General features: G+C 46.8%; 4 protein-coding genes and 1 long non-coding RNA gene across 5 annotated transcripts in view; 2 read left to right on the top strand and 3 right to left on the bottom strand.

The window, feature by feature from the left end:
- Positions 1-11671: 11671 nt before the first annotated feature.
- On the bottom strand, positions 11672-29539 carry derl1 (derlin 1). Its single transcript, XM_038810324.1, has 8 exons — positions 29243-29539; positions 24161-24260; positions 21932-21996; positions 21428-21454; positions 19327-19422; positions 16571-16623; positions 15150-15260; positions 11672-15003 (listed from the first exon to the last, which is right to left on the bottom strand). Exons 1-8 carry the CDS (start codon positions 29399-29401, stop codon positions 14859-14861), a joined length of 756 nt encoding a protein of 251 aa, XP_038666252.1. The 5' UTR covers positions 29402-29539; the 3' UTR covers positions 11672-14858.
- An 8042-nt stretch (positions 29540-37581) lies between these two features.
- Positions 37582-93814, top strand: tbc1d31 (TBC1 domain family, member 31). Its single transcript, XM_038810321.1, has 22 exons — positions 37582-37755; positions 43116-43262; positions 44156-44271; positions 47165-47343; positions 49708-49859; positions 51377-51536; positions 52229-52429; positions 56841-57029; positions 59000-59079; positions 60272-60418; positions 62397-62530; positions 62621-62754; positions 63713-63892; positions 70076-70308; positions 71344-71496; positions 75361-75496; positions 76468-76560; positions 77261-77401; positions 84182-84376; positions 88127-88268; positions 90577-90702; positions 93433-93814. The coding sequence occupies exons 1-22, from the start codon at positions 37676-37678 to the stop codon at positions 93585-93587; spliced, it is 3273 nt and encodes a 1090-aa protein (XP_038666249.1). The 5' UTR covers positions 37582-37675; the 3' UTR covers positions 93588-93814.
- A 14306-nt stretch (positions 93815-108120) lies between these two features.
- Positions 108121-116505, top strand: LOC119972111 (protein FAM83A). The gene is made up of 4 exons (XM_038808450.1): positions 108121-109021; positions 110832-110999; positions 111812-111936; positions 115187-116505. The coding sequence occupies exons 1-4, from the start codon at positions 108509-108511 to the stop codon at positions 115854-115856; spliced, it is 1476 nt and encodes a 491-aa protein (XP_038664378.1). The 5' UTR covers positions 108121-108508; the 3' UTR covers positions 115857-116505.
- Positions 116506-123346: 6841 nt separating this feature from the next.
- Positions 123347-143842, bottom strand: part of zgc:101716 (uncharacterized protein LOC492784 homolog) — a 38961-nt gene continuing 18465 nt past the window's right edge. Inside the window, exons 7-10 of the mRNA XM_038808489.1 lie at positions 143739-143842; positions 141960-142375; positions 132269-132401; positions 123347-124128 (exon numbers count right to left, since the gene is read on the bottom strand). The exon at positions 143739-143842 is cut by the window's right edge and continues 40 nt beyond it. Coding sequence (XP_038664417.1) covers positions 123826-124128; positions 132269-132401; positions 141960-142375; positions 143739-143842 — 956 coding nt within the window. The 3' untranslated portion in view covers positions 123347-123825. The remainder of the gene's footprint in view (positions 124129-132268; positions 132402-141959; positions 142376-143738) is intronic.
- The window catches only part of LOC119972835, a 1928-nt gene continuing 481 nt past the window's right edge, over positions 142396-143842 (bottom strand). The window contains exons 2-3 of the long non-coding RNA XR_005462160.1: positions 143739-143842; positions 142396-142493 (exon numbers count right to left, since the gene is read on the bottom strand). The exon at positions 143739-143842 is cut by the window's right edge and continues 40 nt beyond it. This is a non-coding gene — a long non-coding RNA (uncharacterized LOC119972835). The remainder of the gene's footprint in view (positions 142494-143738) is intronic.

The following is a 143842-nucleotide window of genomic DNA, read 5'->3' as shown; positions in this document are numbered from 1 at the left end:
TACGAATTAGAACTGACTGCTAGCAGTAATGGCTGAGACTTGAAGTCGGAAGGCAGTCAATTACAAACTGCTGAGTCCGTCCCAAGTCTGCGATATTACAGAAGAATAAGGCAATTTTTATACACGATAGGATCAAGATAACATGAATACAGCTTGGTCAGGAATTTGATCGAAAGTAAAACATAAGTAATAATCGTTACAATGGCGTCACCTTGCTGACCTTTAGAGGACTCGGGTCTCATGTCATTATCTTGTCTTTGTTTTAAGCGATGGACAAATTTGTTTAAGTACAGGAAGAGACAGTTTTTTAGCTTATCGTATATATTTAGACTCCTCTGGTCTCATGACGAACGCGTCTTATCCGAGTTTTAGAGTCAGCCAGTTCTCAGGTCAAGTTGACCTCGGCTGTTTGTATCTGTGCCTTAGGTTATGTGAAGTCAGTTTAAATTCAATTGTACCAAGAAGACTTGACTAGTTTTCCCATCATGCCATTATTTGCTTTGCACGATACCACACCGGGAGGTGCAATTTGCAAATAGCTTGCCGAGGTTTGTCGCTGGGATTTGGCTTTTGTTTTTCAAGCACGTAACCTATTTTCCGTCTCGCCCTCGTAGGAAACCAAATGAGAAAAGTTCCGACACAAAAAGAAACATCTGTCTAAAAGGAAACTTACCATTTCTATTCTCTGCGTCGCAAGGAAAAGTGTAAATCGAGAACTCCGGCTCGGACTCTATAATTGTGTGAGGCCGCAAACATGGAGACGGAACGAAGAAGTGAATTCCTGTTCAAGCATCTTTCAGAGAGCGAGAGATTCGATTATATCCACAGTGCCAAAGTTTTACTACTGTAATCAAAAGGGTCTTTGTAAATATTTATTCTGTTTTTCAACAGATTTGTACAATTTAGGAATTTTATTACATTTATAGTTGGTGAGAGTTAAACTTTGCCGATCAGGGTGTGTCCTTAGAGTCCCCATTGGTTTTAGAAATAGTAACCACTAACGGACTCTCTTCGCTTGACATCTTTTACACTCAATACTTTTACAAAAAAAAAATCTGAACTCCTAGCCAAAGAGGGCTGAGATACTGAATGACGAAAATTATGTTCCAAGTCCAGTGACATCTTTTAAGTCTTTGATGTATAAAATGGCAGGAAAAGATATTTTCACAAGCACATTATTAGAAGCTTGATATTGTAAGAGGCTGCTTTTGTACTGTGATGCAAACTGCTCTAGCCAGCCTTCAGTCAGCTAGAGGTGTGCAATATTGACTTATTTATGTCAGTATACTAACATAATTGAAGTTGCAGTAACTTGTTTCCTCCTATCTTTCGCAAGATTACATATTCAAAAGAATAAAAAAAAGTGTTGTCCCCAGTTTGAATTTTTATCTTTTTTGCAAAAACCCAGCAACCGACGGAGTAAGAGTTCGGACTGTAAGACCCGTTTCTGTGTCAAATTCTGCAGCTGGGCTCAGATGACTGGGTCGCTGTGCGGATGAAGCATTTGACTGGACCGGGTGTATATTCCATCTCCACCCAGGCTCTTATCCCGTTACCCAAGCTGCTGTGACGCACTGGCTGAGATTTGAACTCTTTCAAAACCCACCCACAAGTTAAAATTGGGCCCATTCGGAGGGGGAAATGATCACAGTTGAGATCTACCTTCACCCTGCAGGAAGTATGAGTTTCAGGGCGACAGCACCAGGAGTGAAATTGGGGAAACAAAGGGTGGGATGGTAGAACAAAGAACAATACAGCATAGGAACAGGCCCTTCGGCCCTCCAAGCCTGTGATTGCTACCACTCTTGGCCAAAACCCTCAGCACTTCCTAGTGCCGTATCCCTCTATACCCATCCTATCCATGTATTTGTTGAGATGCCTTTTGAATGACCACAACCTCCCCTGCCAACTCATTCCAGGCACTCACTGCCCTCTTGTGTAAAAAAACCTGCCTCGCACATCTCGAAACTTTGCCCCACTGACCTTAAATGTGTGCTCCCTGGTGACTGACCCCTCCACCCTGCCCATCCACTCTATCCATGCCGTCATAATTTTTTAAAATTTAGATTACCCAATTATTTTTTCCAATTAAGGGGGCAATTTAGCGTAGCCAATCCACCTACTCTGCACATTTTTGGGTTGTGGGGGCGAAACCCACGCAGACACGGAGAGAATGATGCCCTCATAATCTTGTAGATCTCTATCACATTGCCCCTCAACCTCTGTCATTCTAATGAAAACAGTCCGAGTCTATTCAGCCTGTTCGCATAGCTACCAACCTCCAGACGAGGCAACATCCTGGCTAACTTCCTCTGTACCCTCTCCAAAACCTCCACATCCTTCTAGTACTTTGGCGACCAGAATTGTGCGCAATATTCCAAGTGCGGCCTTACCAAGCTTCTGCACGGCTGTAGCATGACTTGCCAGTTTTTATACTCGATGCCCCGTCCAATGAAGGCAAGCATTCCGTATGCTTTCTTGACTACCCTGTCCACTTGTGTTGCCACTTTCAAAGATCTGTGGACCTTTACGGCCAGATGTTTGAAGTACACTTCACATGTTAATTTTAAATCTGAGATTAATGGACATTTCTGTTAACCGAAGCTATTGAGGGATATGGGGCAAAAGCGGTGAATTAAGTTAAGTCACAGATCATGGGCTGAATGGGCTCCTATGTTTTTAGCTGGAAGAGGCTAGTTTCTGCTTTTTTTTTTTCAGCGATGGTGTCCAAATTGCAGTTCCAAAAGGAACGCATTGTGGTGCATTGTATTTAAAAACTGGGCTGATAACTGATGTGTAAATAAATGCAGATCATTGCAAAAACGGGGCAATGCAGTTGTAGATTTACGTTGCTGTTAAAGGCACGGAGAAGTGTTCGGTGCAATCAAGATGTCCTAATGCATGACTTTTGAGTCAGATGCTGGGTAGATGGTTACACGTTCATTGCCACTTAATAACAAAATGCCATTGATCCCAAATTATAATCATATTTATTATGATCTCTGTTTCTGGATCAATATTTATTGCACACGTGAACGTGTTATACTAGCAACTCTGAAGACTGACTAACTGAATGCGTCATCTTATTAGATTCCACTGCTGTTATCGTGCATGTTATAGTCTCACATGTATTTTTAAAATAGTGCTCATTAACTATTTTACATACCTCCGTTACATGTGGTCTTTCTAATTGAATGACCTTCATTTTTCTTACTTTTTAATAAACATTTTATTGAGGTATTTATGGTTTTATAACAATAACAGAAGAAACAGTGCACATACAAATATAAACATAGTGCAAGAGCTGTTTTTCTCATAGGTCCCACCTTTTCTAACCCCCTACTCTAAACTGAACTAGCCCTACAGCCACCCCCCCCCCCCCCCCACCCCCCCTCTTCTGCTGACGGTTAATTTTCCCTAAAGAAGTCGACGAACGGCTGCCATCTCCGGATGAACCCTAACACTGACCCTCTCAAGGCGAACTTGATTTTCTCCAGACAGAGAAAGCTAGCCATGTCCGATAGTCAGGTCTCCGACTTCGGGGGGCTTTGAGTCCCTCCAAGCTAACAGTATCCATCTCCGGGCTACCAGAGAGGCTGTGGTGATCCTGGAGGAGGGTTTTTCTTTTGCAGGTTTAGTGGCCTACTTAGAGAACCGAATTTCAAATTTCCTGGAGGAGAGTAACATTTACTGCATCCACATCCCCGGCACCAGAAGTGGAACATGGTCACTTTAAGAGTCCGATCACGTGACACATTGATAACGTCATTGGATGTTTACATGGGCGGTATGTCCTAACATCCTGTAAACACCTTTCCAATAAAGCTCTTGTTTGTTTATACCTTTGTGGGCTGCATGCTTTTCCTTCTAAAACAGCACAAATAAACTGGCGATGAGGACGTCGGAAACACGCTGGCAAATTCCCGGAGAATAAAAAAACATTTAGAAAAATCATGAATCTGATTATGAGGCTAAAATCTTTTATACACTGAAGCTGGTGACAGAAGGATGGCAAATATCGGTAACAGCGATCAAAGGAGCCAAAGGTTAAACGTAAATTTTGGAGGGAACAACATCGGAAAGAAGCTCGCCACGCGCTCTGCCTGGAAAGACCTGTGAGTTGCAAGTATCCTGCAACAATAGTTTAGAGCTGGGGGTGTTCCCAAACTCGGAAGGAAACAGGCTGAGCTCAGGGGTACATTGTTCAAAAAAAGAAGTGAGGTATTGCTAACAATTTACCGGCACATTGAGCTTTGGTAAGCCCTTTCCATAGTAAAAATAGTAGAGGAATAGTCCAGGCATGATATTGGCAGGTTGAAGCAAGCTGTGAATGTTCCCCATTCCGTGTCTTTTATGAAAATGCTGGATAAAGTGTAACAATAGTCATTCTTTAAATGGTCACGTTAAATCATGTACCCAAGCAGCATTAGCCTTGGTAGTTTTGATTTAATATGCACATTGTGTTACTTTATCTGTAGTCGCTTGTGTGGTGATATGCATTACTGTAAATACACAAGGGGTTAATGTAAATACACTACACCTAGATAGACACTAGAGGGAGCACCAGAGACATGACACACACATTCAACCAATAGGCCAGTAAGATAGGACATGACCAATGGGCATTCACGATACACACAGGTGACACAACCACAGGAGGGCATTACACCAATCCATATATAAGGACACAGCACACATGATATTCCTCTTTCCAGTGGAGACACAGGGGTGATTGAACACATCACACCCACCATGTGGATTGTAGCAGACTGGTTAGATAGTCTGAGTAGCTACAGCAGGATTAACAGAAGAGTCAATCCAAGTAGGAGAATCGTTAACAATAAATGTCTTAGTTCAATAAATGTGTTAAAGCTATCTCCAAGTCTGAACCTTCCTTTGTCAGAGTGCACATCAAGGAAGCAGCTGACGCTACATCAAAGAGCATAACAAAACAGCTTGATGTTGTAAGATGAATTTATTCATGGTCAATAATTTTTGGATGTTTGCAAATCGGGGGACTTTTATATTTTTTAAATTCGCACAGTACTAACATATGAATTACTCCAGATCATTCACATTGATCTGCTCTGCACTATACAGATTACCTGTGGTCAAGTGACATTGGTCTAATAAAATGTTACTCCAGATAATTCTATAAGCCCCAATAAAAACAGTTAAAGGGCTAATCCTAATTTCTTTTGAATCCTGTTAAGTCTATGATTTGTATCAATCTTTTACCGAGTACAATTATTATGGCCCAGCTGATTGGCTGTGTCCTCAATAGAAAGTCTACTCCAATAGTGTTAATATATTTGGGGAAAGCCAATCAATACCCCAAGACACAGTCACCCAACTCTTACATAAGTAGGACAATCATTGATAATTGAGGATTCAATCTGTAAACGCAGTGTTCATTAGTTTTCGAACAATTTGCACTGGGCAGACATGGCTACTCTGCAAATGCCTCAATTGAAATAAAAACCGAACCGACATTTTGGAGACAGAGAAATCATTTCTTAGCCGGAAAATTAGATTTTCATCAAGGAAATGTGCCCCATGATTATGTGGACGTTGTGATTTTTGACTGGGCTTTTTCATCGCGCAATGTGTTCTAAAAGGTAGAATCATAGAATCCCTACAGTGCAGAAGGCCATTTGGCCCATCCAGTCTGCACTGACCCTCTGAAAGAGCAGCCAAACCCAATCCCAATCCCCTGCCCTAGCCCCATAACCCCACCTAGATGCAATATTAGCGTCGCCAAACAACCTAACCTGCACAGCTTTGGACTGTGGGGGTGGGGGGGGGGGGGGGAGAACCGGAGCACCCGGTGGAAACCCACGCAGACACGGGAAGAATTTGCAATCTCCACACAGTCACCTGATGTTGAAATTGAGCCCAGGTCCCTGCCGCGGTGAGGCAGCAGTGCTAACCACTGTGCCACCGTGCCACCCAGATAAGGTCTGATGCACCAGTAGTGGCACTTTTTTTCCCTAAATTGTTTCTGTATCGGCAATATTTTATTATAATCTGCCAAATCGTTGATACTTTGGACATGATGAAAGTATTATCCCGGCTGTTTTGGGGAAATTCCAATTGCAATCGTGGTTGTTACATTCCAAGCATTAGAGTGGATGCCTAGACTCAACGTCACTTCCGTTTAGCAATTGAAGACCATTGAACCATATATTAAAAAAATTATCAAGTGCGTGCTGGTTGATTTTTGTACAGACACAGTTAAAAATGTGAATGCTGGGGCAGCACGGTGGCACAGTGGTTAGCATTGCTGCCTGCGGCGCTGAGGACCCGGGTTCGAATCCCGGCCCTGGGTCACTGTCTGTGTGGAGTTTGCACATTCTCCCCGTGTCTGCGTGGGTTTCACCCCCACAACCCAAAAGATGTGCAGGGTAGGAGGATTGGCCACGCTAAATTGCCCCTTAATTGGAAAAAATAATTGGGTACTCTAAAAAAATTTTTTTAAATGTGAATGCTCCATTGTCCCCTCTAGTCTCAGAACCCGGGTTCTGAATGTGTAAAGGACATGGAGCTGCTTAACAGCACCTCAGGGTGATCACCCACAGTCAGACTGGTCCCTTGTTGCTCCACTTAATGTCACATTCGATTGTCTTCTCTTCAGCCAAATGTTTCAGCAGTTTGTGCTCCGATTAAGTTACATTAGCAAGTGTTAAATTTAAAATTCGCAAGTGCTTTTTTTTTGACATGATGCACACACTGTGCAGAGGGAATTATTCATTCAGCACTGAATGGCCCAGTTGGAAAACTAAAGGAAAAGACTTAGGGGTTTACAGCAATGAAAAGGTTCGTCAACAACAACCACTGAATCATTCTAATCCCATTTCCCAGCACTTGGCCCATAGCCATGTCTGCCCTGGCATTGCAAGCGCACATCTAAATATTTCTTAAATGTTCTGAGGGTCTCTGTCTCCACCTCCCTTTCAGGCAGCGAGTTCCAGACTCCCACCACCCTCTGGGTGAAAAGGTTTTTCCTCACATCCCCTCTAAACCTCCCGCCCCTTACCTTAAATCTCTGCCCTCTGGTTATTGACCCCTCCACCAAGGGGAGAAGTTTCTTCCGGTCTACTCTATCTGTGCCCCTCATAATTTTATACATCTCATATCCTGTCCCCCCTCAGTCCCCTCTGCTCCAGGGAAAACAACCCCAGTCTATCCAATCTCTCGTTATAACTGGCATCACTATAGTGCCTTTCACCAGCTCAGGACAATGAGAGAAAAGTATTTTTCTTGTCATGTGGCCAATATGGTGACCTGATTGCCACAGATTGGGCCAGTCACAAAATCCTACTTTTCACACTGGTTCAGAGGGTGAAGGGATATTGTTATGGCGCCCGGAGCAAGCCTCATTCGATTCCAGCCTCCGGAGTCACAACACAAGTGAATTAACCAATAATTCTTATTAAAATCCCCCAAACCTTTGGCCCTTAGCTCCCCGGTAATTACAGTCACCAGGTTTGTAAGTTGAAACACAATTACTGTTCTATTTATAACTAGAACAAATATGAACTATACAGCAAACACAGCTGCTTAATGTCGAGCTAATGCCAGACTCAGCTTTAACTGCCCCACTCTCTACCAACACACACAAGACAGACAAACACAGAGGGGGAGAAAAGGTGGAAAAATAATAGGGCTTAAAGTGAAAGGATAGGAGTCCTTGCTTCAAATGATGACTCCTTTACTGTGCTTCTTTCACAGAATGAGTGTGGCTTAAAGTCTCTGGTCTACAGCATCTAATGATCTTCTTTGCAGTTCAGCAGTATATCTTACTCACGGCTGCCCAAGTGAGGTCTCTAATTCCACATCAACCTGTTCTGAGACAGAGTTATCACATTCCGGTCTCTGCTTCACATCAGAGTTCTCAGATTCTGGATTCTGCTTGCACAGCCAGATCTGCAGATAGGGGCGGTTCTGACAGTGGCCTTTCAGTGAGAATTAACTGGATGTTCCTGGAGTGTGCTGGTTAGATTCCTCCATCCAGCTGGCAGAATTGAAAGTGAAACTGCAATGGAACCCCGTGGCTGTGCGAAACATTCCAGTGAGGTTAATAGCCAATCACCGCCTGTTACCAGGCAGGGCACAGCCTCATGGTCCCATTCATTGACCACCAGCCACAATCAATCAATCCGAGTCAAGAAGGCATACGGCATGCTTGCCTTCATTGGCCGGGACATTGAGTATAAAAATTGGCACGTCGTGTTGCAACTGTATAGAACCTTAGTTCAGCCACACTTTGAGCAGTGTTCAATTCTGGTCGCCACACTACCAGAAGGATGTGGAGGCTTTGGAGAGGGTGGGACGTCTGGACGGCATTAGCTATGAGGAGAGGTTGAATAAACTCGGTTTGTTCTCACTGGAACGACAGAGGTTGAGTGGCGACCTGAAAGAGGTCTATAAAATTATGAGGGGCATAGACAGAGTGGATAGTCAGAGACTTTTTCCCAGGGTAGAGGGGTCAATTACTAGGGGGCGTAGGTTTAAGGTGCGAGGGGCAAGGTTTAGAGGAGATGTACGAGGCAAGTTTTTTTACACAGAGGGTAGTGGGTGCCTGGAACTCACTGCTGGAGGAGGTGGTGGAAGCAGGGACGATAGTGACGTTTAAGGGGCATCTTGACAAATACATGAATAGGATGGGAATAGAGGGATACGGACCCCAGAAGTGTAGACAATTTTAGTTTAGATGGGCAGTATGGTCGGCGCAGGTTTAGAGGACCGAAGGGCCCGTTCTTGTGCTGTACTTTTCTTTATTCTTTGTTCTTCGAGTCATCACTGATGCCTGATGCACAGCCTTCTGCTCAAATTAAAGGCACAGGCCACCTTCCTTAAAGACACATGCCCATAAATCGGGCATTGTCAAACACAGGGGCGGGTCGCGGGTGGGTCACGGGCGGGTGTCAGGAGGGTCACGGAGCCGTCCATCCCGGCGCTCCCGATCGCGCAACAGCCGCAGCAGCCGGCTTTTAATAATGCCGTCTGCGAGCGGCCTTCAAAATGGCCAGGAACAGGTTTTTAAAATTCGACCGCATTGCGCATGCATGCCCGATCATTGGTGCCCATGCGCAAAACTATGCACATGCGTGCCTGATGATCGGGCTCAGTTTGTGGGAATAACTCACAAATATTGTTTAAAACTGAAACACAAGCCCTTCCCTTCTTGTCATGGAGATGCCAACTCACGACCTTTGCCTCCATTTTTCTCAGACAGCAGCAGTTGATGGTTCTGCTGATTCTATTTACACCTCTGGACCCATCTTCTGTTGCTTTACTGCCTTATTACCATCATCCCGTTTGTCATTCAATCCCATAGAATCCCTACAGTGCAGAAGTCCATTCAGCCCATTGAGTCTGCACTGACCCTCCGAAACATCACCCTACCTGGGCCCACTCCCCCGCCCTATGCTTGTAACCCCAACTAAACTTTGGACACTAAGGGGCAATTCAGCACGGCCAACCCACCTAACCTGCACATCTGGTTTAGCTCAGTGGGCTATACAGCTGGTTTGTGAAGGCCAGCAGCACGGTTTCAATTCCCGTTATCAGCTTACCTGAACAGGCGCCGGAATGTGGTGACTAGGGCCTTTTCACAGTAACTTCATACTTGTGACAATAAAAGGGTATTATTATTATGTTTGGACTGTGGGAGGAAACCAGAGAACCCACAGGAAACACTTGCAGGCACAGGGAGAATGTGCAAACTCCAGTCACCCAAGGTCGGGATCGAACCCAGGTCCCTGGCACGGAGGCAGCAGTTCTGACTACTGTGCCCCCCATCACTCCTGCCTTCTCCTATAAGACCTGCCCTTTACTTGTCTCCTCCCCCGATTACCCATCTCTGTAATTGCTTGAAATCTGTCGCGTCTTTAACTTATCCCAGGTCTGATGAAGTCATTGGCCCGAAACATGAACCGTTGCTCCCACCACAAAAGCTGCCTGAGTATTTCCAGCTTCTGCAGTATTTTTATTTTATCTACAATAAATTTTCCCTCCAGAGCATCGACTATTCCCACCCTTCTATCAGTTCATCCGCTGCGGAGTTCCTCGACGTGCCATACCTTGGGACTCGTTATTCCACGGCACTTGTTGGTCTGATACCCAATCCTCTGTAAACCTGGGGCCGTCTAAAACTCTACTTTCCATGTCCTAACTCGCATCATCCCATTCGGCCATCACGCCTGTTGTTGCTCTCCAAATTGGCTCCCTAGATTCCAAAATTCCCATCCTTTTTGATGCATTGCTTCACATCCGCACTGTTTCCCCCATCTCAATAATCTCCTCCAGTCTAACTCTGCACCCCTCCTTCAATTCTGGCCTCTTTTAGCCTTCCAGATTATGATTACTGCATCGTTGGTGGCAGCGCCTTCAGCCAGGTCCCATTCTGGAATTCCCTCCCTAAACATCTCTCCTCCTGTGAAGATGCTTCTTAAAACTTACCTCTTTTATATGGCTCATTGTTAAATTTCATTTCATGGTGCTTCAAGACTTATTTTTAACACTAATGGTTCGGCATAAATGATTGTTGGGATGAGATCAGCTGCCTGCTTTTATTCTCCATTGTCCTCTGGTGCAAACAGACAGCCAATCTCATCCATTTAATCCCCGGGCAGGTAGACTGTTTCAAAATACCATCCGGCCCCTCATTCAAAGTGCCTTGATTTTCATCGGCTGTATAATCCATTTCCAAAATTTAAACAATGCGAAAAGGTGACCCGTCAAGAGATTTCAAATCACAACTGGGATTAATTGGAGTTCTGCTTTAATACAACATGGCCTTTAACTGCTCTACACCCCAGATCACGGACAGCTGACACGCAGAACTAACCAACCCAAACCACAGCACAAGATTCATCCAGCAAGGTTGGCAGCGATAAGGATGAGGCACTGTCGCTCTTTGAGGTTTAGCAGTAGGATTGTAGCAGGGTCTTCACTTACCTACCACTTTAGGACAAAGGAGGAACAAGATTACAAGAGTATTTACAGCACAGGAACATGTTTATTTGTGTAAAGTGGTCAATGCCAGTGTGAATGCTCCTTTATGGCATGTGGGCATCACTGCTAACACCAGCATTTATTGCCCATGCGTAATTACCCCTTGAGAATGTGGTGGTGACCCATCATCTTGAACCGCAGCAGTCCACGTGATGTAGGTACATCCACAGTGCTGCTAGGGCGTTCCAGGATTTTGATCCAGTGACAATAAAGCTCCAACCGTACCCCACCCCTATCCAATCAAACCAACATAGCATTCTATTGCTTTCTTGCTCTTAAATGCATTATGCTATTCACCTCAACCACTCCACGTGGTATCAAATTCCACATTTTGAACGGAGGCATTTCTCCCGTAATTCCCTATAGCACCGCTCAGGCTGGTACTGGGAGCACAAGTGTGAGCTGCAACTGCAAAAAAAGGATTAGAACCTGGGAGTTGATTGCCCCAATTCCCAGTCACTAAACTGCAGGATGGAGATGGGTGGAAGAGGTTAGGGCCTTTAAGAGTTCACCGCTCCCTCAAGCCTTTATTTTGCTGGCTGCTGAAAGTTTGGTTTTGACTTCTTCAGCAGTCGTAAGGATTGCAATATTCCGCACACCCTCTTAAGATTACCCAGCACAGAATGTGAACAACACATTTGTATTAATGCGATAATAGGCTGTATTAATGTTGTGCACAGGAACAGAAGATAAACCACTGAAATGCTTCTCCTGATTTTACAATTTCAGCAGTTTGTGATTTAATTACAAAAGCATACATGTTTTATACAAAACAGCTCAAGGAACCAGGATACACCAAGTGGAAAACCTTTGCGGTTTCGCCAATAATCTTTTATTTGTACATTCAACCTTCCCCAATGGAAGAGATTAACAAGCACCAAAAAAAACTAATTCAATCTATCACATTGCAGAAAGAAATCATATTTCATGGGTGGCAGAAAACAAATCAAAACCATTCCTCATCCATCTGGGGCATCCTGTGATTTAAGAAAAGTTTAAATACATTTTCTGGGTCCGTGCACAACACATTCCAATCCAAGTTGAAAAAGAAACCTTAGGTGCCCCACTTAAATCAACCACAAAGTAAAGGGAGGTTCCACGCTTTCAAATTCATTAATAATGAAACCCTGTAATCACAGGCAATCTAGCGAGACTGTGCCGTGTTAAACTGCTGTCCCCACGTCTCCAGTGTCTAGACTATAGTCGCAGGTTAGGAGCGTAACACTTTAATTTGCTCCTTGCGTACCTGCCTGGGTTTGATGAACTGAACATCACCTTTGAAGCTTTGGGTTACAGGGACAATCCAGCTGACAAACACACCGTCGCACATTAACACTTGACTTTGAAGTGAATTAAACAGGAAACAGTCTGGCTCAACATGGAACAATGTGTTAACTCACCAATTCCTCACTCCCACCTCGACTTAAAGGGAGTGAAGGTCAATGAATTGGCACTGCACTTTTAACTTTGACCTCCATTCACTTGCAAAATTCACCCTTACAATTTGCTTAGTGACCCGGTAAATGGATTATTCGAAACTGGACAGTGCAGTTATCGCTGTCCAAAAGCTATTTCTTCGGTGCTCAGTACAATAGCTGATCTCCCAGAGCATGCAGGCAGTGGAGATGTAATTCTGCCCCCACTAAATTTTTTTTCTTTTAAATAAATTTAGAGTACCCAATTCATTTGTTCCAATTAAGGGGCAATTTAACGTGGCCAATCCATCTACCCCGCACATCTTTGGGTTGTGGGGGGTGAAACCCATGCAAACATGGGAAGAATGTGCAAACTCCACACGGAGAGTGACCCAGAGCCGGGATCGAACCTGGGACCTCGGCGCTGAGCGTTAACCCACAGCCCAACTGCCCCCACTAAAATAATTGCCGTTTTATCTTTTTTTGTATGTCCATTGTAAATACCAATAAACTTCTTCCCAGTACAAATTCCTACAGCCACGGTTATAATGGAAAGTGTCAAGAAAAACTCTGCTCCCGTCTCTTCAGGTCCTCCTGCAGGGCGTGGCACTGTACTGCCTCCACTGGCAGGGAATGATAATTACAGGCAACATGCGGCCATTATAAATAAGGACATAAGAATTTAAAGTAGAAGAAAGTTGACAGGAGGAGATAGGACATATTTCAGGTCACTTATCAGAGGTATGAAATTCAGAAGTGGTTTTCTTTTGTTTTAAGATGAATGTTGAATATGATCTCCCATGACGTTTTTATAAAACGATAAAGTATATTTCGGTGTGGAAGAGAAGCATTGATTACAATCATCATCAAGTTCAAAGCAATGTGCATGTCTTTGGCACTGTTAGATACCTAGCTGCTTTTGTTTGAGCTGCAGCAACCGTTGCAAATATATTCCAGAGTCTCTACCACCCCTGAGGACCACAATAAGGAGCTGGACAACAGGAACAGCGTGAGGCTTCTCTCCATCAATGGCTCAAAACAATACCAATCCTGGTTCACAAGCCAGCACCAAATACAGGCCAGGAACTCGGGAAACGAACGGGGCTCCTCCTTTGGCACAGTTTAGTGCCCAACTTGAGCGTAACACTGCCAAACAGTGCAGTTTGCCAGCCTCACACCCTGGTACCATTCATCGACTTGGAAATGAGGCAGCAAAGAATCAAAAAGAGAGGAGCGGGCTGGAGAGGCTGACTGACCCACTCTTTCTCCTAATTTATTCCATGTCGGTATAATCAGTGTTTCCCTGAACAGTCTAATCCGTCGCTGAAAACACCGCTTCTATTCAGGATGTTAGTTATTCCAATTCAGGAGAATCACCACAAATTGTTTAAGACCTCAAATACAGGTAGAAATACAACTTAGCAAAAACTCTGATCACGATGATATAGCTAAGAAATTAGGGAAAAAAATGATTAAACATTATTCTCTATTTGCTGATGGACTTGCTATTTTCCACCCTTGCTGAATAGAAAAACAGAAAGTAGCCAATTAACCAAACCGTAGAAAGGTGTGAAAGAATCATACATAAGACATAGTTTAACATCAACTATCCCCGTTGAGGGGCACCAGGGATGGTCAGCAGGAGTTGGTGCTGTGTTTCAGACTGTAATCCCTCGCTGACGGGTGTTGCGTTGCTGGGCAATCAGTTGATCGACTGACAGCTTTCCTTCCCACACCCTCTACCAACACCGCTCACGCAGAGAATCCCCCCAACCCCCAGCTTTCAGTTCTGCTGCAGACCCAGGAATGCGATCATAAAACTGGGTCAAAGTACCACAAGGGCGGCTTGTGCGTGCACTCTGCTAGAGCACTATCCCTGCTAACCCGATCAATACTGGCCTCGCCTGTTTCAACCAGTGGAGAAATCAGTAAAACACCTTTACTGTAATGCTCTTCTAGATCACAGAATGTACAGTGCAGAAGGAGGCCATTCGGCCCATCGAGCCTGCCCTACTGTAGCCCACGTCTCCACCCTATACTAGATGATCTCTGGTATGCCCCAAGGGAGGTGAAAGAGGAACATGGCCCGTTGCAGTGGGCAACCAAGATTCAACTTTTGGAACTAGAAGAATATTTGCCTGTGCAGACTGATCAACTTAAAAAAAAAAAAATCAGTTGAGTTACAAACTTTCATTTACTCTACAAAAATCTTCACAAAATTAGATTCTGCCGTAAAGATCAGATTTATGGTACTTAGTCTACAGAAGATTTACATTTGTACAGTTCCACATCAATATTTCTTGTCCTTTCTTGAGCATGACATCCTACTAGCATCCCACAATCATTAGAACTTTCATCTGTGATCCCAGAACACACAATACTCGTTAGTCAACACGTGTTTGGGCTCTTCTACAGAAAAAGTGTTCAGTTGTCTCCTAATCTTTGACCTTGACCCCAGAAATAGCCTCTCCCCCATCGGTTGCCCTGATCTTCAGCCGGGGGTCTCCTGCTGGGCGGTCGGACTCCAAACCCCGACACGCCACCCCTCCTCGGAGGAAACCATCGAGTCCTGGAGTGGGGCGACAGGAGATGAAAAAGGTAATAACAGTTTTCCACAAATATAATCCCTCACAAAACAACGACCAAAATGGTTAAAGATTCAGTGGTACAAAAGCCAGAGCAAAGTATCGGTTTATGTAAGCTCCGTTTACTTACAGGAACTGTGGTGTAGAAAGAAATGTTCTCCCGCCGTATTCTTGAGGGTATTTAAACATCAGGATGTAGTACATGTGGCCAACAAAGATACCAACAAGCTCATCCATTACCCTGCCACAGAGTAAAAATAGTTAGCAAAAACATCCAAAAACATTTTGCAGCTTTTCAAACAAGTGTGTTATAGGGATTCAAGAAAACTAGTGAACTTGACAGACCAAAGCATTGACAAATTTAAACCCATCATCTGAACAAAGGATGAAACATAACTGTGACACTGCTAAAGAACAAACCACACTTTAGACAGTGACCAGAGTAAATCTCTGAAGCCTCCTATTTGGAGGCAATCCCCAGGATAGTCTGCACTGGCATCAGGGAAACTTAACATTGTCTGGTCACTGTGTTGAGTGGTTAAGCATCTAGGCTGGCAGGGGAAGCACAGTGGTGCAGTGTTTAGCACTGCTGCCTCACCGTACCAAGGGCCCGGGTTGAATCCCGGCTCTGGGTCACTGTCCCTGTGGGGTTTGCACATTCACCCAGTGTCTGTGTGGGTCTCACCCCCACAACCCACAGGGGTTGATTTAGCACAGGGCTAAATAGCTGGCTTTTAAAGCAGACCAAGGCAGGCCAGCAGCACGGTTCAATTCCCGTACCAGCCTCCCCGAATAGGCGCCCGAATGTGGCGACTAGGGGCTTTTCACAGTAACTTCATTGAAGCCTACTTGTGACAATAAGCTATTTTCATTTCATTTCATGTGCAGGGTAGGTGAATTGGCCACGCTAAGTTGCTCCTTAAATGGGGAAAAAAGAATTGGGTACTCTAAATTTGTTAAACAAAATCTAGGCTGGCAGCTTCCCGCCTCATTGTGCTGTTTCTTTCAGTGTAATTCCTCCAATATTGGCGTCTGGCATTAAATGTGACAGAATTTTAACTGCGAGTTGTGCTCAGTTGGGAGGATAGATTGGAGAGGTTAACGGTTCTCCTTGAGGCTGAGGAGATTTGCGATGATCAAAATCATGAGTGGGCTGGTCAGAGTAGACAGGGAGAAATTGCTCCCACTCGTAAAAGGATCAAGAACAAGATGACACAGGTTTCAGGTATTTTGCAAAAGGGGTAAATGTTATGAGAGAAAGACTTTTCCACACAGCGAGTGGTTCGGGTCTGGAGTGTGCGGCCCAGATGTGGGGTGGGGGCAGGTTCAAATGAGACATTCAAGAGGACATTAGACAAATACTTGAATAGAAACAATGTGCAGGAGTACGGGGAGAAGGCAGGGGAATGGCACTTGGCTGCGATGCTGATTTGGAGAGTTGGTGCAGACACGATGGTGTCCAAGGCTCATCGGCCAACCTCAATACTGTACACTCTAATCATGTGTACCAGAGATAAAAAAAAGAGAGAACTTAATCTCTCGTGCACTTACGAATTTCTCAGAATAAAGTTGAATATGAGCAAAGCCCAAGGTAGATAACAAGCCTGCGGAAAAAGAAAAGGTAAAACAAGGCTGAAGATCTTTGTATTGTATCACTATAAAAATATTTGTTTGCAGAATCTTTATAAGCTCACCATTCTAGCAGAGTCTGAGAGCTACCCAGACAATGGCTACCCAGAACAGGGTCATTAATATGGATAACAACTCTTTCAGAGGCTAATGTCTGGGACATTGTAAACCATAAAACAAAACTTTATTAAAAAGAGTGATTATTGGTTAGTTCATGGAGGAACTATGAATAATCCATTGTCACATGCTTCGCTGTGCATAGGTAGAGTGGCTTCTACTACTCACACCAACCTCAATATCTCGCACTGAGGTCCCAACTTGAACAGTACAAACTCACTGGGAAGATAGAGAATGCAGGTTAGACACGTTCTCTAATGATTGGAAACATCCTTAACACTCTGTGCCAGCCCAGGTTTAGTGGTAAGATTCTTGCCTGGGTTAGGAGACATGAGCTCCAGTCGCAATCCAGAGACGTCGACACATAATCCAGGCTGTCGCTCCCAGTGCAGTACTGAGGGAGTCCTGCACGGTCAGGGTAGGTGTCTGTCTTTTGGGCGAGATGTTAAAACCAAGGCCCAGTTTGTTACCATTTACATCAACCAGTTCATTCATTAAAAGCACATTATTCAATCATTTCTCTCGTTGCAGTTTGTGGATCTTGCTACTTGTCTTTTCCTACGTTACAATAGACTAAAGTATTTAATAGCTATGATGGTTCAAGGGTAAAAATAATCAACAAATACTAATTGGAACAGCCTGCTGCTGTCTTGGTTAACAGTAGTCAACTACTACTCTGGTTTCCTCCCACAGCCCAAAGGTGTGCAGGTTAGGTGGAAGGCCCATGATCAACGTGCAGGGTTTTGGGGATAGAGTGCTCTTTCGGAGGGTCGTTGCATCCCAATGGGCCGAATGGCCTCCTTCTGCACAGTAGGGATTCTATGGATGTTGGCAGGTTGGAGATAGAAGCAGGCCAGTCTGCTAATTTGAGTCCTCAACTGTATGAAGAGATTTCAAAATGGTCACTTGAGTCATTTTTTTTTATTGTGAGCTTCACTGACTAGGCCAGTATTCATTGTCCATCCCTAATTGTCCTCGAGATGGTGGTGGTGAGCAGCGTTCCTGAACTGCTGCAGTCCTTGTGATATATAGGTACACCCGCTGTCAGGGAGTGTGCCGGGATTTTGACCCAGCGATAACAAAGGAATGTCAATATATTTCCAAGTCAGGATGTGAATGGCTCGGAGGTCCTCCTTCAAAAGGAACAGGATGCGGGCCATTCATCCCCTCGAGCCTGTCCCACAATTCAATGAGATTGTGGCTGATCTGTGGCCTAACTCCATATACCTGCCTTTGGCCAATATCCCTTAATATCTTTACTTAACTAAAATCTTTCTCTATCAGATTTAAAATTAACAACTGTTTCAGGTTCAACTGCTATTTGTGGGAATTTTAAGATTTCGTAAAAGGATGTTTATCTGGTGTCTGGACCTGGCTTTTGTTTTATGGCTGTCAATGTCCCAGACACTAGCCTCTGAAAGAGTTGTTATCCATATTAATGACCCAGTTCCAGGTAGCCATTGTCTTGGTAGCTCTCAAACTCTGCTAGAATGGTGAGCTTATAAAGATTCTGCAATAATTTCCGGTCAATAGTTCTTCTCGGACATTGATTTTGACAATCCCAAGTGTGAGATTCCATGAATAAGATGTCAAGGTACAGGGTATGTCTCCAGTGCAATCCTTATCATACCTTAATGGTCATCGTACATTAGGCAGCAAGGGTTTTATTTATTTATTCCCAATTAAGGGGCAATTTAGCATGGCCAATCCACCAACCTGAACATCTTTGGGTTGTGGGGGCGAAACCCACGCAAACACGGGGAGAATGTGCAAACTTCAGAGTGACCCGGGGCTGTGATTGAACCCGTGGTCCTCAGCACCTCGATGCACCAGTGCTAACCATTGTGCCACCGGGCAGCACAGTGGTTAGCACTGCTACCTCACAGCGCCAGAGACACGGGTTCAAGTCTGGCCTTGGATGACTATGTGGAGTTTGTACGTTGTCCCAGTGTCTGTGTGGGTTTCCTCCGGGTGCTCCGGTTTCCTCCCATAGTCCAAAGATGAGCAGGTTAGGTGGATTGGCCACGCTAAATTGCCCCTTATTGAAACGGTTAGTTGGGGGTTACGGAGATACAGTGGGGATGTGCACCGAGGTAGGGTGCTCTTTCAGAGGTTTGTGCAGACTCGATGGGCCAAATGGCCCCCTGCTGCACTGTAAGAATCCTACGATTCTATAACTAGGCACAGACCATAGATTAAATTGGGGATGATATTTTTATTTGTTCATTGATCATGGACATTGTTGGCAAGGTTAATATTTATTGCCTATCCCTCACTGCCCTCATCATGAGGTGAGTTGCATGGTGTTGGTAAACACAGGCTGACCTCACAACCATGAAGGAATAGCGATATAGTTCAAAGTCACAACCTGTGTGGATTGGAGAGAAATACACAGGTGGTGTTGCTTCTCTGTCTTAGTCTTCTAGGTAGAAGAGGTCAAGGGCTGGCAGGGTTCTGTCAAAGGGGATGGGGTGCATACTGACTAAGTGACCAAACTACCTGGAACTGCAAATATTACTCCCAACACTTCAAATCAACAACAATGCTTTTGATTCTCTTACCTTAAACGTCATCCCAAACCAAAATGTTACAATCTGGTCTTTGTTGAGTTGTGCCCATACATACACTACCGTCAAAACGAGGGGGACAAACAGGATCTGTCAACGAAGAAAGTTCAAATCTGTGTTAATTGTCGGTCTTGGCAAAAGATACCATCTTTCTCGGTTTGTGCATTCCCTCAAACACCCAGGATCTATACTGCTGCAGTTTCAGTGGTGTGGGTGTGACCTCACAGCAGCAGGTATGTTTCCAGCACCACACCACCAAGCCCAGAGTCAATACTCAGCAAAACAAGTTAGCTTGACTTTATTTTGAATGTGCTATGACAGGTATTGGAGTGCAAAGGATGCAAATAAAATACTGCAATTTCGCACTTATGGTTTGAAATTCCACACGGACCGCATGCTTGCCCAGGGGCTAGGCCGTATGGACCATGTTCTTCTTTCATAAATTTAGAGTACCCAATTATTATTTATTTTTTTCCAATTAAGGGGCAATTTAGCGTGCCCAATTCACCTAACCTACACATCTTTGGGTTGTGGGGGTGACACAGGGAGAATGTGCAAACTCCACATGGACAGTGACCCAGGGCCGGGATTCGAAGCCGGGTCCTCAGCACCGTAGTCTCAGTGCTAACCACTGCGCCACATGCCGCCCATGTTCTTCTTTCATGTGAACTTGTACACCTATCACCGCATTTCACCTGGCTGCGTGCTGAGGAACATGCCTGCATAACACGGGCTTGGTAAGCAACAGTGAAAGGTTTAGGTTGGAATGCAGCAGAAACAAAAAGGGAGTCATCACCCCTATTCCTGATAAATGGATCCCGAGCCAAATGGTAAAGCTGGGCGCCAATCCTGGTCTTGGCATTTAATTTGTTTCCAGAATGAATCATTATCTCCTCTGTACTAACTCACCATGTTCCAGAAGCCCCTCTTTATACTCTTTTCGATAAACAAGCAAATAACCCCTTAAATGCAAAGGGAACTCTTTTAATAAATGATAAACAAATGAACTAATTAACAACCCATTCAATTGGTGGTGACAAAAATTATTCTTGGGTATGATACACTCCAGCCCCTACAGGCATGAACATAAACCTAAGAAACTATTAAACACACTTTTCATTTTTTTTTAAATTTACTTAAAAAAATCATCATGGCAGCATGCGCCAAATTGTGATGATTTAACAAAATTCAAATAAAGGGACAATGTAGCGTGGCCAATCCACCTACCCTGCACATCTTTGGGTTGTGGGGGTGAGACCCGCGCAGACACGGGGAGAATGTGCAAACTCCGCACGGACAGTGATCTGGGGCCAGATTGAACCCAGGTCCTCCGCGCCGTGAGGCAGCAATGCTAACCACTGCACCACCTTGCCTCTCCACACCTTTCATTAGTGAAGAAGCCACTCATTTTCTTGCATTAAGAATTCTCAGATTGCAGCAGGATCTTTTTCCCTTTGCCTCTCAGTGACCACCATGATACTGATGCAAAAGGTACAAGGCAGGAGTTGTGGTTTTGCTACTGCAAACCTGGGGCAGACTACACGCTAGCTGATATGCTGATAGAATTATCTTGCCCCCAGGTATTAAAGTCCCAGGTGTTCCCTCGAATTAATGAACACTTTTTAAGGGGTAGGACAGGGAAGAATTATGTAGCCAATATTTCACACGGTCAGTCTAATAAATAAACTTCACAGTAGGAAAAAAATGTTTAAACCCAAGAATTTATGGTATAAACCATACACCAAAACACAGATTTTTTTTAAATGCAAGGGTTTTTAACCACTTACTCGAGGCTCAAAAATGGACATTACTACAGGAAAGTACAATGCACTTTACAAAATGCCTCAAGGTGTTTCACAGGACAGAGAGCAGGAGCGGGGAGGAAAAGACTTGTATTTATATTGTGCTTTTTAACAAAAGCTGCAGCTATAAGAGCCAACGGCTCGGCCCTCAATGGTAGAATACTGGAAAGAATCACAATGAAACATCAACGGTGGTAACTGACAAACTAAAATGGCAATTCTCACATCATTTTAAAAATCAGACACTAACTAGTTTTTCATGAAGTGTAGCCATCTCTTGCCAAAATACTTACAAGCATTCCCATGGTTAATCCGACTATCTGTTACAGTGCTGTTGAGGAAAACGTGAATGGCACATTCATTCCCATTAAGTGGAGATGTCAGAAAGTTAAGAGTTCAAGTCCCACTCCATTGACTTGGGCGCAAGGAAAACAAACCCAGGCTGACACTCTAGTGCAGTGCTGCGCCTCTGGAGATGCGGTGTGGTATTAAAACCGAGGGGCCTCTCACTCAGGAAGATTCCGTGCCTCTATTTCAAAAAAGCAGGGATGTCTCTCCCAATGTCCTCACCAATAATTATCCCTCAATGAACATCACCAAAAGCAGATTCTCTGGTCATTATCACATTGTTGTTTGTGGGAGCTTGCTGAGTGTAAATTGGTTGCCGTGTTCGCTACAGCAGCGAATCAGTATCAGGAAGTGCTTCATTGGACGTTAGCCGCTTTGGGCTAACGCCCAAGGTCGTAAAAGCGCTATAGAAATGCAAGTTCTTTAATAACTGTTCACAAAAAGGATACCACTGTGCAAATCCAGTTGAAAAACAACATGAAAATGTAATCTGCTGTCCTTCCATCAAAGAAGCCTATATTAAAAAGAAACACAAGAAGAATTATAGTACAGACCGTTCCTTCTGGCATTAAGAATGACAGTAAAATACATCGATATTTCCCAATGGCAGAATTGTCAGCGTGACCGCCAGAGTAAGGCCATCACACTGATCAGGATCGTCCATGGTTTCGATCCCACTCTTGAACGGGATAACACCTGGCCTTTAGCTGAGGTGTAACAGCGGGGTGAGTGACCTTGGAAAAGGAACTTGGTTTTTGGGTTGGGGGGGGGGGGGGGGGGGGGGGGGGTTGATTCAATGCTCCGCTACCTGTTAATAATTTTTATTAGTGTCACACGTCGGCTTACATTAACACTACAATGAAGTTACTGTGAAAAGCCCCTCGTCGCCACATTCCGGCGCCTGTTCGAGTTAGTAGAGGGGGAATTCAGAATGTCCAAATTACCTAACAGCACGTCTTTCAGGACTTGTGGGAGGAAACCGGTGCACCCGGAGGAAACCCACGCAGACATGGGGAGAACGTGCAGACTCCGCACAGACAGTGACCCAAGTCGGGAATCATACCCGGGACCTTGGAGCTGTGAAGCAACAGTGCTAACCGTTGTGCTACCGTGTCGCCCATTCTGCCATTGCCACCACCTACCATCCACACACCAAGGATGGGATGTCGTGGCCAATTGTAAACCCCTGGCTATGATCAAGCTAACTCAACACAGACCAGAAATACAACTGGTCTGTACACTTGCACCTTCCAGAGAGATGGAGGGGGGTCCCTGAAAAAGATAGAATAATTTATCACTTTAAATGAAGGATAGGAAGGGGCTACGAGACATTCCTTCAACATTTTCATTCTTTAATGCATCCCCCAATAATGTGAAAACAAAGCGCTATATTTCCGTGAACCTATTTGTATCAAAGGTAAGAGTTGGAAGATATATATTTATGTAAATTGTGGTAAATGTAGAATGGGGTTAATCTCAATTCCCGGCCATTATAACCGTGCAAGAACCAGGAGTGAATTTGTGGCTTTCGGTCCATACCAGTGCGTTCCTCTGAGCAACCTCCTCCTGTCAATGTAGAATCTAAAGCTATCTGTGCATGCCCACAAACACATGAAGCACAGAATTTTGGCACATCTACAAGAGCTATTTGATTCTGCCTTCCTGCAGGATTGTTACAGCGCACATTAACCGTTGGATTGTTACAGCGCACATTAACCGTTGGATTGTTACAGCGCACATTAACCGTTGGATTGTTACAGCGCACATTAACCATTATGGGAAATCTCAAGAGAAATTTTGACAAACTCATTCTGAGAGTCCAGCTCCACTGGCCACTGCGTTGATTTGGTCAGATTGCCATCCCTGTTACATTTACCCTCACCTTTTTTGGTGTAAAAAAAGTCCATTAATTCCAGATTTAAAGCTAAGGAAAACTGGGAAGAGGAAGGGCTGTGGCCATGCCTGCTTTAACTTCCCTGGTCCACCAGATTACCTCGATATAAAACCAGCTGACTTCACAAATTCAAAGCACAGACGTGAATTTCAGATCTAGTCTCGGCCCCCAGGTCAAGTATCCATTGCTCACAATTTCGAACTCCCCATACAATTCCAGTGGTGAAGCACAAATCCCATTCTATTCCCACTACACCAACCGAGTGAGATTTTTCCACCTTCCGTCACCATCCCGTAATTTGGCAATAGTTTCAAACAAGAAAGCTTTTTTGGCTTTGTCGCGAAGGTCAGACATTTTCAATCTTTAGCAAAAACCTAATTTCCTGTCTTGGTTTTACTGAGATTGCGAAAACGAGGCTCGAGAGTTTTGAAAGGATGCAACAGGGTAAATAAATTATGACAAATATAAGAGACGATTGAACACGATGCCTTGTCAATTATATTGTGTAGACCATTGCCAGCCTCGCGTAACAAACAATGCTTCAGAGATGGAAGTTCTATGGCAACAATGCACCTTTACGATAATGAAAGCTGGTGAACAAAATGCTTAACTGCCCAAAGAAGTTTTTTTTAAAACATGCTTTTTAAAATAACAGCAATTTTAGCAAAAGATCATGCTTTTAGTCTGGACAAACTCCTGTGGTAGTATTTTGATTCATAAGAGTTTTTCTGAGTAAGGATAAACTGAGCTCACTGGGCCCAGTGTAAACACAGTAGAAACCTACCCCTTTCCAAGCTCGAGGAATACGAATACAGGAAGTACAGCTGAATCAAGTAATGGAATCCCATTGGGTAAAACAGACTTGCAGTTAGTGGCCTCCATATCTGTTTATATAAAAGAACAAGTTTGATTGTTCATTAGCTTCACAGACACCACCAGTACAGCACAAAACAAACAGAACATGCTATTTGCAACAAAAATCATAGAATCATAGAATTTACAGTGCAGGAGGCTATTTGGCCATCGAGTCTGCAACAGCCCCTGGAAAGAGCTCCCTACTTCAGCTCACACATCCACCCTCTCCCCGCAACCCAGTAACCCTACCTAACCTTTTTGGACACCAAGGGCAATTTATCATTTCCAATTCACCTAACCTGCACATCTTTGGATTGTGGGAGGAAACCGGAGCACACGGAGGAAATCCACGCAGAACGAGCAGACACCGCAGAGCGTGACCCAAGCCGAGAATCAAAGCTGGGACCCTGGCGCTGTGAAGTAACTGTGCTAACCACTGTGCTGCTGTGCCACCCTTATGTTTCTAGCATACACTATCTGCCATGACGGAAAAAAAATTTCAAAAGGTGCAAAAACTATTTTGCAACACTCAGAACATTCACAAATACTGTTAAACGAACAGAGCAGCGATAAATCTATACAGATGCAAAGCTCCAAGGTTTCCAGTTGTTACAACTCTCCAACATTTGATGGCTTGCCACACTGCATGCCTTTCTTTGCAATCCTTATTCTGCTCTTCTAGAAGCTCCATGTTCTGCCTTTCAAAAAAGAGGTGGCTGGCTGGCATTTACAAAGTGCCTCTCTCAATGCCAGGATGACCCAAAGCACCATACAGCCAATTCAGCAGTTTTGAAGCACAGTCAGTGTTACAAAACAGAAAATGTGGCAGCCAATTGGCACATCAAAGAACGATGTAATGAGAGATGAATATTGGTCAGCTCACTGGTGAACATATTACTTCCACAATATTTTTTTTTCAATTTAGAGTACCCAATTCATTTTTTCCAATTAAGGGGCAGTTTACCATGGCCAATCCACCTACCTTGCACATATTTGTGTTGTGGGGGCGAAACCCACGCAGACACGGGGAGAATGCGCAAACTCCACACAGACAGTGACCCAGAGCCGGGATCGAACCTGAGACCTCGGCCACAATACTTTTCACAGGGATTTTTACAGCCGCCCGAGGGTGCCAGACGGTATCTCAGTTTGGTGTCTCACCTAAAATGCAGCATCCTCCCACAGCCCAGCATTCCCACAGTTATGGATTTAAAGATCGATTGGTGCATTAAATTGAGAATGGAGAGTTTCCCCCCTCGTGTCTTGACCAATATTTATCCTCAAAGCAGATTAACTGGCCTTTGACAAATTGTTGTTCATGGGAGCTTTCTGTGTTTATATTGCCATGCATTCGCTACATTATAACAGCGAATAAGCCATCAAAAGCACATGATTCCCTGGAAAACCCTTTGGGGCATTCCGAGGTCCTGACAGGCACAAAGAAAGGCAAGTTTATAAAAAATAAATTTAGAGTATCCAATCCGCCCCCCCCCCAATTAAGGGGCACTTTAGCGTGGCCAATTCACCTACCCTGCACATCTTTTTGGGTTGTGGGGGTGAAACCCACTCAGACACGGGGAGAATGTGCAAACTCCACATGGACAGTGACCCAGGGCCGGGGTCGAACCCGGGTCCTCAGCGCTGTGTGGAGTGCCAACCACTGAAATTCGCTTTTTGTCACGAGTAGGCTTCAATGAAGTTACTGTGAAAAGCCCCTAGTCGCCACATTCCAGCGCCTGTTCGGGGAGGCTGGTACGGGAATTGAACCGTGCTGCTGGCCTGCCTTGGTCTGCTTTAAAAACCAGTTATTTAGCCCAGTGTGCTAAACCAGCCCACTGCGCCACCACGCCGCCTTAAGAAAAGCAGGTTTATCCTTAAAAAAAGAAAGGACTAAATAGCTGTAAGCAGAAAGACCACTTTGCTCAAATCTGCAGAAATAAAGTCATTAAGATTATATGAAATAGAACATCAGGTGGGCTGTCCAGAGACCAGCTTCCAGTATATGCTGCAGGAAGACCTGTGTGGACTGAGGAGAGTTCCACAAATTGTTCATAATGAATTGTGCTGCAATAGACGGCCAGTACTGAATTAGTACAACCGTACTGGCCGACACATGCTCTAATGAAGAGAAATGTCAACTGGTCTCACATTGCGATCCTCTCCCTTTGCCTGCAGAATATATTGAAGTAAGTAAATGAAGCAATTTGCATGTACAATAGGACAATTCTAATTAACTAGATTATAATCTGGGTTCTGTTACTTGACATGGCAGTGTGATTATTCCACCTGATTTTATTTGGCAAAACATTCCTTAAAGTATCAAATGGGGATGGTATGGCCCCTGATACAGCAAACAATGTGCATTACTGGGAGTTTCAAAGCTGGTGTTCTGTCTGTCAGCTTCACAATAAAAAGAAATACCAATAATAGACTGAAAATATTGCCCAGTTTTAGATTGCAGTGCAGTTGGTTGAAGTATCTTTTAATAAACCAAAGAAAGACCAAATGTGCAAAAAAAGGCTAGACCTTGAGCAGAAATTGTGGAAATCGCTGTTTTCTCCTCATTCTTACAACCACTTCATTAAAAATCCCTTTGGTTTGATAAATTCTATGTTTATACTTAGTATAAACTGGGCAGCACGGTGGCCTAGTGGTTAGCACAACCGCCTCACGGCGCTGAGGTCCCAGGTTCGATCCCGGCTCTGGGTCACTGTCCGTGTGGAGTTTGCACATTCTCCCCGTGTCTGCGTGGGTTTCGCCCCCACAACCCAAAAATGTGCAGAGTAGGTGGATTGGCCACGCTAAATTGCCCCTTTAATTGGAAAAAATAATTGGGTAAGCTAAATTTAAAAAAAAAAAATACTTAGTATAAACTCAGATTACCTCAAAGCTTCACCACACTGTGCAACAAAATACCAAAACACCAATGCAATAAAACAAACAATAATGTTAGCACTCAATTACCCAACTCCTCACTCTCAATAACCTCAAAACGTACAGTGGGAAGCAACTATTTCAAAGTATGTTGGCCTCAGATGATGTAGATTCCACAAGTTTGTTTAAAAAATGATTAACAAAAGCCCAAGGACTGAGCTGCGTTACTAGAATGGCACAGGGGCTATTTAAAATTGTATCAGTGGTACCCAGAACCCAAAAAACAGTATCCCAAGTGTTCCCCTTAGGAGGGCACCGCTAAAAATAATCTGAACCCGAGATCCGATTCAAAAGAGAGTAAAGTTAATGGGGACCGAACTGACATTTTGCAATTGTGATCAAAAATACAATTAACGCCCGGGTCGGCTGCAGTTATTCCACTGCTGCAGCATCACCAGTGTGTGCAATATTGCGGCTCTGAGAATACAGGATCACTGTCATTTAAAATTCTAAACAAGTGGTTTATAAAATGTGCTACTAAATTGTCAGCTGCGTGGCGGGTGGCACAGTGGTTAGCACTGCTGTCTCAGCACCAGGATTCAATTCCGACCTTGGGCAACCACCTGTGGAGTTTGCTGTGGGTCTGGAATAATAGGCAAGGATCAAAATCTCCTTCCCTAAATGGTATCAGTGAACCAGGTGGGCTTTTACAACATTTAACAGTTTCATGGTCACCATTACTGTCACTAGTTTTCAATTTCGGATTCATTTATTTTTTAAGTGAATTTAAATTTAACACCTGCCATGGTGGGATTTGAACCCATGTTCCTGCCTCGGCATCTTGACAACTGGACCAGTGACATTACAACTTCGCCACAATCTCCCCAAGTGATGATAGCAAATTAAAAAATCAGTCCCAAAGTTTCATCTATCAACTAATATGCAAACTCCAACCGCTGGCAAATCATTTACATATATATGAATATATTCATAAAAATGCAAATGTGTTTACACATTGATCGGTGGACTCAAAATGATGCAACATTCCACAACAACCTGGTTGATATATATATACACCAAATATTTTAAATTGCTTTTTTTAGATTGAGATCAGAAACAAATGACATGTTCCTCTTCCAACAGTACACAAACTGTACTTTACAAACTAAAAGTTGCCTCCCCTGGGCCTTGTCAACCTAAAATTCAGATTTTTCTCAAGGTGGAATGGAATTAAGACAGAAGTGACAAATAACTTCCTTTGTATATCACCTGCACCCAAGGTGGTTCACAGGGCCATTATCCGGCAAAACCTTACACGGGAAGATATTACGGTTGGCATCATGACCGGTACAGGCTTGGAGGGCCGAAGGGCCTGTTCCTGTGCTGTTCTTTGTTCTATTAGGGTAAGTGACCAGAAGCTTGGTCAAAGCAGCCAGTTTCCAGGGTCAATTGAAAGGTTAATTTCATTTAATGTCATAACTTAAATTGGAACGGAGAAAGGAAGGATACGTGTCAGAGGTTGGGGCCCTCCCCCTGAATGATCAAATCTGCTGTGTCATAGAGTTCAGATTTGACCATGGCCCTTCAAGCCAAAGGCAGTGGTTTTCAAACTGGTGGTTTTCCTGTTTTGTGAGGGGGGGATCACCACAGAACAACAGAGGCTGGAGAAGGGCGCAGGTTGGGTGGGTTGGCTGTCCCATCTCGGAGGAACGTCGACAGCATCACTGTGGACACCCGCAGTCATCAAGGTGGGCAGACCCCCATTCCAGGAGGGAGGGGAGCTTTTATAGAGGCAGTCCCTCAGAATGGAGGATGACTTGCTTCCACTCGAGTCCAGAGGTGGTTGACAGGAGTTAGAGTGGGTGTTGGGGGGTAAATCAGGAAGAGAACCTGTTGAACATCACACCCCAAGGTGCGGCCAGAAGCTGGCAAAATCCATCTCCCTGACATCTGCAGATACCTGCGGGGAGCACCGACAGGCAGAGGACAGCAGTGTGAGAATGTGCCTGGCAACAACAATCCAGGTGAGGACAGGAGCTCTTCACCCCCTCAGGGCGGTTGGAGAGAGAGAGAGAGAGAGGCCCTCTGGCCCAGGCAGCTGCAGTCTGACACGAGGCCCAGGGAGCAGTGGCCCTACCTGGAAGTTGTTGAAGAGCGGCTCGGCCCACAGCACCAGGCTCCTGGCGCTCACCATGCCGAGCCTCTCCATCACAGGCAGGATCACGCTGCCCGTGAACCAGTAGCGCGTCACCACCGGGATGTTGCGGTACCACTCGCCCAGGCCGCTGTCCGCCATGCTGCTGCGCCCGGGGAAATGGGAGGCGAGGCCCGGTCGGCCCTCCCCGCTCCACTCAGCACAACCGCCCTCTCCTCGCGCGAGATATCTCCCCTCACCGTCCGCCACCCGCCCACCGACTGAGGCGCAGCGCGCAGGGCCCGCCGGGAAAAGTGGTTCCCCGCTTCCGGTGACGTGGCCGCACTACGCGCCTTCATCTCACACTGCTTCCGGGTCGCCGGGGCAAACAGCTGGACTGCATTGCTCCACTGAATCCACCCTGCAGCAGGCCATTTAACCCATCTGACCCATGCTAGCCCACATTATACCCCACAACAGCATCTCTTCCCTTTGCTGAAGTTTCCACAATATGTCACTCTATATTAATATGCATAGCTAATTATGCTACAGATACATAGAACAGTACAGCACAGAACAGGCCCTTCGGCCCTCAAAGTTGTGCCGAGCCATGATCACCCTACTCAAACCCACGTATCCACCCTATACCCGTAACCCAACAACCCCCCTTAACCTTACTTTTTTTATTAGGGCACTACGGGCAATTTAGCATGGCCAATCCACCTAACCTGCACATCTTTGGACTGTGGGAGGAAACCGGAGCACCCGGAGGAAACCCACGCACACGGGGAGGACGTGCAGACTCCGCACAGACAGTGACCCAGCCGGGAATCGAACCTGGGACCCTGGAGCTGTGAAGCATTTATGCTAACCACCATGCTACCCTGCTGCCCTCGATGCTACCCTGCTGCCCTAAATTAGATGAATGTTATTCCACCGTCTGGCCTGGGTTTGCGAAATCTACCAACTATCCTGGCTTGAGACAATTCATACCACATAACCTGTGATTATCCCTCCTCCCCAGTCGCACCGTCTGGACCTGTAAAGACGTAATTACCTGCAAAGACTCACATTCAAAGTATCATCTTGCATCATTGGCTTCGTCTTTATATGCTGTGTTTGTGGAACTTACCTCTTCACTCGCCCGATGAAGGAGCTACACTCCAAAAGCTAGTGATTCCAAATAAACCTGTTGCACTTTAACCTGATGTTGTAAGACTTTTTACTATGAATTATATAGGCTATCCCTTGCTGGCCAGCAAGATTGTCTTCCATGGGGCCAGAGCCCCTCATTTGAGGCCCACAGACCTTTGTCCTAAAGTGGGACGAAAGAGAAAATGCTGGAAAATCTCAGCAGGTCTGGCAGCATCTGTAGGGAGAGAAAAGAGCTAACGTTTTGAAGGAGCTTTGGCGTACTAAGGTGGGACGTCTGGTCATGTGTTAGCAGTTTGGGTCATGGCATGCTCCTTCCACCGCTCTCGCTTTCCCTCTTCATTTTGCAGTCTCAAGATGCTGGGATCCTTCCCACTGACTCTGCCGCCAGCCGGTTCGGTCCAACGTGACGGTCTCCCAGGAGTTGATGCCAATGTTGCATTTCTTCGTGTTGGCTTTCGGCACATCCTTGAAGCGCTTCTTCTGTCCTCTGGTGCGTCCTCTGAGTTGAGCGAAGAAGACCTGATTTGGGAGTCTGGTATCTGACATCAAACTATATGACCAGTAGCGTGTCACCACCAGGATGTTGAGGTACCACTCGCCCAGGCCGCTGTCCGCCATGCTGCGTACAGACTGTATAATTGTGTGAACCTATGAACCTCAATTACTTTGACTGATCGCATGAGAGAAGCAAAGTTTGAACTGTATATAGGGACAGAGGAAGTAAAAACAGGAGTAGGCCATTCAGCCCTATGAGTCTTCTCCGCCATTCGATAGGACCATGGCTGATCTGTTTGTAGACTCAATTACGCTTTCCTGTCTGGCTCCCATAATCCTTGAATCCTTTGCCTATCAAGAATCTTTCTGACATATCATAGAATCTCTACAGTGCAGAACGAGGCCATTTGGCCCATTGGGTCTGCACTAGCCTGTTGAAAGACCACCGTATTTAGGCCCAAACCCCCACCCTATCCCCGTAGCCCCACCTAAGGGCAATTTATCATGGCCAATCGGCAAATCTTTGGACTATGGGAGGAAACCGGAGCACCCGGAGGAAACCCATGCAGACATGGGGCGAACGTGCAGACTCCATATGGACAGTCACCCGAGGTCGGAATCAAACCTGGGTCACTGGCGTTGTGAGGCAGCAGTGCTGACCGCCATGGCACCCCTTAGCGTTAAAAAAATGGCCAGTCTCCATTGCTTTTCGGGGAAGAAGAGTAATCCCAGAGAGGGTGAGTGAGAGAGAAAAATATTCTCCTAATTTCCAGGCGAAAAGAGAGGCCTCATTTTTAAACTGCCGCTTAGTTCTGGAGGAAACACCTTCCCTATCAAATCCCCTCAGAATCTAATAAGATTCGACAAGATCACCTCTCATTCTTCTAAACTCCAATGAGTGAAGGACCAAACTGTTCAACCTTTCTCCATTAGACGTGAAAGTATTATTCCAGAAAGTTTTGTTTTTGAAATCAAGGATTTGCATTTGTATCGCACCTTTCACAAGCTCAGGATTGTCAGAAGCACTTCACAGCCAACAATATACTCTGGAGGTGTAAACACTGTTACATTACAGTGTGGTGTTATGATTTGCATAGCTGTCTGCCATTGGTGCAGAACACCGGCTTACCATTGGCCCTGGTCGGTCATGTGCCTCTCGACCGATTGGTTGAGACCAGTCATGTGACGGCTCTCCGATTGGTCGAGAGGCTGAGTTAACCACGCCTCCATACCGAGGTATAAATAGTCAGAACGCCCGGCGGTCGTCCATTTTATTGTAAACGACTGCAGGGCTAAGTTCTAGCTTATTAAAGCCTAACTTTTGTACAGCAACTCGTCTCTCGTGCAATTGATGGCTCATCATACAGGAAACTCAAAACTGACACCAGACTCTCTGAGCAACTGCTTTATTTGGATCTTGGACGCAGGAGGAGACAGAAATGCTTGGGGGATGTTCTCAAAGCATGCCTGAAGAGGGAAAACATTCCCATCAACTCCTGGGAATCCCTGGCTTGTCACCAACCAAAATGGGGAAGGCCTTGAACACAATGAGAGACTTCATCAGAAAAAAGCAGTGGCAAAATTGAGATGTTGACAAAAGCACAGAAAGACTACATCGGACAAATTGAATTTATCGGCCTCAATACCCACCGGAGTGGAAACCAGTCATCATTAATCCCGAGGGACTGTCTAAGAAGGGAAGAATTGGAAATGCAGCAACCAGTGTGTGCACCACATGTTCCTACAATCAGCAATGTCCTTCTTGAGGCCATGTCCACAGGTATTCAGGCAAAACTGCAAAATAAACTTCAATGGCCAAATGTGTCTCCCCTGCAAGGTCCTATTTTTCATAGATTTTACAGTGCAGAAGGAGGCCATTCGGCCCATCGAGTCTGCACCGGCTCTTGGAAAGAGCACCCTACCCAAGGTCAACACCTCCACCCCATCCCCATAACCCCATAACCCAGTAACCCCACCCAACACTAAGGACAATTTAGCATGGCCAATCCACCTAACCTGCACCTCTTTGGACTGTGGGAGGAAGCCGGAGCACCCGGAGGAAACCCACGCAGACACGGGGAGGATGTGCAGACTCCGCACAGACAGTGACCCAAGCCGGAATCGAACCTGGGACCCTGGAGCTGTGAAGCGATTGTGCTATCCACAATGCTGCCATGCTGCCCTTTTTCTAAACTATATGGCCAAAGAGGTTCCAGGGGAGGACAAAGAAAAAGCTTCAAAAACATTGTGAAACTCCTTGAAGCGCGGGAGCATTGACATTAATGGCTGGGAGGAGATTGCTCTTGTTCAGAATGGCAACAACTTGTTCAGCAGGCTGGGCGCCTAGTCACATGTCAAGGCTGAGCAGCAGGGCAGGAAAGGAAAGGAAAAAAATCCAGTACCCTGGATCCCACAAGCACAGACATCCTGTCCCAAAACAATTGGCCTCTTCAGTCACATGAATGAAAGACCCAGGGCGGAACCTCATCCTTGAAACGAGGGACAACCAACAAATGACCAACTGTTTGTTATAATGTTGGCAGATGGATAAATATTGACACAGGAACTTCCGGTGATGGCGGGAGGGAGGCAGCCGCACACTGGAGGGCTCCCGCTCGGGAATAGGAATTTTTGGGTTTTAACGCCTGGTCCCAGGGGCAACGGAGGCTGAAAAAGCTGTAAGAAGGCACAGGGAGGAGAAATGTCTAAGCTTGGGGAAAAAACGGCCGTGAAAAAGGGGGTCAATGAAAGTCCACTGGTGAGTGGAAAAGTCAGCGCAGGAACTGTAAGGAAAGCGGAGGCTAGAGCACCAGGGGAGGCCGCATCGCTCACTGCTGAAGAAATGACCAAAGTGATGGTTGTGGAACTTGAAAAACAGTTCACAAAGCACACGGAAACGATAAAGAAGGAGATGGGGGGTGGTATTGAAAGTGCTGGTGGAGGAGGTGATTGCCCCGGTGAGGGCGGTGGTATCAAGCCCAGTGGCGGAGGTGCGGGAGCAAGGCGAGACACTGAAGGAAGTGGAAGAGGTATTATCGCAGCACAGTGATCAACTCACCTCGATGGGGAAGGAGTTGCGGAAGGTGACAGAGACCAACAACGGTCTGCGAGCCAAAATGGAAGACCTGGAAAACAGATCCAGGTGGCAGAATCTGAGGATCATGGGTCTGCAGGAAGGGGTGGAAGGCCCAAGGCCGACGGAGTATTTTGCCACGATGTTGGCGGAGCTATTGGGGGAGGGGGACCATCCCTCTCGATACAAACTGGATCGGGCTCATCGGTCATGGAGGCCTATACCAAAGGCGAGTGAGCCGCCAAGAGTAGTAACTGTGTGTTTCCATAGGTACAGCGTGAAGGAGAAGGTCCTATGCTGGGCAAAGCAGAAGCGGGTGGTGCAGTGGGCTGTGTAGTGATCCACTGTGTGCACCTGCATTAGGGGATGTAAGGTAGGACCTGCACTACAGGTTCGCCGGTAGCCCCTGCCGGCTAGCTCCGCTCATAAGGAGCCGTGTAAATATGCGCGTCCCCCTCCTGATCAGCCATTTCGCCAGCTGCAGCAGGAGGCCACGTATCTGACTGTAATAAAGTCACAGTTGTACCAATCTGAGTCTTTCGTGCAATTGATCATGCATCAATTTTATAGAATAGAACAGTACAGCACAGAACAGGCCCTTCGGCCCTCAATGTTGTGCCGAGCAATGATCACCCTACTCAAACCCACGTAACCCGTATACCTGTAACCCAACAATCCCCCCATTAACCTTACACTGTGGGCAATTTAGCATGGCCAATCCACCTAACCCGCACATCTTTGGACTGTGGGAGGAAACCGGAGCACCCGGAGGAATCCCACGCACACACGGGGAGGATGTGCAGACTCCACACAGACAGTGACCCAGCCGGGAATCGAATCTGGGACCCTGGAGCTGTGAAGCATTTATGCTAACCACCATGCTACCGTGAGGCCCCTGGCCCCTGGCCCCTTATTACAGTCAGATTTTTCTACATTATGGACATCAGGACCAAACCAGATTGCCTGCAGCTGGATCCGCACTCGCCAGACGCCAGAAAGGACTTTAATCACTGGCTGGCTTGTTTGAGGCCTACATCAACGCTGCGACCCCCACGCCGACGGAAGCTCAGAAGATCCAAGTTCTATACTCCAGGTTGAGCTCCAGTGTGTTCCCATTGATCCAGGATGCCCCGAGTTACGCGGAAGCAATGGCACTCCTTAAAGAGAACTATGTGCTAGGCACGTTCTCGCCACTCGTGTACAACTACCTGGTGAGTCGATCGAAGACTTCTGGCAGGCTCTTATCCCACTCGTACGGGACTGTGACTGTCAGGCCATCACGGCCACTGAACATTCCAAGCTCCTCATGCGTGACGCATTCGTGACAGGGATTGCGTCGGACCCCATCTGACAACGACTGCTGGAAGGGGCCACGCTCGACCTAGCGGAGACGAAAGCTTTAGCGCTCTCCATGACGGTCTCATCTCACAACGTCCAATCCTACCCTGCTCACCACGCAGCCCACCCCTCCTATCCCTCCTCGACCCCGCAAACGACCCCCCGGCTGGGGTCTCTCCTACTCAATATGCCTGCGCCGCCCGCCATACCACGCTGGTGGCCCCGGGGGTCGCCGCTGCTACTTCTGCGGCCAGCAAATCCTGCGGTAAGAAGGACCACTTTGCGGCGGTGTGCCAGGCCCGCGCAGTCGCCGCTATCACGCCCGCAATCGCCTTCTTCCCCCAGCCGACCACACAATGGCCGCCACCATCTTCTCCCCCCAGGTCCATGTGCGGCCCGTGGGTGCCGCCATCTTGCCCCGCCCCCGCAACATGCGCTCCATGGATGCTGCCATCTTGCCCCGCCCCCGCAACATGCGCTCCATGGATGCCGCCATCTTGCCCCGCCTCTACAATGTGCGCTGCATGGGCGCCGCCATCTTCTCCTGAACAGGTCCTCCGGACGCCGCCATCGCCGCCATTTTGTCTCCCCCACGGGACTGAAACGCTGGATCCGGGTCGCCGACACTCCCCATCTGAATCCTCGGACGCCCACCCGCAGCTTGCCTCTATGACACTGGACCAGTCCTGTCCTCACAACCTGGCCACCGCTTCGACGACAGTGGAAATCAACGGCCACGCGACCTCTTGCCTACTGGACTCCGGGACCGCCGAAAGCTTCATCCACCCGGACACGGTAAGGTGCTGCTCCCTCGCGGTCTACCCCGCCAACCAACGGATCTCCCTGGCCTCCGGATCCCAACGGATCTCCCTGGCCTCCGGATCCCACTCTGTCTCGATCAGAGGTTTCTGTGTGGTCAATCTCACTGTCCAGGGCGTAGAATTCAGCAGTTTCCGCCTCTACGTCCTCCCCAACCTCTGCGCTGCACTATTGCTGGGTCTGGATTTTCGGTGTAATCTCCAGAGCCTCACCCTCAAATTCGGTGGGCCCCTACCCCCACTCACTGTTTGCAGCCTCACGACCCTCAAGGTTAACCCCACCTCCCTCTTTGCCAATCTAACAGCGGATTGCAAGCCCGTCGCCACCAGGAGCAGACGGTACAGCGCCCAGGACAAGGCCTTCATCAGGTCCGAAGTCCAACGGCTGCTTCGGGAGGGTATCATCGAAGCCAGCAACAGCCCTTGGAGATCATGCATCATGCTGGAGCTGGTATATGCATATATGGGGGGAGGGGCTGCGGCCGTTGGAGCCTGGTAGAACAGGTTTTGGTGAATCTAGCCGGGGTGAAAAGTTGGGGGAAGGAACTGAGTTTGGGAGGAGGAGTTTATAAGAGGAAGTGGAGGGGAGGAGTCTGGGGGGATGGGGGCTGCCTACAATTCATGGGTGCCATTCACGGTACTCTTTCGGTGATTGGCATTGAATATTAGGGGGGTTGGGGGGTGGACGATATATGTCAACCATGACCAGGGGCGATTCCTGATTCCTTTTTCTTTTTTCCTCCTTGGGAGGTTTAGTTTTATTTGATGCTTATATTGTCATGCAGGGGCAGCACGGTGGTGCAGTGGGTTAGCACTGCTGCCTCATGGCACCGAGGTCCCAGGTTCGATCCCGGCTCTGGGTCACTGTCAGTGTGGAGTTTGCACATTCTCCCCGTGTTTGCGTGGGTCTCGCTCCCACAACCCAAAGATGTGCAGGGTAGGTGGATTGGCCACGCTAAATTGCCCCTTAATTGGAAAAAATGAATTGGACACTCTAAATTGATTTTTTTTAAATATTGTCATGCAGGCCATTGTTTGGGAGGTGGTGGGAGGATGGGGTCATTGTTGTTGGTAGGGGGATTGACATTGTATTCGTTACCGTTTACTGTTTGTTTGTGGGGTGTAAATTTTGAAGAAAATGTGAAAATGGAGAATAAAAATATTTTTTAAAAAATATTGACACAGGAACACCATGAAAACTGATTATGTGGCTATTATCTCATCACTATTTGTGAGATCTTATTTCCTACATTTCAGAAATTATATAATTGACTTTGGCAAAACTTTGAAAAAGCTATATCAATGCATTTTCCTTGAATCCTCTGAATAATATATGAAGATGTAATATTTCCAGGGAACAACTTGACTCCAATCAACCAAGGACCCAGGAGGAACTACAATTCCCAGCAGGCGCCGCGGGAGGCGCACATGCGCACCTAGGGGCCGACGTCACGTCCTGCCTGTACCGGATGTTTGGGTCTAGGAGAGTGACGGTTGCCTCACTCGGGTTTGAAAGCGGCGGGTTTAACCGGAGAATCGCGGCGCTCGGCGGGCCTCATGCAGAGCAGCGACGTCGGAGCCCGGGAGCGGGGCAAGATCTGGCAGCGGAAGCCCAGTCCCGCGGCGGCGGCGGACGGGTAACATCCCCCTCATTCAGAGAGCGTCTGTTCGACTGTGGGAGGCATCACTCTTCATCCATTGTCGTCGTCGTCGTTGTCCCCCCCCCCCCCCCCCCCCCCCAAACACCCAGAGAGCGTCTGTTCCACTGTGGGAGGCATCACTCTTCACCGACGGTCTCTCTTTCTTTCTCCCCGCCCCCCCATACCCAGAGAGCGTCTGTTCCACTGTGGGAGGCATCACTCATCACTGATTGTCTCTCCCCCCGCCCCCTCCCCCCGGCCTGATACCCAGAAAGCATCTGTTCCACTGCGGGAGGCATCACTCCACCCATTGTTTCCCCCCCCCCCCCCCCCCCCCCCCGATACCCAGAGAGCATCTGTTCCACTTTGGGAGGCATCACTCTTCACTGATCACCCCCCCCCCCCCCCAAAATACCCAGAGAACGTCTGTTCCACTGTGGGAGGCATCACTCTTCATTGATTGTGTCTGACTCTCTCTTTCTCCCCCCCCCCCCCCCCAGACACCGAGAGTGTCTGTTCCACTGTGGGAGGCATCACTCTTCACCGATTATCTCTTTCACCCCACCGCCACCCCCCCTATCCCCGCCTGACTCCCTTAGAGCGTCTGATCCATTGTGGGAGACATCACTTCATGTGATCTACATCATACTTAGCAAGTTAATAAAAGAGATAACAAACACTTCTTGGTAAAGGTCTTTGGAAGCAAGGGAGGGTTTTAAAAATACGAATCAGCCAGGGTTCTCCTTCCTGATCTCCATCCACTGATCGTACAGTTTATATGCAAACACATGATCGCGCAATCTGAGCTAGGGTTGGTGCATCTGGTTGCACGCATTCTTTGAAGGTTTCATGACTTGGGGAATCGCCTGTACCAGTCTCCCCGACAGGTGCCGGAATGTGGTGACTAGGGGCTTTTCACAGCAACTTCATTTGAAGCCTACTTGTGACAATAAGCGATTTACATTTCATTTTTCACTTCACTGATTGTCTCTTCCCCCCCCCCCCCCCCAAACCCAGACACCCAGAGATCATCTGTTCCACTGTGGGAGGCATCACTCTTCACCGATTGTCTTCTTTCTCTCCCCTGGCTAGTTTTTAAAAAAAATGTTTTTATTCTCCATTTTCACATTTTCCTTCAAAATTTACACCCCACCCACAGACAGTAGACGGTAACAAATACAAAATCAATCCCCTTAACAATAACAACAATCCCATCCTCCCACCACCCCAAACAACGGCCCACCTGTCAATATATGCATCCAATAAAACAAACCCTCCCACGGTAAAAACAAAGGAGAAAAAGGAGTCCGGGACCGCCCATGGTCACCATTAACCTATAGAGGCCCCCCCCCCGGCCTACACTCAATGCCATCCAACCTCCGAAAGAGTACCGTACATGATACCCAAGAGTTGTAAAACGCCCCCCACAAACCTCGGTTCCTTCCTCCTAACTTTCCACCCTTGGTAGACCCCTCGGACCCTGTTCTGTCAGGCTCCGATGGCCGCAGCCCCCCCCCCCCCCCCCCCCCCCCCACCTCCCATTCACTGGCCGGCTTAAACCGGCCAGCATGAAGGCCCACGCCCCGATCCCGTACCCCTTCCCCCTTGACCAGTCCTAGGAAACCCCAGAAATCCCCTTTTAGCATACCAGCTCCAGCCCACTGCACCACCCGCTTCTGCTTGGTCCAGCACAGGACCTTCTCCTTCACACTGTACCTACGGAAGCACAGAGTCACCACCCTTGGCGGCTCACGCCTTTGGTACAGGCCTCCACGTCCGATGAGCCCGATCGCGCATATCCACCTACACCCCAGAGCCCTCATTTCGAGTGAAAGTCCCATAACTTCCCTTGTCCAAATATATACAACATCGGCTCCTTTAGCCCATACACCCGCACACAGTGAAACAAAAAAGAAAAAAATACAGTCATGAGGTTACATCGGCAGATGGCCATTTCTCAATTTTCAGTTCTGCCACAGTCCTTCTGCCTTCGCAAACTCTTCCGCTGTTCCAAAATAAAAGTCCTTGAGCTTGTAGGTCACCCTCAGCTTCGCTGGATATACAATGCCGCACTGCACCTTGCTAATGTACAGTGCCCTCTTCACCTGGTTGAAGACAGCCCGCCTCCTCGCCAGCTCCACCGTAAAGTCCTGGTAAACACGTATACCAGCTCCAGCCCACTGCACCACCTGTTTCTGCTTGGCCGAGCACAGGACCTCCTTCGCACTGCACCTACGGAAGCACAGAGTCACTACCCTTGGCGGCTCACGCCTTTGGTACAGGCCTCCACGACTGATGAGCCCGATCCAATTCATATCGGGAGGGATCCTCCCCCAATAGTTTCGCCAGCATCGTGGCAAAATACACAGTAGGCCTCGGCCCTTCAACTCCTTCGGGCAGCCCCACAATCCTCAAATTCTGTCTCCTGGATCTGTTTTCAGGTCTTCCATTTTGCCTCGCAGATCCTTATTAATCTCCATCACCTTCCGCATCTCCTTCCCCATCGAGGTAAGTTAATCACCATGCTGCAATAATGTCTCCTCCACTTCCTTCAGCGCCTCACCTTGCTCCCACACCTCCGCCACTGCGCTCGCCACCACCGTCCTCACCGGGCAATTCGCCTCCTCCACCAGCACACTCAAAACCTCCCTCATCTCCTTCCTCATTGCCTCCATGTGTTTTGTAAACTGCCTTTCGAATTCCGCAGCCATCACCGTAGTTATTTCTTCAGCCGTAAGCAATGCGGCCTCCCCTGGTGCTCCAACGTCCATTTTCCTTGGTGACCCCGCCATGACCGTTCCACTCCCCAACAGACCTTCAGCTGTTTTTTTTACGGCCTGTTTTTTGCTCACCCTCGACATTTTCCTTCACTGTGCCTCCTCTGTGCCTTCTCCCTGCTTTTGTCGCCTCCGTAGCCCCGAAAATGTCGTTCCCATTGTGCGGCTGCCCCCCCCCCCCCCCCCCAACCTAGTTTAAATGTGTTGACGCTGAGCGACAAGTCATGCCACCTGAGCTAGATTTGACAGTTTTGGTTTCATGGGTTCTTGTTGCTCATTTTTACATTATGCCGGTCCGGATAAGTGTAGTAGGGCATGGGCAGTGAGGTGTGTTTGACTGAGCCTGGTGATTAGTGGCAGGTGATGTCAGCTGTGGGTTTACTGTTGATGGAATGGTGTTTGCTACTGACTTTGGAAAAATGTTGCCTGCAAAGTTTTATTGTGCTCTAGAGTGTTCACGTCTTCTCATCTAAAATCTTAGAATTTGACACCTTCTGCAGAGAACTTTGGTGTTCGTCAAGAGGACAAGCAAGCTGCTCAGACAATCAGTGTGATTGAACAAAATATCAGAAACAGCAAAATTGCATTTAAATGAATATATGTATTAGAAAATAATCATTTTTAAAAAGCAATTTTTCTGAGAAATTGAGACTCAACACTTGTAAAATAATTTTTTGGGGACAGAGAGATTGTTCAGCTGTAATTACAAATTTAAAATCTAGCTGTACTCTAAGTATTCTATTGGACCTTAACAGTAGAAATTGTGGGCAATTAGTTGAAGTTGGAATCAATGATTTCCTATTGATTCTATGTGCAACCTGTGAAGGAGTAGGGAATCATTGACAGCAGCTTCCAGATTTTGTTGTGTAATTATGCATGGATGACAGACGTTGGTGCCAGTTTCCCACCACCCTTGCAGTTACTACTACTGTAGATTCCCAAGTCATGAAACCTTCAAAGAATGCATGCAACCAGATGCGCCAACCCTAGCTCAGATTGCGCGATCATGTGTATGCATATAAACTGTACGATCAGTGGATGGAGATCAGGAAGGAGAACCCTGGCTGATTCGTATTTTTAAAACCCTCCCTTGCTTCCAAAGACCTTTACCAAGAAGTGTTTGCTTTCTCTTTTATTAACTTGCTAAGTATGATGTAGATCACATGAAATGATATCAGCATCATCCTTTACATATAGATGTTTGCGTGATTTTAAAGTGCTGCATAATTCTTTTGGAAAGTTTTCCAAAAGCCTTCTTTTTGAAATGGAGATTGGGCATTTTTAAATTATTCTTTCAATCCTGCAAATGATATACAATGTCCCTCAATTAGTCATACTTGACATCTAGTTCGTCAGTAATCACTTAACTGTGAAAGCCACATGCAAAAACTGCTCTGCTTAATTCAAATAAACTTATTTTGAATTTACTGTTTCAAGAATATGCACAATCCATTCTTCCAGGCATTGAAATGATCCATTTATAAATCTTTCCAACACTGATGTTTTAAAATATTTATAGGCATTGATTTTGCCAGGAAATATCATACTAGGTCATAATTACGGCCAAACAAACTCTGGCCGTAGGAAACTAATTTTACAAGCGTGGACTCTCATTCCTTCTGGAAAATTGCAGATTTTTAAAAAAAGGTTTTGCGTTCTGACATATTTTTAAAAAATGTATATTTTATGGTTTATTACTCCCTGCCTTGTCTCATGACTCCTAAATGCTTTATGCTTTTAACATTTGAAAATGCTTATGTTACTAAATGGCTTACTGTAGTTAACATCATTCCCAATACTGTAGCAGGATGTTGTATACCATTGCTGATCTGTGTGTGCACCATCAATCAGTGAGTATGTAATGAATGCAACATTTGGGTAATTAGCCATGCAGTTCATTTTTGAAGATTTGGAATAAATGTTTTCAAGTATACTTTTGCAAGCACTAATTGCATTTAATAGAATGTGATGATGCTTCTGGCATGGCCATCACATGCTGCTTGTTCTTTAGCTGCAGTGCATGCCCTTTCTCTGTATTTGATAATCGCACTTTTCAGATACTCATCCAAGTCTCAGATTCTTTGCCTTGATGTGTACTGTCTCGAGGTGTTCCATGTTTTAATACTCCTCTGATTTTCTTTTTATAACTTCCCCTTTATTTATCTACTGATGATCCTGTTCTTCCACATTCACCAAGCAATGGATTACATACTTTGCCCTCAAAAATTCCCCCCACCCAAAAAGAAATTGATGTGAGAAAATGTGCCTCCCACATTTAGGGTAAACACCTGTGTGACAACACACCTAATTTTGTAGTGTTGAGGGATGTATTGGCAGCAAGTTGGGTATTGGTGTTCTGTCTGTTTCTGACCGAGATGTGTGATCTTAAAATTAATGATGGGAACGGAGCTGTTGTGCTAAAACTTGATTTGTGAAGCACATACAGAAATATCTCGTTTGTCCCAGTTGGATGTATTGTCAGCTGAAATCAATTATTGTGCTCACAACCATAAAGAATATTGTGACATTGATTTAGAACAGTTGGTAAAACTATCAACATCTCTTTGTGTTTCTGAACAGTGTCATAGTAAACATCACTCATAGTGTGGTGGGCTATCACTCAAAGACCATTCGATTTCTTCATGTTGCATTTGATGCTGCAGAGGAAACTTTTCTTGCTGGTGATCACCAGGGCACCATCTATCTCTTTGATTTGAGCAGGAATAGGTAAGTCACTTTGATTACTTTTCTAACATTGAGTAATATTCATTGATAATGTTGTACACTGTAGGGCAGCACGGCGGCGCAGTGGTTAGCATTGCTGACTCATGGTGCCGAAGTCCCAGGTTCGATCCCGGCTCTGGGTCACTGTCCGTGTGAAATTTGCATATTCTCCCCATGTTTGCGTGGGTTTCAACCCCACAACCCAAAGATGTGCAGGGTAGGTGGATTGGCCACGTTAAATTGCCCTTGATTGGAAAAAATGAATTGGGTACACTAAATTGATTTTTAAAAAAAAGATAATGTTGTACACTGGACCCTTGTATGTCTCTAATTAGCTGGTTTAGCTCAGTTAGCTAGACAGCTGGTTTGTGATGCAGAACAAGGCCAACAGCGCGGGTTCAATTCCCTTACCAGCTTACCCGAACAGGCGCCAGAATGTGGCGACTAGGGACTTTTCACAGTAACTTCATATTTGTGACAATAAAAAATTATTATAATAATCACTCCATCATTGCGCAAGGCTAAGCCTAATGCAGCTAGAAGTGGTACATAAAGCCCACTTTTCTAATTGAAATGAAATGAAAATCGCTTATTGTCACAAGTAGGCTTCAAATGAAGTTACTGTGAAAAGCCCCTAGTCGCCACATTCTGGCGCCTGTTCGGGGAGGCTGGTACTGGAATTGAACCGTGCTGCTGGCCTGTCTTGGTGTGCTTTAAAAGCCAGCGATTTAGCCCTGTGCTAAACCAGCCCCAATGAATTAATTCCCCTCCCAGATTTTCCAGTGTCTACTTCATTGTTATTTAATGACAAATATATTGTATTAATGAATTTGGTTGAGTGACCATATTGAGTGATTATTCACAGTACTGTTTCTTCTTTGTAATTTTTTCTGCAGCTTTAAATTAGTGCAGCGAACTGGGCAGGCCTGTACAGCATTGGCGTTCAACCTCCGAAGGGCGACAGAATATTTGGTTGCTCTGGCAGATTACTCTGTGAAATGTTTTGATACAGGTAAAGTTTGTCACAAAAATTATGCAGTAACTGCTTTACCTATGGAGAGGCTGGTCTGTAAAGGACTAAAAATGTAACTGTTCAGATCGAGCCACGTAAAATAGCCAAGAGAAGATTATTTAACATTTTACTATAAATTTTATTTTTAAAAACATTTTTATTCAGATGTTTTCCATTTTATACATGACACCAAAACAACACACCCTACCCAAACAACACCCAAATCCAACCCCCCCCCCAACACACACACACACATGCACACCCCCGACGCGGGGCCTCACTCCATCCTCCAACACCAGCCCCATCTCCTCCCACTTTGCTATAATCCCCTGCACCAGTACTGCGTCTTCGGACAAAATCCTTGCGTAGATAACCAAGGAACTCCACTCCTCCAACCGTGGGGGCGAAATAATTCTTTCCATCAATGAGGTTGGCGGCGCCACAGGGAACGTCAGAAAGATCCGTTTCATAAGGTTGCCAACTTGCAGGTATCTGAACAAGTCAGACCATGAGAGCCCAAATTTCTCAGACAACTTCTCCAAACTTGCAACCATCCCTCCAAGAACAGATCCCCCATTCCTTCCGACCCTTTCTCTTCCCATCCCAAATGAGGCATCCAACCTCGCAGGTTCAAACATATGATTTGTGCAGATCAGAGCCAACTTCGATACAGCCCCCAATTTAAAATGTTGCCAAAATTGTCTCCATATCTTCAGGGCAGAGACAATGACCTGATTTGTCGAATATCTCACCGGTGAGAACGGGAGCGAGGCCGTCGCTAGTGCCTGCAACATGTTGTTATAAATAAGCATATCGAATAGTTCAAATTTTTAAAAGCCAATTCTTGCAGTTGCGTCCCAGTATGCATGTATGAGTTGCTGAGGTATACAGACCAATTGGATTTCTGGTTTGTGTTGAGTTAGCTGGATAATAGTCAGGGGTTTACAATTGACCATGACATCCCATGAACGGACGGTGGGTGGTGACAAGACAGAATCAGAGTCCTATTTCAGATCATTATCTTTATTTATTTATTTTTTACTCCTTTCTCAGAGTTACAAAACCAAAATGCAGAGTGGACAGAGCAAACCCCTAATACATCACCTTGCCTGCTCCAAAAAAGCAATTCAAATCTAATCCAATTCATGGTCCCCACAAGAGAGACATACCAAATCCAGGCATTACACCTGACCTCATGCTCGATCTGAGCCAAAAGGCTGAGAAGTGATTCACATCATTATCAAGGGATCTCTGCTGGAAGCAGTTATGCCTGGATGTCCAATCAGCTGAAGGCGCAGCCGCCAATGGTGGAGCAGTTTTAATGGGAATGAGAGGTTGGAATTAGAGGAGCACAGAAATATTGGTCGGGTGTGATGCTGGAAGAGATTATAGAGATGGGAGGAGTGCTTTACTGGGAGCCAATCTAGTTTGAATTGCACAGGGGTGATAGGGGAACGATCGTGAGTTAAGCCATGGACAACTGACCAAGTTCACAGAGGGTAGAATGTGCGAGATCAGCCAGGAGTGCATTTGGAATAGTCAAATTTAGCGGCAACAAAGGCACGATATGAGCATTTCATCAGATGAACTGAGACGGATGCAATCAGGCGACATTACAGAGGTGGAAATAGGTGGTCTTAGTGATGTTGTGAATATGAGATGGGGAGCTCATTTTGGTGTCAAATGTGACATTAAAGCTGCAAACAGGCTGGCTTAATCACAGACTGTTGCCAGGGGGTGGGGTGGAGCTGGTACCTAGGGACTCAAATCAAGGGCTTGAGTCTGTCCAGTAATTGGAGGTAATTTCTGCTCCTTTAGTCCTGTTTGTTGGACCATTAGTTTGTTAACTTAACAATTAGTTGAGGTGGTGGTGAGGAAGAGTTGGGTGTTGTCAGCCTACATGTGTTGGGGGGGGGGGGGGATGGAATTATACCCTTTCAGTAAAATTATTAAATTTTTCAGAATACTATAACAGACTGCCAGAAACAGAAAAATGAATAAATTGATTTTATTATAATTTAAATGGATTGTAGCACAATCTACACATGCACCATAGAAACCATCCTATCTGGCTGCATCACAGCCTGGTATGGCAACTGCTTGGCCCAAGACCATAAGAAACTTCAGAGAGTCGTGAACACAGCCCAGTTCATCACACAAACCCGCCTCCCATCCATTGACTCTGTCTACGCCTCCCGTTGCCTTGGAAAAGCGGGCAGCATAATCAAAGACTCCCCCCCATCACCCGGCTTATTCGCTTTTCCAACTTCTTCCATCAGGGAGGAGATACAAAAGTCTGAGAACACGCACAAACAGGTTCACCGCTGTTCCCAGACTCCTAAACATCCCTCTTATGGACTGATCTGATCTGATCTCTTTACACATCTTCTCTACTGAGTAGTACTGCACTCCTGTATGCTTCACCTGTGCCTGTGTCTATGTATTTACATTGTGTATTTATGTTTGCCCTATGTATTTTTTTTGTATGGAATGATCGCTCTGAACTGTACGCAGAACAATACTTTTCAATGTACCTTGGTACACATGACAATAAACAAATCCAATCCAATCTTCAGTAAATTCAGACTGCACCTTGTTTTGTGTTGCACTGTAGCCTTTACCCAATCGAGTGAGTGCAATAGTATGAGTTCCACTATTTTAGTAACAGATAATTGGTCCTTGGTGAACGGCTGCCTCGATGGATTAGAATTTAGTTTAGTATCCCTGTGTCTAACTGTTTGTTTTCAGTAACTATTGGTATCAAACTTGAAAGTAGCAAGTTCACCTGAGGTGACCAGAGAAGGCTCTTGTGGCAGATGTACAATGATGCAGGACCTTTGAGTTTTGTACAAAACACATTTTATACTTGAACACTTCTGCTTAATGGACACAGAGACAAAAGAGCTTGTGAGTTGGATGAGGGGACACGAGTCTACAGTTTCATCCATTTCAGTTCATGGGTCTGGAAGATATGCGATCACTACATCATCTGATGCAGCACAACTCTGGGATCTGGACACATTCCAACGAAAGAGGAAACTGAATGTACACCTGTCAGTCGGCATTCAGAAGGTTAGTAAAGCACATTGAAGTAGGAGCTATAGCAGGATATTACTGATTAGTTGGATTTGAGCTACTTCAGCATATAGTGGTCATAGAAATAAGTTCCATGACGTTTTATACCTGTGTCAGACACACACTAACTGGTGATGCGTGAAACCTCAAAGTTTTAAAATTAATTTGCACAACTTGCAGTAAATCACCACTGTGCATCCTGTAGATTGTACATACTGCAGCCACAGTGCAGCAATGGTGGAGAGAATGGATGTTTGTATTCCATTATCCATAAATGTGTCCAGATCCTGCCCTGCGGAAAACCAACTCTGTTGATATTGTCTAACTTGTATCCCAAATTTTCTGAGCCTTCCTTGTTAGAATTATTTCTAATTTTTCTTAAGGTATAGTATCAAATGCTGTACAGTATTCCAACTATGTTTTATACAGTATCAAAGTAACTTGTTACTATCTGGTGTTTAAAGATGCATCCCAATATTCAATTACCCTTGTTAAGAATTACTTTACCTTGTCCAAATACTTGGATGATGATCCCACCCAAATTGTTTCACCATTTCTTTGTGTTCTGTTCGATACTTTTGTTTCTGTCCTAGAATGTATTCATCTACATTAATCTCCATCGATCATTCCTTAATCCATTCACTCACTCCAAATGTGACTGAATTTTAGCTTAATGCCATCAGCAGATTTTAGTACAGTACAGTACCACAGCCAGTATTGTTTTGGGATTGGCGTGAGAGTTAGAACCACTTCCGACAATAATTTAGAAATCCAGAAAATGCCCTTTCAAACTGTAGGAAAATATTTAACCCACCCCTTTACTGAACGGTAGGACGGCGGTTAGCACTGTTGCTTCACAGCTCCAGGGTCCCAGGATCGATTCCCGGCTTGGATCACTGTCTGTGCGGAGTCTGCATGTTCTTCCTGTGTCTGCGTGGGTTTCCTCCGGGTGCTCTGGTTTCCTCCCACAAGTTCCTAGAGATGTGCTGTTAGGTAATTTGACATTTTGAATTCTCCCTCTGTACCTGAACAGGTGCCAGAATGTGGCGAGTAGGGTTTTTTTTACAGTAACTTCATTGAAGTGTTAATGTAAGCTTACTTGTGGCAATAAAGATTATTATTATTTAAATAAATTCTACTTTATTTTACATTATTACCACTTTAAGGAAGTTGTAATCTGATTGAATCGCTCATGGTAAATTGAGGTTAACGGGATTCAATTAATATTAATTAACACAAAAATATTATTCGATTTCTCAGGATATGCGATTATGGATCATTCTGAGTTTTTGTCTTTATATTGTAAGTTTTTTACAAGACATTTTTAAGTTTCAGTTGAAATATGTTTTGTAAGAATTTCAAGATTTGAAAATAATTCTGAGACAAAAATATGAAAACGCAATAGTGCAGATTGATGCTATCAAAACCATATTTTTCCCATTTTGAGCTTTGCAGAACATTTAAAAGTGTTACTTTTTACCTGGAATTAAAGTTTGTTTGGAATACTGTGAGCATTTCAGAGCACTAAACCATAAGAATATTGGCTTTTTGGTGAGAGTGCAGTGTAGAATGAGGATTTGATTGAATAAATCAATCTGTTACGGGGAACAGAGTTTCTCAAATCCATTTCCATTCGGACAAGAGGGCATCACCTTAAAATACAAGTACACCATTTAAGAGGTCAAATTAAGAAATATTTCTACACACGCACACCATGTCATAGATGTTTGAAACTCTTTTTCACAAACTGCATTTGGTGATGGGCCAGTTAATTTTAAATCTGAGACTGTCAAAGTATTTAGAGTTATGGGGAAAAGGCAGGTTCTGTTAATGGAGTTATGTTCCAATTCAGCCATGATCTCATTGAATGGCAGAACATACTCCAGGGTGAATGGTTGCTCCTGTTCCTCTGTTTAGCCATTGAGTCATAGAGTCATGGAATTTACAGTGCAGAAGGAGGCCATTCGGCCCATCGAGTCTGCACCGGCTCTTGGAAAGAGCACCCTACCCAAGCCCACACTTCCACCCTATCCCCATAACCCAGTAACCCCACCCAACATTAAGGACAATTTTGGACACTAAGGGCAATTTATCATGGCCAATCCACCTAACCTGCACATCTTTGGACTGCGGAAGGAAACCGGAGCACCCGGAGGAAACGCACGCACACACGGGGAGAACGTGCAGACTCCGCACAGACAGCGACCCAAGCCGGGAATCAAACTTGGGACCCTGGAGCTGTGAAGCAATTGTGCTAACCACAATGCTACCGTGCTGCTCCTAAGCATTTCAGGAGGAAGGAGCATTTTATTCCCCATTTTCAGAAGTGCTTGGTAATTTGTTCTTTCTTTTGTAATCTAGGTTTATTTCCTTCCATTGAGTAATACTATCATCAGTTGCTTTAAAGATGATTCTATCTTTGCCTGGGAAAGTGACACACTGCATTGCAAGTACCAATTACCAGTGCCAGAAGATGAATCCAGAATCACTTATCGAGCCTTTGCTGTTACCAGGTACAATCTGTACTGGATTATGATGTGGTTTATTTTAAGAAGGCAGATTCACTTCAATTACATTGTTTTTGCAATTTGCTTTTGTTCATAGAATCGTAGAATCACCCAGAAGATCATCATTTGGCCCGCCATGCTCCTCCCTGCTGCCCTGTTGATTAACCCCATCCTTGCTATTTACACATAGCCTTGCAAAATCTCCCATTTCAAGTATATATCCAAGTTACTATTGAATCTTCTTCCACCATCCTTTCAGACAGTGCTTTCAAAATAATAGCTGCTCGCTGCAGACAAAATATTCTCATCTGCCCTCTGATTCTTTTGCCATTTAACTCCAATCTGTGTTCCCTGGTTACTGACACTCGTGCCAGGGGAAAAAGTTTCTCCCTATTTACTGAACCAAGTCCACCGTAGATTTGATGTTCAACTTTTGGATGTTATTTTGGGTTTCACTTTGGAGCACACTTTCATCTGTATTCCAATGATTGCGGTATTAAAGGCAAACTGTTCAACTGGATATGTTTAAATAGCTTTTTCAAACTGTTACAGTTGTGAGAAATACTGTACTTAAGTACAACCTTCATTCATCAAAGGGTTATAAAAGATTAGCCAGTTATCCTTTTTTGAAAACATTTTAAAAAATGTTTATCAATGACTTATTGCTGGTGTATATGCTCATCAAATTACTTTGATAGCATGAAGATAGCACAGATCCTTTACTAATGTAAACATTAAGTGTAAAGAGCTTATAATTTCTACTCCATAGTTACGCAATACCCTTAAGTACCTCATTTAAGTGCCCCCCTTAATAAGTCAGATCCTTAATGATATGTCTGTAAACTATTCCATTGCAAGATGGGAGGGCAGTGTGTTGGAATCTATTTTCTACTTTTATCCACTATCCTTACACATGCATTTCAACGAGAGTAGCTGGGACCTCATGAAGATCAGTTAAATCTCCATAAAGCAGGGCTCAAACTTGAGATATCCCTTGTCTGAGCTACTCAACTCGCTGAGCCACTGGAGAATCTTAGTTAACGTTACTCGTACAACTTCCTCCTGACTCCCTTCCTCAACAGCTTCTATTTATACACTGCCTTCAACATAGTAAAACATATCAAGACACTTCACAAGAATGTTACTAAACAACATTTGACACTGAGCCACACACGAAAATATTAAAGCAGATCAAGGGAATAGATTTGAACATAGGTGGCTGAAGGGGGAAAGAGAGGGTCAGAATTTTAGGGAGGGATTCCAGAGCTTAGGGCTGAAATCATGGCTGCCAGTTGTGAAGGAGTGAAAATTGGGCTTCCCCAAGAGGTCTGATTTGGAGGAGCGCAAAACCTTTTGAGGCTTGAAGAGACTGGGGATACATGGAGGAATTTGTATGTGAGGATGAGAATTGAGGTAATGCTTACTTAATGGGTAACTAGTATATATCATTGAACACAAAGGTGTGATGGGTGAATGGGACTCGATGTAAATTCTAAGTGGGTGCTTTTCTGTCAAACTTACAGAGATGGTCGGGCTCTTATAGCAGGAGGAAAATCCAATTTTCTTCACCTCTGGTGCCTGAATGCCAGACAGCTTCAGCGGATAATTCAGATGCCTCCAAAAGTGCGGACTGTTCGACACCTGGAATTTCTCCCCGACAGTTTTGATGGTGGATCTAGCCAGGTGTGTGCGAGGACCAACTGATGTTTGCATCAGTGGCCAAAACGGAGTAGAGGCTGGAGCATTTCGTGTCAGCACTGTGCAGAACCTAAAATACTAAGTCCAGTTTTAACCAGACATACAAGTGTAACATCCAAGACCAGAAACTGGTGCAGAGGAGAGCCAATGGTTCGGGTTGATCCCTACTGCCTGAGGACTGAGTGATGAAGAAAAACTAGAAAAGAGATAATATTGGACTTGGATTTACTGCCAGCGATTACGAATAGACAGAAAATCCAGTTCACTTTATTATTAGTTTGCAGAGCAATGAAGGCAAATCTGGAACATGACTTCAGTTTAAACTGTGACAGCTGGACAAGGGGGCACATGTTCAAATTAGTGAAAAGCAAATTTGGAGCTGGTGCATGCAAAGATGGTTATTAGTGGAACAGATCTCTGGGTAGGATAATGGAGGTAAAAACTCTGTAATTATTTTTGATGTATTGCTGGGGAGCACTGCTGTTTTTCTGAATTTTGAACTTCAACGGGCTCAATAGCTCTTGGGAATAATTTGAGCAAATGCAGAGTTGCACCTTTAATTCGCCACTTAATGTGGCTCTTTTATCATTGGTGTGTTGTGTATTCCATTGATAATAGTCTTGCTGTTTGAGTTTACCCTTTGCTGTTGCAAGTAATGCATTTAACCTATGTTACAGGTTATAGGAGTCTTGAGCCAGGATGGCATAATGAGGTTTATCAACATCCATACCTGCAAACTGCTTTTTGACATTGGAAGCCTTGACAATGGAATTAACACAGTAGCAATCAGTCCAAATGGACATTACATTGCAGCAGTCTTGGAGGATGGCAGCCTTAGCATTTACAGTGTTAAGGCTTTGTCACAGGATTTGAACAAGGTAATCAGCACTTTTATTGGATGGAATATTAACCAAACAGATGTAAAAATACAATTGCATTGTGAATTTCAGTCATGATTTAAGGGCTGGATTCTCCGCCCCGGTTCTCCGTTACACTGGCAGGTCAATGGGGTTTCCCTTTGTGGGGCAACCCCACGCCATCGGGAAACCCCCGGGTGCCGCCTATGGACTTTTGTACCACCATAAAAATACAGCAAGGTTAACAGTTTAATTTGTTTGCTGTTACTAATATTTAATAAGATGTTAAATTGGTTTGTGCCTTTTCTGACTTTTATAAATGCTATTGAGGTACTGTGTGGAGAATCTTGGTACACGTCATTTCCGTTTTTGTAATTCATTACTGTGAAGTATTTTGGGATCTCCTAAGAATGATATAGGTGCTTTATAAATTGAATTTTTGAAACCAACATTGTTATTCCTGCAGTTACATTTATCAAAGGCAAAATAGAGTATTGTCTCAGATTCTGTACATGTCTGTATTTCTTTATAGTGTAGTGCTTGATCTCTATATATTTTTCAAAAAGTGAGTTCCATAGGTACATATACATAGAACATAGAACATCGAACGATACAGCGCAGTACAGGCCCTTCGGCCCACGATGTTGCACCGACATGGGAAGTCAAAAACTAAAGGCCATCTAACCTACACTATGCCATTATCATCCATATGCTTATCCAATAAACTTTTAAATGCCCTCAATGTTGGCGAGTTCACTACTGTTGCAGGTAGGGCATTCCACGGCCTCACCACTCTTTGCGTAAAAAACCTACCTCTGACATCTGTCCTATATCTATTACCCCTTAATTTAAGGCTATGTCCCCTCGTGCTAGCCACCTCCATCCACGGGAGAAGGCTCTCACTGTCCACCCTATCTAACCCTCTGATCATTTTGTATGCCTCTATTAAGTCACCTCTTAACCTTCTTCTCTCTAACGAAAACAACCTCAAGTCCATCAGCCTTTCCTCATAAGATTTTCCCTCCATACCAGGCAACATCCTGGTAAATCTCCTCTGCACCCGTTCCAAAGCTTCCACGTCCTTCCTATAATGAGGCGACCAGAACTGTACGCAATACTCCAAATGCGGCCGTACCAGAGTTTTGTACAGCTGCAACATGACCTGATGGCTCCTGAACTCAATCCCTCTACCAATAAAGGCCAACACACCATAGGCCTTCTTCACAACCCTATCAACCTGGGTGGCAACTTTCAGGGATCTATGGACATGGACACCGAGATCCTTCTGCTCATCCACACTGCCAAGAATTTTACCATTAGCCAAATATTCCGCATTCCTGTTATTCTTTCCAAAGTGAATCACCTCACACTTCTCTACATTAAACTCCATTTGCCACCTCTCAGCCCAGCTCTGCAGCTTATCTATGTCCCTCTGTAACCTGCAACATCCTTCCACACTGTCTACAATTCCACCGACTTTAGTGTCGTCTGCAAATTTACTCACCCAACCTTCTGTGCCCTCCTCTAGGTCATTTATAAAAATGCCAAACAGCAACGGCCCCAGAACAGATCCTTGTGGTACGCCACTCGTAACTGAACTCCATTCTGAACATTTGCCATCAACCACCACCCTCTGTCTTCTTTTAACTAGCCAATTTCTGATCCACATCTCTAAATCACCCTCAATCCCCAGCCTCCGTATTTTCTGCAATAGCCGACCGTGAGGAACCTTATCAAACGCTTTACTGAAATCCATATACACCACATCAACTGCTCTACCCTCGTCTACCTGTTCAGTCACCTTCTCAAAGAACTCGATAAGGTTTGTGAGGCATGACACACCCTTCACAAAACCATGCTGACTATCCCTAATATTATTCCTATCTAGATGATTATAAATCGTATCTCTTATAATCCTCTCCAAGACTTTACCCACAACAGACGTGAGGCTCACCGGCCTATAGTTACCGGGGTTATCTCTACTCTCCTTCTTGAACAAAGGGACCACATTTGCTACCCTCCAGTCCTCTGGCACTATTCCTGTAGCCAATGATGACATAAAAATCAAAGCCAAAGGCTCAGTAATCTCTTCCCTGGCTTCCCAGAGAATCCTAGGATAAATCCCATCAGGCCCCGGGGACTTATCTATTTTCACCTTGTCCAGAATTGCCAACACTTCTTCCCTACGCACCTCAATGCCATCTATTCTAATAGCCTGGGTCTCAGCATTCTCCTCCACAACATTATCTTTTTCCTGAGTGAATACTGACGAAAAGTATTCATTTAGTATCTCGCTTATCTCCTCAGCCTCCACACACAACTTCCCACCACTGTCCTTGACTGGCCCTACTCTTACCCTAGTCATTCTTTTATTCCTGACATACCTATAGAAAGCTTTTGGGTTTTCCTTGATCCTACCTGCCAAAGACTTCTCATGTCCTCTCCTTGCTCGTCTTAACTCTCTCTTTAGATCCTTCCTCGCTTCCTTGTAACTATCAAGCGCCCCAACTGAAACTTCACGCCTCATCTTCACATAGGCCTCCTTCTTCCTCTTAACAAGACATTCCACTTCTTTGGTAAACCACGGTTCCCTCACTTTACCCCTTCCTCCCTGCCTGACTGGTACGTACTTATCAAGAACGCGCAATAGCTGTTCCTTGAACAAGTTCCACATATCCAGTGTGCCCAACCCTTGCAGCCTACTTCTCCAACCTACACATCCTAAGTCATGTCTCATGGCATCATAATTGCCCTTCCCCCAGCTATAACTCTTGCCCTGCGGGGTATACTTATCCCTTTCCATCACTAACGTAACGGTCACCAAATTGTGGTCACTGTCTCCAAAGTGCTCACCTACCTCCAGATCTAACACCTGGCCTGGTTCATTACCCAAAACCAAATCCAATGTGGCCTCGCCTCTTGTTGGCCTGTCAACATATTGTGTCAGGAAACCCTCCTGCACACATTGTACAAAGAACGACCCATCTAATGTACTCGAACTATATCTTTTCCAGTCAATATTTGGAAAGTTAAAGTCTCCCATAACAACTACCCTGTTATTTTCGCTCTTTTCCAGAATCATCTTCGCCATCCTTTCCTCTACATCCCTAGAACTATTAGGTGGCCTATAGAAAACTCCCAACAGGGTGACCTCTCCTTTCCTGTTTCTAACCTCAGCCCATACTACCTCGGAAGAAGAGCCCCCATCTAGCATCCTTTCCGCCACCGTAATACTGTCCTTGACTAGCAGCGCCACACCTCCCCCTCTTTTGCCCCCTTCTCTGAGCTTACTAAAACACCTAAACCCCGGAACCTGCAACAACCATTCCTGTCCCTGCTCTATCCATGTCTCTGAAATGGCCACAACATCGAAGTCCCAGGTACCAACCCATGCTGCCAGTTCCCCTACCTTATTTCGTATACTCCTGGCATTGAAGTAGACACACTTCAAACCACCTACCTGAACACTGGCACCCTCCTGCGAAGTCAAATCTGTGCTCCTGACCTCTATACTCTCAATCTCCCGTACCCCAAAACTACAATCCAGGTTCCCATGCCCCTGCTGAATTAGTTTAAACCCCCCCAAAGAGCACTAACAAATCTCCCCCCCCAGGATATTGGTGCCCCTCAGGTTCAGATGTAGACCATCCTGTCTATAGAGGTCCCACCTTCCCCAGAAAGAGCCCCAGTTATCCAGAAATCTGAATCCCTCTCGCCTGCACCATCCCTGTAGCCACGTGTTCCACCTACATGGAAGATAGGAGCAGGAGGAGGCCTTTTGGCCCTTTGAGCCTGCTCTGCCATTTATCACGATTATGGCTGATCATCTAACTCAATAGTCTAATCCTGCTTTTCTCGATAACCTTTATCCCATTCTCCCCAAGTGCTATATCTAGCCGCCTCTTGAATATATTCAATGTTTTAGCATCAGCTACTTCCTGTGGTAATGAATTCCACAGGCCCACCACTCTTTGTGTGAAGAAATGTCTCCTTATCTCTGTCCGAAATGATTTACCCTGAATCCTCAGGCTGTGACCCCTGGTTCTGGACACACCCACCATCGGGAGCATCCTCCTTGCATCTGCCCTGTCTAGTCCTGTTAGAATTTTTATTGTCTCTATGAGATCCCCCTTCATATTTGATAACCAATTTGTAACATTCATTGTACTAACTGCTTTGCAGATACAGTATCTTTAAGGAATTGGGCAATTGTTTATTTCCATTCCAATCCTGACATGATGACTAGTCGTTCATCAAGTGTAATTGTGCATTTCTCTTGCTGGTGTTTCATTCACAGCACTTGCTTCTTTGAACTCCTAATTTTGGCTAATAATATTTCTCCTCATCTGTGTCACTAGCAGACTTCAGGGCAAAACCACTGCAAGTGGAGGATGGTCCACTGTCTCACATCAGTTGTTTCTGTTTCCTCCAGCCTCCTCCTCCACTGGTTAAAGTTGTTACAGACAACGAGAAGAGCAAGGACTCTAAAAATGGTGTGTCTGGCCTGAAAATGAGAGTGATGTCTGGAAGAGTAGCAAGACCATTGAGAGGAAAGTCAACTGGGAAGAAAATCGGGACCAGGGTCCTAAAGTCACCTGGCAGCAATATGGAGGACAAGGAGGTCAGAAGGCAGGGTCGGGGGAGTTTTAAATGAAATTGATTCAAACTAAAAATTGGATTTATTTTAGTCATTGCTCCAAAATCAAACAGCTGGAAGAAAACTAATTTATAACTCATGCAATTGTCTAAAAGCATAGTCATCTGCTGAAGCCCAAGAAAGCTTTATTGTTCAGAATATGGAGAAACTAATTCAACTTTTGTTTCTCCTCCCATGTTGTCCCAAATGACACTGATTCTTTCACAATACAATTTCATTGGTACTACTGAGCACAATACTATATTGCCCAGAGTCGTCATTCTTCGTGTGAGAGTTTATATGGTGAAAGTCACAATTTGTGTCTCTCTCAATGATAACTTCAGTGCATCTCACAACTGGAATCATTGGATGTCAATTGTTCTCCCCTGTTCACATTCATTCCCCAAGTCCAATAGACTGAGGCTAATCATTTCTCCCCTTTACAACTCATCGAGATTAGCCACCTTTGTGTGAATCAAGTGTGCCAACTGTGGCTCTGTGGCGTACCATTGCCTTTGAATCGGAAGGTCACAGGTTCAAGTCTCACAGCAGGGACTTGGCACGTAATCCAGGCTAATGCTTTGCACAGTACTGAGGCACTGCTGTGCTGTTGGAGGTGCTGTTATTTGGATCGGAAGTTCCGGTTGCGCTGTCCATTGGATGCAAAAGGTGCCACAGCACCATTTTGAAGAAGAGCGGGGGTGTTCTCCTCGGCATCCTGTGCATATACATCATTACCACATTACTGAGGGCAGCACGGTGGCCTAGTGGTTAGCACAACCGCCTCACGGCGCTGAGGTCCCAGGTTCGATCCCGGCTCTGGGTCACTGTCCGTGTGGAGTTTGCACATTCTCCCCGTGTCTGCGTGGGTTTCGCCCCCACAACCCAAAAATGGGCAGAGTAGGTGGATTGGCCACGCTAAATTGCCCCTTAATAGAAAAAATAATTGGGTAATCTAAATTTATTTTAAAAAATTAAAAAATTACCACATTACTGTTTGTAGGATCATGCTATGTGCAAATTGGCTACTGTGTTTCCTACATTTGCAACAGTGATGAGCTTCAAAAGTACTTCATTGATAAGAGAACAACGTCATGAAAGATGCCATAGAAATAGAAATTCTCAGCTGGGCAGTAGAAAGAATGGTCAAATAATTTGCCACATACCAGAACTGCATATCTAGAACTTGCTTAGTCTGTGCAATTGATCGTTACGTAGTCTTTAACCTGCTAAAATATCGGGGAAGATTGGCTGAAATAAAACTTCTTACTGACCATATTATTACTACAGAGTGCTATCCAATAGAAATGAAGACTGCATTTTTTCCACTTAATTTTTTTTTAATCTTGAAGGAATTTGAGATTACATTGTGAAATATTAAAATATTCTCAATTATAGATGTGACATTTTAACCCATTTAATAATAAATAATTTGTAAGGTGGCATGGGATGCCGAGGACCCGGATTCGATCCTGGCCCCAGGTCACTGTGTGTGTGGAGTTCGCACATTCTCCCTGTGTTTGCGTGCGTCTCTCCTCCACAACAGGGTAGATGGATTTGCCACGGTAAATTGCCCCTTAATTGGGAAAAAAATGTAAATGATAATTTGTAATAAAAACAGGAAATGCTGGGAAAACTCAGCAGGTCTGGCAGCATCTGCGGAGAGTGTAACAGTTTAACGTTATGAGCGTATCACTCTTCAGAGCTGAAGACAGGTAGAAATGTGTATTTATACTGTGGAATCGGTGGAACAAAATAGAAGATCAGTGCTCTTTGAAAGCAAAACATAACAAGTTATCGGCTGGCCCTCTGTGGGGAAAGAAAATAAAGAAAAAAGGAGGAAAAATGAAAAAAATGGAGGACAGAGTTCGTGCTGTGAAATTATTGCACTCGGTGTTAAGTCCAAAAGTCTGTAAAGTAATATATTGTGATTTCTTGTTCTCTTCATATTTTAGAATGTGCTTCCAGCAGGTCTGAATAAAAAGCGGTTACAGGCCCTGCTAAAAGAATTTGGAGAATATCCAGAAAAGTACAGGTACTTGCTGTAATGTTAGGAAGTCTCAACCTACAGCTACATTTTTTTAAAACATAAAATTAATGTAAACTATACTGAAGGAATTCCAAGCTGTCTGAAGTAGTACCCGTTGTTGGTGTCTGCTCCGTTTCATCACCTCCACCCAAAAAAATACTTACATGTTCAGTTTGTACTGAACTCAATTTAAACTTAGAACGTAGAACATACAGTGCAGAAGGAGGCCATTCGGCCCATCGAGTCTGCACAGACCCACTTAAGCCCTCACTTCCCCCTATCCCTGTAACCCAATAACCCCTCCTAACCTTTTTGGACACTTAAGGACAATTTAGCATGGCCAATCCACCTAACCTGCACGTCTTTGGACTGTGGGAGGAAACCGGAGCACCCGGAGGAAACCCATGCAGACACAAGGAGAACGTGCAGACTCTGCACAGACAGTGACCCAGCAGGGAATCGAACCTGGGACCCTGGCGCTGTGAAGCCACAGTGCCAGCCACTGTGCTATCATGCTGCCCTTGAAATGCTTTAAAATGAAAGTTAATGGACTCATGGTCTTTGAGGTTCATTTGTACAAAGGGAGATTACAGCCAAACCGAAATCGGCCCTTGCATGATATCTGCACATGCACACTTTGCATTAGGATTCATGGAAATGGTTAAATGCTGTTGAGTTTCTCCCTCCTTGTCCAGGAGTCTTGAGGACAATTGTAGTCCTTTCACCCTTGCTGCCATGGCTGCAAGTGGCTTCAGCAAGGTGCATTGTGTGGCACTGTTTAAAAGCAGCCTTTACCCAGTTGAGGGATGGGTTTTGAGTGCAATTATGAAAGAGTCCAAAATGCAAAAGTAATTTATATCTTTCCAAATTCATAATACATATTTTTTATGTTAATGTTTACAGTTTGTCTCAAGATGCTATAAATGTCACTCATAAGTCTGATCAGGAAATACTTTTGCCCATAGATCTCTAAGACTATGTAACTCTCTATCACATGGGGCAGTTGAGGTGAATAATATGGATATGTTAAAGAGAATCTAGGTGCAGGAAAAGAATTTAGATAAACACGAGTGAGAATATGCTGATTGGGTGAGGTGAAGATGGGTTTGAAGATGCTCATGTGAAGCATAAACCAGTTGGGCCGAATGGCCTGTTTCTATGCTGTAAATTCTATTTAATTTTGTGTTTTGGTTTGCAGGATGTTTATTTGGCGTTCTTTACTGCAATTACCTGAGAACCATGCAGCTTTCAGTAGCCTCACCGACAAGGGTACACATGCTGGATACCTGGGAATTCATGAAAAATATCCCATTAAAAGTCGAAAACTCTTAAGAATTCTTCAAAGGTGTGTTTCAATATGCTCAAGTGAGGCTTTAACTTGAATAATTACTGGACTTGCTTACCCGTAGCATTTTAGACAAATGAAGGAAGAGCCTTGGACAATTTCATTTTATTTTATATAAAATAAAAGGGGCAAGCCCTCTTTATATAAATAATCAATTCTGAGTACCGCGACTGAACTATATTTGTTGCATAATGTTATAAGTCGTATATTTGAGTGTAAGTAATTTATTAACTGATATAAGTGGATTATAAAATGTATGTTACTCTTCCATTTTTCCAGATGATAAATTGTGTTGGGATATCTTCTGGACAGTGAAATGACAATTGGTACAGGATATCTGAGTTAGAACCGAGAACATAGAATCCCTCAGTGCAGAAGGAAGCCATGCAGCCCATCAAGTCTGCACCAACCCTCTACAAGAATACCCTACCTACGGCCACTCCCCTCCCCTAGCCCTGTAACCCCACCTAACCTTTGGACACTAAGGGACAATTTAGCATGGCCAATCCACCTACCCTGCAGATCTTTGAACTGTGGGAGGAAACTGGCGCACCCTGAAGAAACCCACGGAGACACAGGGAGAATGTATAAACTCCACACAGTCACCCAAGGCCAGAATTGAACCTTGGTCCCTGGTGCTGTGATGCAGCAGTGCTAACCACTGTGCCGCTCCTCATATTACCCACACATTAGCTGGATGTTTTTTTTCTGGGACTGTACCCCCATATTTGGAGTCAGACGCAAGGGCAGGGAAGTGGCTTTCAACTGTCTGCCCTGATGTCAGTCCCTCAATCAGGCATTTGAACAAGGGACGGGCAGTCCCTATGAGGTGACAGAGTTTGCCGGGTGGGCTTCAGAAGGCAAGGGAGAGCCATGCAACTCATTAAATCTCTGAACCACCACTAAATTCCAGTTGGTTCAGGGATAATTGGGGTGTGGGAGCTCATTAATGACAGCGCATACTAATGACGTTTTGAGGAAAACAGGCGCACAAGAAATTTCAAGGTAATCACCAAGAGACAACTATACTTTGGGCACAAACTTAGAAGAGAAGTTATTCATGAAGGCCCCGCCTTCTCAACCTTGCTCCTCGCCTGAGGTGCGGTGATCCTCAGGTTAAATCACCACCAGTCAGCTGTCCCCCTCAAAGGGGAACACGGCCTATGGTCATCTGGGACTATGGCGACTTTACTTTTTACTTAGAAGAGAAAAACTGGAACATCTGGTTGTGACTCTCTCTTTGCTCTGCTACCCTCAATTTTACCAAAGGAGAAAATATAACAGCAGTTTAAGAAATAGAACAGGTATATGATTTGAGAACAACACAAAGATGTTGGCTGTTATAAAGAACATGAAAGTTGGAGAGCCATGATCGGCAACATTGTAAAAAGAAGAATTGATAGCCAGTGGGTGGGATTCACACAACGGGCCCTTCCCGCCCCCAACTTAATTGGCAACATTTTTCCTAATGCCAGGAATGCAATGCAGTGCTCCCATCTAACTCTTGTAACACCACCCCCCTCCACAATCACGCTCCCTCCGGCAGGCTCAATTAAATTCTGCCCGAGTCTCAAAAGCGACTAATTATACCTGTCCTGGAGAAGCTTTTCATTTTGACCTTATGGTTAGATGCAATAAAACGTAAAATGTTTGAAATGCTTACCTGTCTAAATTGAGTCGCTGTGATCATTCATATAACCAGTGTCCGGAGGAAATTTGATTTGTTTACAAAACCAAACGTGGGGCCGGTTGAGCTTCAGAAAACGTAGATCTAATGAAAAGGGAAATAAAATTAAGTCTTTAGTAATGTATTGTGTCTGTTTTATTGCAGAAAAGAGAGACGTGTGATCGTTTGAAATTTGGCATTCTTACATTTGTCCTGATGCGTGCAAGTTGAAAAGCACTTCTCTCTTTCTGCACATTTCACTTTCATTGTGTGACTTTCAGTAAGTGACTGTGTGTCTGTTTTATTCTTTAGGGTTTTGTCAGCAATGGCTCACTGGTCAGTCATCTTTTCTGAGGTCTCTTACCTTCCACTACTCGCATTTCCATTCGTCAAACTCTTTCAAAACAACCAGTTGATTGGGTTCGAAGTTGTTGCCACCGTAATAAGTAAGTAAGAGTTGGTTGGTGTGGGGGAGGGGTTACTATCGAGGATAAATGCACTGCAAATATAATCTTTCAACTTTACCTATTTTCTAGTAAACTGGTGTCAAAACTGGTTTGAGTACTTCCCAAATCCTCCAATAAATATCCTCAGTGTGGTTGAGAATATCCTGGCTCACCATGACAAAGAACTGCTGCAGCATTTGGTGAAATACAACATAACTTCACAGGTAGCAAGCGAACCTGCATTCTATTGTTTAACAAATTCTCTTTCATTGTGATCGTGTGTTGGAAGATGCTATAATATAATTAATGGGGGAGCAGGGCATTCCTAATTCAGGCATAGCATATCTGACCATAGAATGAAGCTCCATTACCAAGTCGCCCTAATCACCAACCCTGGGAGAACCTGCTATGGCACCAGAGTGATATTCCTACAGCAGCCATTCCTCTAACCTCCTGAATGAGACAGCAATTTAGTGTTAAAAGCAGTAATTTTTTTTCTTTACGGCAAAGTTGTTTCATTGTGAAGCCGTAGCTGACCCTGTCCCAATTTAATTTCACTGTGTCCTTCAAGACATCGGAAGGAAACTTAAAAAAAATAATTTTAGAGTACCCAATTTATTTTTTTCCAATTAAGGGGCAATTTAGCGTGGCCAGTTCACCTACCCTGCACATCTTTGGGTTGCGGCGGGGGGGGGGGGAAGGGAAGAGAGAGATGAGACCCACGCAGACACGGGGAGAATGTGCAAACTCCACATGGACAGTGACCGCGAGCCGGAATCAGATTCAGTGCTAACCACTGCGCCACCGTGCCCGCCCCGAAAGGAAACTTTTATCCTGTAACTCTAGATTTGCTTCAACCACAGGTTGCTAATTCGCTACTCGACCCAGTACTAAATACAATGATCAAGTTTTCAGTTTATTGCTGAGTGTTCCTTTCATTTTTAATCTCACAAGTCACTGCACATGGTGTTATCTGTAATGTACTGTGCTGATTGTGAATGGGGTCAAAAAATTCTGAAATCTGCCTTGACCCCAGAAGAGCAGTATCTAGTTATTTGCTTCGCTATGTATTTAATCCCAAATTTTATTAACCATTTTTTTGGTTGGTTATTTTAAGGAATGTTAATGATCTTTCAGTTCTTTTCTTTTTGTTTAACATTCCTCTTATCTTGCTTCTGCCAGTTATATGCCTGGCCTCTTATGGAAACTCTCTTCTCAGAGGTGCTAACAAGAGAGGAGTGGCTCAAACTATTTGACAATGTTTTCTCCAATCATCCGTCCTTCCTGCTGGTGGCAATAGCAGCCTATTTAATTTGTTCACGAACTCCTTTGCTCCAGTCCAATATTAAAGAAGACCTTGAGGTAAGGGAACAAAAATTTAAATCGTACTTAATGTTAATTAAAGAGGAATGCTCTTTTCATAGTAATAAACATAAGCGTTGCTGTTTGTGGTATGTTTACTTTAACGGAACAGTTTATTAATTTGAAAAAAAATCTTACAATGTGTGTGTTTTTTTAAAAAATGTGACCGTTCAGTGAGGCAGTCAATCTTTTCTCTCTTTCCCCTGTTTTCTTTTTCACATTTAGGCCCAACTATTCATATCTTCTCTGTTTCTCTGGTAACAATCACCCCTGGAGATCCATTCCAGGTTGTTTTCTGTATCCTTTCCTGGGATGTGAGTGTCACTGGCTAGAACAGCATTAGTTTCCCATCCTTGATTGAGGGCAGTTAAGAGTCAGCCGTTTCCTGGAGTCCAGGGCAGGACATTAGATGGGTTTTAACAACAATCAGCTTTAGTTTAATGGTCAGTATTACTGAGATTATCTTTATATTCCAGACTTGTTAATTGAATTTAAATTCCACCATCTGCTAGGGTGGGATTTGAACACAGAGCATTAGCCTGGGCCTCTGGATTACTGATTCAGTGGCATTGTGCCACCCCCTTGGTAGACTCTCACTACCCGATATTTATCTATATGATGGTTTAGCCTGGGAGTGTGAGGAGAATATTGCTTTTGTTTTGCTCATATATGCCTTCAATCCCTCTGAAAATTGAGCATACTTGACTAGGTGGTGCCAGATGTAAATGATTCAGCTAATTTACCTCACAGCACATAAATATACAATATTGTGTTTACTTATTTCAATTTGTACAACTTGTTCTTGAATAATAGTACAAAGTAATGTAGTTCTTACACTTCACTGCAACGTAGGGTTATGTTGCCTGGCTTTAAAAGCTTCTTAACTACCTGTTTCAAGCACCAATGTTTTCAGTTTCAAAAATAAATGTGTCTCTTGAAATAATTTTAACCAAATCACTCAACAGAAATGAATATGATGTGTTAAGGCAGAATGGCCATTTTGCACCTTGCCCAATTTTACACTGCTTTAAAGTTAGTAATCACATATGTGCCTAATCCAAATCTGAACTCTCCCTATTCTTAACTGTTGGGCTAAGTTAAAATGTCCCCTCTGACGCTGCATTCACAGCCAGAAAGTTGATCAGGGAGAGTTCCCTGTCAATTGTTTATTGACTGCTGAAACAGGCTGATAGGTTGTTTATAGTCTGTGGGAAAATACCATCTAGAATATTCCACTAGTATCTTGCATCCCTTTCACATGTGTGAATACACTGCTTTAACTCTTTTCCAAATCCTGGGCGGGATTCTCTGACATCCCGCTGGGTCGGAGAATCACCGGGGGCGGCGTGAATCCCGCCCCCACCACTTACCGAATTCTCCGGCGCCGGGGTTTTGGCGGGGGTGGGAATCACGGCGCGCCGGTCGGCGGCTGCTGGCAGCGGCCCCCCTGACGATTCTCCGGCCCACGATGGGCTGAGTGGCCACCTGTTTTCAGCCGGTCCCTCCGGCGTAAATCACAACAGGTCCTTACTGGCGGGACCTGGCTCCACGGGCGGCCTGCAGAGTCCACGGTGGGGATCTGGCCCCGGGGGTGCCCCCACAGTGGCCTGGCCCACGATCGGGCCCACTGATCCGCGGGTAGGCCTGTGCCGTGGGGGCACTCTTTCCCTCCGCACCGGCATGCGCTTGGATGACGCCAGCACATGCTAGCGTTCCTGCGCATACTGGCGGAGGCCATTCGGCGCTGGTTGGCGCAGAGTCAAACACTCTGGCGTCAGCCTAGCCCCTGAAGATGCAGAGGATTCCGCACCTTCGTGGCGGCCCGACACCGGAGTGGTACACGCCACTCCTCGGTGCTGGAGTGGCCTGCCCCGCTGGTTCGCGGAGAATCCCGCCCCCTGTCTCTGGGGAAAAACGATCCTCAAACAAATCCCGACATGTGACAATCAGCAACCCAAATGGCTTTATCCCAGGCCACTGCTGGTGTATTTCTCATTTAAATACCAAGCAGAGATGCTTAAATTTTTTCGTCATGCCCTGTCCTGCAGTATATAACTTATAAGTGATCTGCATTCTTCAATAGCCCATGAGTCCTGGTTATCCAGTGCAAGAATTTTAGTTTTTTAGTCTTTCTCTCTAGCATATGACTGCGAATTCCTGTAGTTAAAAACTATGAACAGCTATGGGCAGCACGGTGGCACAGTGGTTAGCACTGCTGCCTCACAGCGCCGAGGTCCCAGGTTCGATCCCGCTCTGGGTCACTGTCTGTGTGGAGTTTGCACATTCTCCCCGTGTTTGCGTGGGTTTCACCCCCACAACCCAAAGATGTGCAGGGTAGGTGGATTGGCCACGCTAAATTCCCTGTTAATTGGGGAAAACAATAATTGGATACTCTAAATTTATTTTAAAAAATCAATTTATTAAAAAAAAGACTGAACAGCTACACACTTGAAAGAAAAAGAAAGACTTGTAGTTATCTAGCATCTTACGCCACCATAGGATGTCTCAAAGTGCTGTTTAGGCAATGATGTGCTGTGTTACTGAAGTGTAGTCACTGTTGTCATGTAAGAAACACGACAGCACATTTGTGCACAGCAAGCTCCCACAAACAAGCAATTTGCCTCTTGTGATGGCGTTAGAAGGATAAATATTGGTCAGGACAAACAAGTCCCGTGCTCTCCTTCAAAATAGTGCTATTGGAGCTTTTATGGCCACACGAGAGGACAGACCCGTCCTTAGTTTAATGTCTCATCAAAAAGATGATGGGCTGGATTCTCCGTCTCAGGGACTAAGTCCACACGCCGTCATGAAAACCGGCGCCAACCACTCCGGCGTCAACAGCCCCCGAAAAGTGAGGAATTCTCCACTTTCTGGGGGGCTAGGTTGACGGCGGAGTGGTTCCTGCAGCTCAAGTCGGCACCGAAGGGCCGGCGCGAGTTTGCGCATCACTGGAGAATCACTGGAGGGGCCGCTTTCAACGGCCCCCAACCGGCGTGGCAGGAACCTGCTGGACCCCGAATAACGGCGCCGGAGAATAGGGCAGCCGACGGCAGGGCGGGATTCGTGCCTCCCCCCTGGGGATTTTCCAACCCGGCACAGGGTCGGAGAATCCCAGCCATGGTCTTTAATGCCAGAAAAACTGGCGTCAAAAGGCCACAGATTCACAGCTTTGCAGGAGGCTAGCAGGCAGCTGTCATGGAAGTTACAGCTCCAGCTGCTGATACGCCCGCCCCCCCCCCCCCCCCCCCCCCCGCACTTACGGGTCAGAGGCCGTGTATGTGCATGTCGGCGGCCTCCCGCATCCGCGCCGTGCTCCATGGCGGACTCAGATTGCGGAGCTGGACTGTGGAAATAGCGCATCCGATCGGCCGCTTGCCCAACCCGGACCACCCACACAAAAAAAGGCCAGTCCTGAATGAGGCCCTCCCTGCCCTCCATTCGGCCCGCCCCCGACTGTGCCGCCACGCGGGTATCACGGATGGTGGGAGATGAGTGGTCCACGCAGTCGGGAATTCGGCCGGTTGGGGAAGGAGAATAGCGGGGCGGGCCTCAGGTAATGGCCTCAGGTGGTGGATAATCGGCGCGGAGTACTCCCCGAGTACGCCACTTTTCGGGGGGGAAGAATCGCTGAACTGGCAGCGGTCCCAATTTCATGCGGGAAACTGGATTCTCCGCCCCATTGCCGAACGTGATTTTGGCATCGGTGATTGGAGAACGCAGCCCGACATCTCTGACAGTGCAGCATTCCCTCAATACTGCAATGGGATTGTCAATCTAGGTTGTTGTGCTCATGTCCTGGACTGGACTTCAATCCACAGCCTCTGACTCCGAGCTGAGATGGCCACTCACGCAGCCATACCTGACCCAAGGCAAGAAGGCTTTGCATTGCATTGAATATTGCCTTGTAAAGTTTAATATACTTAGGGTGATAGTCAGTTTGGTACCTGAATACATTTCATAACTGAAAACAATTAGTCCCATTAGCATTAATATATGTGAGATTAAAAGAGTAAATTGAGTGCTTCTGCAGCATCTCATCCTGCTGACATAATAACAGAATAAATAGGGGCAGGAGTAGTTCATAATTTAAACCACATAGAATTCATATGTCATACAGTATTAACATTGCCAATGGGATCCAGAAATAGCAACTGTTGAAAATAAGTCCTGTACAAGGACAGAGCAGATAATCAGCCGGGATCTATGTGATCCCAAGTGTGCAGACCCAGCAGGTGTTCCGAGAGAGGAAATTGGAAAGAGGAATTGTAGTGAAATGTGGGACTATTTGAGGACTAGAACATAGAACATAGAACGATACAGCGCAGTACAGGCCCTTCGGCCCTCGATGTTGCACAGACATGGAAAAAAAAAACTAAAGGCCATCTAACCTACACTATGCCCTTATCATCCATATGCTTATCCAATAAATTTTTAAATGCCCTCAATGTTGGCGAGTTCACTACTGTTGCAGGTAGGGCATTCCACGGCCTCACCACTCTTTGCGTAAAAAACCCACCTCTGACCTCTGTCCTATATCTATTACCCCTCAATTTAAGGCTATGTCCCCTCGTGCTAGCCACCTCCATCCGCGGGAGAAGGCTCTCGCTGTCCACCCTATCTAACCCTCTGATCATTTTGTATGCCTCTATTAAGTCACCTCTTAACCTTCTTCTCTCTAACGAAAACAACCTCAAGTCCATCAGCCTTTCCTCATAAGATTTTCCCTCCATACCAGGCAACATCCTGGTAAATCTCCTCTGCACCCGTTCCAAAGCTTCCACGTCCTTCCTATAATGAGGCGACCAGAACTGTACGCAATACTCCAAATGCGGCCGTACCAGAGTTTGGTACAGCTGCATCATGACCTCATGGCTCCGGAACTCAATCCCTCTACCAATAAAGGCCAACACACCATAGGCCTTCTTCACAACCCTATCAACCTGGGTGGCAACTTTCAGGGATCTATGTACATGGACACCGAGATCCCTCTGCTCATCCACACTACCAAGAATTTTACCATTAGCCAAATATTCCGCATTCCTGTTATTCTTTCCAAAGTGAATCACCTCACACTTCTCCACATTAAACTCCATTTGCCACCTCTCAGCCCAGCTCTGCAGCTTATCTATGTCCCTCTGTAACCTGCAACATCCTTCCGCACTGTCTACAACTCCACCGACTTTAGTGTCGTCTGCAAATTTACTCACCCATCCTTCTGCGCCCTCCTCTAGGTCATTTATAAAAATGACAAACAGCAACGGCCCCAGAACAGATCCCTGTGGTACGCCACTCGTAACTGAACTCCATTCTGAACATTTCCCATCAACTACCACTCTCTGTCTTCTTTCAACTAGCCAATTTCTGATCCACATCTCTAAATCACCCTCAATCCCCAGCCTCCGTATTTTCTGCAATAGCTGACCGTGGGGAACCTTATCAAACGCTTTACTGAAATCCATATACACCACATCAACTGCTCTACCCTCGTCTACCTGTTCAGTCACCTTCTCAAAGAACTCGATAAGGTTTGTGAGGCATGACCTACCCCTCACAAAACCATGCTGACTATCCCTAATCATATTATTCCTATCTAGATGATTATAAATCGTATCTTTTATAATCCTCTCCAAGACTTTACCCACCACAGACGTTAGGCTCACCGGCCTATAGTTACCGGGGTTATCTCTACTCCCCTTCTTGAACAAGGGGACCACATTTGCTATCCTCCAGTCCTCTGGCACTATTCCTGTAGCCAATGATGACCTAAAAATCAAAGCCAAAGGCTCAGCAATCTCTTCCCTGGCTTCCCAGAGAATCCTAGGATAAATCCCATCCGGCCCCGGGGACTTATCTATTTTCACCTTGTCCAGAATTGCCAACACTTCTTCCCTACGCACCTCAATGCCATCTATTCTAATAGCCTGGGTCTCAGCATTCTCCTCCACAATATTATCTGATACTGACGCAGACTTCACCAAAAGCAGAAAGGAAGAACTGTATTCTCTCAATGTTAATGACCTGCAGCCCTACTATTATGATTTTGCAAAGTAATGCTGTTTTAGCCCAAAAATGTTTCGATTGTAATCCTATGTAAAATGCCTGCGTTTGATATTTGGGGCGGAGACGAAATGATGGAAGTTATATGTTAACTGAAAAATTCAAACAATCTTTTATCTGATGTAGCATTTCTTCCATCACCGTAACAACCTGGACCTCAGTGCCGTGATCAAAGAAGCATACCACCTTATGGATACCACACCTGAGGACATCCACCCCAAGCGCATGTTGGATGACTTTGTACCATTAACCAAAGGACAGTATCCAATATTTAACAAATATCCAAAGTTTGTTGCTGACTACCAGACAAAAGAACGAGAGAGGATCTGGCATGAGGAGTTGGAATATTTAAAGGAAAGGTAAACACAAGAGTGGCGATTAGAAGTTTTGTTTTCTCCACATTTCTTTTATTACAGGTAAATCTAGACTCTAGATTTGTACATTTCCACTACAGATTTAGCATTGGTACGAAAACAATTTCAGTTTAATGTGGGCACTAAACCTGTGTGGTGTTTCACTGTTAATGCTTTCCTCCAGAGAACTTAATACTCCAGCTCAGTTTGGCCTTTCTGCATTCAGGCTGCATTGTGCTGTAGCTGCAACATTGATGTAAACTGAAACTACCGTGCAGTGATGTTACAGTTGTCCCCTCATGACTTTTTTGGGGGTGGAGGAAAGAGTTTTGAGTTTACCACTCCCCTTTGGCGATGAAGTGCTTCCTGCCATCACCCCTGGTGCTAATTGTAAGGTTATGCCCCCTTACTCTGTACACTCCTATCCCCTGACAAATTCAGGCTTGTATCAGTGCTTAGAAGACGTTAAGATGCCAGGTGGCCGAGGCTAGCCTTGAGTGGAAATGATTCTACAACAATTCTGACTGATGCTTAAGATCGTTAAAAGACTGCACAGGTTGTAGATTGATGGATTTTTGTTGGGTTGGGGTGTTAAGGGTTTCTAAACCAAAGTGGGTAAATAGAATTAAAATGTATATTAGCTATGATCTAATCGGGGCGGCACATGGTGCAGTGGTTAGCACTGGGATTACGGCACTGAGGACCTGGGTTCGAATTCTGGCCCTGGGTCACTGTCTGTTTGCACATATTCTCCCCATGTCTGCGTGGTTCTCACCCCCACAACCCAAAGATGTGCTGGTTAGGTGGATTGGCCAGGCTAAATTGCCCCTTAATTAGAAAAGAAAAACAGTTGGGTATTCTAAATTTATTTTTAAAAAGCTGAATTGTGGAATAGGCTCAAGGGGCCTTCTCCTGTCCCTACGCAAATGGACGAACTCTCATTTTTTTTACAATTACTTGGTAATTGGTTCTTCTGCTAAAGGTCCAGCTGAAACATTGTGCTAACTGACTCATTTATTTTTGCTCTGGTGGTCTGCTCAGGCAGTTAACACACGGACTGCACGCTGAAAGTGTCAAGAGGCAGGCGGAGAATGCAGCCTGGTACCGACAGCAGCAGTTGCTCCAAGAAGCTGAGGAGCAGAGGAGAAAGATTCTCCTTGAAGAGGAACAGAAACTTGTAGAACAGAGAGTAAGGTAATCTACACCTGTGTTCTTACTGTGGAATAGCTCACGTTATTGTAAATACAGCCATGATATGGAATAGTAATTGTTGGAAAACCTATCCCCGGTGTGTTTTATGTTTGGCCTGTCACATGTCTACCTACCCGGAATTCTCACTGCAATTGTAAATATATACAATGCAATTTATGTACTTGATAATGTGCCATAATAGTTGGATTATCTGCCACCTATGTATATATTTTAATCCAGTTTGCATACTGCTTTTATTCAGGTGCATCTCAAACTGAAATGGAGCTGTAAATGTACAGCAGTCAAGCTCCCATATACTGATCAGTTTGTTTTCCCTCAATAACGTTTCCCAATTACTATCTTATGTCCATATGAATTTGGCATGCCAAGAGAAAGCATTGAGCTGTTTTATGTTCTGTATTCTTATTTACAGTGGAAATACTTTTGCTTTACATCCTTCTCTTTCCACTCTCTGAACCAATGACGTGCTGGTGAATGGTTTTACTGGTACAGTAGAATGTTGTTGGTTAAATGGACATTCTTTAATTGAGAGCCTAGAATGTGAGTGTTTGAGACTATATAACCATGGGATATTGTATCTGACCAAAAGAACCCTGTTCTGCATGTATTTGGCAGTGCATTTACTGATAACCATGGGACAGATTTTGTTTCTTGTCTGAGGTTATTATGTAGTATTTGACTTAGTTTCTTCCACATTAATTCTCCTTTCTAAGTTCTGGGGCAGCACGGTAGCACAGTGGTTAGCGCATTTGCTTGGCAGGTTCGATTGGGTTGGGTCACTGTCTGTACAGAGTCTGCACATTCTCCCCATGTCTGCGTGGGTTTCCTCCGGGTGCTCCGATTTCCTCCCACAGTCCAAAGATGTGCAGGGTAGGTGGATTGGCCATGCTAAATTGCCTTTTGTGTCCAAAAAGGTTAAGTGAGGTTACTGGGCAGACTTGATGGGCTGCATGGCTTCCTTCAGCACTAAATTCTATGATTCTTTTGCTGTTTATCTTTTCCAAAGTTGTTGTCGGCTGCAGGCGTTTTCTTTGTTACGTTTTTAGGTTTTATAAGTCCCAGCTTTGGTTCAGGGGCCTTAGAGTCAGAGGATCGTGGACTCGAGCCCCAATCCGTATAAAATGAGTCGATCAAAATTAGGCTGGCAATGTAAGCAGCACTGAGGGAGAGCTTTCATATTCTAAAGTTGCATCAATTCAGTGACGATGTCCTGTTCCCACAGGAGTTGATGCTCTTTTTCGCAGCATGTTAAATTAATGAATTCACCAAAGCTGTGATCACTTGATATCTTATGCTCGGTTAAATTAACTTTAAAAAAAATGTAAAAAGAAGGAATTTCAGTCTTTCACAACCATTAGGTCCCAATGTGCTTTACAGCAAATTAAGTACCTTTCGGAGTGTGATGTAGGAATTGTGTTTGCCAACTTACACACAGAAAATTCTCACAAACAATAAAGATGTAATGACCAAATAATGAGAACGGGCTAGATGTTGATTAGGACTCCAGGAGAATAGTCCGGTAATAATAGCTTCGTTGAGAATTTGGAGGCGTTTCGCCAGCACTTCGGGTTGGGGGCAGGGTCAAGGTAAATGCCGATTCGGGGGAAACTATAGATTTCAGTCAGGGAAGTGGGATGGAAATTCTCGGAGCTGGGAGGAGAAAGGAATTAGGACACTAAAAGATTTGTTTCTTGGGGGTCAATTTGCAGGATTGAAAGAGCTGGGAGCGAAGTATGGGCTGGAGCAGGGGGAAATGTTTAGATACATGCAGGTTCGAGACTTTGCCAGAAAGGAGATACAGAGTTTCCTGGTGGAGCTGTCCTCCACATTGCTGGAGGGGGTGCTGACGACAGGGGGACTGGAGAAGAGGGAAGTTTCGACGGTTTACGGGTCTATTTTGGGGCTAAGCTGGATGGGATCAATGCAAAGTAGGAGGAGGAGTTGGGAGAGGGTATGGAAGAGGGGTTCTGGTGTGAGGTGCTACGTAGGGTGAACGCCTCCACCTCGTGAGCGAAGTTGGGGCTGATACAGCTGAAGGGTGGTATATAGTGCACTCCTTACAAGGGCGAGGATGAGCCAGCTCTTTGAGGGGATCGAAGATGTGTGCGAACATTGCTGGGGGGGGCCCTGCAAACCATGTTCATATGTTTTAGCCCTGTCCAAAGCTAGAGGATTATTGGAAGGAGGTTTTTAGGGTAATTTCTAAAGTGTTGCGCTTGAAACTGGCCCTCGTGAGGCCATATTTGGGGTGTTGGACCAGCCAGGGTGGGAAACGAGTGCGGAGGCAGATATCGTAGCCTTCGCCTCGTTGATCGCCCAAAGGCGAATCCTGCTGGGATGGGGAGCAGCCTCTCCACCCTGTGCCCTGGCGTGGCGGGGGGGCCTGTTGGAATACTTGACTCTTGAAAAGGTTAAGTTTGAACTGAGGGGAAGGATGGAGGGGTTCTACAACTCATGGGCATTATTCATCATGCACTTTCGAGAATTGGATTACATCGAACATTGGCGAGGTGGGTGGGGGGGCTGTATGTGTTAATGGTGGCTATGGGTGATTCCTGATTCCTTTTTGTTATTTGTTTATGTTAACAAGCGGGCTGCTGTTTGGGGGTTTGGTTGGTGGATGGGATTGTTGTTATTGATATGGGGATTGACATTGCATTCATTACTGATTATTGTTTATTGTTGGTGGGTGTAAATTTGGGAGAAAATGTGAAAAAGGAGAATAAAAATATTTATTTTTTTTAAAAAAGGACTCCAGGAGAATTTTACTCAGCTTCTCTCTAATCGTAGCATTCTCCCCATGCCGAGTGGGAGAATCGCGGGAGGGCCACCCGACAAATTTCATGCCCCCCCGCGATCCCCCCTTTTTCACGGCGAACGGCGATTCTCCGACCCGGATGGGCCAAGCGTCCTGCCGTTCGCGGCCGTTTCACGATGGCGGCAAACACACCTGGTCGCTGCCGTCATGAAATGGGAGTGAGAAGCCCCTTTGGGGCTTGTAGGTGGCCTAGCAAGGAAAGAGCACCGCGACTGTGCTCAGGAGGGGACAGGATCGCGATCGGTGCCCACCGATCGTCGGACCGGCGTCCAAATCGGACGCACTATTTCCCCTCCGCCGCCCCGCAAGATCAAGCCGCCACATCTTGCGGAGCGGCTAAGGGGGAAGACGGCCACCGCGCATGCGCGGGTTCGTGCCGTCAGCGTCATGACATCAGCTGCGCATGCGCGGGTTGGAGCCGGCCAACCTGCGCATGTGAGGCTGACATCATTAGGCGCGCGGCCGCGTAATTCTTGGCGCGACGGCCCCGCGGCCGAGAGTTACGGAGTAGCGCTCCTAGCCCCGCAGGAGGGGAGAATAGGGGGCGAGGAGCGGCCTCCGAGGCCGTCGTGAAACTCGGCCGAGTTCACGACGGCACTCACGATTTTCCCCGGGAGCGGATAATTCCGCCCTTAAATTCTCAGCTGAGAGACAGTACCTCCACCAGAGCAGCTCTATCTCCATACTGCGCTGGGAGTGTCAGACTCAAATTTCAGCTCAAGTCCCTAAAGTGGGGCTTGGACCAACAACCTTCTGACTCAAGCGGCAAGATTGCAACACACTGAGCCATGGCTGTCACTTGACTCGGCCATTTAGCCTGTTGATATTACTAATACCCCACTGGCTTCAATAAGGATGAAATTAAGCTCTTAAATTTGTTCATTAATGAAAATAAATGGACAAATTTGTATTGATGGTAATTAACTCAAAGGTACATTTTAAATGCAATTCTGAACATTACTCTGTTGCAAATTATAGGAACCTAGGCAGCGTTTTTCCTTTATTTATATTATATTCCTTTCCTTAAGACTTGCCGCTACGAAGCGTGAATTGAAGGTAAAAGAACTTCAAGTCTTGGATGCAGCACACAGGCGCTTCCTGAAGCATCAGCAGGAACAACAGAAATCTGAATTAAGGAGGCTTGATGATGAGATCGATAGGAAGGTCCGTGTGATTACTTTTATATTTATTTCAGTTAACATTAATTTGTGTGCGAAACTTGACCTAGTGCATTTTGTTAGTCTGTCTTTATAAAGTCTTGTTTTCCAACATTATGACTATTCGCTCCATTTTCTAACTTCCAACTTTCCGAGAATTTCCAGGGTAGGGTACCATCTTGCTCTCATGCCTTTGTTGCTCAATGAGCCAGCTACGAGGAGGTATATTTTATTCCCCCACAGATTTGAATACAAATGTAAAGATTGGTTGGTCTGGCTGTTCATAGTCTGCACACAATGAATAAATCTCTGTGGTTTTACTACCAAATTCCAGCTACAAAGCCAGTTACAATTTATATTAAACTTAAAAATATTCAAAATATCATTCTTCTTTTTGTTTTTTAAATAGTTTTTCTTAAACATCTGTCTCCGGGCTACCAGGGAGGCAAAGGCCAGGACTTTGCTTCCTTCACTCCCGGATCTTCCGACACCCCAAATATCACTATCTCCAGACTCGGCTTTACCCGAGCGTCCAAGACCTTGGACATAGCCTTTGCAAAGCCCTGCCAGAATTGTTTAAGCGCCGGGCATGCCCAGAACATATGGACATGGTTTGCTGGGCTCCCTGAGCATCTCGCACACCTGTCCTCCACCCCAAAGAACGTGCTCATTCTCGCTGTCGTCATGTGTGCCCGGTGGACCACCTTAAACTGAATTAGGCTTTGCCTGGCACAAGATGAGGAGGAATTTGGAGGATATGCAGGGCATCCCAATTCCTAGCCACCTGTATACTCAGGTACCGAAAGCTCCTCTCCACCCTCTTGAGCGGGAGCTCCCCCAGTCTACAAAAATCATCCTTGTCTTCAACTCCCTCGTTGACCTCTCACCCCACTCCACCTAACCAAACTCACTGTTGTTTCTTGCGTGTTGGTGCTGGTGTTTTATTGAAGTATAAAACGTCTCGTATTTTGATTTCAGGTTGTTCTCCGAAGTAGGGAAACTGCTGCCTTAATTCAGGACATTGATGTCAGAAATATGGAACTGGAGATGCAAAAGAAGATATTTGAGCAAGTATGCAAATATTCATATTTACCATATTCTCAAATATGAGCATAGCAAAGAAGCTAAATTTTAGTCCTTCATTATTGATTTTTTTTTAAAAAAAAGCTTAATTGGTAAAAAGCTGAATGACCATTCTATGGTTACGTCCAACTGAATAATTTGTATTTTTAAAATATTTGCTCAATTCAGACCTTGCATAAGAGCACTTAATTACAGGTTTGTCAGCTCATATGTCTGTACTTACTGTAGGTTGCGTTTATCCTTGGAAGCATGTCTCACCTTAAAAAGAAGATGCCAAAAAGTGTACGCATTAAGAGTACACAATTTTTTTTTTCAATTAAGTGGCAATTTAGCGTGGCCAATCCACCTATCGTGCACATCTTTGGGTTTGTGGGGGTGAGACCCACGCAGACACGGGGAGAATGTGCCAACTCCACACGGAAAGTGACCCGGGCCGGAATCGAACCCGGGTCCTCGGTGCCATGAGGTAGCAGTGCTAATCACTGCGGCACCGTGCTGCCCCTAAATAATGTATGCATTCTTACAGTCTAAGTCACTTCTCAAATATTCAAAAGCTGATCCGTGTCCTGTGAACCGTATGGCGTGCACACACTCTGCGGTTCAGCTGCCTCTGGTTTCACTGAAACTAAAACATAAATTATAGAGATTATTAAAAAAACAATTCCATGGTATTGTAATACAATTTCAGCAACTTGCCAAGGAGCAGGCGGCCGTGACCCGGGGTGTGAAGGGACACTTGGACATCAATTGGATCAAGGCAGATGTTGAAGAACAGAAGTTTAAGAGGTTGCTGGAGATGGACCAAGTTCCCGATGTTGAGGATTATGAGGTACATTGTGTGGCGTTCCCTGTAGTAATGATGGTTTGCTATTGCCGTTCAGGCTCTTTCCCCAATTTTATTATACAGCCCTAAAGCAAATACTAAAATCAAACACATTTCTCATGATTGAGAGCTGCACCTTTGTGCATCACCTGTATCTTTCGATATGATGCTCATCTCAGGAGGCTGCCCACCAGATTCATCTGTCCTGTCCAATAGGCAGTAAAGTGCCATGTGGCAAATCGCAGTGTTTACCTGAAATAATGACATCTATCAATGCAGTATTTTACTTTGCAAAAGAATACACCATAATCAGCTTAATTTACTATGAAGTGTCCAGATGAGCAATCGTATGGGTTATGGCAGCTGTTTTGTCACTGTCTAAGGATAACTCACCCTATCGAAGAGTATGAACATGGTTACAGCCATGGCATCGCAGTCCATCAGACTGTTAATTGGTCTGGAAATCCTTCCACTACTTCACCAGTATGAGGAATGAAAAGAACAATAAAATGAAGTCAATTTTCTTTTTTTTTTTAATAATTTTTATTGAAAGAGTTTTTCCATACAGACATTTACCCCTACTAATTTTTAAATTATTTACAACACAATCCCTCTAGACAAATGTCCCTCCCTCGCCCGCCCTCTCGCGCGCACCAGTCCTCCCCCCCCCCCCCCCCCCCCAGGCAACCTTAACAAACAAGGCAGCCTACAGTTTCAGACATGAGCAGCGAGCAGACTTGCCCGCGTTACAGTCGTGCATGTCCCCCCACGACCCTTGCTGCTCCCCCCCCCCCCCCCCCCCCGGGTTGCTGCTGCCACGACCCCGAACGTCTATCTCTGATCTAAAAAGTCAAGGAAAGGTTGCCACCGCCTGGCAAATCCCTGTACCGACCCTCTCAGGGCAAATTTGATCCTTTCTAGCTGAATATAGCTAGCCATATCATTAATCCAAGTTTCAACGCTTGGAGGCCTCGCGTCCTTCCATTGAATTAATATCCTTCGTCGAGCCACTAGGGACGCAAAGGCCAGTATTCCGGCCTCCCTAGCCTCCTGTACCCCCGGTTCTACCCCGACCCCAAAGATCGCAAGCCCCCATCCTGGTTTGACCCTGGACCCCACCACCTTCGACACCGTCCTTGCCACCCCCTTCCAGAACCCTTCCAGCACCGGACATGCCCAGAACATATGCACATGGTTCGCTGGGCTTCCCAGACATCTGACACACCTGTCCTCACCCCCAAAGAACCGGCTCATCCTTGTCCCCGTCATGTGAGCTCTATGCAGCACCTTAAATTGAATGAGGCTCAGTCTCGCACACGAGGAGGAAGAGTTGACCTTCTCCAGTGCATCCGCCCACGTCCCGTCTTCTATCTGCTCTCCCAGCTCCCCTTCCCACTTGGCTTTCAGCTCCTCCCCTGATGCTGCTTCCGCCTCCTGCATTATCTTGTAGATGTCTGATATCTTCCCCCCTCCGACCCAGACCCCCGAGAGCACCCTATCACTCGCCCCCTTACTGGGGAGCAGGGGAAACCCCTCCACCTGCCGCCTAGCAAATGCCTTCACTTGTAAATATCTGAACATGTTTCCCGGGGGGAGCTCAAACTTCTCCTCCAGCCCTCCCAGGCTCGCAAACCTCCCCTCTATAAACAGGTCCTTCAGCTGCCGTATGCCCACCCTGTACCAGCTCTGAAATCCCCCGTCGATGTTCCCCGGGATGAATCTATGGTTCCCTCTTATTGGCGCCGCCAACAGACCTCCCATTTCCCCCCTATGTCGCCTCCACTGCCCCCATATCTTGAGGGTGGCCGCCACCACCGGGCTCGTGGTGTACCTCGTGGGGGGGAGCGGCCATGGTGCCGTTACTAGGGCCCCCAGGCTTGTGTTGCCACAGGACGCCCTCTCCATTCGTTTCCAAGCTGCCCCCTCCCCTTCCATCATCCACTTGCGCACCATTGACACATTTGCCGCCCAGTAGTACCCCGAGAGATTGGGCAGTGCCAGCCCTCCACTGTCCCTACTCCGCTCCAAAAAGACCCTCCTCACCCTTGGGGTGCCATGCGCCCACACGTAGCTCATGATGCTACTCGTCACCTTTTTGAAGAAGGCCCTAGGGAGGAAGATGGGCAAGCACTGAAATAAAAACAAGAACCTTGGGAGGACCGTCATTTTGATTGACTGCACCCTCCCCGCCAGCGACAACGGTACCATGTCCCACCTCTTAAATTCCTCCTCCATCTGTTCCACCAGCCTGGAAAAGTTCAACTTGTGGAGGGTCCCCCAGTTCCTTGCCACCTGCACCCCTAAGTACCTAAAGCTCTTTCCTGCTCGCTTGAAGGGGAGTCTCCCAATACCCTCTCCCTGGTCCCCCGGGTGTATCACAAAAACCTCGCTTTTGCCCAAATTTAGTTTGTACCCCGAAAAGTCCCCAAACTCTGCTAATAGTTCCATTATCTCCGGCATTCCCCCTTCTGGGTCTGCCACGTACAGCAGTAGATCATCCGCATACAGCGATACTCGATGTTCCTCCCCTCCCCTAGTCAGTCCTCTCCACCCCCCTGAACCCCTCAGTGCCATCGCCAACGGTTCAATCGCCAGTGCGAAAAGTAGGGGGGATAGGGGACATCCCTGCCTGGTCCCTCGGTGGAGCCCGAAATACTCCGACCTCCTCCCGTTTGTCACTACACTCGCCGTCGGGGCCGAGTAGAGCAACTTCACCCACTTAATAAACCCTTCCCCAAACCCAAACCGTTCCAACGTCTCCCACAGGTACTCCCACTCCACCCTATCGAAGACCTTCTCCGCGTCCACCGCTACCACTATCTCAGCCTCCCCCTCCACTGCCGGCATCATAATTACATTCAGCAATCTCCGCACGTTCGTGTTGAGCTGCCGCCCCTTCACGAACCCCGTCTGGTCCTCATGGATTACCCCTGGCACACAATCCTCTATTCTAGCTGCCAGGATCTTTGCCAGCAACTTGGCATCCACGTTCAGAAGCGAGATAGGCCTGTAGGACCCGCACTGCACGGGGTCTTTATCCCGCTTCAATATCAGGGAGATCAGAGCCTGCGACATTGTCGGGGGCAGAACCCCCCCCTCTCGCGCCTCATTAAAGGCTCGTACCAGTACCGGTCCCACCAAGTCCACATTTTTCTTATAGAATTCCACCGGGAACCCATCTGGCCCCGGCGCCTTCCCCGCTTGCATCTGACCTATTCCCTTGACTAGCTCCTCTAGCCCTATTGGCGCCCCCAGCCCTTCTACCAGCCCCTCCTGGACCCTTGGGAACCTCAATTTGTTTAGGAAGTCCTCCATTCCCCCTCTCCTTGTCGGCGGCTCAGACCGATACAACTCCTTGTAAAAATCCCTGAAGACCCCGTTCACTTCTTGCCCCTTCTGCACTACCTTCCCGCCCCTCTCCTTCACTCCCCCAATCTCCCTAGCCGCATCTCGTTTGCGAAGCTGGTGTGCCAGCATCCTGCTCGCCTTTTCCCCATATTCATAGACCGCGCCCTGTGCCCTTCTCCACTGCGTCTCTGCCTTCCTGGTGGTCAGCAGGTCGAACTTGACCTGCAGGCTGCGCCGTTCTCCCAGCAGCCCCTCCTCTGGTGCCTCCGCATATCTCCTATCCACTTCCAATAGCTCCCCCACCAGCCTCTCCCTCTCCTGCCTCTCCTTTCTTTCTCTGTGCGCCCTTATGGAGATCAGCTCTCCCCTGATCACTGCCTTCAGGGCCTCCCAGACCATCCCCACCTGCACCTCACCCGTGTCATTCAAGTCCAGATAGCTCTCAATGCTCTTCCGGACCCTTTTACACACCTCGTCGTCCGCTAACAGCCCCACATCCAGCCGCCACAGCGGGCGCTGGTCCCGCGCCTCCCCCATTTCCACATCCACCCAATGCGGTGCATGATCAGAGATCGCAATGGCCGAGTACTCAGCTTCCCGTACCCTCGGGATCAGCCCCCTGCTCAACACGAAGAAATCGATTCTGGAGTACACTCTATGGACGTGGGAGAAAAAGGAATACTCCCTCGCCCTCGGCCTACCAAACCTCCATGGGTCTACTCCTCCCATCTGCTCCATGTACCCCCTCAGCACTTCTGCCGCTGCCGGCCTCCTATTGGTCCTTGAGCTCGATCTGTCTAGCCCGGGGTCCAGCACTGTGTTAAAGTCCCCCCCCATGATCAAGCCCCCTGCCTCCAGTCCCGGAATGAGGCCCAATAGGCGCCTCATAAAACCCGCGTCATCCCAGTTCGGGGCATATAAGTTGACCATCACCACTTTCTCCCCCTGCAGCTTACCCTTCACCATCACATACCTACCCTCCTTATCCGCCACCACCTCCTCCGCCACGAACGACACCCTCTTTCCCACCAGAATCGCCACCCCCCGGTTCTTTGCGTCCAATCCAGAGTGGAACACCTGTCCCACCCACCCCCTTCTCAGGCGAACCTGGTCCACTACCTTCAAATGGGTCTCCTGTAACATTGCTACATCAGCCTTCAGTCCCTTCAGGTGTGAGAATACCCTTGATCTCTTGACCGGCCCATTCAACCCCCTCACGTTCCAAGTGATCAGCCGGGCCGCGGGACGACCCGCCCCCTTCCCCTGCCGATTAGCCATGTCCTGTTCCCTGCTCGCCCCGGGTCGACCCTCCCCTTCTGACCCGCTCCCCATGGCGATGTCCCCCTCCCCCCACCTCTCCAGTCCTCCACTTCCCGTTTCTGGTCTTTTCAGCAGCAACCCGGTGTCCCTCCCTAACCCCCCTCCCCCCCCCCCAGGCTAGGACCCCTCCTAGCCGCGATGTACCCTCCATCGTACTCCCGTAAGTCAGCTGGTTCACGGTGACCCGGCTGCTCCTGCCACACTCCGACTCCCCCCGGCTCGGGGGGGGGGGTCTCCCCCCCCTTGCCACTCCTCCCTGGCCCCGCTCCAGCGCGGGAAAGGTCGCCATTGCTAGCCACGCCCCGCACTCCTCCCCTCCCCCCTCCTCTGCCCCGCGCGCGGGAAAACAGAGGAAAGCCCGCGCTTTCGCCCTGCCACACCCCACCCCGCCATCTTCAGTTCCACCCCCGTCCCCGTCCATGCCTGTAAAAGAACCCCCCCTAGGGGCCCATATCCCCGATCTGCTCTCCTCCCCGTCCCACCTCCCCAACTTAACATTATAAATAACAGATAAATAACAAATAACAATGTACTTAACAGTCGCCCTCTACCAAACAGCATAAATAACCATAAATAACCATGAATAACCACAATAACAATAACTAAGGGAAGTTGGCAAAGAGGGAAAAAACATCAGAAGAAAAACCACAGCAAGAGTTCAAAATCCAAACAAAGAATTCAGCTGAAAGTACCCGAGCGGCTACGGCCGCCAAGTATCCCCTGGGTCTAATTCGAGTCCAGTTTCTCTTCCTGTACAAAGGCCCACGCCTCCTCTGGGGACTCAAAATAGTGGTGTTGGTTCCTGTAGGTGACCCACAAGCGCGCTGGCTGCAGCATTCCGAACCTGATCCGTTTTGCATGTAGCACCGCCTTCGTCCGGTTGTACCGGGCCCGCCGCTTTGCCACCTCCGCACTCCAGTCCTGGTAGACCCTCGCCGTCGAATTCTCCCACTTGCTGCTCCTTTCCCTCTTGGCCCACTCCAGCACACTCTCACGGTCGCTGAGTCGCTGGAACCGCACCAGCACCGCCCTCGGGGGCTCATTTGCTCTTGGCCTCCTAGCCATGACCCTGTAGGCCTCTTCCAGCTCCAGGGGCGAAGGGACGGCCCCTGCCCCCATCAGGGAGCTCAGCATTTCTGCTACATATCCCGGGAGGTCTGACCCCTCCAGGCCTTCTGCCAGGCCCAAGATCCTCAGGTTCTTCCGCCTCATTCGGGTATCCAGCTCCTCAAAACGGCTCTGCCATTTCAGGTGGAGTGCCTCGTGCACCTCCACCTTTCCCACGAGGACCGTGGCCTCCTCCTCCCTCACAGTCATCTCCTGTTGCAGCTCCCGAATCGACGCCTCTTGGGTCGCCTGGGCTCCCATCAGCCTGGTGGTCGTCGCATTCATTGACTCCAAGAGCTCCATTTTCAGCTCCGTAAAGAAGCGCAGGAGAGCGGCCTGCTGCTCCTCCGCCCATTTCCTCCATTCCTCGGGTGCGCCACCGGCCGCCATTTTGGTCTTCTTCCCCCGCTTTTTTTTGGGAGCTGCTGTTGCTTTCTTTACCACCCCACTCCGGGTACCGACCATAAAGTTGGTCTGGTTCTCTTCAGGGAGCCTTCCCCCACCGGGATTTGTCCTTACAGCGCCGTTGGGGCCCTCCAATCGGCCCGAAAACACCTTTGTAGCAGGAGCAGCCAAACGTGCGACTTAGCTGGTCATAGCCGCAACCGGAAGTCCTGAAGTCAATTTTCTATACGCCAGAGATTTTATTTTGCATAAAGCTGAGCTTTGTGTTAATAAACATTTTTAGTTAGTGGGCTAGTTGGGCATGGGGACAAAACTACATTGGAAATTCTGTTTCTCTCGTCTATCGGTATTTGAATTTCTTATGCAAGAAGCGACCAGTTTTTTAGTCTCAAGTTGGATCACTGTTGCGACAGACACTATTCTGACTCAGACTTGCTCCTGTTACAACCGCAGTTGACAGGAATTTCATGTTTTACCTGGAAAGTAATTCTTTACAAAGTATATCCTTGGGAAATGTTTTGAAAATATTTTGTACTCGGGTACTTAAAACCTACAGAGAATGTATACTCTTTCTCATTATTTTAAATTTGCTACCTTACTGACCAGAATACTGAAGGGGATCCAGCCAAAAATGATCAGCTGTCTGCCAATGTGAGTTGGCAAACGCAGATGCTGAACAAGCAAAGGATGTACAATTTGGATCAGGAAAAATGCCAAGCGGAGTTGGCACAGCTTGCCAGTGAGAACAGAGAAAGGGAGATCAGGCTGTTGCAGGCAATGGAGGAAGTTGAAGGCAAACGGGTGAGTAATGTTAAGTGTGAAAGTGGAGCATATTTGTAAAGTGGGCTTTCTATTCACCAATGCTTTAACTATAAATGTGCACGTATCCACCCCACCCCTTCAATTTAAATTGAGGATGAGAAAGGTGTTCCATTGAAAGGCACCACAAGCATGTTGAATTATCTGATGTCTTATGACATTTCAGAATGTTAGATTATATTGAGGTTAGGCAAATGACTAAGAGTTGATACTGTCTGAATCAGTCCATGAAGGTATTTATATTGTAGATGGAACTGTTACATTTATTCAGGCATCATTTTAATATAGATATTTTTATTTTGTGTTAACGATTCCAACTACATTTGTGATGCAGATGTGTATATAAAACTACAGTGAGCTGCATGATGAACATGCTAGAATTTCTATAATCATGCAGCTCGCATGCAGATCCTGACACTAGTAGCTGGTCCCCAACTCAATAGATTGTGCTTCCATGGGCTAATGTGCACTGGAAAAGTACATATCTCAATTATATTAGCAACAGAGGTGCAGGAGTAAGCCATTCAGCCCATTGAGCCTGTTCCACCATTCAATATGGCCAGGGCTGATCACCCACCTCAATGCCTTTTTCCCACACTGTCCCCACATCTCCTTAAGTCATTGGTATTTAGAAATCTATCAATCTCTACTTTGCACAGTAGCACAGCCGTTAGCATGTTGCTTCACAGCGTCAGGGATCCGGGTTCAATTCCCGGCTGGGTCACTGTCTGTGCGGAGTCTGCACGTTCTCCTGTGTCTGCGTGGGTTTCCTCCGGGTGCTCCGGTTTTCTCCTACAAGTCCCGAAAGATGTGTTGTTGGGTGATTTGGACATTCTGAATTCTCCCTTTGTGTACCCGAACAGGCGCCGGAGTGTTGCGACTAGGGCTTTTCACAGTAATTTCATTGCAATGTTAATGTAAGCCTACTTGTGACAATAAAGATTATTGATTATTATTAATGAATGAGCTTCCACAGCCCTCTGGTCTCTCCTGCCTCAGAGAATTGGTTTATTTTACATATACAAAACAAGCGGCAAGGGGTTTCGCAATGTCTGCCATTTTGCATTCATGAAATAGAAGAGGGATAAGGGAAAGAAAGGGGTTTAGGACAAAGACCATCTTAAAATAAGAATTATGGAGCGGGATTCTCCGACCCCCCCGCCAAGTCGGAGAATCGCTGGGGGGGCAGCATGAATCCCGCTCCGACACCGGCTGCCGAACTCTCCGCCGCCGGTTTTTTGGCGGGGGCGGGTATCGCACCTCGGGGGTCGTTGGCAGTTGCCCACCCCACCCCCGCGATTCTCCAGTCCCCGATGGGCCGAGTGGCCGCCCATTTTCGGCCAGTCCCGCCTGCGTGGATTAGACCAGGTCCGTAACGGTGGGACCTGGCTTTGAGGGCGGCCTGCGGAGTCCTCGGGGGCAGCGCGGGGTATCTGGCCCCGGGGAGGGTGGGCACGTTGGCCTGGCCCGCGATTGGGGCCCACCGATCTGCGGGCGGGCCTGTGCCGTTAGGGCACCCTTTCCCTCCGCACCGGCCCCTGTGGAGCTCCGTTATGGCTGGCGCGGAGAAGAAACCCCCCCCACTGCGCATGCGACAACTCACGTCAGCCGGCGGAGGACCTTCGGCGCCAGTTGGCGCGGCGCCAACTACTCCAGCTCTGGCCTAGCCTACAGAGATGCGAAGGATTTGGACATTCTGAATTCTCCCTCTGTGTACCTGAATTGCATAGAGCTAATACTGTCCATGATCTCACCCAGTGCTAGTGGTGCTTCCAAGCCCCGTTTTCTGTCCACTCCCACAACTGGCATGTCCAGTCCATCGAGGAACTGTTGCATCCCGTCTCCCCTGCTGAGGTGTACAACCCTCGGTAGAAGGCCTCTAAGGTTTTGTTGACCCTTTTCTGGGTCTGTTTCTAAAGTGCCTCTGTTGTCCCTGATTTGTGCAATTTCTCTGGTGGCAGCCTGCTTTATATTACAATGATCCTGGGGACTTCAATGTGCAGGTGGTTTGGGAAAATCAGGTTGGAAGTATATTTCAAGGAAAGAATTTGTGGAATGTCTACAAGATGTTTTTTTGGAGCAGCTTGTGGTAGGGCCTACTAGGGAACAGGCAATTCAGGATTTGGTGATGTGTAATGCGGCAGACTTGGTAAGGGAACTGGGTGCCTTTAAGACAGAGATAGATAGGTTCTTGATTAATAAGGGGATCAGGGATTATGGGGAGAAGGCAGGAGAATGGGGATGAGAAAAATATCAGCCATGATTGAATGACGGAGCAGACTCAATAAAAATATATATATATCTCCATATATTTCCTCTATCTCTGTCTTAAAGACACTCGGTGATTTGGCCTCCACAGCCTTCTGCGCCAAAGAGTTCCACAAATTCACCACCCTCTGGCTGAAGAAATTCCTCCATCTCTGTTTTAAAGGATTGCTCCTTTAGTCTGAGATTGTGTCTGGTCTAGTTTTTCCTACAAGTGGAAACATCCTCTCCACGTCCACTATACCTAGGCTTTGCAGTATCCTGTAAGTTTCAATAAGATCCCCCCTCATCCATCTAAATTCCAACGAATACAGACCCAGAATCCTCAACCGTTCCTCATACGATAAGCTTTTCATTCCAGGGATCATTCTTGCGAATCTCCTCACATCCACTATCTCCATAACTACCACTTTCAACAGACCATAGAATATCCGTTCCCGGGGACTTTTCAAGGTCCCATTCATTTCTCCAAATACAGATTTCTTGCTAAGTCCCTCTGAAGAAGAGCCATATAGACTTGAAACATTAACTCTGGGCGCGATGTAACTAACTGGGAACAAAGTCCAATAGCGAGCGCGTTTAGCCCTGTGTTTCCCAATGCTCGAAGCACCGCAAACACAACGCTAATGAACATCACTCAGGTTAGATACGGGGCCTCAGTGGGGAATACGCGGCCATGACATAATACTTGACCTAAATGATATAACTGAAATAGCCTGTTCTCTAGTCGGTTCCTCAACATTGTGCTCTAAAAGAACAACATACTCCAGAAACTCATGCGTTACAGTCTATATGCAGGTTAAAGTCATCCATGATTTCTGTATTATGCATGCTCCATGTTTGTCTAATCTCCTGATTAATACCATGGCCCACACTCCCACTATGTTTTGTATTTTATAAGCCACTCGTACCAATGTTTGCTGCCCCTTGCTGTGTCTTTGCTGCACTCCGATTCCATATCTTCCGATCTGTGATCCCCTCCTTAGTAATGTACTGATCCCATCCCTTATTATCAGCACAACACCACCTCCTTTTCCCTTTTGCCTGTCCTTCCTAAATGCCCACCCTATGGCACCAATTCTTCAGCCACATGTTCAATCGCTCAAACCTTCCTTTGCTCACTAACACGTGGCACTGGGAGTAATCCTGAGATCACTGCTCGAGGTCGTGCTTTTTAATTTCCTTCCTAACTCCCTAAAATCAGCTTTCAGGACCTCGCCCCATTCATTCCATCCCGTTCATATTGATACTTTTGTGCACATTAAATACATCAAGGGACGGGGATGGTGGAGGACAAGTGCTGCTGATGTTGGAGATCTGTCATGATCTCATTGAGTGGCAGAGTGGGATCGAAGGGCTTAATGGCCTACTCTTGTTTCGTATGCCCACCGTTTTGTGGATAGGGAGGGTATTCAATTTAACTTTGGTGTAACTCTAAAGCCTCTTTAATTTTGTTTCCTTGTGCAGTGGAATGAGGTTGTTGAAAGGCATGTTGAACTAAAAGCATCACAGCGAGAGAAGGCTGCTGCCGATACTCTGAGACCGCTATTGTTGGATGAAAGGAGTCGAGCACTGGAACGTGGTGATGATCTGTACAAAAATGTATTTGGTAAACACGCAAACCGTTTCTCAATGTTGTTAGAGACATAATTAAACAGATGACTGGTTCGTTGGAACTTGAAGGGGAAAGTTTAACGCTTCAAATGTTAAACCTTCAGCCAAGCTGGTGTAAAACCCCTTAAAGGACTGAGGAATTAAGACATGTAGTTGTGGGGGAAATCTCAAACCAGTTCAGTATTTTGGTATTTAATATTTAGATCTTTGCGAAGCATGGCAAGCTGGCTTGGCAGTCAATGCATCTGGAATGCAAAGGGAATCAGCCAAATGTGAATCCTGTGTAGTGTAAAAATCCAGCCGGAAATAAGGAAGGTTCCATTTTTGTAGCACATTTGAGCTAAAGAATTTCAGCTGGTAAACGATTCCTTTTTTAAAAATCATTTTATTGAAGGCATTTTCACTGCCTCAGGACGCCGAGGACCCGGGTTCGATCCTGGCCCCGGGTCACTGTCCGTGTGGAGTTTGCACAGTAAGAAGTCTTACAACACCAGGTTAAAGTCCAACAGGTTTGTTTCGAATCACTAGCTTTCTGAGCGCTGCTCCTTCCTCACTTGTCCTGTCGGTTTGTCTGTTTGGGCTGCAGGGGTTTGGGTTAATAACTAGAAACGGGCGGGTGTTTGTTGGGGGGTGGCTCCTTCCACGGATCGATTTCCCCTCACCCCCACATCACTCCTGTTAACTAGCCAAGCAACTAGTGGTGCCTCCCACTTGAGGCCGCCACCTGCCATCCTTCACCCGCAATTCCCCAAGAACAGTAAAACACACCACTCTGCACCCAACCACAGTAAATTCAGCAGTCCGCCCGGCGTACACACCCACATTCCCCACATTGGCATCTCCAAAGTTCAGCATCCTCACACACCTCCCAGTCCATGGTGTCTCATAAATTCACTCGCCTCCTCCGGCGTATCAAAATAGAATTCTCGATTCTCTGTGTGACACACAGACGAGCAGGATATAGCACCCCAAGCTTCACGCCTTGTAGAAGGTTGCCTTGATCTAGAACAAGCAGGCACATTGCTTGGTCAACTCTGCACCCAAGTCATGGTAAGTCCTCAACACGTTTCCTTCCCAGGTGCACTTTCTCATTTCCATCGTCCAGCTCATAATCTTCTCCTTATTGAGAAAACGAGGCAACCCCACTACCATTACCCTCGGCTGCTACCCCCACCTTCAGCCTCCTCAACGCCCTGTGTGCTCAATCCACCTCGGAGACACAGTGAAAGACCCCCTCCCCCACCAACCTCTCGAACATATTCACCATGTACTTTGTGGCCTGCATTCCTTCAATCCCTTCAGGCAACCCCACAATCCAGAGATTCTGTCTTCTGGAACGATTCTCCGGGTCCTCCACTTTCTCCCTCAGCAACTTCTGGCCCTCCGCCACGAGCATCATCTCTGCCTCCAACGAGGCCAGCCGGTCCACATGTTCCATCACCGGCTCCTCCACCTTCTGGAGCATCGAACTCTGCACCTCCAACCTCTGCTCCACTCTCTTGTCTCTGCTGCTGGAACATAGCATTCAAGAAGCCCATCAGTTGCTCAGTAGACCACTTGGTGGGCAACAACACCCCAGAGCCCTCCACCATCTTTGCCTCTGTCGCACTTCGAAAAACCTCCCGGCCAGACTGCTGCCTTATGCTCATTACACTCCTTGTCTGGTGAACTATAAACCTGCCCCACCGGAGGAGCACTTCTACCTCTCAGTTCTCATGCATCTCACACCAGCAAACAACAAAACATTGCCGCCTCGAATGGGAGCTACCAAACATGTGACCACTCTCCATGGCTGCCATCGGAAGTTGGAAATGATTCGTTTTGACAAAAGAGCAGTCAAAGCACTCGCTGAACAAAATGATAAGCTGGTCTTTCTTCATCTTCCATAAGCTTCTGAGTTTAGCGAGACTCTTCAGTGACTGAGAAAGACCAAGTAATGAACAGTAGGTAGAGGAGGAGCCCTGTCATTCTGAGAGTTTGAATCATTCCGCACCGAAGGAGGCTATTCACTCCAAAATGCATGTCCACCTGTACCCCTGGAGCCAGCAAAGCTCAGTAAAGATCTGCTGATGTCTAGAATAAGAGTTGTCCTAGTGGGACAGACAAAGGGTGGAAGAATGGGGTGGAATTAAATGACTTAAAGAAATGAATGAGAAACAAAGGGAACTCCTTTGTGTTTTTCAAAACAGGACACTGTTGGTTACTGAGCAACATTCTTGTTCCTCGTGTGAAGTTAATACAGTACTGCTACAAAACTGAATTCAGTTGAAATGGTATGAGTTTCCCTTTTTTACCTTCCTTAGAGAGTCTCCGTGACGCAAGCACTAAGTGTCCAACAAAACAAAGAAGGGATCCGTTACACGGCAGTGGAGAACAAATTCCTGGCAGTCTCTGTTTGAACAATGTGTCTTTGGACTCCTCTGTTCAATGTAAGTGTGTGTTAGAAAGTTGTTATTCTTCAGTACTGAATCTAAAGGCATGTCCAACTGACAGCACCATGGGTTGGGCAAGGACACAAGTCCCAAATCCACCCCAGCCAGGACAGGGATCAGGGATTGAACCCCGTGCTTTCGGTACAGATCAGATCCACACCAGCAGTCCAGCTCACTGAGCCTACCGCGACTGTGACCTAAGATCATCAGTGACTTGAGTTCGAATGAAAGGTCGGCGACTTGAAAGATTAACTCTTCCTCTCCCGTGGAGGCTACCTGAGCTGAATTTTTCTGGCATTTTTGATAATATTTCTGTTTTCTATCCCTTAGCTAATTTAGTATTTCTGCCTCTTTTTATTCCATGGGCTTCAGTTTTGCTAACAAGCCTAATCCGTGGCACTTATTAAATGCCTTGGCTTTCCATTGTCCCTGCTTTTCCAAGCCGCTGTTAGTTTTCCTTGGAGTATTGTGTTTTTTACCTAAAAAGCAAACCCACCATTGACAAACTGGCCTGAAATTGCCAAATTTATCCTACTCCCCTTATTTTTTTTAACAGTTGTGTAATTGAACTTTAGCCTGTTTCTTTTACTGTATGTTCCATACTCAAGTTGCATCTGGTCTCAAATTCCACCATACGCCTGCTTTCTAAAGGCATCATTTCACCTGCTGTGATCCTGTCACTCAGGATTCTTGCACAATGCTGATTCCTACAGTCACATTGAAGTGAGCATCATTGTACAGACAAATTTTCTTGAATAGACATTCGTGCCTACAGTAAGAGTACAAAGAGTAGACTGGTGCAGCACAATCGTTTTGGACAGCATGCTTGTCGTGCTCTGACTTGTGAGCATGCTGCAGTAGCACACGGTTTATGGAGCTCTTCCAAAACTCTGCTGCCCGTGTCCTAACTCACACCAAGTTCCATTCACCCGTCATCCCTGTGCTCGCTGACCTACACAAGCTCCTGGTCAAACAATGCCTCAATTTTAAAGTTCTCATTCTTTGTGTGAAATTTATTGCCCCCCACACAACGTGATGAATTTAACATATTGGGGGACAGATGGGAGAGTGACAGGTTGGGATTCCACCATCTTCTCCCTTCCTGAATAAGTCCATGGTGGGTAAGCTTGTGGGTGGCCTTTCTGCCCGCTGCTGATTATGCCCACTTAAGGGCCTCATCCTACTGCCGCTGACCATTTATAAATTAATGCGAGGGAAAGTGTTCATAGAAACTAGTGGCTTCTTGTGGACATCCAAACCCTTCATGGAAATTGGAGATGGGCAATAAAAATAATGGCCTAAATGTATTGCTCGCACCCAGGGAATCTGTTTTTAGCCTGGACTCGCCAGCAAACCCCCATTTTCTGATACTGTATACCTCGTGTTGTCAAAACGGGCTCCTTTACCTCTGCACGACAGCAACTAATTGAGGCAGTTGTTACTCTATTTTAATATATTTTATCAATTCTTTTACATGTAGAGTACACAAACATAAAAGATAATCCTCCTCTCCTTTTGCAAATGCTAAGTTTTCTAAAATTATTTTTTGTTTGATACAGACTTCCTGTTTGTTTTTTCAGATCTGGACTTGCTGCATTTAACAGCGTTTTCTAATATCCAGGCCAGCTCAAATCCTAGCATAAAGACTCTCATTTATACAGCAACCACTCCCAGGCAGCCCAAAGTGTTTTACAACCAACAAAGTACTTTGAGGTGTCCGCACTGTTTGTCTGATAAGTGTTATTGTCCTTCACTTTTTATTTTCAATTCGAAGATTAGAACCCAAAGGCTAGTAGCTGAATTGAATGGGACAAGAGAACATGGTATGACTTACAGTCCCAGAGGGAATCGGAGTTTCCATTGCCTCTTTCTTTCCCATCCATCCACCTTCCAAAAAAAAATGGTTAAATGCAGCAGAATGATCCTGCCTCCATCTGTTTTGAGAGTTGTACATTTTATCGAAGGTTCTCCTGCAAAGAAAGCCATGGCCTGAATTTTTCAGATGGCTGGATCTCTCTTCCCAACATTATCGGTGTCCCACAGCCATTTCACGCTTGAATGAGCACTAAGTGGCTGCAGGCAGGACTTCCGCTCCTTACTGGGGAGGAGGTGCTGCCCTCAGAAGCTGTCGGTCAATTTGAGTGGTCAGCAGCTCTCCAGTCCCTGCAGCAACAAGAGTTGCAGTGCACTGAGGAATTGCAGGATGTCGCCTGAGACTGTCTCCTGCCAGAGGCCAAGGTAAGTTCAAAGGGTGCCAGGGTGTGGAAGGCCTGAAAGGGCACAAAGGGAGTGATCCAGGTTCTTGTGCGAGAGTTCGTTGTGGTGGGCACCAGACCGTAAGGGGACACGGGACATGGGGGGGGGTTCCTGATGGAGGCACCCCTCCCCCTCCGTCCTGCCTGAGATCTAAGTCTGTTGATTTTCCGGCTTCCCCCATGTAAACTCGACAGCCTAAATATTGAGGGTGTCCAGGAATTGGCTGTAACTGGCCAATTATTAAGGGCCTCATTAGGGAAGGACATGCTTCCTGCCCGAAGCTTTGCCCGCCGCGGTGTAAAATTGCAGATTGGTCTGAGTGGGTGGAAACACGAGAGAATCCTGGTCTTTTAATTTCATGCTCCCTGTAACCATCCCCTCCCGAAAAACCTGCCGGCGGGGAAGTGTGAAATTCTGGCTCATCAAACTGAGTTGTTGACCCTTCTCTAATATTGTGTTTTCTCGCTCTAGTATCTTTGGACAGAGGAAGAAGTGACCTAGAAAGCAAGGAGCGTGAATTACTGACTGGAGTACGAGAACTAAGACAAAAACTCACAACGCGGGCTCGTCAAAGATATTCAACCAACTCCTCCCTGACAGACGGGGTGACATCTATTCATTATTAAATAAAGTCTGTCAAAATGCAATATTTATTATATGTTATTACTAATATATTAATATATGTTAGGTAACTTTTGGTGTGATACTTTTTGATCAGATTGATATGAAATCAAGTTTTAATTTTTGTAGTTATGTACAGTGGTTAAGATGTGCATATCATGATTCTGTTATTTTTAAAAATTGCTGCTTTTGTACAGAGTCGGCAATAAAACCGCAGGGAATTTTTAAGATCGTTGAAGTTTGCTCGTTTGTAAAGGTGCTGTGTTCTCATGCCTGTGTAATTAAAACTTTAATCCTTTCGTCCTACGCTGGAGGATTGCAGTGAGACGTGCTCGGTTGCTGCAGTTCAGGGATCAGCCGGGTGAATCATTGTTTGGGCAAGTGCGATTTACGGTAGTAGTGAATGAATTAGGCTTAGACCCCAGGACTTTACTTGCCAGCTGAACGGTGGCTCCAAAGCTGGAATCCCCAGATCCAAATGGATGTTAAATAAAGCAAATGGCGCGCTGTTATGGGTTTGTCCTTTCTATGAAAAAGCTGTGACTGCCGATCCCCACAGTACAGGACATCCCAATCAACTCCTCCACAATATGTCAACATTTGTAGTTGACTTTTGCAAGAAACTGACACTAATTTTCAAAATTAGCCTTGTCACCCAACACACTGGGCACCAACACTTAGCAGCATCTTCCATTGACTTATCTTCCTGCCTTGTACCTGACTACAAGACTGCCCTGACACATCAGGAGCTGTTAACCTTCAAACCCCCTTCCTCCACTGTCACACCCCCTGTTCTCTTTCCCCTCCCCCAAACCTTCCATGCCACTCACTCTCGAACTGAAAGTCCCACCCTTATTTACTTACCTCTTCTCTCTGGGAAAGTTAACACCGTGCCCAACAAAGGCAGATTACATCCAACCTCTTCAAGGGTTTCTTAGTAAGAAGTCTTACAACACCAGGTTAAAGTCCAACAGGTTTGTTTCAAACACGAGCTTTCGGAGCACGGCTCCTTCTCCGTGCTCCGAAAGCTCGTGTTTGAAACAAACCTGTTGGACTTTAACCTGGTGTTGTAAGACTTCTTACTGTGCTCACCCCAGTCCAACGCCGGCATCTCCACATCAAGGGTTTCTTAGGGCAGACATAGAGATGATGTTTCCACTTGAGGAGGGGGAGGGGGGTGGGGGGGGGGGGGGGGGGGGACAGAGAAACAAAACCAGTGAATCTAAAACCGGTAAATCCAACAGGGAATTTGGGCAGAACGTCTTCACCCAGAGCCTGGTGCGAATGTGGAACTCGCTAACACAGTGGAAAGTGTTTAAGGGGAAATCAGGGAGACAGGAATACAAGGACATTCTAATAAAAGTGAGATGAAGTAGATTGGGAGGAAGCTCGTGTGGAGCCTAAACACCAGCATGGAGCAGTTGGGCCAAATGACTGTTTCTGTGCAGTTAATACTTTGTCATAAGTTCCTGCAGATCCATTTCAGCAGTGAGGGGAGGGAGGAAGGTGATTCTGAAGATGAGGTAGATCTGGGGCTTTCACCACCTCCAACCCCCTCACCCCCAACAAAGACGAGGAGAATGACAAACCCATGACCTAATACCCCTTAATATACCTGATTATTTGTCTGAAGCAGCCCGGGCCATTTTGCAATGTTAATGTGTTAATGATGCAAAGCTAGGGCGGTACGGTGACGCAGTGGTTAGCACTGCTGCCTCACGGCGGTAAGGACGCAGGTTCGATCCCGGCCCCGGGTCACTGTTCGTGTCTTTGTGGGTCTCAGCCCCACAACCCAAAGATGTGCAGAGTAGGTGTATAGGTGTATTGACCACACTAAATTGCCCCTTAATTGGGGGAAGAAAAAGAATTGTAAGCTTTAAAAAGAAACACAAAAAAAATGAATGATGCAGAGCTATGTAAATACACGAGACATTGTGTGTCAAGGCGATGTGGCACCATGTTAAATCTCTGCTTGCACAAAAATAATGGGCTCCATTATTAGGGAGGGCATTTGAATTCCGGCCGAACTTTATGGCAAACTTTAAGCATTCACCATCGTTAATCATCTGAAACCAGCCCCAAGTACAAATCCTGAAGCTTTAAGTGCTCTGATGAGACTGTGTGTCACCAAAATCAGGGCAAACCTCAACATTCCCCACTCCCACATCCCCATTTGAATCCTGTCCATCAGCTGCAGCTCACTGGGCAGAACTGTCCCCTCCGAATCAGATGGTTGGGAGTTCAAGTCCCATCCAAGGACGTGAGCACAAAAGATCAAGGCTACCACTCCAGTACAGAACGTGAGGAGTGTTGCACCGTCCAAGGTGTCATTTTCTGGATCAGGTGTTAAAGCAAAGGCCCAGCTGCCCCCTCAAGTTTTTTTTTTAAAAAACATGCACTATTTTGAAGAAGAACAAAGTTATCCTGGTGTTCTGGCCACTATTAACCAATCCCTCATTTGACATCACAAAAACAGATCAACTGGTGATAATGATGTGGCTTGTGGGAGCTTGCTGTGTGCAAATTGGCTGCTTTGTTTCTGAACATCATTGGCTGTGAAGCACTTTGGGATGTCCTATCTCATAAAGTGCACAGAATGAATGAACAAGATGTTGGCCGGAATTCTCCTCTTCCCGCTGGCAGTGCCACCTGGCCCGCCTGTTTCCCGGCGGAATGGCAAGCGGCGGGAAGAGAAAATCCCCTCACCAGCGACTGACACACCGCCGAGAAACACGCGCTGGGGGACAGGAGAATCCTGTCCGTACGTTTTTTTAAAAGTTGCAATTAGGAATAACTTTTAAACTGTTGATATAAACTTGTAGAATTAATTTTTCAAATGAATTTTCTATTTGTGGGTTTCTGTTAAGGAGATATTTAAGTAAAACCTTTTGCAAGTAATTTTCAGAATAATTAAGCTTCTGCCAGTTTTCTCTGCCCATCTTTAATTTGCTCTGTGCCAAAAAAAATGATTTTATTGAACTGCTTTTTGTTTCCTGTGTGTCTGTTATAATCCCTTAGTGTGATTTAACTGCCTGCTAACATCACTGTAGCTGTGCTTTGGGATCAGTTACAGTATCACTGCACAGCTAGAGGGTTAACCTCCTCGCCAGAGCGATGGTCGCATCTCTCAAACAAGACTTCCTTGGAGGTCAGCGGCGACGCCCCTTGTTTCACAGCTGACCACAAACTCCCGGCCATTAACTTTAGCCAATGGATAATCTGAGGTCGTGCATTTTGTGGTTGTGAGTTGGGGTGGAGATGGTTTGCACGTTCTCCCCGTGTCTGCGTGGGTTTCTTCCGGGTTTCCTCCCACTGTCCAAAGACGTGCTGGTGAATTAGAGAATGCTAAATGACTAGTGTCCAAAAGGTTAGGTGGGTTTACAGGGATAGGGTGGAGGCGTGGGCTTAAGAAGGATGCTCTTTCCAAGGGCCGGTGCAGACTCAATGGGCCGAATGGCCTCCTTCTGCACTGTCGGGATTCTATGAAATACTTCTAATTGCACAATTTAGAAGTCTAGATGAGCAGAGACAATTTGGTGGACACTACCCCCCCCCCCCCCCCCCCCCCCCCCCCCCACAGCGCCTCTAGCATACCTGTCACCTATGCGCCCACATCCGACCCCTCGCAGCCCCCCGGGAGGCCAATGATCCTTAAATTCTGCCTCCTGGCTCTGTTCCCCAGCTCTTCAAGCTGCTCCTGCATCCTCCTCTGGCGGGCATTCAGCTCCTCCACCTCGTGCTCCAGCTCCGTTACAGTGCCCGCCTGGCTGGAGAGCTTCGCCTCAACCTCCCTGAGCACCTTCCCTTGGACCGCCTGTGTCTCGACCATTCGGTCCATCACCGCTCTCATCGGGTCCAGCGTGTCCCTCCTCAGCTCGACGAAGCAGTTCTTGAAGAACTCCATCTGCTCCTCCCTTGGCCAGTGAGCCTCCGCTCCCCGGTCCCCGCCGTCCGCCATGCTTGGCCCTCCGGTCTGGGGTCCCCGCTGCTCCCGCTTCGATCCTTGCCGCTCCACCCGACCACTTCTAGTCCAGCTGCCCATACCCTGGAAAGGAAGCCTCTTCCCTATCGTCTCCTCCACCAATTCAGGTTGCCAGGTCCCATTAAAAAGTCCGTTAAAAAAGGTCTGTTTGCCCATCGCGGGCGGGAGCGATCCGACCTGCAACCTGTCTCCTCGAGGGCGACACCGGAAGTCCCCAGTCTTGCTATCTTGAGGCTGATTCCGTGAATAATTTTGAAAGGAGACTGAACGGTACTTGAGGACGAGGAACTCTGAGCACCGTGGGCAAAAAGTGGGAATGTGGAAGAGCATGACTGCTCTTTCCCAGAGCCCAGCACAATGGGCTGAATGGCCTCTTTAAATGCTATCAATTTCTATCAACTTGACCAGTATGTGGTTTAGCTGTTTGATAATCTTTATTAGTGTCACAAGTAGGCTGACATTAACACCAATTAAGTTACTGTGAAAATCCCCTAGTCGCAACATTCCGGCGCCTGTTCGGGTACACAGAGGGAGAATTCAGAATGTCCAATTCACCCAACAGCACGTCTTTCGGGACTTGTGGGAGGAAACCGGAGCACCCGGAGGGAACCCATGCAGACACTGGGAGAACGTGCAGACTCCGCACAGTCACCCAAGCTGGGAATCAAACCTGGTACCCTGGTGCTGTGAAGCAACAGTGCTAACCACTGTGCTGATGTTGACTGTATGGTTGAACATGCAGGAACCAGCTGGTGTTGCAATTCACAATGTTTTTTTAAAATAAATTTAGTGTACCCACTTAATTTTTTCCAATTAAGGGGCAATTTAGCGTGGCCAATCCACCTACCCTGCACATCGTTTGGGTTGTGGGGGTGAAACCCACCCAAACACGGGGAGAATGTGCAAACTCCACCCGGACAGTGACCCAGGGCCGGGATCGAACCTGGGACCTCGGTGCCGTGAGGCTGCAGGGCTAACCACTGCGCCACCGTTCTGCCCTGCAATTCACAATGTTGATTGGCATTTCATACGGATGAGCTACTGTTTTCTCTTACTCCAGCTGAAAATTCTTCAATAGAACAAAGCACCTACATCTCCATTTTGTTTTAACTTTCTGACGGCACTCTTTAACATGTTTATATTATTCAGTTCTGGGTTTCCTGTTACCATATCCATTTATCTCACTGTTATTTCAACACCCAGTATATCTCCCAGATGGCAATGAGATGAGCTGGATGCCAATGTAAGGCGGCAACTCCTTGACAATCAAAGGTGTTTTTGTAACCGATCTCTGGGGTAATGTCCAAGTGCTGGCTTCCCACATTCACGTCAGTTTCTAGGTGTGAAGCAGTAAGAATATCTTTTGACATTTAGGCTGTGTTTTTCCATGGGCTTTGAGAACGAACCGAGGTCGAGCCAGCACTCGCCAGAAGTGCACCCACCGACGTCATCTTCCCCAGGGATGCCTCTTAATGGGCTGCCTCCACATTTTCTATCCATTTAAAAACAGTGAACTCCTGCTGCCAGTCCAACCAGAGTTCTGAAATCTTAGCACCACCAGGGTGAGGGGGCGCTGCTGAATCAGGTCAGGAACCACGAGGGCACCTCAACGTGGAGGCCGCTGGTGAAAAATGGAACTTTAGCTAAATAAACTCCACCACTGCCAGCGGCCATGAATGCAGAGGCGTACCCTCCCACTGTATCACCTGTGGGTACAGGTGTGAACCAGTTCTGGACAACAGTCACATTGTAGAGGGGGCCATGCACCGGCAAATCCATAAGGCTCAAGAAGACTGCCCTTGATTCACGGTTTAATTCACTACCTGCTGCTGGCAGGTATATATCTATATCCCCATCAGCGTAAAAGCACTTCTCTGAAAATAGGCCAGAGGTACCCGTACCAGCCTCCACGAACAGGCGCCGGAATGTGGCGACTAGGGGCTTTTCACAGTAACTTCATTTGAAGCCTACTCGTGACAATAAGCGATTTTCATTTTTTCATTTCGGGTAGAAACATGGCTGCAGACCATCTGGTCACAAGAAATCATCGCTATGCCCATCTTCAAATGCCCTTCAGCTACTGGCAAAATCCAGCCCTGGGTGTCTACCTCCTCCTAACTTTGAATATTGAATTTCAGTATTGGCTTTGCAAAGTTGCACAAGCGAATACACATTGATGTCAATAATGTAAAAGAGCTGAATGAGGATTAGTGGGTATTCTTTAAACCGGCCTATCTCAGTGAATTCATCGCATCCATAGTCACAGCTATTTGCTTTAATTCCACCCTCGCAAACCTTCAGCCTCAGTAATTCTTCCAATTCAGTTGTTTCAATTATGTGATCTGCACAGATATTTGACAAAAATATTTAAACATTAATTGTGTGTCCCATTACTTCTCATTAGGTGAGCGCTTGTGATGCGAAGCTATTAAAAAGTCCAGGAAGATCTCTGGTTTGAGTTCAATTGTACTGTCTTGGCCATTTAATCTCGCTGGAATGACATGAAAAGGTGTTCCAGTTGGTTCTTGATGAAATGGGACGTAAATGATGTGTGTGGCAACACGATAGCACAGTGGTTAACATAGTTGCTTCACAGCGCCAGAGTCCCATGTTCGACTCCCGGCTTGGGTCACTGTCTGTACGTTCTCCCCGTGTCTGGGTGGGTTTCCTCCGGGTGCTCCGGTTTCCTCCCACAAGTCCCGAAAGATGTGCTGTCAGGTAATTTGGACATTCTGAATTCTCCCTCTGTGTACCAGAACAGGCGGTGAATGTGGCGACTAGGGGCTTTTCACAGTAACTTCATTGCAGTGTTAATGTAAGCGTACTTGTGACAATAAAGATTAATATATAAGCTCCGGAGGCGATGGCCTCCAACTTTGGAAATCTTCCAACCATTACTACCTAGACCAGGGGTGGGCAAACTACGGCCCGCGGGCCGCATGCTGCCCGCCAAAGGTATTTCTGCGGCCCACCAAGTCATTAAAAAAAAAAAAAAAAAAAAATTAATTTTTAATTTTTTTTTTTTTTTAATTTTTTTTTAAGGTTAATGGGGGGGGGCTGTTGGGTTACTTACTGGTATAGGGTGGATACATTGACTTGAGTAGGGTGATCATTTCTCGGCACAACGTCGAGGGCCAAAGGGCCTGTTCTGTGCTGTACTGTTCTATGTTCTATATGAGGCGCCCAGAATCATAACCGGGTAAAGTAATTATTTTACTTAATATACTATGCGGCCCTTTGTGAATTGTGAATTTCTGAATGTGGCCCTTGCACGGAAAAGTTTGCCCACCCCTGACCTAGACTCACTCAGAGTAGCAAGATGAAGTACTCCTGGGTATGCATCCCAGAGCAAGTCCAAGCCTTCAGAGAAGGGGAAAAAAGCTGAAGGTGGGGTTGTTGGAAAACTGGAGTTTGATGCAAGTTAGGATTTCAGCAGCAGAAATTTGAGTGAGTTCTCGTTGAAGGAGGGAGATTTTTAAAAAATATAAATTTAGAGTACCCAATTCATTTTTACAATTAAGGGGCAATTTAGCGTGGCCAATCCACCTACCCTGCACATCTTTGGGTTGTGGGGGCGAAACTCACGCAAACACGGGGAGAATGTGCAAACTCCACACAGACAGTGACCCAGAGCCGGGATCGAACCTGGGACCTCGGCGCCGTGAGGCAGCAGTGCTAACAACTGTGCCACCGTGCTGCCCAAGGAGGGAGATTATTGAGAGAATTGGAATGGTCAAGTCTGAAAGTTACAAGTTAAAGGATGTATAAGACCATAAGACATAGGAGCAGAATTAGGTCACTCGGCCCATCGAGTCTGCTCCGCCATTCAATCATGGCTGATATTTTCTCATCCCCATTCTCCTGCCTTCTTCCCATAACCCCTGATCCCCTTATTAATCAAAGTGAACAGAGACAGGGGGTAAATAGAAAAAGAACATAATCAATTTAAATATTGCAGCATTTCGGAAAAGATTCTCGCTCCTTTTTGACTGAATCAAATGAGATGAAGGTTTTACATGGTGGAGTGTGAACTATATGATAATAGCTGGTGTAAGGAGAATGTTGAACTGGTTACAGTCTCTGAACTTTTCCCCACACAACTGGATATTGACACAGGTTGAAACACCTTTGTAGAGTTTATACAACCTCAAATTAAATGCCCCCTTATATACTTTATGACCTTGGACAAACTTTGGATGTTGTATCAATGGTAGAAACCTGTCAGTGCAGACATATGTCAGTTACACAAGTAATTGGTAAAGGAGTGGTTGCAATGAATTAAAGGTTTTCCGACAGCTGTGTGAACTGAACATTGAACAAGAATCGAAAGTTGCACATAAACAGACATCTTCCCATCAAAGGAATGTAAAAGCAATTCTGATTTAATGGAGCGATCATTCGGAACTGTTGAGACAAATATATTTTAAGCCACTAGTTCCTTTGTTTGCATTTGAAAGGTTAAGCTCACTCATTGGTCCCATTGCATTTCCCCAGAGCAGTGGTGGGACACACTGGGTGTCAATGGAGTAATAATAAAATGTGGAGGTAGGAAAGTTGTAACGAGTGAGTCTTCGCAATGGCTTCTCTTCCTATTCGATGCATCTTTCCAAAGACACAATGTCAGATGGAGTTTTACTCCCGAAATTCCTAGAAACAAGTTGACCTAATTCAATGCCCTGCAGGGGGCTAGCAGGGACCCGGAGTAAATCTTGCACTTTAGATGTGGATACGGCCCCCACACTTCCGGTTCGGAGTCTGCGCATGCGCACGGTGGTGGCCTCCAGCGCCTGCGTCAAGCTCCATGGCGGACTTGGACCGCGGAGCCACACAGAGAAAGGAAACCCCCACGATTGGCCGTGTGCCCGAGCATCTAACCCCCCATATCTAATCCCCAGCTGCCTATAAGGCCCCCCGGCCTCCGATCCCCCCCGCCCCCGACTGAGTCCGTGGCCGCCACGCTAGCATCCCGACCGGCAATCGGGGGTTATTTCTACGCCGTTGGGAACTCAGCCGGTCGGGAGCAGCGGTTTGCTGGGCCGGCCTCTGTCAATGGGCCCCTCCGGCCGCGCAGCATTCTCCGCGGCCACGCTGATGTTCAGGGCCCGGAGAATCGCCGGTCCGATTATGACGTGAAAGTGGATTCTCCGCCCCCACGCCAGCCATGATTTCGGCGCGGGGCTGCGGGGAATCCAGCCCATTATCTGAGCTCTCCTCCATTCCCTCATTACCAATTCAGTCCCCCTCCCGTACAGTGTTCACAACTTTGTTGTCCTATTTGACCCAAGCTAAGTTCCCGACCTCGTATCCTTCCCTTCACAAAGATCTCCTATTTCTACCTCCATTACATCCCAGATTCTATCCTAGCCATAGTTCACCTGATGAAACTCTCATCCGTCCATTTTTCAACCTCCGGACACAACTATTCCCATGCTCCCTCACTGATTTCCCATTTTTCACCCTCCATCTACTCGAACTCACTCAAAACTGCTGCTCAGATCCTAACTCACACCAAGTCCCAATCACCCACCACCGCTGTGCTCACTGACCAACATTAGCTCTTGGTCCAAGAAATGCTTGCATTTATATAGCACCTATCATGATGACAGGCCGTTGCAAAGTACTTTACCAACAATAAGGTGCTTTTTCTGAAGTGAAGTGTTCAATCCACCTACCCCACACATCTTTGGGTTGTGGGGGCGAAACCCACTCAAACACGGGGAGAATGTGCAAACTCCACACAGACAGTGACCCAGAGCCGGGATCGAACCTGGGACCTCGGCGCCCTGAGGCAGCAGTGCTAACCCACTGCGCCACCGTGCTGCCCTATAAAGTCTTGTGAATGAGGGCCATTAACAGAAATAATTTTGAACGCAGATAAGATGGTTCAAGATAAACAGCAGCAATCGGATAGAAATTCCGGGTAAATTACTCTCCTGGCGAAGCTGATTGAGGGATGAGGGGTGAAAAGGACACTAGGATGAACTCCCCCGCTCTTCTTCAAAAGAAGAATGGGCTGAATAGCATGGAGGGAGGTCAGACATAAACGTATAACTGTGACAAATAGAATGAGCGAGAGTTACAGATGTATACCGTCTACAATGGTACAGTAAAGAACATGAGAGAAGTGCAAATGTATACAGGGATGAAATTAATTGCAGATACGTTTGGAGAAGATCACAAATAAGAAGCAGTGACACAAATAAGGCTTCACTTGCTTTGGGCAGCACAGTAGCACAGTCGTTTGCACTGTTGCTTCACAGCTCCAGGGTCCCAGGTTCGATTCCCGGCTTGGGTCACTGTCTGTGCAGAGTCTGCACGTTCTCCCCGTGTCTGCGAGGGTTTCCTCCGGGTGCTCCAGTTTCCTCCCACATGTCCTGAAAGACGTGCTATTGAGGGTATCCAGCAAAGGTTCACCAGACTCATTCCCGGGATGGCAGGACTGACATATGAAGAACAATTGGATCGACTGGACTGGTACTGACTGGACTTTCGAAGAATGAGAGGGGATCTCATAGAAACATATAAAATCCTGATGGGACTGGACAGGCTGGATGCGGGAAGTATGTTCCTAATGTTGGGGAATTCCAGAACTAGGGGTCACAGACTAAAAATAAGGGGTAAGCCATTCAGGACTGGCATGAGGAAGAACTTCTCTCAGAGAGTTGTGAACTTGTGGAATTCCCTACCACAGAAAGCTGTTGGGGCCAGTTCATTGGACATATTCAAGAGGGAGCTGCACGTGGCCCTTGCGGCTAAAGGGATCAAGGGGTATGGAGAGAAAGCGGGAGTGGGATACTGAATTTGCATGATCAGGCTGTAGGTCAGAATGGCCCATTCCTGCACCTATTTGCTATGTTTCTATGTATCAATGGGGGAGCACTTTGCAGACTGTGTTCATAAGTCCAATAGATTCAAGATTGTAATGGAAAAGGACAAGGATGGGCCTGAAAACAAGGTTCTAAACTGGGCAAAGGTCGAGTTTAATAAAATCAGATATGATTTGGCAAGAGTGGACTGGGAGCTGACACTTTTCGCTAAATCTGTCACACAACAGTAGGATCCATTCAAGAAGCAAATAGGGAGAGTACAGGGCCAACATGTTCCATTCCGGAAAAAGGGTGGGACCAACAAATCGAATGAACCCTGGATATCGAAGGATATACAGTGTTGGATAAGGAGAAAAAGGGAAGCTAATGGCTGTTATTGAGGGCTCAAAATGGCAGGAGCCCTAGAGGCTTATAGAATATGCAAGAGTGAACGTAAAAGGGAAATTAGGAGTACATAAAGGGGATAGAAAAGAATACTGGCAGGTCAAATAAAGGAAAATCCTAAGTTGTGATACAAGTTCATTAAGGGTAAAAGGAAAACTAGGGAAAGAGTCGGGCCCATTAAGAACCACAGGGGTAATTTGTGTGTGTTGAGCCGGAGGATGGAGGTAGAGTTCTAAATTTTGTGTCAATGTTCACTGGTGAGAGGGGCAGTGTGGGTATAAAAATCAGGGTGAAGGTTTGTAATAATATTAAAGAAATTAACATAGAGAGTAGGTTCTGAGTGGTCTGGCAGGCTTAACGGTAGACAAACCTCCAGGGCCAGATGAAATGTATCCCAGGTTGCTGAGTGAGGCATGGGGGGGAAATTGCAGGGGGGCTGGCAATAATTTTCAATTCCCCTCTGGCCACAGGAGAGGTGCCGGGGGACTGGAGGGATAGCCAATGTGGCACCATTATTCAAGAAGGGAGGAAGGGGTAAACCAGGAAACTACAGGCCAGTCAGTCTAACCTCAGTGGTGGGGAAACTATTGGAAGCAATTCTGAGAGACAGAATTAATCTGCATTCAGACAGGCAGGGATTCATCAAGAACAGTCAGCATGGTTTTGTTAAGGGAGGTCATGTCTGACCAACTTAATTGAATATTTTAAAGAAGTGACCAGGTGTGTCGATGAGGGACATGCATTTAACGTAGTCTACTTGGACTTCAGCAAGGCTTTTGAGAAGGTTCCACAGGGGAGGCTGAGAACGAAGCCCACGGGATCCAAGGAAATTTGGCAAATTAGATCCCGAATTGGCTGAGTGGCAGGAAGCAGAGGGTGATGGTCGAGGGGTGTTTTTCTGACTGGAAGCCTGTGTCCAGTGGGGTCCCGCAGGGATCAGTGTTGGGGTTCCGCAGGGATCAGTGTTGGGGTCCCGCAGGGATCAGTGTTGGGGTCCCGCGGGGATCAGTGTTGGGGACAGGGATCAGTGTTGGGGTTCCGCAGGGATCAGTGTTGGGGACAGGGATCAGTGTTGGGGTCCCGCAGGGATCAGTGTTGGGGCCCCACAGGGATCAGTGTTGGGGTCCCGCAGGGATCAGTGTTGGGGTCCCGCAGGGATCAGTGTTGGGGTTCCGCAGGGATCAGTGTTGGGGACAGGGATCAGTGTTGGGGTCCCGCAGGGATCAGTGTTGGGGCCCCACAGGGATCAGTGTTGGGGTCCCGCAGGGATCAGTGTTGGGGTCCCGCGGGGATCAGTGTTGGGGACAGGGATCAGTGTTGGGGTTCCGCAGGGATCAGTGTTGGGGTCCCACAGGGATCAGTGTTGGGGTCCCGCAGGGATCAGTGTTGGGGCCCCACAGGGATCAGTGTTGGGGACAGGGATCAGTGTTGGGGTCCCGCGGGGATCAGTGTTGGGGCCCCACAGGGATCAGTGTTGGGGTCCCACGGGGATCAGTGTTGGGGTCCCACAGGGATCAGTGTTGGGGCCCCACAGGGATCAGTGTTGGGGACAGGGATCAGTGTTGGGGTTCCGCAGGGATCAGTGTTGGGGACAGGGATCAGTGTTGGGGTTCCGCAGGGATCAGTCTTGGGGTTCCGTAGGGATCAGTGTTGGGGTCCCACAGGGATCAGTGTTGGGGTCCCACAGGGATCAGTGTTGGGGTTCTTGCTGTTTGTGGTTTACATAAATGATTTAGATATGAATGTATGAGGGATGATCAATAGGTTTGTGGATGGGGGAAGCGCAGTGGGTTAGCACTGCTGCCTCACGGCACCGAGGTCCCCAGTTCGATCCCGGCTCTGGGTCACTGTCCGTGTGGAGTTTGCACATTCTCCCCGTGTTTGAGTGGGTTTCGCCCCCACAACCCAAAGATGTGCAGGGTAGGTGATATTTGATATTTGGGTATTTGGAAAAAACGAATTGGGTACTCTAAATTTATATTAACAATAAAAAATTAAAAAAATAAGTTTGTGGGTGATATGAAAATTGGTGGGATGATAAATAGTGAGGAGGAAACCTTTGATTACAGGAGGATATAGACGGGCTGCTCAGAGGGGGCAGCAGGGTAGCATGGTGGTTAGCATAAATGCTTCACAGCTCCAGGGTCCCAGGTTCGATTCCCGGCTGGGTCACTGTCTGTGTGGAGTCTGCACGTCCTCCCCCTGTGTGCGTGGGTTTCCTCCGGGTGCTCCGGTTTCCTCCCACAGTCCAAAGATGTGCGGGTTAGGTGGATTGGCCATGCTAAATTGCCCGTAGTGTCCTACAAAAAGTAAGGTTAAGGGGGGGTTGTTGGGTTGCGGGTATAGGGTGGATACGTGGGTTTGAGCAGGGTGATCATGGCTCGGCACAACATTGAGGGCCGAAGGGCCTGTTCTGTGCTGTACTGTTCTATGTCTATGTCTAGAGGGGCTGAGTAGTGGTAAATGGAATTCAATCCGGATAAATGTGAGGTGATGCACTTGGGCAGGACAAACAAGGTAAGGGGAATACAGGATAAATGGTTGGACCCTGGAAAACACCGAGGATCAGAGGGTCCTTGGTGTGCGTGGACACCGGTCCCTTAAGGTAGCAGGGCAGGTGGATACGGTGGTTAAGAAGGCAGTTTGGCATACATGCCTTTATTGGGCAAGGCATAGAGTTTAAGAGCAGGAAAGTGTATAAAAAGTTGTTTAGGCCACAGTTCTGGAATCCACATTACAGGAGGGATGTGTTAACACTTGGAAAGGGAGCAGAGGAGATTTACCCGGATGTTGCCTGGGCTGGAGAGTGTTAGTTATGACGAGAGCTTGGATAGACTGGGGCTGTTTCCCTTGGAGCAGAGGAGACGGAGGGGGAACACGATTGCGATGTATAAAATTATGACAGACATAGATAGGGTAGAAGAAACTTTTCCCCTTGGTAGAGGTGTCAATGACCGGGGGGGGGGGGGGGGGGGGGGCAGAGATTTAAGGTAAGGGGCAGGAGGTTTAGAGGGGGTGTGAGGAAAAGCCTTTTCACCCAGAGGGTGGTGGGAGTCTGGAACTCGCTGCCTGAAAGGGAGGTGGAGGCGGAGACCCTCATAACATTTAAGAAATATTTAGACGTGCGCTTGCAATGCCAGGGCAGACACGGCTATGGGCCAAGTGCTGACAAAAATGGAATTAGAATAGAGAGGTGGTTGCTTTTGACTGGTGCAGACGCTATGGACCAAGGGGCCTTTTCTGTGCTGCAGACCTCTATGACGAGACCTCAGTCTAATACCGCATCCAAAATATCGTACCTCCGACAGTGCAGCGCTCCCTCAGTAGAATCCATCGAATCCCTAACATGCAGAAGGAGGCCATTCAGCCCATCATCTCTGCACCTCAATATTTACTGCACAGGGAGTGTCTGAGAGTTCTGGGTGCACAATTTCCCAGAGGGAAACATCAATGTTTAAAATGTGCCCTGCGTGTCGGAAACATGCCAAAGGAAAAAAGTCATAAAGATTATTCATTCTTATGAATTTATCGAATATGACAGATACCCAATGGTATCCTGAGCATGCGATTATCCTGATTCAGCATTTGCCTAAAGGCTGGGCTGTATAATTCTCTTGTATACACATAATTGCATGTCTTAGCTCATCGATTATCCTCATGTATTAATGCAGCTGCTCATACAGCTGTCAGTGAGCTGTGCTGGTTTCTGCGGAGCAGGTCGTGAGCAGTAATCATGAATGTACAAAGTTACCGGAAAACAGACTGGTATCGGCCGAAAAAGGTTGGCAAGATCAAGAGGCGACTGGAAGCGATGAAGAACCCTTGGATTCCACCACCTGAGTTTGACCTGAGTCACAACGAAAGCGTAAGATTGGCTACAGACGCCCTGTTGGATACGGGCACAGACGCTTACGACAAAATGTTGACTCAAGAGGGGGAGTTGAGCTTCCTATCTCCTTCCGAAATACAATACATCGTTAGCAGCCCGAGGGAACCCCGCCAACTTGAGGAACCTTTAGAAGGGGGGCAAACCAAGCCCGGGGCGTCGGATGCCTCTTCGGACCCGACGGGCACTTACCTCCCAATGATCTCGGACAGCATTGGGCCAATGTTGGAGCAAGGGTGGCCAATGGTGGACAAAGGATATTACCTGAAGGGCCCCTCGACCATCAAAGTTTACTTTCAGAGTGAGAAGTCACAGAGCATCAAAAATATTTTACGTCTTTACATCAGCCAAGCCATCGAGGTAATTCATTTGCTACTGAACAGCTCAGTAATGTTGGTTTGTTGTGAGCCAATAGTGGCCCAGAATGTGTCAGCAATGTTAAAGGTGAATGAAGTTGTTTCACTGTTATTATTGTGCAAAAAATCCCCTCCCAGCAATTTGTGACGAGGTAGTGTTATTCTGTGAGTTGCGAATAGTTATTAAGAGTTGGTGGTTTGCATTGATTCAAATTGATTTTGGTCCTGTCCCAGCCACCACCTTGTGAATGTCATGAACTTGAGTTATTGGGCATTAATTAACATTAAATCCACCTCAGAAAGTTAGGGCTGGTACTTAACAGCACGAGGACCATCTCACTAGTAAGCTTTATATTCCTGAAATGCCTCTTTGACCCGGAAAGGGAACAATGTAAATTGTGGAATTTCATTCCTACAGCCAGTAAATTGTTCCAAGTATTTTTAAATGTAATTTTAAAATTGTCTTACTTCTTCACTCGATCTTTATTTCTCTGTCTCTCTTCTCTTCTCTCGCTCGCTCTCTCTCTCTCTCTCTCAATCCAACCTCTTTTTCCTTTGGTTGAATTCTCTTTCTGATTTGACTCAAACCCACCCAATTGCCTTCTCCAGCCTCTCCCTGTTTCTTTCTCAATCTTTAACTCTCATTGTTTAAGGTGACAGAATGCTGGCTCCATTGTTCAGTCAGGCTCTCCATACCCCATTAGAATAGAATTATTAGATCAGAATTTCACACTCAGAATAGATTGTAGTTCTGAAATATTTGCTCCCAGTATATCTGCATCTAGGAGGACCTGTGGCTTGGTCGGGAGTGTCCCTATCTCTGAACCAAACATTCTGGGTTCGAGTCCTCCTCCAGGACTTGACGGTCAAGGAAGGTGCGTTCATAATGCAGCCAAACGGGTTGAGTTCCGCAAATCCTTCCAAACACACCAAAGGCTGGTGGCAAGAGTGGCAGAGACTCCTGGTCAGCCACGGTTGATGCGGAGTGGCTTTCAGCCTCTGGTGATAGGTTAGCAACCCATTCTGGGAATTACAAGCTCTGGAAACAGACGGAAGTCTGCCTTAGTGCAACAGTAGGTGCGGGAAGCGAATGTGAATTGGAATATCTACATCTGTCTGTTGATCTAGTCGCGTTACTTAGTCATGTGAACAGATTGGGGCTTAGAGAAGGTGTTAAGATTTGATTGAGATGTTCAAAATCATGCGAGGTGAAGACAGGATGGAGAGAAATTGTTTCCACTGGTGGATTGTGAATTCGAGGACACTGATTTAAGATGATTGGCAAAAGAACCAACAAGAAGACGAGGAACTATTTGTTTTACATAGTGAAGTGTTTCGGATCTGGAGAGCATGGCTGGAGAGGGTGGTGGAGGCAGATTCAACCATGGCTTTCGAAAGGAATTGTCCAGGCTCCTGAAAAGGAAACATTTATAGGGTTGAGGCGGGGAAGTCGGGGAGCAGGACTAACCGAGTTACTCTCACCGAGAGTCAAACTGTAGTGAATGAAGTTTGGAGTAAGTTCTTGTTAGACAGGGTTATCAGTGTTAATGTTAACTGACAGTGCAGCCTTTATCATAATTTCCTCATCTCCCAGTCTGCTTCTCTTGTCAGTTGTTCACTAGTTACTGACCTTTCTGCCACTGGGGATAGGTTCTCTCTTTCTGTTCTACAAAGATCCAGCATAGTTTTGAATGCCTCGATTAAATCTCCCCGTAGCCCCTGCACGAGGAGAACAATCCCGGCTTGTCCAGTCTCTCTGCATAAGTGTGAAAGTTAAACTTCTGAATGTGATTCTACCCGTCTCTCCCCCCCAGCTGATAGCTATTGTGATGGACATATTCACAGACATTGACATCTTCTGCGATGTCCTTGATGCAGCTAACAAACGCAATGTCACAATTTACCTGCTACTGGATCAACAATCTTCAAAATACTTCATTGAAATGTGCAAAAATCTCCAGATAACAAGCAGCCACTTAACAGTAAGTGTCCTGTCAGCATTGCATTAAAGAATAAATGAATCATGTTTTAGCAGGGTAGGATACGTCTCCATATGTCTGTGCTCAGAGATGTATAATGCTCGAGGCATGGGAGAGTGACCTGTTTCCTGAAGCTGAACCTGGTTAAGGAAAGATTAAGGAAAGTGACAGGGCGACATGGTGGCGCAGTGGTTAGCACTGCTGCCTCACGGCACCGAGGACCTAGGTTCAATCCCGGGTCCGTGTCGAGTTTGCACATTCTCCCTGAGTCTGCGTGGGTCTCACTCCCATGACCCAAAGATGTGCAGATTAGGTGGACTGGCCACGCTAAATTTCCCCTTAATTGGAGAAAAACATAATTGGGTACTCTAAATTTATTTTAAAAACAATCGGGCATTTATTTTTAATTTCTTCATGGGGTGGGGAGGGCATCCCTGGCTAAGCCAGCATTTGTTACCCATCTCTATTTACCCTTCAGAAGGCGGGGGTGAGACGGTGCAGGTACACCCACTGTGCTGTTAGGGAGGGAGTTCCAGGATTTTGAGCGAGCGACTGTGAAGGATGCTCAAGAGGCCAGAATTGTGGGGAGCGCAGATATCTCGGTGGGTTGTGGGATCGGAGGAGGAATAATCCTCGATAATATCGATAAACCAACAAAGAATTGGCGTGTGTGGTGTGGCAAACACAGTTGCCACATTTGCATACTTTCTCAGTACAGAGCGGACAATGTGCCAGTTCTTGTGTCATTCGCATATGAACTTTGTCATTTGATTCTCTCAGTAAATTCCCCCCTCCTCTCTCTTTTGCATCTTCAGAACATAGAAATCCGCCACGTGTCTGGTGACCTCTACTGTTCAAAATCGGGAAATAAATTTTCCGGCCAAGTTCAGGAGAAGTTTGTCATCATTGACTGTCTGTACGTGTTAGCGGGTTCTTACAGGTTAGTGAAAAACATATCGACCAACGTACACCGTCGTGTTTCTATGCAGTTTGAGTGGCAAAAGGTGCTTGGGGTTAATGATGCCAACCCTCCAGGGTTGTCCAGGAATGAGAGACTTATTTCAGCCGGTGACCTCCATCAGCCCTGCAACTTTTCCAAGATCTCAGATCCCAAGAGGGAAACCTTCCTGGATTTCACTCTGAGAAAACCCAGGGGCAAAATACTCAGAGCATCAAGCAAAATCCGTATTTATTTCTAATCGCCTTGAAGTACCTTTGTCTATTTAATTATAGAAATATTAGAGTTGGAGTTGAGGTGGTGGTGGTGGGGGTGGGCAGGGGGTTGTTGCACTTCAAGGTCAAGATTCTGTTCACTTTCCGGTTAGCCAATGAGAAGGCGGGCGGTGTGCGGATGGATGTCTCGGCTGACCAATGGCAGGGGCGGGGCAGTTGGAGGCAAGGAGGTCATGTGACGGGGCCTCAAGGAATGTGTCCAACAAGAGTTGGCAGCCCAACTCCATTTGTGACACAGTGGGGTCAATCCATTGTTGAAATATTGATTGGGTGGTTTCTGTAAATGGGCCATTCTCTCCAATCATGCTAGCCCACTGATATTTGGTGAGGAAGCATTGGTTTACTGCTCTGTCCTCAAATTCTAGTTTTGTCTCTAAATCTCACCCGAGATAATTAACATTCCTGTTCAGGAATTTCTTGCTTTCTGACTCACTGTCTACTAATTCCATATATCGACCAACATCAAAGGCGAATGTTATTAAATGCCATTATTATAGATAAGCAGAATAAGAAAGAGACACCTTCACATGGCAGTATTTATTGGTATTTTAAATACTGGTCTTGATTAGATTTTGAAGGAAGTATTTGCAAAGGCAAGGGCTTGTCCAATTAAAGTTAAATTAAATTGTCAACTAACTTTTAAAAAATTGAACGAGAAAAGATGTATTCAATTTCTTGAAGATGAATTTAAATTCCTATCCCTTCTCGAATAATCTATCATTTCTCTGTTTGTCCTTTAAAGCACAGAGATTGTAGGCGAGGAAATTGAGAATAATGCCTCATGGAATACAGCCAGTCAGAGATTGGGAAACAGAGGTTATCCTTGTTTCATTTCATCAGTAGAGCACAACTCAGTGGCTTTTCCCAGATCCTTTGTAAACGCATCTGCCTGGAATTCAAATATTTTACTCAGTACAGTCAGGCTAAAGGATATACTAACACCTTATTGTATATACGAGAGTATATATTTATATAATGTGTATAACATAATTCCAAACTATATGAAGACATGTTAGGAGAGGTGACCAAACACTTGGTCAAAGAGGCACGTTTTCACCTCTTAAAGAGGAGCGAGGTAGAGAGATGGAGAGGAGAGAGAGGTAGGGCGGTAGAGAGGTAAAGAGATGGAGATGTGGAGTGTTAGAGAGATGGAGACGTGGAGTGGTAGAGATGGGGAGGATAGAGAGGTAGGGAGGTAAAGAGATGGAGATGTGGAGTGGTGGAGAGATGGAGAGAGGTCGAGAGACAGAGGTGGAGAGATGGAGAGGAGAGGGGTATAGAGATGGAGAGGAGAGAGAGGCATAGCAATGGAGAGGAGGGAGGTAGTGAGATGGAGAGGAGCGATGGAGAAGGTAGAGAGATGGAGAGAGTGAGGTGGAGAGAGAGAGACATAGAGAGCGATGGAGGAGAGAGGTATAGAGATGGAGAGGAGAGAGAGGCATAGCAATGGAGAGAAGGGAGGTAGTGAGATGGAGAGGAGAGAGATGGAGAGGAACGATGGAGAAGGTAGAAAGATGGAGAGAGTGAGGTGGAGAGAGAGAGATGGAGACGGGAGAGAGAGGTGGAGAGGCAGCAAGATGGAGAGGTTTAAGGAGAGCCTTGGCAGTATGGCCGCCAATGTTGGCATGATGAAAACTGCAGATTTTAGTTGGTCAAGACCCTAGGGAGAATTCTCATGTTGCCGTCAAAAGCTTTTTTTCCGTATTCCTGACTCTGGCTGTCAGGTTAACCTCTCAAACGGAAAATAGCACCTCCAACAGTGCAGCACTCCCTCAGTGCAGCACTGGGAATTTCAGGCTAGACTTTGCACTCAATTCTTGCAGTGGGACTCAAACTCTTATCCCTCTGCTAACAGAGTGATTGACAGTGACAGTTGACAGTTTATGCTGTAAAAATAATGTTAAAGTTCTGAAGAAGTCAGGTTGGACTCAAAACCTTTACTCTGTTTTTCTCTCTCCACAGATGCTGCCGGACCTGCTGAGTTTCTCCAGCATTTTATGCTTTTATTAATGAAACAAATTTGCCTTCTTTATAATCGCGGACCTGACCCCAACAGTTGTTCGGATTCCGATCAGAAATCCTAATATTTGATTTAATTTGCCAGACTGAGAGGAAAGGATACTTCACTTGCTGAGTAATTTCATGCACAAATAGAGATATGGTATATTAAAACAAACTTTAATGGTAACACAGTATTACTAATGGTAACATCATAAAGAAAATGGATTACAATTACCAGTTAACACTTAACAATGACAATGAAACACTAACTCCTAACTGCTATATTTTATCTCCACTCAAGCAAAACCCATCTCAGGTCAACATCCACTTTTAAATACAGTTAGCCCACCCAGGAATACTTGCTGTAAAGATATGTCTTGGATAAACAGCTTTGCGGGAGAGAGAGATCCTTCAGGAACCAGCTTGCAGATTATTGCCTGTGTCAGACCAATGTTTAACCTGCCAGTCTTTTTAGAAAATGCTGTTCTGTTCACAGGCAAAATCTTTTTAACTAAACTGCTTGAGAAAACCTGCTGGTCTGCACACAGTCAAATCTTTAACTGAACTGAAACCCAAGACTGAAACTCAACACCTGGCTGCTTCAACCCCTGGCTCCTCCCGTTAGCTACATCAGCTTATTAAGGCCAAACACAATGTCTCCACTTATCTACTCCCCAGGGAACTTTCTTCATATAAATAAAATCCCATTAGCCCAACTTTTATGATGCTTTAATTATCCCTCACAGCCAAAATGTCTGTCTTTTAAACGAGGGCTTTACTGCAGCAATCAGACACACTAACCCAGGTTTTTAACCCTTATGTTAACAAATACATATAATGCAATATATCTGAAATTCCTACATGCAACACACCGTTGATTTTAGTAGCAAGAAATAGTCACATTTTAATAATTTCAGTTAAGCTTTGATCTCTATTTTCCTCTTCTGTTTTTACAGTTTTACTTGGCTATCAGGGCAGGTTCACAGGAACTTCATCACTCTCCTTTCAGGACACATTGTCGAAAGTTTTGACGAGGAGTTCCGCCGGCTCTTTTCTCAATCCAAGCCGGTAAATGAATTCACCACAGCGCAAGTGGCGCCTCGCTCCTTCCCGAGAAGCTCGTCGCAAACCGGCGGTGGACGGGTAATAGTGTGGCCAGAAAGTCGGAATACGCACTCGGACACCTTCAGCAGCCTGTCCAGTCACAGCGGGCCCTCAGTCAACTCTCTTCACTTCGCAAAAGGTGAGGACCTTCACAAGCAGAGGCACAACCCTCATCAGAGGCTGTTGTACACCCCACTTCTCCAGCAAAGGAATTATTCCTTCCTACTTACTGGCATTGAGAGATTATACTCCAGTCCAATGGACCGTTACCTCAATGAAATAACTAAGCCTGCAGTGAACTCCAAAGAAATCAATATTCTAAGAACTCAGAGGGACACGTCGCTGAATGTACCACGATCATTACCGTTTAGGCAGCATTACTTGCTGGCCGACAATAAACACTTGATCAACCCGGATCAAACTCACATTGGAAAATATTCAATGGAATCCCCGTTCAGAATGAACAACCTTACCGATCCCAAGCTCTTCAATAATAGATATGAAAGGTTCTTTAAGCAGTGAAAATGATTGTTTGGGTGCAATTGATGGAAATCTGTTTTTTTTTTTTAAAGAGTGTAGGAACATATTGTGATTGTTTGAAATTTGGCATTCTTCTGTTTGTCCTGATTTGTGCAAACCAAAAAGCTTCAACATCTCCCTCTTTTCAGTCATAGGAAAATATTTACATGATATCGACTGAGGCCAACAATCAATTTGTTTGAATCCCAAAGCTCTGGACTCATTATTTTTAAGGCCACAGTCATGCATAACTCTCATGGTGCATATCCAACCTTGATCAGAGATGAAAGAGCCACTGTTTTCCCGATGAATCCTTCTCTTTGCCCCCGTGTGCATTTGGTTTTATCTCTCTCTCTTTATCTGTGAAGATAATTTGTTTATTCTTAACTCTCGTGATGCACATCTTTGGTTACCATGAGCAGTTGATTTCCCAGAGTATTCCCGTCTTGTGAAGCTCTGCTCCAGAGGATATTGGCCCCAGCAGATGTCAATCTTGGCTCGGTGGTCACAAAGTCAAAGGTTCAAGCCTCATTCTCGGGACTTGAGCGCATAATCCTGGGAGCACTGCACTGTCAGAGGAATTAAGACATTAAACCTGTCAATTCACCCAGGCCGCACTACATGTGGGGCCTCACGGTAGCATGGTGGTTAGCATCAATGCTTCACAGCTCCAGGGTCCCAGGTTCGATTCCCGGCTGGGTCACTGTCTGTGTGGAGTCTGCACGTCCTCACTGTGTGTGCGTGGGTTTCCTCCGGGTGCTCCGGTTTCCTCCCACAGTCCAAAGATGTGCGGGTTAGGTGGATTGGCCATGCTAAATTGCCCGTAGTGTAAGGTTAATGGGGTATACGGGTTACGTGGGTTTAAGTAGGGTGATCATTGCTCGGCACAACATCGAGGGCCGAAGGGCCTGTTCTGTGCTGTACTGTTCTATGCTGTACTGTTCTATGTTCTATGTAGAAGACCGAGGCAATTCGTCACATTGTCCTGGACAATATTGATCACCAAAACATACTATCAGGTCACCATCACATTGCCTGTTGTGCTGTGTTTCCTCCATTACAACAATGACCACACTTTAAAAAGTAGTTAATTGGCTGTAATGTGCTTTGCAATATTAAATAAATAAAAGTTTAGTGTTTCTCTTTATCCTTCTCTGTTCATTTGTATATTGTGATTTTCTGTACTTTCCTCTCTCCATTATTTTGGGTTTAAGTGTCTCTCTGTAGCTGATTTGCGATTTTCTCTCTGGCCCTGTTTATAGCTGTGATTGTCTCTTTCTTTCCATCTCTGTGTCAATCTCCAATGAACTTTCTGTATCCCTCCTTCAATTTGTGGTTCTTGGTGTACCTGTGATTTACTTCTCTGTGTATTTTGGCATCTGCGATTATCTCTCTGTCTGTTTGGAAGACTTTTAATGTGCAGTCTATCCCCGTTTCTCCCGGTTGGATTATCTTTCTCCCAGTGTTCAGCCCACTCACTCTTTATTCTCAGTCAACACCTTCCAAATCCACGGCCATGACCATCTAAAAGCAGCAGATACACGGGAACACCACCACCTCCGAGTCACTGACCATCCTGACTTGGGAATATATCACCGTTCCTTCACTGTCAGTGGGTCAAAATCCTGGGAGTCCCTCCCTAACAGCACAGTTGGTGTACCTACGCCGCACGGATTGCAGGAGCTCAAGAGGGCGGCTCACCACCATCTTCTCAAAGGCAATTAGGGATGGGCAACAAATGCTGGCCGAGCGAGCGACGCCCACACCCCATAAAAATGAATAAAACAAAAACATGTGGGTAACGTACTGGACCGTATCTGGTCTGGCAGAGATCAGCTAATTTTGGACAGGTCTGAAACAGCCTTTGTTCCCATGGCTTAATGTGTTTCACATCGCTCGTGATTGGGGTGGGAAAGAAAGAGGATCCGAAAAGAAGATAGTGCCAACTATTTTAACCACATTAAACTAAAATATTGTCCGGCCAGCAGTAATCAAGTCTGGATATGAAGCTTGAGAGCATTGGGAGGGGAAAGAAAATCAAATCAACGGCTTTGAAATGTGCGGCCGATGAGGATCCAAAGGGTGAGTTGGGTGGAGGAAAGAAGCAATGAGGAGGTACTCGCAGAGGCTCGGAGAACAAGAGAAGAAATGGAGTTCTTTAGAAATGTTATAGAAAACAGAAGCAGGAGGAGGCTCTTTGAGACTGCTCCGCCAGTCATGGTGATCATCAACCTTATAGAAGGGTTGGGAATGCCTAATCGCCACCGGAAGATGCAAGAGGCTGACAAGAGAAGGAAGCAATTCAACATTAAAATAAGCAAAATACTGCAGATGCTGGAATCTGAAACAAAAACAGAAAATGCTAGAAAAACTCAGGTCTGGCAGCACCTATAGACAGCGAAAATAGAGACCTACATTAAAGACTGGCTTAACCAGAACTCCAACAACCAGGGCATCCACTATTGCAACTCAGCATGGCCCTTAGATAATGACTACAAACAAACTAAACTCAACAGGCACAGGCTGCAACCATCCCAGTGATTAAGGCATCCAACATCGCACCCTCTCCCGGCCTATTCAGTGGTTGAAATGAATTGCAAACGCGTTTTACGTTACAATAAGAGGCAATTGAAAGATCAGTTCCATTATTGCTGTACAGAATGTTCCAGAACATTTATTACGCGATTGTGATGAAGCAACTAAGGTGTGACTCTTCAGCCAAATATAAGACGAGAGCCACACATTCAACTTCAGAATCAGATCTCTTAGTAACTTCATTTCAATTATTCATCTGGCAAATACATAGTGTACCTTATTTTACAAATTATTTACATTAACCTTTTTTTTTCACGGGCGGCACGGTGGTGCAGTGGTTGGCACTGCTGCCTCACGGCACCGAGGACCCAGGTTCGATCCCAGCCCCGGGTCACTGTCCGTGTGGAGTTTGCACCTTCTCCCCGTGTTTGCGTGCGTTTCACCCCCACAACCCAAAGATGTGCAGGGTGGGAGGATTGGTCACGCTAAATTGCCCCTTAATTGGAAAAAGAAATTTGAGCATTTTAAATTTATTAAAAAAAAGAAAAAGATACTTTTTTTCCTCAAACTACAGTACCTCTCGTCTGGTCACATATTCAGGTTAATTGAACCGCTCTGTAGCTAATGCATGCGGGACTGATAACTGAATCAAACCCATGAACATGAGGGAGAATATACCTGCCTTGGGGGTGGTTCAGCAAGGGCAACGGTTGATCCCCGGAATGAGAGTGTTGTCCTCTGACAACAAGCGGACTAAATTGGGTTTAAATTCTCTGGAGTTTAGAAGAATGAGAGGCGATCTCACTGAAACATGCAAGGTTCGAGAATGGTTTGACAGGGTGGATGCTGAGAAGTTGTTTCCATTGGTCGGGGAATCTGAAACACCTGAGGACACAGTCGAAGGATAAGAGGCCGATCATTTAGGACAGAGATGGGAAGACATTTCTCAAGGGTAGTTTGTGAGAATCTTTGGATTCGAACTTCGTCTTCACCTCAACGCACAGAACTGTAGCAGTGCAGGAGGCCGTCCGGTCCATCATATCTGCACAGTCTTTCCATCCTGGCTTGGTGACACTCCCCTGCCGTTTCTCTGCACCCTTGCATATTACTTGAATAGAGACAATCGTCCAATACCCTCTTGAATGTCTCGATTGAAACTGCCTCCTCCACACTTCCAGGCAGCGCATTCCAGACCCAAACCACTCACTGTGTGAGAAACAATTTTCTCCCATGGCGTTTGCCTCTTTTGGAAATCACTTTACATCTGAGCCCTCTCGTCCTTGATCCTTTTACGAGTGGAAACAGTGTCTCCCTGTCCAACCTCCTCATGATTTTGAACATCTCTATCGATCTCCTTTTAGCCACCTTCTCTCCAACAACAGTCAAAATTCAGGAACTCCCTCCCTAACAGCACTGCGGGTGTACCTACACCACATGGACTGCAGCGGTTCAAGAAGGCCGTTTATCATGATTCAGCTAAAAATTTAACAAATGGTGGATTGAATAATCACTGTTTCATTGTTTTGTAAATTGCAAACAATTGTTTTTCTTTACATGGGATACGCTGTTTCCTTCATCTGTTTCCTATCTTGACAGAGTAAAAGCAAGTGAACAGTTTTTTATTGTGACAAACACTGCTTTCGATTATCAGGTTGCTAAGGGGGCAGCAGGGATGGACAACAAATGGCAACACTGTTAGCAGCACCCACGACCCGAGAATGGATATTTCGGCAGTGCCATGTTCTTCAATTCTTTCTCTCTGGGTCTGTCTGTTCCACATTCCAATAAAAACACAAGCTGTGGAAGAACGAGTGGCAAATCTGAATTCCGGTGACTTTTCACAAACATTAAAAAAAATTACCAACCATGTATTCCACTTGAAAGAAAACGAATTCTCCGAGCATCTGGGTTGCGGTGGTGTATTTAGCGGAGGTCCATTCTTGCTTTTGCCCGTATTGATGAAGTCCTTATTTTCATTGCGAGGGCGAAAACATCAGGTTGCCAGATTTGGGGGTCAATATTTCAGCCCATCAAGCAGCACAGAAGCAAACCTCCCCAACAGAAACCCAACTCGAGAACCCAGTCACTCTGGACTGGAGGCTAGAAAGGAACTCAAATATAAACATCCCCAAAGTGCGTATTTTACATCAGCTTTTCTCAGCTCCTGTAAAGCACATCCATACGGGATGGGCCATTCCTCCCTAGCTTCAGCTCATCAAAGCTCTGCTGCCCCTTGCCCAAACTCGCACTAAGTCTCTTTCAGCCGTTGTCACCGCCGCTCATTGAACCCGCACAGGCTGCTGGGTGCCAGCTCCATCAAATTGACAGTAATTTACAATTCTTTTACCCTAGAATTCTTAGAATCTCAACAGCGCAGAAGGCCATTCGGTCCATCGAGTCTGCACTGACACTCTGAAAGAGCACCTTACAAGGCCCACTCCCGTCCTATTCTCATAACTCCAACCAACCTGCAAATATTTGCACGCTAAGGGACAATTTTTTAACACGGCCAATCCACCTAACCTGCACATTTTTGGACTGTGGGAGGAAACCGGAGAACCCGGTGGAAACCCAGAGACACGGGGGGAACGTGCAAACTCCACACAGAGGCCGTAATTGAACCCAGGTCCCTGTAGCTGTGAGGCAGCAGTACCAGCCTCTCCGGACAGGCGCCGGAATGTGGCGACTAGGGGCTTTTCACAGTAACTTCATTGAAGCCTACTCGTGACAATAAGCGATTTTCATTTTCATAACCATCTGTGCCCGCGTGCTGCCCCTTATCCATCACCCCTGTAGATGTGAGGCAGCAGAACTAATCACCTTATCCATCACCACGTTTCCTGGTGCGGGGCGTCGCCGCCGGCAGTGGGATTCTCCGTCCCGGTGGCCGGCCAACGCAGTTTCCCCATTGTGGGCACCCCCAAGTCGTCGGGAAATCCGTGGGCGTGAATGCGCTGACGGGGAAACGGAGGATCTCTCTGACAGAGAATCCAGCCCCTTCATTTTAAAATTGTTAGCCTTGTTTTCAAATCCCTCCATTGTCTTAACTCTCCCTAACTCCAGTTCTCCCCCAGCCTACAGCCCTTCAAAATCCCTGTACGCCTTCAATTCTGGCCACTTGTGCATCCCCGAGTTTTATCCCTTCATCCTTCATGGCTGCGCCTTCAGATGTCAAGGCCCTAAGCTCTCGCATTCCTCCCTAAACCTCTTTCACCCTGCACAAAACAGGGGTCCCTAAACAGTAGGACCTGGCCCCCAGTCACAGGATGATTGTGGGCCTGTGAGCTCCGAGGCAGCTCTGGTGCTGTGGAGCTCGGACTGAGTTCTGACAACCATGAGGCCTCTCTGAATGTTTGTGTTCCTTTTCTGTTGGTGGACATGGCTTAATCGTTTGTTCACGACCACAGTCTATAAAAAGGTGGCTCTTGATTTTTCCAGGGCAAATCCAAGTTTTAAACTTCCCTACCCGCCCCCCTCCCCCCAATTAGTCAACAGATCCCGTCCCCCAGCAGAACAAATCTCAAAACCCCACCAGCTGCCATGTCAACAATATCCTCCCCACTACTGAACAACTCTTACCACCTCCTCCTGTTTGAATAACGCCCCCCCCCCCACACTTAGCAACCCATATGTCCCACTCAGGAACCGCTGAAGAATCCACCCTATACCCACCATCCCACTCAACAACCTGTTAATCAATTCCACCCGACCTCGTGTCAACAACCTCCCCTCCACACAAGCACTGCCTTAAAACCTATCGCTCTAAACAAGCTTTGGTCATCTATCCTAATATCCCCATTTGTGGTGTCAAACCGTTTTTTATACCGCTCTGGCGAAGCACCTTGGGATGGTTTACTGTGTTAAAGGTTCCATATGAATGCAAATTGTAGTTGCTTCTCGAGTATAAACTGGTCACCCTCTGAACACTCACTGGCAGGGGGAGAACATGCAGACTCCAGTAACCCAAGGCCGGAATTGAATCCAGGTCCCTGGCTCAGTGAGGCAGCAATGCTAACCACTGTGCCACCGTGCTGCCCGCACGTTCCCCGAGTAGGAATCCTTCCATCAGAAAGGGGTCCAAGCTTTTGGTCAGGAACATAAATTATGGGCAGCACGATGGCGCAGTGGGTTAGCCCTGTAGCCTCACAGCACCAAGGTCCCAGGTTCGATCCCGGCTCTGGGTCACTGTCAGTGTGGAGTTTGCACATTCTCCCCGTGTTTGCGTGGGTTTCGCCCCCACAACCCAAAGATGTGCAGGGTAGGTGGATTGGCCACGCTAAATTGCCCCTTAATTGGAAAAAATGAATTGGGTACTCGAAATTTATTTTAAAAAATTAAAAAAATTAAATTAAAAAAAAAGAACTTAGATTGTAAGGAGCTTCTTAAAAGCAGGAGAAACAGTAGCGGTGGGAGAGGCAACCAAAGGCAAGACCATCAGTGGGAGGGCAACAGAAGGATGCAGGAGACCCCAGAACTGGTGGAACTCGGATGTCTTGAAGAGTCTTGGAGTCGATTACAGAGATTGAGGAGGGGCCCATGGAGGTTTCGTCTGAAATGATGCCAAAGGTTCTACCTCAGGAGCCAGCAGATGAAATAGGCCATTCTCCCCAAGAACAATCTGCATTAAATCATGTCTAACCTTCCTCTGCTGAAACCACTACTACAAATTGTCCCAAATCACAGAAACAATTTTTACTTCCGCTTTCGAAATCTTTTATCATTTTGAAAGCATTTATTGGGTCCCTTTTTAAAATTAGAGCCAGATCATTCAGGGGCCATGTCAGGAAGCACTTCTTCGCCCAAAGGGTTACGGAAACTGGACACACCAAAAAACAGCTGAGGTTGTAGGGGTCAGCTGAAAGGTTCCGAGGCGGGAGAGCTACCCACTGATCTACGGCTGGTGTGTGTAGCACTTACCTCAAAGTGGCATAGATACAAATCAATTCACCTGAAAGGTATATTAGAAAATGATAAAACAGCTTTAATTTAGAAACACGAGCAGGAAGAATTGATTTCATTTTCACCTCCCCGCTCAATTTTCCTGCAATAACAATATGAGTAAAACCAAAATTAAAAAGGATAAAAACAGCGAGGAGAAAAATTACTTTCCGAAACATCCTAATGTTGCTATCACATACACGGACATTGTTCTCCGCACCTCTGGCTACAAAGCTTATATCAGAGACTCTACACCAATGACTTGGCCTGGCAGCTTCATGGAAAAACCAGCCAGCCAGCTGGATCGCTGTGGGGGAAGTCTCCGACATTGGAATGAGTTCCGTAGAAAAAAGCGGGAATTTGCTTCCAGACCAGTCAGCAGGTTTCCGGGGCCTCGGGTCTGAAGTCGGCAGAGGTCAGGTGCTCGCACCGAGTTTGTGGAACGTTAAGATCAGCATTCGCTCCATTCCATCGAAAGTAGGCACTCTTGCCCGGTGTTTTATTTCCCTGTGGGCTGTGATCTTAGAGCCGGAGTCCCCTTGCTGTCTGCTCCGAGCACAGGGTCACATTCACAATCTCCGGCACTGATCAAACTAGGCTGACATTTTCCGAGGACTTTGTTTCCTTCCGGGGTGGGACCATAGAAGGGTTCGCACCTGAGCTTCTTAAACCACCTCTCCTCAAAGTCGGAGCCTGACTCGATGGCAACGCTGGTCAGTGAGGATGAATTGGGAAAGGTTCCAGGCCTATCCGTCTCTGCGCCATTTTTAAACCTGTCGGGCAAGAGGTCCTCCCCCATTGTCTGGAAAGAGAAAAGGCAGAGTTGATATTATTTAAAAAAAATAAAAATACTGCATTCATGATATAAATTTAACAGAATCACACATTACTTAAGGAGGCCATTTGGCCCATCGTGTTTGTACTGGCTCTTTGGAAGAACTATCCAATTATTGCCACTCCCTTGCTCCTTCCCCATTAGCCCTGCAAATTTTCCCATTTCAAGTTTGTATTTGATTCCTTTACCATGGTTCCTGTTGACTCTTTCTGGCAGTCCATTCCAGACCACAACAGTAAATATAAATGTCGTCACAGTCCCAGAGGACCAGAGGCTGCTTTCCCCGTTGAGCTGACAGGTGGTGGTTTAACCTGAGGGTCACCACATCACAGGCGAGGACGGGAATTGAACCCTCACTGCTGGCCTCGCTCCATATCACAAACCAGCTGTCCAGCCAACCTAGATAAGACAATGTTTCATTTCCCTCCTGGACCTTTGACTCATTACCTTAAACAATATACAGTTTTTGTAAATTAGCATTGTTGTCAAAACCCTTTCATGATCTCGCCCTTCCCTAAGTCTATAATCTCCTCCAGCCCCACAACCCTCCGAGACCTCTGCACTTCAATTTTGGCCTCTTCCCCATCCCCGAGTTCCGTCGTCCACCATCGGTGACTGTACCTTCAGCTGCCTGGGCCAAGAGCTCTGGAATTTCCTCCCTAAACCCCACTAGCTAGCTACCTCTCTCTCGTTTCTTTAGACACGCCTTGGACCCAGCTTTTGGGCACCTGCTCTAATATCTGCTTAAGTGGCTCCGCGTCAAATATTCTTTTGGTTAACACTCCGTGGGAGGTTTTACAGTGTTAAAGATGCTAAATAAATGCAAGTTGTTGTTGAAAATAGGAACTAATTGTCGCAATGATAGGCTAATCCACTTGTCGTGTTGGAGGAGTTAATAATTTTACGCACATCAAAAGCATTTTGGTGTCAGCCATGGTGTGTCCATGTTATCAAAGAGCTTTCAGTCAAAAATCCAAATTGTTTTTTTGTACCTTGCCAAAAGATCGGCTCACTTGGTTTGGGTAAGATGGGTAAAAATAAGCTGCTCCCATTAGCTGATACACTAGGGCACACAGATGCAATGATTTGGAAAGGAGCTGCAGGGGGGAATGCACAGAAGGACATTTTTCCCCAGCAAGCAGACCTGACGTCATAGAATTTACAGTGAAGAAGGAGGCCATTCGGCCATTCTAGTCTGCACCGGCTCTTGGAAAGGGCACCCTACCCAAGGTCAACACCTCCACCCTATCCCCATAACCCAGTAACCCCACCCAACACTAAGGGCAATTTTGGACACCAACGGGCAATTTGTCATGGCCAATCCACCTAACCTGCACATCTTTGGACTGTGGGAGGAAACCGGAGCACCCGGAGGAAACCCACGCAGACACGGGGAGAACGTGCAGACTCCGCACAGACAGTGACCCAAGCCAGGAATTGAACCTAGGATCCTGGAGCTGTGAAGCAATTGTGCTATCCACAATGCTACCGTGCTGCCCAATAAAGTTAGAGTATCCTTCACTGCCACTGGGCCAAAACCCTGGAACTCCCTCCCTAACTGCACTGTGGGTGTACCTACACCTCAGGGACTGCAGTGGTTCAAGAAGGCAACTCATTACCATCTTCCTGCCCGATCCCCACATTCCTTTAGTATCCAAAGATCTTTTGACATCTGTCAATGGTTGAGCATCCCTGGATAGAGAATTCCAAAGGTTCACGACCCTCTTGGTGAAGACATTTCCTCTGATCTGAGTGCTAAACAGGCAGCCTCTTAACCCGAGGCCGTGAGCATTTGTTCTCGGCTCTCAAGCCAAGGGGGCCGACCTCTCGGCATCTATCCTGGGGAATGGTAACCCCACTGACTGGGTATCAGTCTGTACCTTTACTTGATCCAGTGATCACAAACACAGGGATTTTCCTGGGGAATTGACACCTGAAGCACAAGTGGAAATAAATCAGTGCATGCTGGTTAGAAAGCTTCCCAGGAGCAAAGGTAAAATAAATTCTCCCAAAGACTCTTTCAAAATAAGGCCGCTCAGGTCTTGGACAAGTCTGTACTCTTTTGTGTACTTTCAAATAAGCTGGACAACACTTTTCACTGAGTTTCTATTTGCATTGAGTGTATTCCAAGGAAAAACCTCAAGTACAATGCTACCCTCAAGCAGCTAGTTCGAATATTACAACAAGATGCTCCCTGGTTTTTGGTGAGATGGTCTGATCCTGAAGAGGGTAGTAATTTGGTAGGGTTGCTCACTCTCCATACCTCTGGCCCCTCACAGCAATGTTGCGTCACCACCACTGCCCTGTAGCAGCGCTTGGCCAACCTGAAGCGGCATCGAATGAAAGGACATTGTGCTTTCAAAAAATGGAATTCCTTGGAGAAGCTGAAATGAAATGCTTCCAGAACGGGCGGACATTGAGGCTAATGACTGAGCTACACCAAATGGACTGGCCGCAGTGTACAATAAACCATTTTATTTAAAGATCGATCCAAACAAATTCCTGCACATGCAGTCTCGTGCACTACTAACTTGCAGCTTCACTAAAACGAACCATACTGTTTGCTGACACACTGGGCTCCTTTCTAAATGATCTGGTGCGTAATAGACCAAATTACACACACATGTTCTGGAGCCAAGAGAGTTTGATATGGTCTAAAAGGAACTGTACATTTTGTCCTGCCCGGGCTTTAAACAAGCCAACACAAAATAAACCACGCCAAATGTGCACAACATATCTCTCAGTATTTTATCCTATACAATCATTAAAATGGTGTCCAACAGAAACAACATGAGAATGATGATACACAAGATAGTGGTTGTGATATTTTCGACAAATCCAAAACAGATTTGCAATCATAAACTAGCTCTTCACGTCTCTCAGAAGCATCACAAAGCGCTTCTCGCACTTTCAACTGTAAAAGACTCTCGTTATCTCAGTAAAATACGGCAGTTGTGTTGCACAATGCTAGATTCTACAAACAGTAAATAAGATATATAAATGTGTGGTTAATCTGATGATTAGCAGAAGGGGGAAGGTAACTGTCTGCTCGAAGGCGTTCACATGGCTAGTTTGGTGCCGGATGTACTTGATTAACAAAACTTGATCAAAACTGGTCATTGAACTATGGCAGAACGTCAAGTTCACTAACCAAAGAGGTGAGATTCCTCCCATCGAAGATTTTATCAGGAAATTTAGAAGTCAGTGCAAATACCAATATCAGATTCCAGTGAGTCCGATACCCATTACACGCTCAGAAGATTATATTCTTGAGTCCACTCACCCAACCTCTAACATTTGAGGCAAGTTTGAAGTCAATACTAGTGGTTAATCTGTCCCATGCTTTAGCAGACACTGAAATCAAAACCAAGTGTTTTAACTGCTCATAGATGAATGAAAAGCTATTTGGCCAAAATTACTGCACTGTTCTGGAATTGGTACAGAACCAACTAAAATTATTGGAATTAAATAGACTCAGAATAAAAAGCAAACCTTTCATAACCATTAAAAACACACAGTCCAGGCCATATCTGTCTTACTTACAGGAGCATCTGACACTTTTTCCAAAGGACAATTATATCAATAATGCAGAGTTCTCTCTCAAATTAGATGTTACTTGATAACAAATATACAAAGAAGAAAGAAAATTACAGCACAGAAACAGGCCCTTCGGCCCTCCAAGCCTGTGTCGACCATGCTGCCCCATCTAACCTAAAACCTTCTACACTTCCGGGTCCGTATCCCTCCATTCCTATCCTATTCATGCATTAGTCAAGACGCCCCTTAAATGTCACTATCGTACCTGCTTCCACCTCCTCCGGCAGCGCGTTCCAGGCACCCACTACCCTCTGTGTAAAAAAACTTGCCTCGTACATCTCCTCTAAACCTTGCCCCTCACACCTTAAACCTTAAGCCCCTAGTAATTGACTCTTCCACCCTGGGAAAAGCTTCTCTCTATCCGCTTTGTCCATGCCTCTCATAATTTTGTAGACTTCTATCAGGTCACCCCTCAACCTCCATTGTTCCAGTGAGAACAAACCAAGGTTATCCAACCTCTCCTCATAGCCAATGCCCTCCATACCAGGCAACATCCTGGTAAACCTCTTCTGCACCCTCTCCAAAGCCTCTACATCCCCCTGGTAGTGTGGCGACCAGAATTGAACACTGTATTATAAGTGTGGCCTAACTAAGGTTCTACAGCTGCAGCATGACTTGCCAATTTTTATACTCAATGCCCCGGCCAATGAAGGCATGCCGTATGCCTTGACTATCTTCCCCACCTGTGTTGGCCCTTTCAGTGACCTGTGGACCTGTACACCCAGATCCCACTACCCATCAATACTCTTAGGGGTTCTACCATTCACTGTATATTCCCAACCTGTATTAGACCTTCCAAAATGCAATAATTCACATTTGTCCGGATCAAACTCCATTTGCCATCTCTCCGCCCAAGTTATATCCTGCTGTATCCTCTGACAGTCCTCATCTCTATCCGTAATTCCACCAACCTTTGTGTGTCCGCAAACTTACTAATCAGACCAGTTACATTTTCCTCCAAATCATTTATATCCTACAAACAGCAAAGGTCCCAGCACTGATCCCTGCCGAACACCACAAGTCACTGCCTTCCATCAGAAAAGCACCCGTCCACTGCTACCCTCGGTCTTCTATGACCGAGCCAGTTCTGTATCCATCTTGCCAGCTCACCTCTGGTCCCGTGTGACTTCATCGTCTGTATCGTCGGACCATGTAGACAACATCCACTGCCCCACCTTCATTAATCTTTTTCGTAATTTCCTCGAAAAACTCGATCAAGTTAGTGAAAGGTGACCTTCCTTCACAAAACCATGCTGCCTCTCACTAATACGTCTACTTGCTTCCAAATAGGAGTAAATCCTGTCTCGAAGAACCCTCTCCAATAATTTCCCTACCACTGATGTAAGGCTCACAGGCCTGTATTTTCCTGGATTATCCTTGCTACCCTTCTTAAGCAAGCAACCACCACCAGCACTCTGTACTGGCCCATTCACGTTGATGCAACAGTCAAGAAAGCCCAACAACGTCTCTACTTCCTATGGAAGCTAAAGAAATTCGACATGCCTGCATCGACTCTCACAAACTTCTACAGATGTGTCATAGAGAGCATCCTATCCAGCTATATTGCAGCTTGGTATGGCAACTGCTCTGCCTAAGATCGCAAGAAACTGCAGAGTGTGGTGAACTCAGCCCAATGCTTCACACAAGCTTGCCACCCTCCCATTGATTCTGTCTACACCTCCCGCTGCCTCAGGAAGGCAGACAGCATTAGCATTATCAGAGACCCCTCCCACCCAGGCATTGCCTTCTTCCAGACCCTTCCATCAGGCAGAAGGTACAGAAGTCTGAAGACCCGCACATCCAGACATAGGAACAGCTTCTTCCCCGGCCTGCAAAATAGTGACCCCACCCTTTGGCCGGCTTGCGCGGCCCTGTCCGCCCGCCCGCCCCCCCCCCCCCCCCCCCCCCCCCCCGTAATAGTGCCCTCAGCCCCTGACAAAGTCCCCTGCCCGTGGGTCGGCGCTCCCCCAACTGTGGCACTCTGGACTGAGTCCGCAGCCGCCACACCGAGTTGCCGACAGGTGAGATCCATGCTGTCGGGAACTCAGCCGGTTGGGGGTGGAGCATCGGTCGATATGGTGTGCGACGTACTCCTTTACAAACCTATTTTTCCCGGGACACATTTTAATCAATTAGCCGTCCTCTGGGGCCCACGCCAGTCAACCTTCGCGACCCACGCTGGGCGACCTTCGCAACCAACGTTGGCCGACCTTCACGACCCTCGCTGGCCGAATATCACGATGCTTCAATTCCGCTTTCCTTTAACGTGACAGGTGAGCCTGCCTGGTCCTCACGATCTCACTTGTTACATTTCAAATAAGGACTTTAGCCGATCATTTAAGTTCTCACTGCCTCCGTTGAAAAAAAAAGCACTGTTTGCCCTCAAACTTACCATGCTTAGTCTTGAAATCCCTTGGAACTTTTTGAGGATTTTAATTTTTAATTTGCCAGAAGTTCCCTGCATATAATGAACGTGAACTTTGCATCCTGATTTGCTGTGGCACAATTAATAAACCCACACCTCAGGAAATCTATTTGAGACTGCTTTGTTCCTGTTTTCAGTTTCTTCTTCATGGGTTATTCACCAGAGGCCATGGAGCTCACACCAGCACTGCTGGCAGCTACAAAACCGAGGAATCTTTCCCACGCCCAGAACACGTGACGTCAGTGTACCGGACGTGCGACCTGCTCTCTGGAAGTGTCTGTCGATTTTTTAAAAAAAGAATCTGCTCCTGAGTCAGCGCACTGACGTCGGAGAAAGGCTTTCTGCCTCACTGGGCTCCGGGCCTGTGCATTGCTGAGGGGGCCACGCATGCGGCGGACAGCCGGCATTCTGAACCCGGTCGCGGTCAGCACTTTGAAATGAAATGAAATGAAAATCGCTTATTGTCACGAGTAGGCTTCAAATGAAGTTACTGTGAAAAGCCCCTAGTCGCCACATTCCGGCGCCTGTCCGGGGAGGCTGGTACGGGAATCGAACTGTGCTGCTGGCCTGCTTGGTTTGCTTTAAAAGCCGGCGATTTAGCCCAGTGAGCAAAACCAGCCATTAACCAGCCTTTTTAAACCCGGCCGCGTGTTGGGAACTTCTTCCTGCAATCGGGAGCGCTGCAACAGTTGGAGCATTAGCGAGAGGCAGCATGGTTTTGTGAAGGGGAGGTCGTGTCTCACCAACTTGATACAGTTTTTCGAAGAGGTCACAAAGATGATTGATGCAGGTAGGGCAGTGGATGTTGTCTATATGGACTTCAGTAAGGCCTTTGACAAGGTCCCTCATGGTAGACTGGTACAAAAGGTGAAGTCACACGGGATCAGGGGTGAGCTGGCAAGGTGGATACAGAACTGGCTAGGTCATAGAAGGCAGAGAGTAGCAATGGAAGGGTGCTTTTCTGATTGGAGGGCTGTGACTAGTGGTGTTCCGCAGGGATCTGTGCTGGGACCTTTGCTGTTCATAGTATATATAAATGATTTGGAGGAAAATGTAACTGGTCTGATTAGTAAATTTGCAGACGACACAAAGGTTGGTGGAATTGCAGATAGCGATGAGGACTGTCAGAGGATACAGCAGGATTTAGATTGTTTGGAGACTTGGGCAGAGAGATGGCAGTTGGAGTTTAATCCGGACAAATGTGAGGTAATGCATTTTGGAAGGTCTAATGCAGGTAGGGAATGTACAGTGAATGGTAGAACCCTCAAGAGTTGAAAGTCAGAGAGATCTAGGTGTACAGGTCCACGGGTCACTGAAAGGGGCAACACAGGTGGAGAAGGTAGTCAAGAAGGCATACGGCATGCTTGCCTTAATTGACCGGGGCATCGAGTATAAGAATTGGCAAGTCATGTTGCAGCTGTATAGAACCTTAGTTAGGCCACACTTGGAGTATAGTGTTCAATTCTGGTCGCCACACTACCAGAAGGATGTGGAGGCTTTAGAGAGGGTGCAGAAGAGATTTACCAGGATGTTGCCTGGTATGGAGGGCATTAGCTATGAGGTGTGGTTGAATAAACTCGGGTTGTTCTCACTGGAACGATGGAGGTTGAGGGGTGACCTGATAGAGGTCTACAAAATTATGAGGGGTATAGACAGAGTGGATAGTCAGAGGCTTTTCCCCAGGGTAGAGGGGCCAATTACTCGGGGGCATAGGTTTAAGGTGCGAGGGGCAAGGTTTAGAGGAGATGTACAAGGCAAATTTTTTTACACAGAGGGTAGTGGGTGCCTGGAATTTGCTGCCGGAGGTGGTGGTGGAAGCAGGGACGATAGTGACATTTAAGGGGCATCTTGACAAATACATGAATAGGATGGGAATAGAGGGATACGGACCCCGGAAGTGTAGAAGATTTTAGTTTAGACGGGCAGCATGGTCGGCACGGGCTTGGAGGGCCGAAGGGCCTGTTCCTGGGCTGTACTTTTCTTTGTTGTTTGTTTTGTTCTTTGACCCTCCTGACACCCAGCCACGACCCACCCCCGGGTCACGACCCTGGCTTTGAAAATGACTGAACTAGTAGATGCAGTTACCTTGCTTATCGCATTCAGCGCCTCTTCCCTCAGCTCCAGATTGTTGAGTTGCTGCCTGATCTCTTCCTGCAAAGTCAGGTTCCTCTCCAGCACAAAGGACGCCTGCTGTGCCTTAACCATCTGCAGCAGAAGTCTAAGCACAGATGGGTTTCACTGGTTAACCTTTCATATTGCAAAGAAAACTGCAGCACGCAGTAAATACTGAAAGTGCACAGTCTAAACTCATTGACACCACACAGAACGCGTCTCAGAATGGCCAGAATTGGGTCTTGTGGGACCCTGTCATAAACTCTAATCCCTAGCCACTGTCTCCAACCGCAACTGTCTTGAGACTAAACCAGACTGTTCACAACCCTGCTGTCTTTTTGAACGAAATGAGCTTCTGATCACATATCTCTTCAATCGATTTCCACCTCTGTAAATGTGACATCATCCAAAATTCTGCTACTTGTCTGCATTTTCTCCTGAGCAAGCAATGCCTTGATCTTTAAATTTTCACTATTGTTTTCAAATCCTTCCCTGGTCTCAACCCTCCGCGAGCCCCACAACCCTGTAAAGATAACTACAGTCGTCTAAAAAATATATACAAACAGAAAAACCATGATCAAAGTGTAGAAGAATAATGGGTTATAATGTTGAAACATGTAAGATCCTGAGGGCTCGTGTTAGGGTAGATAATGATAGGATCCATATCCAAATAACAAATCCATGCCCCTCCCCCCGCACTCCCCCGATTTTCCGACACACCAAATATCGCCACCTCCTGACTCGGGGTCACCCCCACACCCAGAACCTCGGAAATAACATCTGAGAACCCCCGCCAGATCCCCCTCAATCGTGGACACGGCCAGAACACATGGACATAATTCACAAGCCCCACAATTCAATTCAATCATGGCTGATATTTTCTCATCCCCATTCTCCTGCCTTCTCCCCATAACCCCTGATCCCCTTATTAATCTAGAACCTATCCATCTCTGTCTTAAAGACACTCAGTGATTTGGCCTCCACAGCCTTCTGCGGCAAAGAGTTCCACAGATTCACCACCCACTGGCTGAAGAAATTCCTCCTCATCTCTGTTTTAAAGGATCGTCCCTTTAGTCTGAGATTGTGCCCCCGGTTCTAGTTTCTCCTACAAGTGGAAACATCCTCTTCACGACCACTCTATCCAGGCCACACAGTATCCTGTAAGTTTCAATATGATCTCCCCTCATCCTTCTGAACTCCAACGAGTACAGACCCAAAGTCCTCAACCGTTCCTCATACGCCAAGTTCTTCACTCCTGAGATCATTCTTGTGAACCTCCTCTGGGCCCCCTCCAAGGCCAGCACATCTTTCCTTAGATACGGGGCCCAAAACTGCTCATAATATCCCAAATGGGGTCTGAACAGAGCCTTATACAGCTTTAACAGTACATCCCTGCTCTTGTATTCTAGCCCTCTCAACATGAATGCTAACATTGAATTTGCCTTTCTAACTGCCAACTGAACCTGCACATTTACCTTAACTGAATCGTGAACTAGGACTCCCAAGTCCCTTTGTGCTTCTGATTTCCGAAGACTTTCCTCATTTAGAAAATAGTTTATGCCTCTATTCTTCCTACCAACACTTTTCTACATTGTATTCCATCTGCCACTTCTTTACCCACTCTCCTAGCCTGTCCAAGTCCTTCAGCAGCCTCCCTGATTCTTCAACACATCCTGCCCCGCTACATACCTTTGTATCATCCGCAAACTTAGCAACAGTGCCCTCAGTTCCTTCTTCCAAACCAGTGATGTATATCTTGAATAGCTGTGGTCCCAACACTGACCCCTGTGGAACACCACTAGTCACTGGCTGGCATCCTGAAAAGGACCCATTTATCCCCACTCTCTGCCTTCTGCCAGTCAGCCAATCCTCTATCCATGCCTGTACCTTGCCCCTAACACTCATTTAGCAGCCTCCTGTATGGCTCCTTGTCAAAGGCCGTCTGGAAATCCAAATAGTCCACTGGTTCTCCTTTGCCTAACTTTCTTGTTACCTCCTCAAAGAATTCTAACATATTTGTCAGGTGTGACCTCCCCTTGACGAATGTGTGCTGACTCAGTACTATTTTACCAAGCATTTCTAAGTACTCCGCAATCTCATCCTTAATAGGCTCTAAAGTCTTACCAACAACCAAAGTTAAGCTAACCGGTCTATAATTTCCGGTCTTCTTTAACAGGGTGTTACATTAGCCATTTTCCAATCCTCGGGAAATCTGCCTCCAGTGATTCCTGAAAGATCACCACCAATGTCTCCACAATCTCCTCAGAGATCTCCTTCCAAGAGTGAGGTATTTGTGGTGCATCCGGGGGATCAAGAGGAGGGGATTGGTAGGCTCCCATTGAAGCAGGCAGGGAAGAGCTTCAGGTACCTAGGGGTCCAGGTGGCAGGGAGTTGGGGGGCCCTGCACAAGCTCAACCTCACAAGGTTGGTGGAGCAGATGGAGGAGGTGTTCAAAAGGTGGGATATGTTACCGCTGTTACTGGCGGGGAGGGTGCAGTCCGTTAAGATGACGGTGCTCCCGAGGTTTTTGTTCCTGTTCCAGTGCCTTCCCATCCTTATCCCGAAGGCCTTTTTTAGGAGGGTCAACAGCAGTATCACGGGATTTGTGTGGGCGCATGGGACTCCGAGGGTTAGAAGAGTGTTCCTGGAACGAGGCAGGGCTAGGGGGGGGCTGGCGTTGCCCAACCTCTGTGGGTACTACTGGGCTGCCAACGCAGCGATGGTGCGTAAGTGGGTAATGGACGAGGAGGGGGCAGCATGGAAGAGGATGGAGGCGGCGTCTTGTGTGGGCACGAGCCTGGAGGCGCTAGCGACGGCGCCTTTGCCGCTCCCTCCGAGGTATACCACGAGCCCGGTGGCGGCGGCTACCCTCAGAATTTGGGGGCAATGGAGACGGCACAGGGGAGAAATGGGGGGCTCGATGGAGGCCCCGATACGGGGGAACCATTGGTTTGTTCCAGGGAGCATTGATGGCGGATTTCTGGGCTGGCACAGGGCAGGGGTTAGGAGGTTGAGGGACCTGTTTGTGGAGGGGAGGTTTGCGAGCTTGGCGGAGTTAGAGGGGAAGTTTGGGCTCCCCCCGGGGAACATGTTTCGGTACATGCAGGTTAGGGCGTTTGCCAGACGGCAGATGGAGGGGTTCCCCTTGTTGCCCCCACGTGGGGTACGGGACAGCGTGCTCTCGGGGGTGCGGGTTGGAGGAGGGAAGATTTCGGACATATACCGGGTGATGCAGGAGGTAGACGAGGCCGCGGTGGAGGAACTAAAGGGTAAATGGTAAGAGGAGCTGGGTGAGGAGATTGAGGAGGGGACGTTGGCGGATGCCCTGGAAAGAGTGAATTCCTCCTCTTCCTGTGCGAGGCTTAGCCTCATACAGTTCAAGGTGCTGCATAGGGCCCACATGACTGGGTCGAGAATGAGTAGGTTTTTCGGGGGCGAGGACAGGTGTGCTAGGTGCTCGGGGAGTCCAGCGAACCACGCCCATATGTTTTGGGCGTGCCCAGCATTGGGGGAGTTTTGGAAGGGGGTAGCAAGGACGGTGTCGAGGGTGGTGGGATCCAGGGTCGAGCCAGGCTGGGGACTTGCAATTTTTGGGGTGGCAGTGGAGCCGGGAGTGCAGTAGGCGATAGAGGCCGGGGTTCTGGCCTTTGCTTCCCTAGTAGCCCGGCGGAGGATTTTGCTACAATGGAAGGATGCGAGGCCCCCAAGCGTGGAGGTCTGGATCAATGATATGGCGGGGTTCATTAAATTGGAGAGGGTGAAATTTGCCCTGAGGGGATCAGTACAAGGGTTTTTCAGGCGGTGGCAGCCTTTCCTGGACTTCCTGGCGGAACAGTAGGGAAATAGGCCGACAGCAGCAGCAACCCGGATTGGGGGGAGGAAGAACTGTATACATGGGTCTGCGGGATGTGGCGGGTGCTATCCCTTTCCCTTTTGTTGTTTGGGTGCTTTTTTGTTTTCTTTTCCTTATGTTTGAAGTTGCTTTTGAAGTTTGGGGGTATTGTTCTTGGGGTGTTTGTTAATAGAGTTAAGATGTTTATATTTTGTAAAAATTTCAATAAAAATTATTTTTAAAAAAAAGAGATCTCCTTCAGAGCCCTGGGGTGTAGTCCATCTGGTCCAGGTTATTTATCCACCTCCAGACCTTTCAGTTTCCCCAGAACCTTCTCCTTAGTGCCGGCCACTACACTCATCTCTGCCCCTGACTCTCTTGAAGTTCTGGTATACCACTGGCGTCTCCCACCGTGAACTGATGCAAAGTACCTAATCAGTTCCTCTGCCATTTCTTTGTTCCCCATTACTACTTCCCCAGTCTAATTTTCTAGTGGTCGGATATCTATTCTTGCCTCTGTCTTACTTTTTATATATTGAAAAAAACTTGCTATCTTTTTTTATATTACTAGCCAGCTTACATTCATATTTCTTCTTCTTCTCCTTATTGTTTTTAAAGGCCTCCCAATCCTCTGGCTTCCCACTAATCCCCGCCACAGGTGAAGACCAGCCCATCAGAGCAGCTCCCTCCTTCCCAAGTACTGGGTGTCACTGTCCCATGAATTCAACCCATTTCTCCCACACCAACCTTTGAGCCACGCATATACCTCTTTAATCTTATTGAGCCTGTGCCAATTAGCCTGTGGCTCAGGTCGGAATCCAGAGATGATTACCATTTTCGTTCCGCTTTTTAATTTAGCTCCTATCTGCTCATATTCCTTCAGCAGAACCTCTTTTCTTGAAATACCTACGTCATTGGTGCCAACAGGGACCACTACAGCTGGATCTTTACTCTACCACTCCAAGTTCCTCTGCAGCCAGATGAGATATCCCAAACCTAAGCACGAGGCAGGCAAACTTGGGGATTCTCGATCCTGGTCACAGAGAACAGTGTCTATGTCCCAAACTATACGATCCCCGATTACAATTATTTTCTCTCCCCCCACTTGAACGGCTCCCTGTATCACGGTGCTGTGGTCAGTTTGCTCATCCTCCCTGCAGTCCCTGTTCCCGTCCACACAGGGAGCAAGAATCTCGAAGCTGTTGGACAAGGTTAAGGGCTGAGGCTCCTGTAAACCCTATTTCCTGGATCCCTCGAGCTCCTGTTTTGAAACAAAAACCTCACAATAAACCATCTTTGAGGTAACCTGATTTAGTCTAAAGTGTCTTTACATAGAGTCAAAACACCGTTCTACCCCTACCTTGTGTGTGCTTACACTATTCAAAACACACTATTACAAACCCCAGGTGATAATATTATATTTCTAGTTATTGATGATAACTGTGCCATCTGGATTGTAGGGAACATAGCTTCTCAAGAAATGGACCATAAGAGTATTTTACTCACCACCTGTTCAACTGTCCTCAATGCAAGCAACCATGAGTGTGGGTGTATCATAGAATCATAGACTTTATACTGCACAAGGAGGCCATTTGGCCCATTGAGTCTGCACCGGCCCTTGGAAAGAGCACGCCTCCACACTATCCCCGTAACCCCACCTAACCTTTTGGCAATTTAGCATGGCCAATCCACCTAACCTGAACATCTTTGGACGGTGGGAGGAAACCGGAGCACTGGGAGGAAACCCACGCAGACACGGGGGGGAGAAAGTGCAAAGTCCACAAGACAGTCAACAGAGGCTGTAATTGAACCCGGATCCCTGGAGCTTTGAGGCAGCAGTGCAAACCACTGTGTAGGGGTGTGTGTGTGCATGTATGTGTAGGGGTGCAAGCGTGTGTGTTAGTGCATAGGGGTCTGTGCATAGGGGTGCATGTATGTGGGGGTGCGTGGGTGCGTGGGTGTGGGGGCGCGTGGGCGCGTGAGCGTGGGGGCGTGAGTGTAGGGGTGTGAGCGTGGGGGCGTGAGCGTAGGGGTGTGAGCGTAGGGGTGGGAGTGTAGGGGTGGGAGTGTAGGGGTGGGAGTGTAGGGGTGGGAGTGTAGGGGTGGGAGTGTAGGGGTGGGAGTGTAGGGGTGGGAGTGTAGGGGTGTGAGTGTAGGGGTGGGAGTGTAGGGGTGGGAGTGTAGGGGTGTGAGTGTAGGGGTGTGAGTGTAGGGGTGTGAGTGTAGGGGTGTGAGTGTAGGGGTAGGAGTGTGTAGGGGTGCGAGTGTAGGGGTGGGAGTGTAGGGGTGCGAGTGTAGGGGGTGGGAGTGTAGGGGTGGGAGTGTAGGGGTGTGAGTGTAGGGGTGGGAGTGTAGGGGTGCGAGTGTAGGGGTGTGAGTGTAGGGGTGGGAGTGTAGGGGTGCGAGTGTAGGGGTGCGAGTGTAGGGGTGTGAGTGTAGGGGTGTGAGTGTAGGGGTAGGAGTGTAGGGGTGGAGTGTAGGGTGGGAGTGTAGGGGTGGGAGTGTAGGGGTGGGAGTGTAGGGGTGGGAGTGTAGGGGTGGGAGTGTAGGGGTGCGAGTGTAGGGTGGGAGTGTAGGGGTGGGAGTGTAGGGGTGGGAGTGTAGGGGTGCGAGTGTAGGGGTGGGAGTGTAGGGGTGGGAGTGTAGGGGTGGGAGTGTAGGGGTGGGAGTGTAGGGGTGCGAGTGTAGGGGTGGGAGTGTAGGGGTGGGAGTGTAGGGGTGGGAGTGTAGGGGTGGGAGTGTAGGGGTGGGAGTGTAGGGGTAGGAGTGTAGGGGTGGGAGTGTAGGGGTGGGAGTGTAGGGGTGTGAGTGTAGGGGTGCGAGTGTAGGGGTGGGAGTGTAGGGGTGTGAGTGTAGGGGTGAGTGTAGGGGCGAGTGTAGGGGTGTGAGTGTAGGTGGGAGTGTAGGGGTGGGAGTGTAGGGGTGGGAGTGTAGGGGTGTGAGTGTGGGGGTAGTGTAGGGTGGGAGTGTAGGGTGGGAGTGTAGGGGTGAGGTGTAGGGTGTGAGTGTAGGGGTGTGAGTGTAGGGGTGGAGTGTAGGGGTGTGAGTGTAGGGGTGGGAGTGTAGGTGGGAGTGTAGGGGTGAGTGTTGGGTGTGAGTGTAGGGGTGAGTGTAGGGGTGTGAGTGTAGGGGTGAGTGTGTAGGGGTGTGAGTGTGTAGGGGTGTGAGTGTAGGGGTGTGAGTGTAGGGGTGTGAGTGTAGGGGGGAGTGTAGGGGTGTGAGTGTAGGGGTGGGGTGTAGGGGTGGGATGTAGGGGTGGGAGTAGGGGGGGAGTGTAGGGGTGAGTGTAGGGTGGGAGTGTAGGGGTGGGAGTGTAGGGGGCGAGTGTAGGGGTGCGAGTGTAGGGGTGGGAGTGTAGGGTGTGAGTGTAGGGTGGAGTGTAGGGTGGGAGTGTAGGGTGTGGGAGTGTAGGGGTGAGTGTAGGGGTGGAGTGTAGGGGTGTGAGGTAGGGGGGGTTGTAGGGGTGGGAGTGTAGGGTGGAGTGTAGGGGTGGAGTGTAGGGGTCGAGTGTAGGGGGGGTGTAGGTGTTGTGTAGGTGGGAGTGTAGGGTGGGTGTAGGTGGGAGTGTAGGGGTGTGAGTGTAGGGGTGCGAGTGTAGGGTGGAGTGTAGGGGTGCGAGTGTAGGGGTGGGAGTGTAGGGGTGTGAGTGTAGGGGTGGGAGTGTAGGGGTGGAGTGTAGGGGTGGAGTGTAGGGGGGAGTGTAGGGGTGCGAGTGTAGGGTGGGAGTGTAGGGGTGCGAGTGTAGGGTGGGAGTGTAGGGGTGTGAGTGTAGGGGTGGGAGTGTAGGGTGGAGTGTAGGGGTGGAGTGTAGGGGTGAGTGAGGGGTGCGTGTAGGGGTGGGAGTGTAGGGGTGCGAGTGTAGGGGTGGGAGTGTAGGGGTGTGAGTGTAGGGGTGGAGTGTAGGGTGTGAGTGTAGGGGTGGGAGTGTAGGGGTGAGGTAGGGGTTGAGTGTAGGTGGGAGTGTAGGTGGGTGGGGGGGGGAGTGTAGGGGTGGGTGTAGGGGTGGGAGTGTAGGGTGAGTGTGTAGGGGGAGTGTAGGGTGGAGTGTAGGGGTGGAGTGAGGGGTTAGTGTAGGGTGGGAGTGTAGGGGTGGGAGTGAGGGGTGGGAGTGTAGGGGGGGAGTGTAGGGGTGTGAGTGTAGGTGGGAGTGTAGGGGTGGAGTGTAGGGGTGGGAGTGTAGGGTGGGAGTGTAGGGGTGGGAGTGTAGGGGTGGGAGTGTAGGGTGTGTGTAGGGGGTGGAGTGGGGGTGGGATGTAGGGGTGAGTGTAGGGGTGGGAGTGTAGGGTGTGTGTAGGGGTGTGTAGGGTGGGAGTGTAGGGGTGCGAGTGTAGGGTGGGAGTGTAGGGGTGTGAGTGTAGGGGGGAGTGTAGGGGTGGGTGTAGGGGTGGGAGTGAGGGGCGAGTGTAGGGGGTGAGTGTAGGGTGGGATGTAGGGGTGTGAGTGTAGGGGTGCGAGTGTAGGGGTGTGAGTGTAGGGTGCGAGTGTAGGGTGCGAGTGTAGGGGTGCGGTGTAGTGCGAGTGTAGGGGTGGAGTGTAGGGGTGGGTGTAGGGGTGTGAGTGTAGGGGTGGGAGTGTAGGGGTCGAGTGTAGGGGTGTGAGTGTAGGGTGTGAGCGTAGAGGCTAAATGACAAAAGTGCTGGGGAAAAGGAAGAGTAAGAGAAAGGGGGGGGGGGAGAACAAAGAAGACTATAGTATGCACACAGACTAAGAAATAAGAATAATGTGTTATTACATACACTATCATCTGAAAATTCTTTGCAGATTCAGGGCTGAAGAGATACAGCATGAATTGCAAATCTCCAGAACCTGCTGGTTGATTTAGGAACATAGAATACAGAAGGAAGCCATTCGGCCCCATCGAGTCTGCACCGACCCACTTAAGCCCTCACTTCCACCCTTACCCCCGTAGCCCAATAACCCCTCCTAACCTCTTTGGTCACTAAGGACAATTTATCATGGCCAATCCACCTAACCTGCAACGTCTTTGGACTGTGGAGGAAACCGGAGCTATCCGGAGGAAACCCACGCAGAGATTTGGGAGAACGTGCAGACCCCGCACAGACAGTGACCCAGTGGGGAACTGAACCTGGGACTCTTGGAGCTGTGAAGCCACAGTGCTATCCACTTGTGCTACCGTGTAGCCATTCTACTTATTGATTCATACAAACCTCCTTCTCATCTCTTACTTTCAAAGGCTTGCTGGATTGTACATTAATTGCCCATCAAATCTGTCACAGAAAGCAAAGGCTGGACCTTTATAGCTTTAAGTATCTTTCTATAATGTGATCATTGTTAATGGAAGCAATTAAATTGACCCAGAAAGGGAACAATTTAAAACTGTTATTAAAAGGTCAATTTTCTTTTGCTGTTTTCTTTGTGTGTTGGATTTGACTTACTTCACCAGCTTTCCTTGCCATTGTCCCTCTGTTCACTTTTGCAGCTGCCCTCACATTGCCAACAACATACAAGGCAAGTACAATCATGGTCACAGGGCTCGGTAAGGGTCTAGCAGCGTACACTGCAAACTGGGCACGGTAGCAGTGATCGCACTGTGTGTTCGGAGTCTGCACGTTCTCCCCCGTGTCTGGCGTGGGTTTGCTCCAGGTGCTCCGGTTCCTCCCACAAGTCCCGAAAGACGTGCTGTTAGGTGAATTGGACTTCTGAATTCTCCCTCAGTGTACCCGAACAGGCGCCAGAATGTGGCGACTAGGGGATTTTTCACAGTAACTTAATTGCAATGTTAATGTAAGCCTACTGTGACACTAATAAAGATTATATTATATCTGACCTGGTGAACACAGACACCACAACCTACTCACTTTGCATGCATACCTTGCTCTTACAAAGGAGGAACATGCAAACAGCCACAGATCCCTCAGCTGCTGCCCACTTTTGGAATCAACTTCGATGCTATTGCCAACCGCTGAATAGAAAGAGACAACGTTGCCTGTATCCAGACAGTTCTTAAAGTTGCTTGGAACTGTTGGATAAGAATTCTCGTCCTTGGATGCATTCCTGGGGGAAAACTGTCCGCCTTTTAGAAGGATCTTGCTCTGTTTTTGAGGCCTTGCACAGTCAGCTTTGGTTATAGATGTTTCTGTCTCGACAGTTGTTCTCTTCTGGGCATTCTGAAACAATGCCCATTGTTGCAGGCTGAGACCATTGTCGTGGGTAACATGGCCTGAGCTAGACCTAGGTAAGACCCAGCTAGCTTCTTCCAGCACCATGGGCTGAGAGGGTGCAAGGAACTAATTGTGCAAAACAGCAGAGCTCTCGGGACAGATTTCCGGCATTCCGATAGATCAGAATATCGAGGTTAAGAACCGTGGTGAGATGGTCTGTGTTGGTTACTTACTACTCCGCTCTCTGGTGACAGAATGAAAATAACAGAATCGAAAATAAGGAAAAGTCCAAGCTCTTAATATAAGCAGAAATTAAATAAGGACGCTGAGTGCATGCGACTTACTTTGCTGTGTAATTAAGATTAGTCCTTATCTGCAGCACATTATCATCATGGAATTTACACTGCAGGAGGCCATTTGGCCTCATCGAGTCTGCACGGCTCTTACAAAGAGCATCCTACTCACGCCCACGCCCCCCTCCCTATCCCCGTAACCCCCACTTAACTTTTTGGCCCAAAGGGCAATTTAGCATGACCAATTCACCTAACCCGCACATCTTTGGACTGTGGAGGAAACCGGAGCACCCGGAGGAAACCCACGCAGACACGGAGAACGTGCAGACTCCGCAGACGGTGACCCAGCCGGGAATCGAACCCGTGACCCCGGAGCTGTGAAGCAACTGTGCTAACCACTGTGCCACCGTATCATAGAAGCATACATACAGAAGATGGCTTTCAGCCTATCAGGCCTGTGGCGGCTCTTTGAAGAGATATCCAAATAATTGCGCTCCCTCTGCTCTTTCTTGTAACCAGGGAAATTTCTCCTTTTCAAGGAATTATCACATATTTCCTTAACTGCATTTCCTGAACATTATTCCAAAGTTTTTATTTTATTTAAATTTACACTTTTGCTTTAATTTGATGTCTTTATTTGAGCAGTATTTTCTGGTGGAAATGCCATTTACAAGCATTCTCACACCTGACTCACAATGCTGTGGGTTCCGGCCCCACTTCAGGACCTGGAATGCAGAAAGGCGGACGCCCCAACATAGTACTGAGGGTATGTTGTAATGCAAAACATGGCAGGCGATCTGTGCACAGCGAGCTCCTCAAACAACAACAACGTGACCATGACCAGATAATCTGTTCCTGGTGAAGTTGCTCGAGGGATAAATATTGACCAAAAACACTGCTCTCCTTCAAAATAGCCGCCATGGGAATACCTGACACCCAGCTGAGAGGGAGAAGGGGCTTCAGTTTCATGGATCATTTGAAAGGAGGCGCCTGCGATAATGCAGCACTCCCTCAGTACTGCACTGGGACTGTCGGCCTGGACTGCGAGTGGGATTTGAACCCCTGACCGAGTGGCTCAGAGGTGAGTGCGCTCCCCACGGCGCTGCAGCTGGACACTTCTGTACTCTGTCATACAACAGTATTTTTTTGATAACCATGTATTTTCATAACGCCACGCAATTTAATTTCAGACTAACCAACTTTTGTGCTATGTCCAAGGCATCTTCAGGTCTGCCAAGGAAGCACAGGCAGCGAGCTTGGGCCTCCTGTAGATCTCGTCTGACAGCTATATTTGACTCCG

This window comes from Scyliorhinus canicula, chromosome 10, assembly GCF_902713615.1.
Source record: "Scyliorhinus canicula chromosome 10, sScyCan1.1, whole genome shotgun sequence".
In the NCBI taxonomy this organism is placed as follows: Eukaryota; Metazoa; Chordata; class Chondrichthyes; order Carcharhiniformes; family Scyliorhinidae; genus Scyliorhinus; species Scyliorhinus canicula.
The sequence above is the reverse complement of the archived record's forward strand: the minus strand, read 5'-3'. Positions and strand labels throughout refer to the sequence as shown.

What these genes read in the sequence shown, in the direction of transcription:
- derl1 (XM_038810324.1), bottom strand. Translation starts at nt 29,401, where the DNA reads ATGGCGGACAGCGGCCTGGGCGAGTGGTACCGCAACATCCCGGTGGTG. An exon ending in CGCTCTTCAACAACTTCCAG is followed by an intron (nt 24,261 to 29,242) that starts GTAGGGCCACTG and finishes TTATATAAACAG; the next exon opens with ATATGGAGGCCACTAACTGC. An exon ending in TTCCTCGAGCTTGGAAAGGG is followed by an intron (nt 21,997 to 24,160) that starts GTAGGTTTCTAC and finishes TTTTTAATATAG; the next exon opens with GCTTCTTTGATGGAAGGACA.
- tbc1d31 (XM_038810321.1), top strand. Translation starts at nt 37,676, where the DNA reads ATGCAGAGCAGCGACGTCGGAGCCCGGGAGCGGGGCAAGATCTGGCAG. An exon ending in AGTTGTTGCCACCGTAATAA is followed by an intron (nt 62,531 to 62,620) that starts GTAAGTAAGAGT and finishes CCTATTTTCTAG; the next exon opens with TAAACTGGTGTCAAAACTGG. An exon ending in AGGAAGTTGAAGGCAAACGG is followed by an intron (nt 84,377 to 88,126) that starts GTGAGTAATGTT and finishes TTCCTTGTGCAG; the next exon opens with TGGAATGAGGTTGTTGAAAG.
- LOC119972111 (XM_038808450.1), top strand. Translation starts at nt 108,509, where the DNA reads ATGAATGTACAAAGTTACCGGAAAACAGACTGGTATCGGCCGAAAAAG. An exon ending in ACATCAGCCAAGCCATCGAG is followed by an intron (nt 109,022 to 110,831) that starts GTAATTCATTTG and finishes TCTCCCCCCCAG; the next exon opens with CTGATAGCTATTGTGATGGA. An exon ending in GTGTTAGCGGGTTCTTACAG is followed by an intron (nt 111,937 to 115,186) that starts GTTAGTGAAAAA and finishes CTGTTTTTACAG; the next exon opens with TTTTACTTGGCTATCAGGGC.